The sequence below is a fragment of the Periophthalmus magnuspinnatus genome, chromosome 23, assembly GCF_009829125.3.
Source record: "Periophthalmus magnuspinnatus isolate fPerMag1 chromosome 23, fPerMag1.2.pri, whole genome shotgun sequence".
NCBI classification, from domain to species: Eukaryota; Metazoa; Chordata; class Actinopteri; order Gobiiformes; family Gobiidae; genus Periophthalmus; species Periophthalmus magnuspinnatus.
This window is the reverse complement of record NC_047148.1, coordinates 895,912-1,007,935: the sequence shown is the minus strand read 5'-3', so window position 1 is coordinate 1,007,935 and position 112,024 is coordinate 895,912. Positions and strand designations below refer to the sequence as shown.

At 40.6% G+C, this 112,024-nt stretch overlaps 4 protein-coding genes across 5 annotated transcripts; 2 read left to right on the top strand and 2 right to left on the bottom strand.

Moving 5' to 3' along the window:
• Positions 1-923: 923 nt before the first annotated feature.
• recql (RecQ helicase-like) lies at positions 924-14,528 on the bottom strand. Of its 2 annotated transcripts, XM_055232034.1 has the most exons (16): positions 14,384-14,528; positions 14,275-14,313; positions 11,308-11,535; positions 10,392-10,571; positions 9,666-9,772; positions 7,886-8,084; positions 7,131-7,297; positions 6,673-6,754; positions 5,369-5,517; positions 4,505-4,622; positions 4,292-4,430; positions 4,003-4,094; positions 3,357-3,573; positions 2,118-2,241; positions 1,696-1,828; positions 924-1,429 (listed from the first exon to the last, which is right to left on the bottom strand). In XM_055232034.1, the coding sequence occupies exons 2-15, from the start codon at positions 14,294-14,296 to the stop codon at positions 1,718-1,720; spliced, it is 1,935 nt and encodes a 644-aa protein (XP_055088009.1). In that variant the 5' UTR covers positions 14,297-14,313; positions 14,384-14,528; the 3' UTR covers positions 924-1,429; positions 1,696-1,717. The 2 variants fall into 2 exon arrangements, with proteins under 2 accessions (XP_055088009.1, XP_033845066.1); XM_033989175.2 differs by lacking the exon at positions 14,384-14,528 and having other exon boundaries at positions 930-1,429; positions 14,275-14,331.
• Positions 14,529-14,863: 335 nt separating this feature from the next.
• On the top strand, positions 14,864-30,048 carry LOC117391826 (vesicle transport protein GOT1B). Its single transcript, XM_033989751.2, has 5 exons — positions 14,864-14,982; positions 17,813-17,904; positions 18,245-18,423; positions 23,265-23,346; positions 28,584-30,048. The coding sequence occupies exons 1-5, from the start codon at positions 14,958-14,960 to the stop codon at positions 28,620-28,622; spliced, it is 417 nt and encodes a 138-aa protein (XP_033845642.1). The 5' UTR covers positions 14,864-14,957; the 3' UTR covers positions 28,623-30,048.
• A 10,288-nt stretch (positions 30,049-40,336) lies between these two features.
• spx (spexin hormone) lies at positions 40,337-48,988 on the top strand. Its single transcript, XM_033989174.2, has 6 exons — positions 40,337-40,351; positions 40,478-40,561; positions 43,445-43,499; positions 44,483-44,545; positions 47,626-47,712; positions 48,912-48,988. Exons 1-6 carry the CDS (start codon positions 40,337-40,339, stop codon positions 48,974-48,976), a joined length of 369 nt encoding a protein of 122 aa, XP_033845065.1. The 3' UTR covers positions 48,977-48,988.
• Positions 48,989-49,033: 45 nt separating this feature from the next.
• Positions 49,034-109,238, bottom strand: gys2 (glycogen synthase 2). The gene is made up of 16 exons (XM_033989997.2): positions 108,937-109,238; positions 107,372-107,553; positions 105,589-105,780; positions 105,040-105,225; positions 86,835-86,979; positions 86,265-86,382; positions 85,106-85,226; positions 83,967-84,073; positions 78,897-78,956; positions 78,751-78,829; positions 71,731-71,844; positions 60,396-60,522; positions 59,633-59,728; positions 52,617-52,780; positions 51,815-51,895; positions 49,034-51,406 (listed from the first exon to the last, which is right to left on the bottom strand). The coding sequence occupies exons 1-16, from the start codon at positions 109,058-109,060 to the stop codon at positions 51,203-51,205; spliced, it is 2,100 nt and encodes a 699-aa protein (XP_033845888.1). The 5' UTR covers positions 109,061-109,238; the 3' UTR covers positions 49,034-51,202.
• Positions 109,239-112,024: the final 2,786 nt, after the last annotated feature.

The following is a 112,024-nucleotide window of genomic DNA, read 5'->3' as shown; positions in this document are numbered from 1 at the left end:
TTGTGTCTCCATGGTAACTGCTGAACATCCATACATGCAGAACACTCTCAGAATGATGTCACTGTAAAGTATCAACTGAGTGAAACTAAACTACTAGGATGTCACAGACTTCACACTCTTCTGGCTGTTCTGCCTTGTGTGACCACTTGATGGCACTCTAATCACTACAAGAGCATTTAGATGTACTGTATCGCAAAATGAGCACCATTTAATATATAAGTAACAGATTCTATAACGTGTGTACTAGGGCTGCACAATACTGGAAAATGTTGTGATACACAATGTGTCTGCAGAAAACCAGATATCCATATTATTGTGATATTTTAAAATACTTTTTTGTCACAATAATTTCAGTTATAATAAAACAAAAAATCCTTTAATTTTCCCTGAAACTCATTTTGGTCTGATAAGGAAAATAGATGTGAGCTTTAAGCCATGTCAGAATGTTGTTTCCTTCCCAAAAACATACCTCGAGCTGTGTTTTGTTTCATTCGCACATGTTTGAATAGCCCTTTATTATTTGTCTGTCTACATCTCCAAAGCTCAAAATGCACTGTTCCACCTCAACTTTACCTTTTATGTAGTAGACATTGGAAATTCCAGGGCTGAAATTATCCAAATGATTTTAGTGAAGGTGTATAGAGATTAAAAACACAATGGAGCACTCCCTGTTTTGTTTTGTTTGAGAGAAGAACTAAATATGCAGGATTTGTGTGTTAAACATGTGTGAATGAAACAAAACGCAACCCTAGTTGTTTATGATGAGGAAGCAATATAATAGCAATAATATAACAGAAATCAGAAAATAGTGTAATATGACCCCTTTAAAAAAACATATGTGATATAGTGAGTATGTTGCAATATCAAAACTTTTGTGATGTATACACTAGAGCTGCAAAATATGCTGAAGTGTGAAAAATAACCGAACAAAAACTGACAACATCCCATTCTTCTGCTGCAGCATGTCTCATATTCGGTTACATGGGGATCATTTTACAGTAGAAGTATGACACTCAACCTCATTTTCTCCATAGAGACACAGCCCAGAAGCAGAGACAGGGGCATAGACACCAGACAAACATGAACTTTACACAGCCCTGTCCTCAGGCTCAGAGGAGAATCAGGGTCTCATCTTGATACGCCCTGTCAATGTCAATAACACAGTAATAGTGTATCCTCCTGAGCTTTCGGGGGTAGTAGTCCTGTAGGTGGCACAGCTCCTTGGTGGTGCTGTGTGAGATTATTGACAGCACTGAGAAGAGATGGGCAAGAACAGAGGGGCATGTGTCGGTGCTGGTTTGTGAGCAGGACTTTTTCCTGTCCTCTCTTGTGTCCTCCTCAGATCTGTGTGTCTCTGTGTGCTCCTTATGTTGGCCCGGGTGCTCTACACCTGCTCCTGCCGCACCTGCCGAGAGCTGCACCGTGTGTCCTACAGGAGAGCAAGGATAGGCAGATTAAGACTCAGGGCCATATAACTACATCATTAATCTGGTTAGTACAAATTTACATAGATTAGTGGATATAGAAACTGGTGTTAGGAGCTGTGGGTATAGTTTAAAGGTTATAGTGTTAGGAGAGATGGTCTTTGACTTGATCCACAGGGGAAGTTACATGGACACAGTAGCTCACAGATAACAGAGATGGTAGTTTTAGGTTGGGGTGATGTGACTCTGGTGCTGTGTGACTGGACATTACTTTGCTCCAGGGCAGGGCAGAGCTAAGAGAGTCCCCTCTTTGCCTTCTTGCTCTCGGGGCCATCTTCTGAGCTTTGGCCTGATGGCTTTGGCTCTTTGCTCCGCTCTTTGTCACCCACAACACGTAGCTTTACCTAGAAATCATCAACAGTCAGTCTCCCACTTGATTTCACATGTTTGAAATGTTGTAGAAAATGCTACCGGGTTTAGTTAGCTTTAGCTTTAAGTTGGTTATGCATTTGGATGGTGGGATGGAAGGGTCGACAGCTACATAGCTCTTTGTTGTGATGATGTTTATGGCTAAGTCAGCTCCCACTGGGCACTGTTCTAAGTTCTCAGTGAATTTCTTTCATTAAGCCGTTTTAGGATTATTAGGCCTCTTGAACTGGACAGTGGGTTGTGGAAAGAAGTTTATGGACTCACCGCAGCGGCCCCTGAGGATCTCATGTTCATGCTCAGTCTGTGGGTGGCACTCTTGAGTAGGGGAGCTTTCCTACCCAGTTTGAGGTAGAAGTGTGTGGTGTAGGGTGTGAAGCTGAAGTCCTCCCTGAAGGAAACATCAGAAGCATCAGTACAGACAGACACAGATGAGTATCCACACTAGACATGGCTTTTAAAGAACACATATTATGCTAAATTATTATATTTTTAATTATGTCCACATTATATTGTTGTTCAATATGTTTAATTCTTATCTTTGAATGTTTGCTTAATTGTAGGTTGCCTTGTTACATCTGGCCTGGGGACAACCGATGAAAACTAGCTCTAGTCAGCTAACTCGGGCACATTTACATTTTTTTGTAATGTTGATTAATGTGCATTGTCTCTTTTTTAAATAAAAAAATAAATAAAAATAAAAATAAATAAATGGAATTTTTGGAGTTTTTTATGCAATATTGTCCCCTCATCAAAATCATACCTGGAGTTGTATTTTGTTTCATTCACGCTTGTTTTACCAATCCCTAAAATCCAAAATCATCTTCTCTGAGCACACAGAAAATGCTCAGTTTGCTTTTTGCCTGTTTATCTGTGATTTCTTCTGTTCAGTTTTAAGTTCATAAAAACTAAAATTTTGTTCACAATGAATGCATGGCTCTATTAGAGTAGCATTCAAAGGGGAATTGTTTACTTTCCCATTTTACATTGCTGTTGCTGACAGCAGAGGGAGCTAAATGCCTCATTGGAAACTGAGTTGTAGTTCATAAAGTATATTTTTCAAATGCACATATTTTAAGATAAGTAAACATAAAATACTTATCCCAAGGTGACCAAAAGCATGTTTAGAGGTGAATGCCACAATAATGCAAACTATGTGTTCTTCCCATGTTCAAATTCCACAGTACTTCTTTAGTTACACTTAAAAAGATTATTTTAAAATACATAGCCTCTATTGAGTCAAAAGGTATGGTAGTAAAAACATGTAAAATATAAACTAACAAAGTCATTTTTTGGCCATATTTTTCTTATTCTACTCATAATCATTTGATTTTACTAGTCCAGACCCTGCTGCATCTGTAGGTGTTATTGGCTCTGTCTTCAGCCAATCAGACAAAACACTGACATATGCAATTTATTTTCCCAAAAACCTTGAAAGATGACTTAGGCAATTATGCTAAAAGGCTAACAATGAGTAAGTTGTTGAGTGAGAGTGTTGAGTGTGACCTGAGATATCCCAGCAGCAGCATGCGCACCAGCACAGCCTCTGCATCATGCCGCCCCAGGGTGGTGATCTGGATCATCTTCCTGTGTTTGGCTGGGCCCTTCCCACTCCAGGCCTCCAGCAGCTTCAGGGGAGTCAGCTTCTCGTCCTGAGACGCAGCCAGCTCCAGGATCTGCACCACCTGCCGTGCATGAGGGCTGATGTCCACTGAGTTGTAGTCTGGAGGGGACAACCAGCAGAGGGTTAATAACGGCTAGCCATTAGAGTAGTGAAATCATGGTATGAAATGATAGCGTTGTCTGTTTCATTCATTCAAGAAGTCTAATACATCAGTATGTACATTAGTAGTTTTATTACTGAATTATAAAGCAACTCTCACAAAAACACAACAACAAAGTAGATCATCAACCTCCAGCGTAGAGATCCTGCCCCATGAACTTATGCACACCCTTCTGCTTTAACATGGTGTTTGTTATGGAGGCAGATAAAAAGCATTTTTTCATTTAGGTAGATTTTTTGTGGGTGCACATCATTTTAAATTGAGAGTTTTTAATCAGACAGAGATCCAATAAGAAAGATGTCCGACCAGAGAGACATCCAGCCAGAGAGGTTTAACCAGCGAGGTCTAATAGTAAAAAAAAAATGCACCGTTTCTATGGCGACACGTGTCACACATCTGGTTACAGTCCTTCTCCTCCCACACTTCGTCAAAGTGAACAGCCATGAGAGATCGCCGACACCTGCCAGTACAACACATTTACCGTCACATGATAGGGTTTTGGGTGGTCACATCGTATGGGTTTGCACAGCTGAGCACCGCTTAAACATACTTTATACTTCATAAATTCAAAATGTATAATATTTTTTACTAATAGATAAAAATAGACATACAAAAATCATTGCCTCACTGTTTTTTATGATGGTGGGTGCTTCCTACCTGTCCACAGTCTGGCAGTAGTCCACCATCTGTAGCAGCTTCTGTTGGCCCACACTCTCCATGACCACCATGGTGCTGATCCTGAAGATGTCTGCAAAGCCATAGTAGACAATGCAGTCTGCAGGCAGGTCGTCTCGGCCTTGGAAATACAAGTACATGTGTAAGTCCTTGTGTCTGAATTACAAAGAGCAGGTATACAGAGGAGCACCTGACCTGCACGGCCGCTCTCCTGGTAGTAGTTCTCAATGGACTTGCTTATTGTGTGGTGGATCACGAAGCGGACATTAGGCTTGTCTATGCCCATACCAAAGGCCACTGTGGCTACCACAACCTGAGGACACACAGGCATCCAGCACCCACATCACTATAAACACCTCTTATAATGATGGCTTAGACTGTCCCCTATAAACATGATTCAATTTATAAAGTTCATAAAAACAAAATTAGGCCTTCTCTCTTTAGCCCCTTCAGAGCCTCCACAGTCAGAGTTTAAGTCACTATTGGCTTTAGCATTAGCATTAGCCACGATCTCAGTCTACCTCCCCTCACTGATCAACTCCGATTCCAGAAGGTGTTATTGACAGGCAAATTAACCAGAGACGCATGCTCCATTTGGGTAAAAAACAAACATGACGGCTTACGTTTAATACAAGGCAAAAAAAAAAACACAGAGGGCTGAGAAACACCACAGATTTCTGCAGTATCAACAATCAAAGTACCAAACTCTTATTTATCTCAGCTAAAAGAAGAGACATATTTTGTTCTGAATGATACTAGAATTTCGGAGAGGAGATATCTTCTGCATTTGAGACACATGATACAAATTAGCAGCTGTGGTTGCACAGCGGTTTGTCACACTCTATGGCCCGATTCCAGACCCTTCTGGATTCTAACAGGATGTAGAAGGTACTGGCTGTTCAGGCAAATAAATATCACGATACATCACTAGAGATATAATATGGCCAAGGTGTTTAATGAATTGAGCAGTTTTGTTTTTTGTTTTTTAACGGGGTAGCAAAGTGCCTCTGAGTTAGTTCCTCATGGCCTGCTTTCCACCTAGACGATGGTGACACTTGCCTGGATCTTGTTGGAGGTCCATTTGCGGTGGACCCTGGACTTGTCTTTGGCGTCCATATTGCTGTGATATGGGTAAGCCACAATGTCTTGCTTCTGCAGCTCTGAGGACACCGTCTCTGCGTCCTTTTGGGAGAAGACGTACACAATCCCTGATGACACAAGGCAGACAATATGTACAGTTGAAACCAAAAGTTTATACACTATTTAAAAATACAAATATGTTTTTTTCCCCACTGTCTGACATGAAATCAGACTAAACATTTCCTGTTTTGCTTTTATTAGGATTACCAAAATGATTCCTATTTGCTAAATGCCAGAATAATGAGAGAAGGATTTTTTTTTTTTTTTTTACAATTTTTCATTACTTTCTTCAAAGTCAGAACTTTACATACATTTCAGTAGTATTTGGTACCACTGTCTTTAAACTGTATGACTTGGGTCAAATGTTTTGGATATCCTTATGCAATCTTCTCAAAATAGTTGACAGGAATTGTGTGCCTTTTCAGGTCTGCCCATACATTTTCAATAGGACTGAGAAAGGACTTTGTGATGGCCCCTTAAAAACAGTGAGTTTGTTATCCGTAAAAGCATTTTGTAACTAGTTTGCCAGATGGTCATTGTCCATATGGAAGACCCATTTGAGGCCAAGCTTTAACTTCCTGGCTGATGTCTTGAGATGTTGCTTCAATATTTCCACATAATGTTCTTTCCTCATGATGCCATCTACCTTGTGACGTGCACCAGTCTCTTCTACAGCAAAACAACCCCACAACATGATGCTGCCACAGTTGGGATGGTGTTCTCCAGCTTGAAAGCTTCCCCCTTTTTCCTCTAAACGTAACAACGCTAATTATGACCAAACAGTGCAATTTTAGTATGGTCAAATCATAGGACATGTCTCTGAAAATGAAGGCCTTTGTCCCTGTGTGCATTTGCAAACTGTAATCTGGCTTGTTTATGTTACTTTTGGAGTAATGTCTTCTTCCTGGCAGAGTAGCCTTTCAGCCCATGTCGGTACAGCACTGTGGATAATGACACACTCTTACCAGCTTCAGCAGTATCTTCACAAGATCTTTTGCTTTTGTTCTTGGGTTGATACGCACATTTTGGACCAAAGCTTGTTCATCTCTGGGACACAGAGATGGGTTAGGGTTACAGGGTAATCCTAATTGGCCTAAAACAGGAAAGGTTTAGTCTTATTTTATGTCAGACAGTGTGAAAAAAAACATGTGTCTTTTTATATAGTGTATGTAAACTTCTGTATGTGAAGGTCCTTTAGGGCCTAGAGTATGCGTCCTCTGTACCTGACTGGCCCAGGTATTTCCTCTTGATCAGCGAGGCCATGTCATTTAAAGAGCCATCTCTGTCTGAAGCTTTGAATCGCACCTGCAAAAAACACAGAATCACTAAGAATGCGTTATGTGCTGGATTTAATATGCCAAATTTGACATTATATATATATACATTTATAGTTAAAAGTTAGACACTGGATCTACAATAAGGTACAATCAGTATTAAACTTATAAGTCAGACAGACAACAATCACACAATCATTTGAGACTATTCTTCTGTCTGCTCCATGGGAGCTGTAGCTACAATAATAGCTTACCAACACTGAGTGTGGAGAGAAGAATGCATTGTAAAGCACTTTGGGTGTCTTGAAAGGCGCTTTATAAAGCCAATTTAACAATATTATTAGATTTCATCCCGCTGTATAGACATAATCTATAGGCAAGACTGGTAAAGTAAGAGGAGTGTGCACCTCGTAGTAGAGGTTGGTGCGGTTGAAGGAGGCAGTCAGGGTGAGGGGTTGTGACACATTCAGGATCTTCTCACAGTCTTGGAGCACGCTGGAGGTGGCTGTGGCAGTCAGGCCTAACAGAGGAACCTGCGGGAACTGCCTCTTCAGGATGCCCAGCATCTTGTAATCTGAAGCACACAGAGATACAGGGACACAGGGACACAGGGACACAGGAGAGACGGTCAGCACCCACCATCACATTACACAAAAGAAAAAAATGGTTCACTATTAAGAAGTGGAATTAATTTGTCTATACTTTTTATAATTTGCTTTTGTAGCCATTCTTTCTTTAGCATTTATTCATGTGTTTCAGTGCTAATGCTAACATTAAAATATGAATTAATAACAAAATGTCATTTGTAATAAAGAGTGGCATTATTTAAATAATTATTAGGCTCCAAAATTAGCATTAACATTAGCACTGACACAAAAAGATCTTTCTCTGTAAACACGGAAGTGTCCTCTGGTGAAGTTTTCCCCACATTTATAAAGTGTTTAATATGTCAATGAGCAGGTGCAGAAATGGTCGCTGATGGTAAGTAGCCGGCTGCCCTTGTGGACAGAGCCTATTATTTTGCCAATTGCCTAAATTTTCTTTTATTCTTTTTTTCACTATAATCTTTCAGTTGTGGAGATGGACAACACAGGATCTTTTCATTGCATTGCTCTAGCCCTATCATGATCTTTAATCTAAGTTGTGGCAGAGCAGGTCTCACCAGGCCTGAAGTCGTGGCCCCACTGGCTGCAGCAGTGTACTTCGTCCACGGCAATGCGGCTCAGTAGCTGGGCCTTGTACGCCTTCTCCAGACGTGACATCAGCAGCTTGCTCTTGGCGATCTTCTCCGGAGTCACGTAGATCAGCTTAAAGGGACTCTTGGGGTCCGCCATGGCCGCCATCACTGTTTTTGCATGCTCCTGAAGGCAACACACAAGCCAGGGTTAAGTTTGACCAACGGTTTGAACTACAGATTAGAAACTGACGAATTGTAAAATGAATTGTACTTTTAGTCAATTCTTCAGTTTTCCTTAAGAAGCCCTTGATGCAAAAGCAAGGCTGCATGCACTCCAAAGGCTAAAGTAATGACAGAAAATCCACTACCATTAAGATGGATATTTAGTATTGAGGCTAGTGTTGTCAAAAGTATCAAAATCTGATATTAATCAATACTAAAACTAGTATCGCAACTAGATAGTCGTTTGAGCGGGTATCGCCACTAAAAAAGTTCCTGAATAGCATTACAATGATCTTGAGCTGCATCAGAACAGAAGTATAAAACCACATAGACTAGTATATGCTCATGCACTACTATGGAACCTACCTCGACGATTGAAGGACTACAAAGATGTTTCTCATTATTATCATGGTATCAAAATCAGTACTGAGTATCAAGTCTATTCCTTAGTATCAAAGTCAAGTTTGAAATTTTTAGTATCTTGACAACACTACATTTGAGCAGACATTAAAATAACACCCCATGACCCCATGAATTGGCACGTCACCTGTATGATTCCATGGAAATAGAGAATTAAAACCATACTTACATACAGAACATTCCCCACAGAGATTTTATGAGATATGTTTTATGCCATACTACGGAACATTATAGTCAAAGGAACAATATTTTCATGGAAACAAGCGGGAAGAGGCCTTCTTCTAAACCAAATATGAGCGAGGTTTGTGGAGATGCAAGACCGCTCACAGCAAGATTGTTGTTCTGTGTTTATTGTGCAGTAAGCAAGAAACGTGACAACGGTACATCAGCCAAAACAACAGTAAAAAGTAAGCAAAAGTGAGGGGGTCAATCCTGGGACCCCTGTTGTTCAATCTCTACATGCAGCCACTAGGCCAGTTAATATGCAACAATAATGTGTCCTACCACAACTATGCAGATAACACTCAATTCTGTGTTTCATTGGCAGCAGGTGAATATGGACCAGTGGATTCACTCACTGCATCAACAGATCAGTGTGTGGATGCAAAACAACTTTCTCCAGCTAAACTCAGACAAGACTGAAGTCATCATCTTTGTCCCACAGAAACATATATAAAGTGTTAGCAGTCACCTCCAGTCTCTCTCTCTAAAACCTTCAAATCAGGCTAGAAATCTAGGGGTAATAATGGACTCAGACTTGAACTTTAACAGCCACATCAAATCAATAACATCTGCAGCTTTTACCAGCTAAAGAACATTGCAAAAATCAAAGGTACAGTGAGACAAATAAGTATTTGAACACCCTGTGATTTTTCCTTCTGATTATACTGCACTCTTCTGTTTTAAATGCTATTTTTATGATGATTATGTGTGATTACTTATTTTGATTTGTGTGATTTTAATAATTATTTTTATTTTTATTCTGTAAAGCACTTTGAATTACTTGGTGTACGAATTGTGCTATACAAATCAACTTGCTTTGCCTTACTTTTGATGCGTACAAATGCGTGAAATTTGAGCACTACCCAATAAAAGACATGATTTGTGTATGTGTCCAAGTTACCTTGGAGCTGGAGGCGTTGAGCATGGCAGCAGGCACCTCCAGAGAACACAGGAACATGATCTGATCCTCCATGAGCGAGACCAGAGGGGTGACCACCAGAGTGAAGCCTGCACATAGAGAGCAGAGGGGTGAGAACAGACTGTATAAAGAAGTGGACTATACGAAAAATGCAGGTTATTGAGGCTAGCAGTTATGGGGCAAATTTGGAGCCTCGTTCCATATTTGGAATTCCAAGCACGAGTACCATAGCAACCAAAGAGCCAATCCGGAACGAGGCTGTTGAAGGTAATGGCCCTTCCTGCCTACACCGCTGGTTTAACAGGGTGCAGGCACTTAGGAGCGCTGTCAACCAAGCCTGTTGCTAATGCTAGTGAGAGTAATCTTGGGGTAAGAAGGCACCTGATTTGTCTGTTATTAATGTTCATATCTTGACTTATGGACACAATAACGAAAGCCTGCACACAGACAGCACAGCAGTCACACAGCAGTCATACATACATACTTTGAAACTGTAGCTACCCATCAGACCAATCACACTGTTCCTCATGTGTCCAGATCCCACCACTCCTCGTCTCTCACTCTCCCCTTTAGCATTTGAAATGTCATTGTGGGCGGAGTTTCAGTAAAACATTTGGACACACATTTTGTTGAATGTTTTTTTCTTCATTTTTATGACTATTTACATTGTACATTCTCACTATAGGCATCAAAACTATGAATGATTACCTGGGCTGCAGAGCGCAGGCAGCTGGTAGCACAGGCTCTTACCCCGGCCCGTGGGCATGACGAGGAACAGGTCTTTGGAGGACATAGTCAGGTTTATGGCCCTCAATTGCAGAGGGCGGAACTCACGCAGATGGAATGTGTCATGTAGGTGGCGCTGTGCCTCATCTGACCAGGAGAAATCTACTCCCAGCACACACGCAATAGAAAGAAAGAGTAATTACTATGTAGTTATACAGTAACTACTGTGTAGTTACTCCTTGTATAAAATGATTATCTTGTGTGTCTTAGTAGTATTTAGTATGAAACTATAAGAATCCTCCATTGATATCCTGTTCAAATCTGCAGAACTGATAGACTCAGTCACTTACTGGAATTTCACAGTAGAAAGTAGCAGATTTTCATTTACTTGTATTTATTGTTGAAAAATGACTTAGTGACATGTTTTAACAGTGCATGTATGACCCAGTGTTGGTGTTTTTTGTATAATCACATCAAGTGAGTCGAGTATTAGGTAGAGATAAGTGGTAGGTTTTACTATTACTTTATTTAACCAGGAAAAAAAAACAATTGAGATTAAAAAAACTCTTCTTCAAGGGAGTCCAGACCAAGAGGCAGCAGTTACAACATATAAACAAGAATAAAATGATACAGATCACAGATGGTGAAACTGAATTTTTCTGAAAATTTGATTTTACAAATCTTTATTTAAAAGGGTTTTAAAAAGGATGTGTCCAATCTGACTATTTATGCTACAAACCAACTTGAACACTTATATAACAGAGGAGTATTCTGAGCAGCCTCTTTAAAAACTATAAATCGGCACCTAGGAATCCATACAGGAGGCTAAGCATGTGAGAGGTATAAGAACAAACACACTTCTGACCCTCTAAGAATAAACCAAAGCCAAGTCTAGTACCTGTTCTGTCATAGCGCTTTAGTTCCTGTTTGGTGATGGCCGATGCTCCCTGTGAGGAGGAGGAGGATGAGGATGAAGAGGAGGCCCCCTCCCTGGAACCCTCCTCCAGCTGAGACAGCAGAGCTTTGCGCACATCTTCCAGCTCTTCCTGTCTCTGTAGCAGCTCAGAGATCTGCTCCTCCACCTTCTGTAGCTCTACCTCCACCTGCAGTAGCTCTGCACGCACATCTGCAACAGCATCACAGCTCAGCAAAAACCCTCTACCACGCATATCTGCAGTAGGGTTGTCAAAAGTATACTCATTTGAGCAGATATCGCTACTAAAAAACGTCAGTTTCACGGAGCAGAAATGAACTGATCCTGAATGGCTTTAGAATGATCTTGAGCTGTATCAGACCACACAGACTAGTATACAGTGGCTTGCAAAAGTATTCATCCCCCTGGAACTCTTTCAAATTTTGTCAAGTCACAACCACATATTAAATTTTTTTAAATTTGCATTTTATGTGAATAAGTAACACAACATGGTACATGTGTGAAGTAGAAAGAAAATTATACATAATTTCCAGAAAAAAAACAAAAAAACTGAAAGTGCAGCGTGCAAAAGTATTCAGCCTCCCTAATTCAATATTTTGTGGAACTGCCTTTTGCTGCAATCACAGCTGCAAGTCTTCTGGAGTATATCTCCAGCAGCTTTGCACACCTACAGACTGAAATTTTTGCCCATTTTTCCTGGTAAAACAGTTCAGATTTGATGGAGACTGTTTGTGAACTGCAGTTTTCAGTTCTCAATTGGATTTGGGTCCAGACTTTGACTGGGCCATTCAAACATATGAATATGTTTTGCTTTAAATCATTCCATTGTCGCTTTGGCTTTATGTTTAGGATCGTTGTCCTGCTGGAAGGTGAACCTCTGCCCCAGTCTCACGTCTTCTGCAGACTCCAACAGGTTTTCTTCCAAGATTGTCCTGTATTTAGCTCCATCCATCTTCCCATCAACTCTGACCAGCTTCCCTGTTCCAGCTGAAGAAGAGCCCCCACAGCATCATGCTGCCACCACCGGGTTTAACTGTGGGGATGGTGTGTTCAGAGTGATGTGCAGTGTTAGTTTATCTCCACACGTAGCATTTTGCTTTTAGACCAAAAAGTTTGATTTTGGTCTCATCAGAGCAGAGGACCTTCTGCCACATGTTTGCTGTGTCCTCCAAATGACTTCTAGTGAACTGTAAACAAGACTTTTTATGGATGGTTTTCAACAATGGCTTCTTCTTTCCACTCTTCCATAAAGATCAGATTTGTGTAGTGCACGACTAATATTTGTCGTGTGAACAGATTCCCTCACCTGAGCTGTGGATCTCTGCAGTTCTTCCAGGGTCACCATGGGCCTCCTGGCTGCATCTCTGATGAGTGCTTTTGTTTGTTCTGTAAGTTTTGGTGGACGGCCATGTCTGGGTAGGTTTGCAGTTGTGCCATACTTTTTCCATTTCCGGATGATGGATTGAACAGTGCTCCTTGAGATGTTCAACACTTGGGAAATATTTTTAGATCTAAGCCCTGCCTTAATCTTCACCACAACTTTTTCTCTGACATGTTTGGTGTGCTCTCTTAACACTCTCTTAAACTTCTGTGGCCTTCACAGCATTTATACTGAGACAAGATTACACACAGGTGGACTCTTTTTAGTCATTAGGTCAACATTCAATCTTTCCAAAATCATTAGGAAACTTCTAAAAGCAACTGGTTGCATTCAAGAAAAAGGGAGCTGAAAACTTTTGCACACTGCACTTTCAGTTCATTATCTCATGGGTGTGAAACAAAAGTCACTCTGCTTTGAAATATGTGTAGCATTGTTATTCTGGTATAAAATAGTCAGAGCTCAGATGCTCAGAGGGGGTTTAGACTTGGACTTAGACTGAGAGGGGAACTGGAGGAGAGGCCGGGAGGCTACCAGTCTGTGACCAGAGCAGGCCTGGGCCCTGTCCTGTCTGTATCTGTAACAATAAACCTTTTTTCCTGTATTTCAAAACTCACCGAGCTTCGCAAATGGATTACTTTTCATCTAGAACTGTAATTTTTCCACAACTATAAATTTCACTGTATTTTGTCTCCTTAAAAGTTCACTATGTAACATTTCTTGTGGAAGTATGCCATCTACTTGATTCTATAGAGATATTGATTTACCTGGTATCAGGGCTGTGCCATTAATTAAACTGTAATAATGATCAACATTCAGTCATGTCTAATGGTCAGTGATCAGCCTGGGTCTTTTTAATGGAGGTCTTCAGCCAATCCTCTGTCAGTAAAAGCCTTTGGTTTGGAGCAGACGCAAGACTTTGGAGGAAGACATTTTACTATGGTAGTCTTTATGTTCAAGAAATTAATATAATTTTTTTGGTCGTATCACCCAGCCTTATCTGCATTCTTCTGCATTACCATGCTTTCTTACTGTGAGTGGGGTGGCTTCTCCACATATGTGACCTGAAATGTGTCCTAGTGGCATCACCTTCTTTTCTCCATGGAGACGAGTTCAATGTGGAACATTATAGGCAATGCAATAACATCTCCATGGAGACAAGGCAGAACCTCCACCAGAAAAGGGGGTGATTTATAAAGTTAATGGTATTTAACTCAATTTCAGATAACAAGGCAAACTACATCCTCAGCAAGAAGAAAGTGACAGAGAACCTGCCACTACTGTGTGGTGTTTGAAAATAAGATACAAGTTAACATTAAAAATGTTAAATAAATTATGCAAAATCTTGATAAATGTAATCCAATAACTAATGAGACATAACAAAGGAGTATGTCCTGCATGATTCCAGATTCAGAAGTGGGCCATCGTTCCTTAACTCCATGGGTAGAAAGTAACTAATTACAAATAACCATGTTACATTTAGACTCTTCTATTTTTACTCTAAGCAGATTTGAAATAAGCCATTTTATAGACTAACATAAAAGCAGACTTACCACTGTCTTCCCTGCTGTCCATGATCGTAAACTCAGACTCTGCAAAACCACAGACGCTTTGTAAAACAGACACAAGCACCAAGCACCAACCTACTCGAGTAGGACTTACATGCGGATAATTATGATTAAGTTGATCTGCTCATGGGCAGCACAGTAGATTTCGTACTTATAACCAGACCATAGCAGATAGATATGAAGCAGTAATGTAAAGTACTGAATAACTGTTCACCCTTCGGCTTCAGGCGGTCTGTTGTGTTTCCAGCCGGGGTTGTGAGGTATGGGACCGGACGCTCCGACCGCGTGGCTTCAGAGTCCACAGATCAGTACGGGTTTTACACTTTCAGGCTTTGAACTGCGCGTCTGCGAAACGTGAAATAAGCAAACCAATCAGTCATATTTTATAAGTTGTTTGTAACGTGATTAATTATGTTCTTTATTAAGGCAAGGCAATTATTTAGCAATCCTCTGGCGTATGTAAGTAGTTTTGAATTGGCTTGGTGGGGCAGAGATTTTTTTCCCCAGTATTTATAAACGCACCTCTGCTTATTGGCGGAAATGACGTCAAGGCGCATGTGTTTCCGGAAGACATGGCTGTTATGGCGGCTGTGAAAGGAGGCTGACAGTTTAGCACAAACTTTTACTTTTTTCTCCTTTACAAGTGTTATATTACAGCAGACACCAAGATGATTTCACTTACGGATTCTCAAAGTAAGACTCGAGACAAACCGCTTGTATTTTCAGTCACAGAACCGTTTGACGCTGTAGTGTGGTCGCAAATGTTCATGTCTGTTTGCCTGTAGTGAATACTTGTCATTTTGATCTTTATGCACCGTGTCCCGAATCAAAGCAAAGAATCTCAACAATGCATCCATGTTGTCAGTAAAATGTCTGATCTTTGTAGATGATTGATTCATTTCAGTGTGAATTTGCCATTTTCTCATGAAATGTCAGAATCTCAAATTGTGGAAGTCTGGAAATTTGTAACTTGGATAAACCATAGAAAGTGACAATACGAATGCATGGTTTTCTGAGCTGTAAAACACCTGCTCACAACTGTCTTCAATTAAATTATAGGAAAACTGAAACTGATCGTTGCTCCTGAAAAGAAAGTTCCTTTAATCAAACAACACCTGGGTTCTCTGGGCTCCTCTTCCCAGCCTAGCCTCAGAAACCTTGGTGTTCTATTTGACCAGTCAATGTCCCTGGACAGCCATTTTAGACAGTTGGTTAAAAACTGCTTCTTCCATCTGAGATCTATCTCTAAACTGAGTGCAATGTTATCTAAATCTGACCTGGAATTGATTATTCATGCTTTTATTTCTTCTCGTTTAGATTATTGTAATTCTCTTTTTACTTGTTTTAACAAATCTGCAGTCACTCGTCTCCAGTTGGTCCAGAACGCTGCAGCGAGGCTTTTAACAGGAACCAACACACATCACTCTGGTTTTATCCTCTTTACACTGGTTACCTGTCAAATTTAGAATTGATTTAAAAATTTTAGTCTTGACTTTTAGAGCTTTTAATGGACAGGCCCCTGAATATATCTCAGAAATGCTGGTTCCTTACACCTCTGGCCTCTCCCTCCGGTCTTCGGGCCAAAACCTTTTGAAGGTCCCCAAGACCCGGTTTAAAACTGGAGGAGACCTGTCCTTTCAAGCAGTAGCCCCTAAACTGTGGAATAAACTTATTTTATCTGTTGAACATTTATTGTTGTTGTTGTTGTTTTATCTATTTTTATCTATTTTTATTTGCACTCTCTAAAGCACTTTGTGATTTTATCTGTGAAAGGTGCTATATAAATAAAGTTTACTTACTTACTTACCTGCAATGAAATAAATGCTTGCCAGATATATATGTTTAATGACACACTCGAACATTTCAAGGAAAGCAATAGCATCATTATGGAGACACACCCAGGGCCTTGTTTCAAGAAGCAGATTTAGTCCAAACTCATACTTTGATATTCCTGAAAAGAGGTCAACTTACTACACTCCAATTGCTGAACTATATCAAACGAAGTGATGGTTGTGTGTAAAGTGACTACAGTTTTAAAATAGTATTTAATGATCTACAAAAGTAGAAATAGGGCCCAGGTGTTAGGGCTGTAACATTTAATCAGAATAATCTGGATTATTTGGCAATTAAAATATTTGTAGTTGTATTTTGATAATCGTAATTGTTATCTGCATCATTAAAACTCCAAAGCACAAGCCATACCGCATCATTACTAAACCTAAATATCTAAAAGAGCAAACCATTTTGTATTATCATCCATAATACAATTTATTTCTAAATAATCTATATCTTGAAATATAGCAAAAGTATAAAATCTGTCAATTGGACAAAACGTTGTAGGAGTGAAGACGCTTCACTGCTCATTCAAGTTCTTCAGTTCTGATCAGATTACTGGTGGACATTGCCTTATATCTGTCTGAAGGGAGGAGCTAGGTACACTGAAACTCAAAACTATGGTTTACAGTTTCTGTTTGTACACTAGGCCTCTTGTGCTACCCTAAGCGTGCACTGTTCCTGAGTTCTACTTTTCACAGTAATTCAGACCCCTAATGAATGATTTCACATTCCATTAATATCCTGGCTAGCCCTATTGTTCTGCTTTGGGTCTGAGGATGGAGTTATACGTAAGGGATGGATGATCATGCACCCCTACAATGTTTTGTCCAGCTGACAGATTTTATACTTTTCTTTTGATATGAATCAGACTTGAAACTTTAAGTCACTAGATTTCAATCTGTATTTGGTTAAACATGTATTTTATAAATGCCAGTGTAAAATAGAAATAATCATTTGACCAATAAATTTAAAATTATCACAAACTAGTTGACTATTAAAATAAAGGTTAGTTGCAGCCCTATATGTGATGTACCTTCTGCCTTGTGTCATTGCCTTGGGCAAAACACGTCACCTTTGTTGTCTGTATAAATATGCGAGTGAGACTGAAAGTGTATATAGATATATATATAGTGTACATAGAGCCAGAAAGCTGAAAGTGATGAATATTCTAAGAACATACACTGCCAATCAAAAGTTTGAGCACTTCTTCTCATTCAATGTGTTTGTTTTTTTGTGTTTATACTCTCTTTATTTTAGAAATGTACAGAAGACATCAAATATATGAACCAAGTTGTATGCAATTATGTAGCAAAGAAAAATAGTTAAATAACTTAACAAAATATTTTGTGTATTTTATGTTCAAATTCTGAAAGTAGCCACACTTCGTTGACAACACTGCAAACCCTTGGCCTACGCTCAGTGAGCGCCATGATGAAGTTCAAAGTAAAAGCTACTTTTAAAAAACAAGTTTGGAAGTATTATTTTTAATTTTTTTATTCACTACATTCCATATGTGTCATTCATAGTTTTGATGTCTTCAGTGAGAGTCTACAATGGAAATAAACATGAAAATAAAGAAGAAACATAAATTAAGTGGTGTGTCCAAACTTTTGACTGGTGATGAATGCATAGTCTGAGAATACATGTAACACTTTGCTGATCTAACTATGCCCCTGTGTGTGGATAGAGATCGGCATAGGGTTGACAGGCTTCGGCGTTTTTTTCCTCTTCTTCGGGATGATCCTGTTCTTTGACAAACCCCTCCTGGCCATCGGCAATGTGAGTACTCCATCATAGCAGCACGCCACAAACAGTGTCACTACAGTCCACCACGCTGTTTAAGTTTTAAAGGTCCTCTATTACACAAAATTGGCTCCTGTGAGCTTTAAGCCATGTTATAATGCTGTTACCTCATCAAAAACATATTTGGAGTTGTGCTTTGTTTCATTCAAAGATGTTTGAGTAACCATTTATCATTAGAAAAAAAAAAAGAAAAGAAGATTAAAACATTTAGATTAAATGCCTTTCTTTTCAGATCCTCATACACACCTCTGTAACAATTCAACATCCAAAGCATGTGTGCTTGTGGGAGAAGCTCCATCTACCGTTTCTTTGACAGGTTTTTTTTGTGGTGGGTCTGGCCTTCGTTATCGGTCTGGAGAGGACTTTCCGCTTCTTCTTCCAGAGGCACAAGCTGAAGGCCAGCAGCTTCTTCCTGGGAGGGGTGCTCATCGTGCTCATCGGGTGGCCCATCGTTGGGGTGCTCTTGGAGATCTATGGCTTCTTCCTCCTCTTCAGGTTCACTGCAGCTTTCACACAACATCACAACCCACAGCTGGTGGTTTTACACTTTAGAAAGGCCTTTTTTCTTGAGTTTTCTACAATGTTAAAACATTTTTCCCTGATCACAAACCAGTCCATAGAGAAATATTAGCTAACACAATAATTGATATAACAAGAACCTAAATATAGCGCAACATCAACGTTCCCCATCTGACAGAATTTTTTTTTAAGTCAAATATTTAAAAGGCAGATTTTATTCATTGTTTTCCTTATTAAAGGGTCAGTACCTGATTTTAAACCGGAGCTCAGGAACATGTGTGTTTGAACCATTAGCCTCGCCCACTTCGTCCTTTCTTCCTTTGTGATATTTAGGGATGGCTGATGTATCATTTCGTGTATCGTCCAATATAGATACCTATTATTCTATATCATATTGGTCTTTATCAATGCCGATATTCTATGCCGATATTTCCCACTGCTCCATTCTCTATGCTCTCTATGCCCTTTTTGAACAAACTAATGAATGAAAATGGAAATGCAAGAGCGTTATATGGCTGTATGTTTCACAAACATGTCAAAAATTATTTTATAACCCTGTAAAATACAATTTGTTATTATTTTACAAAAGGGAAAATTAGATTTTATTTAGCAATTTACCATAGATTGCAAGATGTAAAGAATATTTTACTTGACAAGAATACATTAAAATCAGGTGCAGGCCCTTTATATCCTACTTTAGCTTTTTTTTGGTTTTGGCTTAGTCTGTTTTTTGAAACAGTTTGACTAGTAAATTAAGTCCTGAACATACCTTTTGTTTTGTTTAAAAGTCCAACATTAAACAAAACTGACTTTTGGGAGCTTTAAACCATGTTATAATGCTGTTACATCATCAAAACCATACCTGGAGTTGTGTATGTTTCATTCACACATGTTTGAATAATCTGGCATTGTTACGTTGTCTACATCTACATTTCCAAAGCTCAAAATGCTCTGTTCCATCTTGTGATGTCATGAAGTGGTAGTTTTCAATTTTTCTTTTGTAGACACTTGCAATTCTAGGGCTGAAATCATCCAACTGATTCTAGTGAAGGTGTATGATGTTTAAAAACAGTCTATTCCTGGCGGCATCATAATCCACTCCTGAAACATTTTACTTTCCATTCATATCCTCATATGTCGGCATCCCGTATAGATTATATTTTCCTATCAAAACGTATATGCCAACTGGTTGAACAGGTAGCTATAGGCCCTTTGGGTCTCTCTGATCATGCCCCTGTATTCCTCAGTATGCAGCCCTTGCGGTTTATCGAGCGATCTGTGTCCTGGAGAATGAATACACTGCTCTTTTTAGATGATACATTTGTGAAATTCATAACAGAGCAAACAACATTGTTTCTAGAGTGCAACGATAATGAAGGGATTGACTCAAGAACCTTGTGGGACTGCTATAAGGCTTATATGAGAGGTATGATTCTCTCGTTTACAGCTAATAAGAAAAAAGAAAGTTTAGCAAGACAACTGGAACTGGAAAACACCTTAAAACAACTAGAGAAACACTATTATGAAACACAGTCATCTGAAACACTAACTGAGCTCAAAGTGATTAGAACAACTTTGACTAACTTAATAACACGTAAGGCTGAAAAAGATATTCAGTTTGCCAAACATAGGATGTATGAATCAGCTAATAAGCCCAACCGTTTTCTAGCTCGTATTGCAAGAAATGCTCCTTCAAATACTTTTATAACAGCAATTATGGACTCTAATAACGTGAGGTGTGTAGGAAACAGAGAGATTAACACAAGCTTCAGAGATTTTTACATAAAATTGTATAGTTCTGAGAGTGACACTTCAAGGCTTAAATCAGGTTTTTTTCTGGATAACCTGGAATTTCCCAAGCTATCTGATAGTCAACTTAATATGTTGGAGTCACCTATAACTCAGCTAGAGGTGGACAAAGCAATATCTACACTTCAGTCTGGGAAATGTCCTGGGCCTGACGGCTTTCCAGTAGAGTTTTTTAAAACCATGAAGGCGAAAATAGGCAGCTTATTACTTAGAGTTTATAATAAATCTTTTGAAGAAGCCAGGCTCCCTAAATCTATGTATCAGGCTAACATTACACTTATACCTAAAAAGAGTAAAAATGTAGAATTATGTTCATCATACAGACCCATCAGCCTTCTTGGTGTTGATAATAAAATACTTTCAAAAATTCTTGCTCTCAGGTTGGAGAAAGTAATGTGCTCATTAGTGGAAGCTGATCAAACAGGTTTCATTAAGGGCAGAAACTCTTACTATAATACGAGGCGCCTGTTCAATATTATTCACTTTCTCAACTGTAATAAAATGCCTGGTGCGGTAGTTTCTATGGATGCCGAAAAGGCGTTTGATAGAATTGAATGGGAGTATGTCTTTGAAATAATGGGAAGATTCGGCTTTGGACCAAATTTTGTGAATTGGATCAAATTACTATACAAAGCACCAGCGGCCTCTGTTTTAACTAATGGCCTGCTGTCCCCTCCTTTTGAACTAGGCAGGGGTACAGCTCAGGGCAGCCCCTTGTCACCATTACTCTTCGCTTTGGCCATTGAACCCCTGGCTATGGCCATTAGACAAAATCCAAATCTTCATGGGGTCACAATTGGGGATAAAGAACATAAAATACTGTTGTATGCAGATGACATCCTTCTGACATTGACTGATCCATCTAAATCTCTACCAGTACTGATTAGCTGTGTCGAAGAGTTTGGCCTTATATCCGGATACAAAGTGAACTTTGATAAATCTGTTATTATGACTCTGGCAGATTCAGGAAATGTTGAGCCTAAATATGTTAAGCCCTTTCGCTGGGAGCCGTCAGGTTTTATATACCTGGGAGTTAGGGTTACACCAACATTGAGTCTTTTATACAAAGAAAACATTAATGGAATGATTGTGGGTCTTCGTGAGATGTTGACAAGATGGAAGGCTCTACCAATCTCATTCCTGGGACGAATTAATCTTATAAAAATGATTATCCTACCCAAAATATTGTACCCTACTAGTATGCTCTTTGTGATTTTAAAGTCTGAAGATATAAAAGTAATTAACAAAGCAATGGTGGACTTTATTTGGGCAGGAAGGAAACCAAAACTCAAGTTAGAGACACTTCAGTTGCCCAAAGAACAAGGAGGATGGGGCCTACCTAATGTAGAGTATTATGTCCTTTCAATGCAAGCTAGGATTATTTCTGTCTGGATACATGAAAATGCAGACCTGCCCTGGTTGAATATTGAGGTTGTTTTGTGCAAACCATCATCACCTGTCAACTTGTTGGGGAGCAAACTAAACAGTGTAACAGATACAGTTAAAGGTAATCCTCTACTTTATAATGCCCTATGGGCGTGGGGAAGACTAAGAAAACTGTTTAAAAGTAATCAGCCATTCCACATTTTATCGACTTTGATAAATAATCAGGACCTATTGCCACAAACTATAGGAACAAGTTTTACAGGATGGCACATTGCTGGGATTCATAGGTTTTTTGATCTCTTTACAAGGGGAGAATTCAAATCTTTTGAATTCCTGAAATCTCAATATTCTTTACCAAATAAAGATTTCTATAAATATTTGCAATTAAGGCATTATGTACAGCAAAAAGCTAAATCTCTTAAGCTTACACCAGAGTTGTATCATCTGGAGGTATTTCTCATTAATAATAAAGAGCATAAGCATTTTATATCTAAGTTTTATTTGGAAATATATTCCCTCAGTGTGGATAAATTGGCATGGTTAAGAAAATCTTGGGGAATTTTGCTTAAAAGTGAAGTTGATTCACAGCAATGGGACAAAATCCTAACCTTGCCATCTAAAATCTCCATTTGTAATAGGTTTAAAGAACTGCAGTACAATATTCTGCATAATGTATATATTTCTCCAAATATTTATAGTAAGTACAATGTGGGTACATCGCCAAATTGTCAAAAGTGTAAAATTCATGTGGGCACGAGGTACCACTGTTTATGGGAATGTGCTTACATCCAAACATTTTGGAATGAAGTCTGTGCCAATATTAGTAAAGCTATAGGTCAGCAGGTGGCAGGAAACCCAATGATGTGTTTACTGGGACTTATCCCTCCTTCACTGGCACAACATGAGCATATTGTTCAATCATTCTTAATGATGGCTAGGAAGAGCATTATGGTAAAGTGGGTGGGTGATGATCCTCCCTCTGTTTCCCTGTGGAAATCTCTGATGTCCGACCTCTTGTCTATGATCAAACTTGGATATTATATTGATGGAAATTCTCAGCTCTTCATGGACAGATGGAAGAAGCCACTGGAAGCAATTGGACTTAAATCTCAAATAGACTCAAATGGACAACCACTTTGGACTTGAACCACTACACACTTTTATGGATCCTGGATTGGAATATTTTATATAGATGTTTTCTAGACCAGCCTGTAACCTGTACTGTTCGTTTGTGTGTTTCATGTTGTATGTAAAAAAAAGTAAGAAAAGTTATAAATAAATAATATAAAAAAAAAAAAAAAACAGTCTATTCCTGAATTTCCACATGACATCACAAGGTGGAATGTTTTGAGTCTGAGGGAAGTGCACAGCCTAAATATGCAGGGTTTGTATGCTAAACGTGTGAATGAAACAAAACACAACTCCAGGTATCTTTGTGATGAGGAAACTACATTATAACATAGATCCAAAAACCACACGCAATATAAAATTAACTTATTCACAAAGCCTATTAAAATGGTAATATTTCAGTACTACACATAGTTCTGGAATAGTGCATCTTGTTGTCGTACTGTGCAGCCGTACTGTTGTCCTAGTGTTGAGTGCATGTCTGGTGTCTCTAGGGGCTTCTTCCCGGTGGTGGTGGGCTTCATCAGGAGGATCCCTGTGCTCGGGGCCCTACTAAACCTGCCCTTCATCAGCTCTGTGAGTGCCCTGCCCTCCTGTGGCCACGCCCCTCAAAAGATACAATGAGTTTGATGTTTTATAAAAGAAGCCAATCCCTACATGCTTAGGTGGCCAATCTGAGTGTAACTTCATTCTTATCACATAACTGTAGTTCCAAAATAAGAATGCATTGGTTTTTTTGGTTTTTTTGTTTTTTTTATATAGCCCATTAGACACCCAACGTGTTTAACGGTGCATTATTTATTCACTCCACACTTGATGGTTATAAGCTGCCCTAGGGTAGACTGGCAGATGCGAGGCTGCCAATCTACGCGATTGGCTGCTCCCACCACCACCAAATCAGAATCAAAATCATAAGACTTTTTTTGCCATTGTCAGTGAACTCAGCTCACAAACTAGGAACTTACTTAGTGCAACATAAAAACACGCACAATAAATACAAATAAGGGCATGAAAGGGCAAAAATGATATTCTTAAAAATAAAATACTTAGAGGTAGAAATTATATTCAACAGCAGCATCAGAACAACAGTGCAAACATGACTAATTAAAGTGACCGGTGTTATAAAGTGTCCAGTTTTGTGCAGATATTATAAAGTGTCCATATCTTTATCGTCTGCCATGGTTGAAATTCTTTGGCTCAGTACCACATAAAACTAGACCAGGGACATAAATATAACACAATCACTGTGCTTGGTTTCACATTCAGATGACCGGCAGAGACAACAGATTATTTAAAGAGGGGCTATTGTGCAAAATAGATGTTATTTTTTTTTAGCTTTGTTCCCTTGTCAAAAACATGCCAGAAGAGGTTTTATATGTCATCCATGCATGTTTGAGTATTTTAGCAATGTCTTCCAGGCTCTATTTAAACCCTCCTTACAGTTAGCTGTAACTTTCTGTCCAGTGTTCAGCCTACAAGCCTATATCACCCATGCTCCCACACAACAATTCTCTGTAACTATACAAAAAATATACAAAACTGTACGTAGTAGCTTGACAAACCTGATGCAATGTGCAGTAGTTTCTTTAGCGGGATGCACTTTTTGTGGTAGAATTCTGAAGGGGAAATGACTTGGTGCAGAGAGAAAAAGGGAGGGGGCACTCAGTGTAAAAAATGCAAGTGAAACCTATAAAACATGTTAACACGTTGTTTTCAGTGAATATAGCATTTTCAAAACAATAAACGGTAACATGTTGATATAAATATGTTATGTGTAAGCAGTTAATACCCCACAGAAGTAATACCCCCACTTTAATTACTATTCTAATGAACTGTAACAGAATTCAACCGAATAGTCGACCTACTCCAAAAAATCTGTGGATTTTCAGTTTTACAATTTTGTTCAAAAATTGTAATTAGCCATAGAGTTACAATGGCCTGTGCTCTCCATCTGAAATTGTGACATCATCACATTCTAGAATGGGACCCACCATAAGAATCAGAGCTGGCGCCCCCTGCAGCTATGAGTGAGCATTACCTGTGATGATTGACACATGTGTCTGTATGTTCTTTATGATCCAGAGCACAGGGGCGTGACCACAGCTGCTGCCTCCTTCACCTGGTGACTATCAGCTCCTCCTCTACCTCCCCAACCCTCTACATATAAGGCCCTGCTGTGTCAAACCTGTGTCAACCAGTACAGAGTGCATGCACTTGTTTCACACATGTTTGACGAGGGCCCCTCAGACAGCTCCTCAGTCTACTCTGTTATCTGCATTACAGCTTCTATATTCTGCATAGTCTGGCTTTTTTAAACTACCTGTGGGCACCTTAACAGTTGCATTTCAGGTTATGTAACACAAAACTACTGTTGTTTGATTTTTTTTCAGATTGATCAACTCAAAATGAAAACCTATAAAAGCACCTCCTCCATAAAGTGTGTATAAAACGCCAGCAGAGGGCACAATGTGCTAGAGCACTGGATTGTGCAGTTTGGCACAGGCTAAATACACTACATGCATGCACTGGAGATAGTTAGCCATAGTGAGTGATGAGGAGAAATTCTAACCCTAACCTCTAATGAGAGGTGGGTGCGACTGAGGAGGATATTATAACAGTGTTCAAGCTCCAAAAAGTCACATTGGCAGAATATAGGACCTTTATGAGTGATGGGTTAGGAAAACTACTATCCCACCACTCCATCACGGCTCATATCATTGTGTCAGTGTTTTCTACAGTCTTCTGATCAGTGTGGTGGCATGGGCAGTCTTACATAGGTCAGTTTAACCTTCGATTGTATCTATAAATGGACAAAGCTAGCTGCTGCATTTCAAATAGGAAGTTAACATGGGCATGCTTCCTGCTCCATCGACTCTGGTCCAATTCAGTTTCTACTGAAAAAATGTCACCCTTCTCTCTATAACTCGTGCTGTCATTTTGGTCTTAAAATGTTTGTTTTGACCTGCTCTTGATCCCGATGTTTTTATTTCACTATTTTATCCCTAAATCAAGGAATGATCATTAATAACAGACAAATCAGGCGCTTCTTTTTCCGAGGTCGCTCCTGCTAGCATTCGCAATTGGTTTGGTTGACAGCGTTGTTAAGCGCCCACGCCCAAACTAGCAGTGTGGCCGGGATGGTGTATTACTTTCAACAGCCTAACTCCTGATTGGCTCTTTGGTTGCTATGATACTTGCAGTCAGAATTCCAAATTTGGAAATTGGCTCCAAATTCATCTCTATAACTGCTAGCCTCAATTGACTTAATTTAGTTGAAGCCGAATGCAATGGGTGACTTCACACTCCCTTAGTCTGTTTCCTTGTACAGTCTGAATGTAATCCCTCATTTGTCCAGGAGGGGTCCATGGTAGAAAAGGTTTCAGAGATATTCATGTAGACACTGTTTTTGAAACTGAGAAGTTTCATCCGCAAGTCAAAAACATTGTCCAGATCATTACCACTGACATATTTTCTACCACTTTAACTGAAATAACATTTGAATAAAACTTTCTGACAGTAAGTCAGCAAACACGCTCCTGGGTCACCAGTCTGCCCTATCAATGGAAGTACTGCTTTGTCTTCTCTGTGTCACTCTCATGCTCGATCCATCCTGAGTCCTGCATGACTTCATTTCTGCCTCATTTCATTTCGATTGCTGCTTATATTTTCATGCATAACACTTAGTACACAATTTTTTTTTGTAAAACATTCCTAAGCAGAGAGCAGAAGAGGTACTGTCTCAGGAACCAAGAGCATGTTATGCCTATAAATGTGCAGCTGTGTAGAGATGAATTGAACTCTAGAGTGAACAGCCACACAACGATCAGCCACAACCTGCCCTCCACCCTGATGCTCATACTGAAGCACAAACAAACAAGCACAACAAACTACACTTACTTTTGCCATTACCTGTTTCCACCATCCACCACTACTGTTTTATCATACATACTTCTTTCACAAAAACATTGTTAACATCATTTTACTAAAACTCTTGCCTAGTTTTTTCTAGATTTGTAATTCTGGTGAAGTTTATAATTGACACGAGCAGCAGATATGACTTATGTAGAGGTATATTTCCTGGCACCCGTAATATAAACAAGGGCCAAAACTTGTCTAAATTACACAATAGTTATGATTTGACAAAAATAAATGAATGACAAAACCTTTATTTTGTTAAATCAATGCCAAAAAAATGCCTTCCTTTGGTGTAAATTGTTGCTGCATTTTGGATGGAATTGATGACAGTTGATGACTTAGGTAGAGGGATTTTCTTTTAAAACTCACAGGTACTTCCTGTATTTTTATACTTTTCTATTTTTCTCCCACAAACTGTCACATAACTGATGTAAAACTTTGTAAAATATTGACCACAGGTAATATCCCACCAAACCAAGTCAGAAAACCTGTTATATGCACCTTAATCAAAATATTTGATGTCTGTGTAATCCCTCAGTCATCCAGGTCTGATCCATAGTAAAAGCCGTGGTAAAAGTTGTAGGAGTGAAGACGTTTCGCTGCTCATCCAAGCTGCTTCTTCAGTTCTGGCCAGATTGCTGGTGGACACTGCCTTATATCTAACTGTAAATAATAGCTGTTTACAGTTTCAGTGTAGTTAGCTCCTCCCTACAGATAGATATAAGGCAGTGTCCACCAGTGATCTGAAGAAGCTGTTTGGACGAGCAGTGAAATGTCTTCACTCCTACAACTTTTTGTCCAGTTGACAGTATTATCGAATATTTTATAGTAAAAGGCATAGTTAAATCTGACTTTGACACCACTGATTAAAACAAACAACTTGTATAATTGTCAACATAAATTAATAGTGGTTACTTTGCATATTATAATACATTGTAAATCAAAAAGTACAATGTAATCAATAGGAAAAACTGGCTCTAAAATGTGAAAACCATCAGTGGAGAAGTCCAGTGTCCTAATGTCAATGCTACTTTTAGTATGGATTTGTATCGATTTATTCCTCGGTTTCAGATGACATCACAGCATTCTATAGGCCAATAATATTTAATAGGTACAAATGACTATTGTTAAAATGCAGTTTTTTTGTTGTAATACAGTGAGTTCCTGGGCCTAGTGCATAATTGAAATGATCAGGTTCAACATTTGTGCATTTATGTTTTAGATATATTCATGAATTCTCTTGCCCCCTTGTGGGACTATGACAACATTAAATTCTACAATCTGAAAACCATCAATTGAATTTATGCCAAACCTATTCCCCAGTGGGGACCACATCACGGTTGCATGTTTTAAGTTGATAAGAATTTTTTAAGCAAAATTTAAAAAAAAAGTTATTTAGATATGAAAAATCTAAAAAAAAAAAAAGTGTAAAGTACTTTTATTCCTGTTTTTATAGTGTTTTTTAAATGTGATGTCACTTCCAGGTCCAAGGCACATGAGATGATTGAAAATAATGTTTACAATCACATGATGCATTAAAAAGGGATTGCGCTAAAAGGTTTTAAGTGACAGCAAGTCTACGAGGTTGAGGTAAGAAGCTAACCTAGGCTAAACTAGGCTAAACTAGCCTTAGCAGTGACCAACAGTGTGATATACACACTGGCAACCCTATGTTATCCTAGATTATTACTGCAGCACTTATATATTTCATACAGTTTGTGGTTAAACATGCAGTTTTGAAAGGTAATTGTCTATTGTTTGAATAAGGAACAAAAACAAAGCTAGAAAAATTATCTGACATCATCACTTAACAATCCTATGCCATGTCCACTGTACTAGAGTTGTATTTGTTTGTATGGGCCTGAGCCTAACTAGGCTAACTGTCTGTGTGTTTTCAGTACGTCGATGGAATGGCAGAGAGCAGCTCGATGGTGTAACAGTGTGTTCAGCAGCGGTCAGGACCTGGGAGGATTTTGGACCTGTCTGAGCCTCCGTTAATGTAACCATAGACATCTGATACACTGTTCAAAAATACAGAGCCACTGTGTGAACTGCCACTGCAGCCACTCTGTAAGACTGAGCTTCTAACAACAGATTTTATTTTCTGTTTTTGCTAAATATAAGGATATTGTACTGGGTTACAGGTAGGGCTGTCACGGTAACAGTGAATTTGAAAAAATTGCAAGTGAGCCCTTATGCAGTATGATCGATCGCACCGCATAAGGGCTCACCTGACCATGGTAACCACATTTTGCATTTTAATGAGGTTCCACACATTTGTCCGGGGTAATTTTACTATTCTATGAACTAATTCATGTTTATGCATCTCTAAACTGCAGAGACGCTGGGAATATGTCCCTAGTGATGGGACTTTCACCTCTTTTGTGGGAACCGAATCTTTTGGATCCATTCATTGAAAAGAGCTGTTCAAAAAAATGTCTTTTACTATTTAGGCCTATATGAGAGAAGCCAATGTGAGAACTCATTTTATCTGCAAACTAATCACAGAGAGAAGTGACCAAGGCTCAGATCTGTTTAAAGTGATTCAAAGTGAGAGTGGAGTGTGTTTACCCTTTCAGTAGTGCATAATTTAAATATAACATTGCACTACAATAATAATTTCAAACTGTTATGATGCCACATATTTTTTTGTGCACAAAACTCTCAATCGTGTCGCCTGCTCTGCTTCTGTGCTGATGTTGTGTTGGTTCAGTTTTAATCTTGATGAAAAATGTAAAAGGGCTCCAGTTTCGAGTACACGGGGGTTAACCGTGGGTGTATGTCCCTTACACGTTACTTACTGAAAGCGTGTCCGGCTGTTGTACCGCTGGAGAAATTCTTTAACCGTGACAGCCCTAGTTACAGGTACCTTTGAGATGGTACCTAATGTTAGGTTTTGGCTGAGTGCCGATGTTCCACTCTGGAGACATGGTTCTACACTCAAACCATGAGGGCTGGGCAATCTTGTCAAAAATCATTATCTCGTTTTTGTTTTTATTATTATTTTGTAAATCTATCCTAAATGTGTTAAAACATGTCTGTAAATGTAAAATGGCGAATGGACTGTGAGATGAACCTAAAATATTTCTTTATATCCTTATTTGAAGCACTTGCTAGTTTACTTTGACTTTTTAATTTGTTTGTTTCCTCAGGGAATTCTACAGGAATTCACTTTAATAACAACAAACAAATGCTCTAGTCTTTGTGTGAAATGTAATTTGTCATACCTTTATATTTGTCCCTCTGCTGATGTGGGAAATTGCGGCCTATGCCTACAGTTGAAACCATAAGTTTATATACACTACATAAAAAAACACAGACTTTTCCTATTTTAGGTCAGTTAGGATTACCAAAATAATTTTGTGGGGGTTTTTTTGCTGCAGGAGAGACTGGTACACTTCACAAAATAGATGGCATCATGAATATCTCAAGACATCAGCCAGGATGTTAAAGCTAGGGTGCCAATCAAATGGACAATGACCTGAAGCATACTGCCAAACTGGTTACAAAGTGGCTTAAGAAGAATAAAGTCAGTGTTTTGGAGTGGCTATCACAAAGGCCTGATCTCAATCCTATTGAAACTGAAAATTGAAAAAGCTGATCTGAAAAATCATGTGTGAGCCAGGCGGCCTACAAACTTGACTCAGTTACACTAGTTCTGGCAGGAGGAATGGGCCAAAATTTCTGCCACCTATTGTGAGAAGCTTGTGGAAGAATATCCAAAACGTCAAAGGTCATACAGGCAGTGATACCAAGTACTATGAAATATAAATGAATGTAATCTTCTGACTTTGAAGAAAGTAATGAAAAATTGCCCATAAAATTCTCTCATTATTCTGTTATTTAGCGAATATAAATTATTTTGATAATCCTAATATACCTAAAACAGGATGTCAGAGAGTGAGGGGAAAAAAACATGTATGTAAACTTTTGTTTTCTACTTTATGTTCACTATAGCTTCAGGAAAGGTGCATTTTAAAGGTACAATATGTAACTTTTTAGGTTCTCTCCGTGGAGATTATCACTTTGACTTGGATGTTACCTTACCTGTTGCCTTACTTATCTAGTATATATTTAGCATCAGGTATTTTTGCTGCTAACAGATAATACCTTGAAAACAATTATTCTACTGTGAATGGGCTCGCCTTTTCACTGATCTGACCTGTAGCTTGGCGGGTGTCACCTATTTGCCACCATGGAGGTTAATGCCATACATATAGAAAAGTTACACAGGTCCCACTAATATAAAAGTTATTTGTAAGACCATGTAATATATCATTTGTTGATTCTGTTCCATTTTGTCCCACTGCAAACGAGGACCTGAGTGAGAACAGGCACTCATGCATATATGAAGTCTATATGTGTTTATGTGCCATGTTTTTAGGATTATGCCTTTAGCCCCACTCTTTAGTTATTAGGTCTATTATTTTGGAGTGGGCTGGTAGGTATATACTGAGAAATAGGTCAGTAAAAAAGAACTTGGTAATGTGTGTTATTTCCAAAGATGAGATTGTGCATATTAGAATCCTGTCTAAAGATAAGGTGCAAGAAGCTCAAATGTTCAAATCATAGACTGTGTATATATATATATATATATATATATATATATATATATATATATATATATATATATATATATATATATATATATATATATGGACATATGGACATATGGACATATGGACATATGGACATATCTAACCTACTAGCCACTGTGGCCCAAATAGGAGGTGACCATGGAGGCGCTTCCGGCTCTGTCAATTTTGGTTCCAATTCACCGTTTACTGAAAAAACATTACCCCTCTTTTTGTAACTGCTGCCCTCAGACTCGTCATTTTATTCTTAAAATGTTTGTTTTCACCTGCTCTACATTGTTATGTGTTTTAATTTTGTACCTAAATGAAGATATGAACTTTAATAACAGACCAATCAGGTGCCTTCTTTCGCTGACGTCACTTCCGCCAATGTTAACAACAGTTTTTATTGACAGCATTGCTAAGCCCACACCCATTGCCAAACCAGAGGTGTGGGCAAGAAGGGACGTTACCTTCAACAGCCTCGCTTGACTCCAAATTCGCCCCTCTAACTGCTAGCATCGATGAGCTTCATTTAGCTGGAGCTGAACACTATGAGTGATGTCACACTCCCTTAGTCCACTTCTTTATACAGTCTATGGTTCAAATTGTTTATGTCAACTTAAAGGAACTGTATATGGTCTGTGCTCTCAGATTTTGAAATAAGTACTACAATCATAACTGAACCTGTGCTGCTAGTGCCTTAACCTGCAGACAGAGGACACATACAAGTCTTTCACATGAGGCATGACCTGTCCATATACTGAGAATGAGAAAGCTCAGACCCTCTAGAATTCACTCACTGAGCTGCAGAGGCTGCACTAGCACTGATTAATGGTTGAATGCAGGTACTAGGGTTTAGGTAGTAACAATTCAGAATCTTTTTAGGTTTAAACCAGCTGGATTTCAGCATTGAAACTGACAACACAAATGAGAGAGATGTTTTTGTAACTAATAGTAAATCAGCGTTACAGTTATCAGTAAAAGCTATATTTGATTTGAACATGTTTAGGTTGTACCTGAGGATACAGATGGGTCAAGTTTATGGAATTTAAAATCAAATTCTTACATGCCTTTTAAGCATTTGTCACTGGTTGTAGACTTATCACAGTGGGAAGAATAGCCAAAATGTTTACACAAGAGTTATCACTTCATGTATTAGAACTCCAAGTATGCTGTCAGAGGCCCTCTGCAATGTACAGGTTGTTTGTTGAAAGTGTAACTCTAAAGAAAGTGCAGCCCCTGTGCTGTGCTCTAGAACAGTGGAAGAGGACAAGATCAAATAAAGCTGGCCTGGTGCCTTACCTCTGCTCTGCTCTCTTTCTTCAATTAAAGGTGAAATGGGGCTACAAGATGAATCGCAATCCAATCAAAATTGCAATTTTAATAGATGCATTAGCAAAGTGAAAAGGCTGTCATTCTTAAAACTATTATGCAAAATGGACTTTTCAGAGCTTTTAACCATAGCAAAATAATTAATTCTGTCAAATGGACAAAAGTTTCAGAGTGAAGATGTTGCGCTGTTCATCCAAGCCGCTTCTTCAGTCCTGGTCAGATTACTGGTAGACCCTGCCATGTATCTATATGAAGGGAGGAGCTAACCACAATGAAACTAGCACACCTTTACATTTGTTTACACTTTGTTTATTGGCTAGGACTATTGAAATGCACTAAGTGTGAACGATGCTAGATTTGCATAATCGTTCAGGCCCCTAATGGATGTTCTCACACCTATTAGCATACTGGCTATCACTGAAGAAGCTGCTTGGATGAGCTGCAATACATCTTCACTCTAAAACTTTTGTGCAGCTGACAGAATTGAATGATGATGATGATCAACCTTGCTTCACTGCCACTGATACACGCCCACTGCTCTGTACTTACTTTGTTTTTCAATTTTATTCATTTCAATTATACATAAAGGATTCAGCAGTGCTGCATAGTCATTTTGGTACAAATGAAAGTTATTACATTATCACAGAAAATATTCCTTGTCAGGCCAAAGATATAAAACCAGCCAATAATGTAATGACTTATTACAGTCCTCGTGTAGTTTCCACATCTAACTGCAATGAGTTTGGATTATTATTTAATGACAAGGTTCAGGGCAATTCCACAATGCATATAACACCCCTGCAGCCACTTAGACACTTAGAGCTGACTCAGTTTGCACTTGTAACTGACAAAACTGTCCAAGACATCCCCACCAGTCTGAGTTCATTTGCATGCTGCCTCGATGTGTTACCCACTAGATTTCTAAACTCTGTGTTCAACAGTTTGCTGTAGTTAACATGTCACTTCAATCCGGAACATTCCCAAGAGCTTTGAAAACAGCAGTTATCAAGCCTCTCCTAAAGAAGAGCAGTCTTGATGCCAAAATATTGAACAATTACCGACCGATCTCTAATCTGCTGTTTTTAGGTAAATCCTTGAAAAAGTTGTTCACCAACAACTTAACTTTTTCCAAATGAACAACTTCTTATAAATTTCGTTTGTCAGACTTGAGACTGCACCACAGCACTGAGACTGCTCTTATCAAGGTGACAAATGACATCCGCCTGAACACTGATGCAGGCAAAGTCTCAGTATTGATCCTGTTAGATCTGAGTGCTGCCTTTGACACTGTCGGTCATTTACAGAGACTACAGGACTGGGTGGAATCTCTGGTATTGCACTAAACTGGTTCAAGTCCTATCTAGAAAACAGGGAGTACTTTGTTGAAATTGGAAAGTGTGTCTCAGAGAAAATGTCCCTGACCTGTAGGATGCCCTACAGGTGTGTGGATGCAAAACAACTTTCTCCAGCTAAACTCAGACAAGACTGACGTCATCATCTTTGGCCCACAGAAACATAGAAAAGGTGTTAGCAGTCACCTCCAGTCTCTCACTAAAACCTTCAAATCAGGTAGGAAATCTAAGGCCAATAATGGAGCCAGACTTGAACTTTAACAGCAGCTTTTTACCATCTAAAAACATTGCAAAAATCAAAGGTATACTAGGGTAAAGCCAGACTTAGAGAGACTTATCCATGCATTTGTCTCCAGTAGGTTAGACTACTGTAATGGCCTGCTCACTGGCCTCTCCAAACGAGCCTTAACACAGCTGCAGTACATCCAGAACACTGCTGCTCAGGTCCTGACTAGAACCAGGAAGTACGAGCACATACGACCCTGCTTCCCTGTACTGGTACTGTTCTCCCCATCTGACTCAGCTACTCACGCTTTTCCCTTGGACCACAACTAACCCCTCACTCCCGCTTCACCGTCTGATCTACCGTCATTTGCCTTTTTACATTTTTGTAAATAAACACTGTTAAAACTTCCCCAAGTTATGTCTTTTGGTCAAATCCTCTTCACTAAAGACACTAATCACTAAAGACAGAGGGTCATAGTTAGTTTGAAATAGATTTGATAGATCTTTAGTCATTGTGACCCAAATATTTGATTCCCGTTGCTTCCCAACTCAAATTATATCCTTCCTGTAGTTTTGCTGAAGCAGTGAAGTTAATGGCCATCCCGTGTTTTAGCAATATTAAGCCTGTAACCAGATAGGTTTCCAACTTCTTTCAACATAGTCATCAGCTCATTAAATGGCTTCTCAGGATCCTCCGTGTAAACTAGTACATCGTCTGCGAACATTGCCACCTTATGTTCGACCCCTGCCATTGTCACCCCTTTAATTTGGGGACTTTGTCTTATCAATTGTCCAAGACGCTCAATGAATAGAAAAAAATATCAGTGGAGAAATTGGGCAGCCCTGTCTACTTCCCCTTTCCAACTGAAATGGATCTGAGAGATCACCGTTAATCTTTATCTGTGTGGTTGGTTTTGAATATAGAGATTGAATCACTCTGATAAATTTATCATGAAAAGCAAATTTGCCTATTACTTTATATAAAAAAGCCGCCTTACAGAATCAAAGGCCTTTTCTGCATCTAGCCCCACTATTAATGCTTCAGTGTTTTGCCCTGTTACGTGTTCTATACGTGACCTCCTGATATTGTCCAATGTTTGTCTTTGATGAATAAATCCTGTCCGATCTAGATTAATTATCTCTGGCAGAATATTTTCCAATCAACGTGCCAATATAGAAGTAAATAATTTAAAATCCACATTGAGGACACTTATAGGTCTATAGTTTCCACATTCTTGTTTGTCTTTATTTTCTTTTGGGATCAGTGAAATAATGGCTTCACTCCAGGGGGGAGGTATTTCACCCGTTTATAACACTCAGTTAAATGTTCACAACAACAGTGGTGCCAGACTCGCTTTCAGACATTTATACCACTCTCCTGTGAACCCGTCAGAGCCTGGGGATTTACCAGATTTTAACTTTGTTATGGCAAAGTTTATTTCTTTAATTGTGATTGGCTTCACTAACATCTCATTTTGTGAATCTTGGATTTTAGGCAGCTCATTCAAAAACCTATCAATACTTTTGTCATTAACTGCTGGTGGTTGGGCATATAACTCTTGATAGAATTTCCCAAAGTATTCTTAATTTTCGCCCTTAAGTCTACGTCCTGACCAGTAGTAGGATTTTTTTTTTTTTTTAATCTTATAAATTGTATTCTTCCTTTGTTGTTTTCATAATTTATTGGCCAGGATTTTTGCTGATCTTGCTCCAACCTCATAGTGTTTCTGTTTCAAAAACATCAGCGTTTTTTGCACTTCTAAATTATAAATCTCATCTATGTGTTTTTGTACCATCTTTATTTCAGCTCTCAACTGGACATTGATGTTTTGGCTGTCCCTGTTTTGCATCTGTTTCAATTTTGCCTGTAGATCTGCCAGAAGTTGACCTCTACTTTTTTGTCATAAATACGGTTAGAGAGATAAGTTTCCCTCTTAAAACTGCTTTTAATGCATCCCATAAAACTGTGGGCTTAATTTTGCCATAATTAATTTCCAGATATTCTTTATTGTCTTTTTTGATTTTCTCCACTGTTGTGGAATCATTAAGAATATATGAATTAAGTTTCCACAAGGTTATCTTTGTATCTTTTTTAAATCTACCAACAAGACTATTGAGCTATGGTCTGATAAATCCACCGTTGATATTTGAGAATCCTTTATCTTAAGTCTATCAGAACTAAAATCAAAGTAATAATCAGTCCTCGAGTATACAGAGTGTGGGCTAGAAAAATGTGTATAATCCCTGGTTGTTGGGTGCATATTTCTCCATCTATAACACCCAGCTCCTCCATCAAGGTTCTAACTTTTTTGTTAGTGGGTTGCTCTGGGTGCCAGTTCTCGATGAGTCCAGGTTTGGGTCCAGCCTGGTATTAAAATCGCCACCACAAATCACCAATCCATGGGACGTGGCCATCAGCTCAAAGATGCTTTTATAGAAGAGCCAATCACTCCCTGGTGGAGCGTACACATTTATCAAAGTTACATCAATGCCCTCTAATCTACCAGTAATCTTAATGAATCGTCCTCACTCATCTATAATCTCGGACCCATGTTCATATGTCAGTCCACTCGATATTAATGTGGCAACTCCTCTTTTATGAGCCTGTTTATATGATGAGGCGAATACATGTTTAAATCCTTGTCTCTGAAGCTTTGCGTGTTCTAGCCCAGACATATGTGTTTCCTGGAGAAAAGCTATTTGGGCCTTTTCTTTTTTAAGTTTAGAAAGAATTTTGTTTGCTTAATTGGATTTAATACCCCATTAACATTAAAGGAAATGCATTTCAATACACCACTATGCATATTTCCCTTGTCTAATAACGTACTCAATTCCAGTCAAGACCATTGTGTAGCTACCCCTTTTAACGTAACAACAAACACCAACACAAAAACTACAACTAAACTGTAATAGTTCAAACGGTTAAACTGAGAGCATTCGTACCCACTTCAAAAGAAGAGGTCCAGACCCTATTGGACCTTGTCTCTGAGGGATATCCTCTTTGGCCTACCTGGCGTCGAGGGCCCTCTACAGTCAGTCATTTCACTATTGCCCGCGACAGTAGTTAGTTCACATCCTGCATCCAAGTCCTTAAATTCTTCTCAAAATATATCCACTCCGTACCTGTCCATTTTAGCTCCATCATGCTGGTGCTCTCTGTAGCCTCTCGCCTAAACACCTGTAGCTTTTCCTTAAATCCCTGTTTGCATCGTCCCCACGCTGCTTCCAAGTTTAGCTTCGCCAGAGAAGAAACCAGGTGCTCCACCCTCGTTACCGATAAACCCCCATCCGCCAGATCTGACGCAGCCTCTTCTACTGAATCATATATCTTTGTCTCATCCTTCAGGAAGACCTTAAGTCAAGCTGGATACAGGTTTGGAATCTTATGTTGCTTGCTTTAAGGATCCTCCTTATCTCTTTGCATTCTGTAACTGCTCCACAAAGGGAATAACTGATACAGCCGTAGACCCCTCAGCCCTCTCCAGGACACCGTAAATTCTTATGTTCTTCCTGTGGGAGCGCCCCTCTAAGTCAGATACTTTTAATTGAAGCTGCACTTGTTGCTTCACTAACTCGGTGATGACATCCTCCGCCGCCTGCACACGATCATCAATAGTTACGAACTTTTGTTCCACTTCATCCAATCTCACATTTGTCTGTGCAATATCTTGCTTTAAGTCGCCAAATTGTTTTTTATTCTCCCCTCGCATCTGTCTAATTTCCTGTAGGATTAATGATAGTTTATCCTTGCCACCAGCCTCACTGCTGCCCTCATTTTGGCTAACAGAGTTAGCATCGTTAGCATCTTCTTCATCTTCATTCATGTTTTTCTCATGTATCAGAGTGGTCCTCCTTGGACCTTTCTTGGATTTCATTTTGTTCCCCTTTTAAAACATTACTAGTGTAACAAAACATGATACTTAAGTTGGCTTAGGGGATGTTTCGAATCTATTTGTTGCTGCGGACTTTTCACGCCGCCATCTTTGGTGGTGACCCTGAAGCAACCGAAAATACTACAATTTCATGTTAAAAATCACATTTTATCATCTAAATAGTGTTTTTTATTATCATCGTGGTGTCAGAATTGGTGTTGTGTATGGAGTCTATTGAAATTCTAGTCTTGTAACAACACAAGTTTTTCTTATTACTAGAGTAACTTATTATTTCTAGAATGTATTTTACAGATGGTGGAGTTCTTTATGGCCGTGGTGCGTGTGTAAATATGGTGGATTGACTGGTGTCAGATAATTACACTGTACTGCTCTCATTGATCTGCAGCTCGTTCAATCCTCCGACACTTCAGCAGATTGGCCTGACCTATAGAGGCTGGCCTCATGAATACGCCCGCTGCCTGCTCTCCTATAAAGGTGCAGGGGTCCGGAGTCCTGCAGCTCCTCTGTCTGAGCACCCAGAGCAAGCACCCATAGGACACAGCATCTCAACAAGCACCCACCACCCACAGGACCCAGAGTCAGCACCCACAGACCACCCAGCATCCAGGACAAGACAAGATGAGGGTGAGTAATACTTTTAATGTACATTTTTTATTTGTTTAAAGAAGACACAAATACAAGACTCCCAGAGGGCTATCGCAATACTAAAATATCAAACTCAGTCCTAAAGCACTCAATACTCTGCATCGATTCCAATACCACGATAGACCATGATCTTTAGACCATAGAATGTGATTTTTAACATTTAATTGTAGTACTTTCTTTTATATTTGTATTACGTTTATATATCATTTATATTTCCCTTTGGAGATAAATAGAGTCATTTTGATTTTGATGTGTCATCCCTCAGTCATCCATAGTGTCCATAATGGTCCATGCGTCTATACTAGTTTATGTGGTCTTATAGTTGTCTAAATCAGTCTTCGTTGCTAGTTTTATCATTATTCACAGTTGAAGCCATAGAAGTGAGACAACAGAGAGAAACCCATGGCTTTATTCCAAATTTGTCAGCTAACATCTCAAGATTCTATAGGCCAGTAATATTTAACCCAAATAGGCACAGCTAAAATGAATATTCTTCATATATATTCTATGTCTGTTGTAATGGAGTGAGTTCTTGGGTCTAGTCACTAATAAAAATCATTAGGTCAAACCTTTATAAATTTATTGCATTATTATTATTCATGCCTTTTAAGACACCCAAAGCGCTTTACAGTGGGGCAGACTGATGGAAGTGAGGCTGCCAATCTGTGCCATCAGCCTTTCCAACCACCACCAACACTTTCACACACACCATAGTCATACAAGGCAATGTGGGTAAAGTGTCTTGCCTAAGGACACATTGACAGTTTTTGCCACTGGCGGCCCACTGTGGCACCTACTCAAAAACACCTTGAGTTGTGTTTTATTTCATTTACACATGTTTGAGTAATCCTGGATTTTTGGACTCTCTACATCTCCACTGCTCAAAATACTCAGTTCCATCTTGTGATGTCATCAAGTGGTAGTGTTAAAATACACTAGAATAACTTTAATTTGCTGCTTTTATTTTGGAATATTTTATGTTTTACCTTTTGTAAAGTTGATATTGCCACGAATAGTCTCTAATATTTGCTGGTGTACCATGGAGTGAAGCAGTTTCATTGAGGCTAAAACAATAGCTATAACTTTTAGGTCTGTCCCGATAATTACTATATCGACTTCCCGTTCAATACATGACAGATGGAATGGAACAATCATTTTGGGGGTCAATATTTATTGGGGGTACTTATCTTTGTACTAGTGAGAAATCTTTATTTTATTTTTTATTTTTTGTTTGTTTGTTTGTTTTTTTGCAATAAATAGATTTAAGATTTAGAACTTTGAATAATGAACTCATAGATACTAATTAATTACTACAGTGATTCATTCTGCTGTTCAGCTATTGCAACTTTTGGGGATAATTCTGCTTTAGTATTGTCAGTGGTATAAATTAGTTTCAGTATTTTTGTTTAGTGGCTATATTTATATCAACAATATATCGTATTTCAAAATTTGTTGTCGTGACAACACTTCAAAGTTAGCAAAATCCAGAGCTGAAATTATTCAAATGATACTTCCTGTATTACCACTTAATGACGTCACAAGAAGGAAAAGAGTGTTTTTGGTTTGAGAGAAGCATGCAGCCTAAATATGCAAGGTTTGTGTGTTAAACATTTGTGAATTAAACAAGATGCAACTCCACCAGGTATGTTTTTGATGAAGAAACAACATTCTAGCGTTAATCAGAAAATAGCTTATGGGCCCTTTAAATAGCCTACCTAATACCTAGTAACTAATGAAAACTATATGACACAGTGCTTCTCGTGCTCAGGGTTTGAGGACATTGGCTGGGACATCTGCACTCACTGCTTTGCTGCTGGCCACGTATGTGTCGTACTGCTACAGCGCACCAAAGGTGGGTCCACACACAAAGTACTTAAACAAATACTGCACGCTCAGTACTATAACTACTACAACATCACTAACCCAAATACTGCATACTCCTACAACTACTTCAACATGAGTAACCCAAATACTGCACACTCCTACAGCTACTACAACATGAGTAGCCCAAATTTTGCAGGCTCCTACAACTAAAACAATAGGAGTAACCAAGTACTGCACACTCCTACACCTACTACAACAGCAATGCCTGTCTGCTGAGACCACAAACATCAGGGTTGGGGTGGGTTTTTAAAGTGCCCTTTGCAGAAAAAACACCCCAAAGTATGATGTTTTCACCCCCATGCTTCACAGTGGGTATGGTGTTCTTTGGATGCAACACAGCATTCTTTCTCTTCCAAACACAACAAGTTTTTACCAAAAAGTTCAATTTTGGTTTCATCTGACCATATGACATTCTCTCAATTCTCTTGTGGATCATCCAAATACTCTCTAGCAAACTTCAGACGGGTCTGGACATCTAGTGGCTTAAGCAGGAGGACACATCTGGGACTGTAGGATTTGAGTCCCCCGTCGTCGTAGTGTGTTAGCCTTTCTTACTTTGGTCCCAGCTCTCACATTTTTGTGGTATTTTTTCCCTAATTCCAGTTCATAGAAGTTACTCATTTTTTTTCCTATATATTTTTATTTTTTTAAATAGGGTTAGAGTACATGTCAATCCATGCACCAGGGATCAATCCATGTGCCCTGGGTCCAGCGCTGCTCCCTACTGACATCCCTATGCCTCTTCCTTAGCTATTGTTAGCTTTCTTTTTTAGTGTAAGGATAGTTTGTGCACTGGGGCGGTTTGCAGCAGAATGTGAAGCAGCTGGGATGAAAATCAGCTCCTCCAAATCCGAGGCCATGGTTCTTGACCGGAAAAAGGTGGCTTGCCCTCTCCAAGTGGGTGGAGAGTCCTGTCGCAAGTGGAGGAGTTCAAGTATCTCAGGGTCTTGTTCGTGAGTGAAGGAAAGACAGGATTAGATTGACAGGAGGATCTGTGCAGCGTCTGAAGTGATGCAGTCACTGTATCGGTCTGGTGTGGTAAAGAAGGAACTGAATCGAAAGGCAAAGCTCTCGATTTACCAGTAAATCTACGTTCCTACACTCACCTATGGTCATGAACTTTGGGTAATGACCAAAAGAACAAGATCGTGGATACAAGCGGTCAAAATGAGTTTCCTCCGTAGGGTGGCTAGGCGCTCCCTTAGAGATAGCGTGAGGAGCTCAGTTACACGGGAGTTCAGAACAGAGCCGTGGCTCCTCCATGAGGAGCCAGCTGAGGTGGCTCGGGCATCTGTTCAAAATGCCTCCTGGACGCCTCCCTGGAGAGGTGTTCCAGGCACGTCCCAGCGGGAGGAGGCCCCGGGGAAAACCAACTGCTGGAGGGACTATGTCTCACGGCTGGCCTGGGAACACCTTGGGATCCTCCCAGAAGAGCTGGAGGAAGTGTATGTGGAGACGAAAGTCTGTGCCTACCTGCTGAAACTGCTGCCTCCACAACCCAGTCCCAGATGAAGTGTGAGAAAATGGATGAATAGTTTATGGGTTGTTTTTTTAATTAGGGTAGGGGCAGCGGTGTACTGGCAGCTCCTACAGCTCTGTATAAGGTTGGCCTACCCAGCGCACAGTCCTTATTTTAAGTTGGCCAATTTACTATGGTCTTTTTCCTTTGTTACTTTGTTTTTTTGTTTTTCTGGGCATGGGGTTTGTTAAGGGTTTTTTTTTTTTTCCAACAGCTTAAAAAAACGCTTTAAGAACCAGAAGTTAACCAGTAAAAAACAGCGTTGAACCCTTATCCTTGTTTCCTGTGTCCTTATTAAATATGTTTTGGTTCACCTTTGGATCATAACAAGAACACATACAATTTTTTTTTCATTCTCAGTATGTGGACAAGCCATGCCTCCTGTCAATGCTCAGAATCTCCAGAATTCACTGACTGAGCTGCAGAGGCTGCACTAGCACTGATTGATGATTGGCTGCGAGTGCTGGGGTTTAGGTAGTGACGATTCAGGTCATAGAGTTGTTTTAGATTCAAACCTCTCTGCAGGTCATTCACTAGATCCCTCCGCGTGGTTCTGGAATTTTTGCTCACTGTTTGAGATTTTGACCCCATGGGGTGAGCTCTTGCGTGGAGCCCCAGATCGAGGGAGATTATCAGTGGTCTTGTATGTCTTCCATTTTCTAATAATTGCTCCCACAGTTGATTTCTTCACACCAAGTTGCTTACCTACTGCAGATTCAGTCTTTCCAGCCTGGTGCAGATCTACAATTTAATTTCTGCTGTCCTTTGACAGCTCTTTGGCCCTGGCCACAGTGGAGTTTGGAATCTGACTGTCTGAGGTTATGGACAGATGTCCTTTATACTGATAACGAGTGCCATTACAGGTCTATAAGACCCAGAAATCTTGCTTGTTTGTAGGTGACCAAATTTCAAACCTCAGAACCTCCAGAATTCACTCACTGAGCTGCAGAGGCTGCACTAGCACTGATTAATGATTGGCTGCAAATGCTGTGGTTTAGGTAGTGATGATTCAGATCATAGAGAATTGTTTTAGATTCAGACCAACTTGATTTCAGCATTGAAACTGGCAACCTAAATGAGAGACTCCTGTGAGGCTCAATCTACTTTCTGATAGGAGAACCAAAACACCAAAGTAAAACTTGTCCAGTGTTTTTGTAATCAAGAAGAAATCTGCATTAGAGTTATTATCAGCAAAAGCTATACTTGATTTGAACATGTTTACCTTGTATTAAGGAACACAGACGGGTCATGTGTATGGAATTCAAAATCAAAATCTTACATACAGTTCCTTTAAAACATAATGTCAGAGATAATATTGTCTTTTGTCCACAGAACTTCCAGAGGAGGAACTGGACTCCACAGGCCATGCTCTACCTTAAAGGCACCCGTACGTCACTCTCCCTGCTCAACACAAAGCTCCAGTGGCCCATTAACTCACACAAACATTTAAATAAGACATATTGTGCTTGTGTCTGCTCTAAAGTGATCATCTATGACACCCATGGCTCATTATGTTATAATCTGCACATTTTAAATTGCACTATTCATCTAAAATGACTTAATCAAAGAAACAAGTCAGCTGACTTCCGCTTTAGAAAACTGTGGAGCTCAGTGGGAGCTGATGTTGACTTAAACTTGACCACAACAAAGAGATGATGGATAACTGCAGATCACACTAACAAACAAAGTACAGAATTGTGGGTATGTACCGGCGGTGAAAGGGGCGCCATCTTGAAAATAAAGGATTAAAGATTGCTTAAAAATGTATGGATCACTCCAATTATAACAAGAGGAACAACTATAACATGGTTAAAATGTCTGAAAAGGTGATTTTGAATAATAGGTCTGCCTTAACATTCTTATGGGACAGTTATTTAGGTAAATAATTCTTCTGTGGGGAGTGAAATGAGTTTATCCATGGTGTCTTATTATCTGTTAACCCTGTAGTTTAAACCTGTTCTGAAATGTGTGGGATTCTCTACCAAAATTAACTTTGACATGCACATGATATCACTCTGCCCACAACCACATATAAAATAGAGCTGCTAAACTGGGCAGACCTGGATGACTAAAGTGGAGAGTGGCGGGGTGGGAGGGTGGGGTTGGGAGGTAGAAAGAACCACATAATTGATCTAACAGGGATCTACACTTCAAACTCCGCCTCTGCAGCCAGGGGTTTGTAATCAGAAACACCTGGTTATAATCATGGCTGTCTTTCATAATGTCACATAGTACTTGAAATTGCGGAGGCCACCCGTAAAACACCATGTACACAGTTTAGTAGCAAAAAAAACTGTGGATGTAGTTCCACTTTAATGTTGTTTCATGATTTTTGGTCCGATCTCAAATGCATGTTGTGTGTTTCTACAGAGGGGCGTCGCTTTGTGTCTGAGGACCATAAAGAAGGAGACGTCTACGACACACTACATTTAGGTGAGATATTTTACTCTCAATCCCAAGAACACAAACTACAGTATGTGTTCTTGGGCTAATCAGTAGAGCTTACTGACCTTTGGCTCTTTTATGTGATTCAAATCTGACCAAAGCCAGTGTGAGAACAAATTTTAAAAAACTAATCACAGAGATATAACCAAGGTTAAGATTTGTTTAAATTGTGAATAATTAGTAATGCTCGGAATGCATGAGGTAAGTGAGGAATAACTCTGGACCACTCCAAACCTTTTAAAATGAACTACTGTTTTTCATGTTTTTAAGACAGTAAAAATCAGGTATAGCATGTTTAAAAGTTGTTGGTGAGGCACAAGATCTTTGTGACTCCAGCAAACTAAGTGTTTTTGATAGTATATATGCATGTACAGAGGCTTGCAAAAGTATTCATCCCTCTGGAACTTTTTCAAATTTTCTCAAGTCACAACCACAAATTTAAATATTTTTTGATTTCCATTTTATGTCAACAAGTAACACAAAATGGTACATAAGTGGGAAGTAGAAAGAAAATTATACATAATTTCCAGACTTAAAAAAAACAACAAAAAACTGAAAAGTGCAGGGTGCAAAAGTATTCAATACTTTGTGGAACCGCCTTTTGCTGCAGTTACAGCTGCAAGTCTTTTGGAGTATGTCTCCACCAGCTTTGCACATCTACAGACTGAAATTTTTGCCCATTCTTTCTGGCAAAACAGTTCAAGCTCTGTCAGATTTGATGGAGACTGTTTGTGAACTGCAGTTTTCAGATCTTGCCACAGATTCTCAATTGGATTTAGGTCCAGGCTTTGACTGGGCCATTCAAACACATGAATATGTTTTGCTTTAGACTATTCCATTGTCGCTTCGGTTTTATGTTTATGATCGTTATGATCGTCCTGCTGGAAGGTAAACCTCTGCCCCAGTCTCACGTCTTCTGCAGACTCCAACAGGTTTTCTTCCAAGATTGTCCTGTATTTAGCTCCATCCATCTTCCCATCAACTCTGACCAGCTTCCGTGTTCCAGCTGAAGAAATGCACCCCCACAGCATCATGCTGCCACCACTGGGTTTGACTGTGGGGATGGTGTGTTCAGAGTGATGTGCAGAGTTAGTTTATCTCCACGCGTAGTGTTTTGCTTTTAGACCAAAAAGTTTGATTTTGGTCTCATCAGAGCAGAGGACCTTCTGCCACATGTTTGCTGTGTCCTCCAAATGACTTCTAGTGAACTGTAAACCAGACGTTTTATGGATGGTTTTCAACAATGGCTTCTTCTTTCCACTCTTCCATAAAGATCAGATCTGTGTAATGCACGACTAATAGTTGTCCTGTGAACAGATTCCCTCACCTGAGCTGTGGATCTCTGCAGTTCTTCCAGGGTCACCATGGGCCTCCTGGCTGCATCTCTGATGAGTGCTTTTGTTCGTTCTGTAAGTTTTGGTGGACGGCCATGTCTGGGTAGATTTGCAGTTGTGCCATACTCTTTCCATTTCCGGATGATGGATTGAACAGTGCTCCTTGAGATGTTCAACGCTTGGGATTTTTTTAGATCCGAGCCCCGCTTTAAACTTCACCACAACCTTTTCTCTGACTTGTTTGGTGTGCTCGTTTGACTTCATTTTGTGATTTGCTCCACAACACTCTCTCATCCTCCTGAGGCGTCCTCATATGTGGACAACACATTTTGGGTTGTCTAGGCCACAACACAAATTTTTAGAAGAGCAATAACAGCAACAAGAACAGCAACAATGCAAATATATTATATATATTCATTTTTAACAGTCTAGAATGTTTAGAATATTTTATTTAAAATTATTTTATTTTTCTTTCTGCTCCTGTCAGCAGCTCTTCACATGAGACACATTGTTCCAAGAGGCACAATTGTTTCTTATTTTGTTTTTACATTCAGGACAAATGTTGCTGTGTTCAGGGTCTTAATAAATAGTTTTTGCAAATCATTATTCAAATGTTTTATCAAAATGATTAAAATGTCCACATATGAGGACATTTGATTTATATAATTTTTGCTCAAAAACTATATAATGTAAAAAGATAATTCTTTGTATTTAGACTCATCAGGTTCCAGTCAGCCCAAATAACAAAGAGAAATGAATAAAGCATGTCATGCAAGAGCTCGGGACTTAGGAGAATATCAAACTTGTGTGGCTTCACAGCACAGCTGCATTTTTACAGAGACAAGATTACACACAGGTGGACTCTTTTTAGTCATTAGGTCAACATTCAATCTTTCCAAAATCATCAGGCAACTTCTAAAAGCAACTGGTTGCATTCAAGAAAAAGGGAGCTGAAAACTTTTGCACACTGCACTTTTAAGTTTTTTTTATTTTTTTTTAAATTGGAAATCTTGTTAAATATTTCCTTCCACTTCACACTTGCGTTCCATTTTGTGTTGCTCATTCACATAGAATGCTAAAAAAAAAAATGTATTTAAATTTGTGATTGTGACAATATCTGAAAAAGTTCCAGAGGCATGAATACTTTTGCAAGCCACTGTAATTGAAAATATGAAAGATAAACAAGTTTATACCACACTGTGGAACATCCATGGCAAAGATGTCTGTGTAGACCCTCAGTCGTCCAGGTCTGATCCATAGCAAAGAACAAAGTTAAATCTGTCAACTGGACAAATCTTGTAGGAGTGAAGACGTTTTGCTGCTCATCCAAGTCACTTCTTCAGTTCTGGTCAGATTGCTGGTGGCCACTGCCTTAAATCTATCTGAGGGGAGGGGCTAACTACACTGAAACTGTAAACACCTATAGTCTCTTGTTAAGGGCTGAATAGGGTAGCTGAAGCTGAAACTGAGACAATAGCTGAAGTCCTGGTTTCGGATAAATGAAAGAAAATGGATAATAATAATAATAATAATAATAATAATAATAATAATAATAATAATAATAATAATAATAATAATAATAATAATAATAATAATAATAATAATAATAATAATAATAATAATAATAATAAAAGTAGTACCTGTGATAGAGCATAAACAGTGATCCTTTGAGACACTTATCCAAACCTCTGTCTTGACTGACATATTGTCTTTCTCCACCCCGATGCTGCTCAGAAACTCGCAGTCAGAATACAGAAAACCTGAGTGTGGACGAAGCCACCAGCCTCTTGCTCAACTTCCTGCAGCAGACCCGCGGAGGAAGTAAGCCTACTACCACCCTGCCCCACTACCCTACAACCCCCATCCCTCCATACACACATTCCATCTATCCCCTGCTCAATCTCCTGCAGCAGTCCAACCAAGGAGGTGAGTCTAAACACCACCCTACTGCACTCTCTTACCCCTTGAATCTACCCCACTACCCTACCCCTTCATACACACAACCAGCCTCCTGGAGCCAGCCCGCCAAGGACGTAAGTCTAACCACCACCCTACCCCACTCTCCTACCCTGCCCTTTCATACACACTACCAGCCATGTGCAACAGGCGCACCGAGGTGAGTCTAAGCCCACACTTCCCTACTACGATAACACTCCACCCTATCCCACCATCCTACCCACTACCATACATTTACATACACACACTCCATGAGCCTCCTGCAGCAGGCCTGCCAAGGAGGTGAGATATTCTTCCACCTTACTCTACAACAATACTCCACCACCCTACCCCACCACCATACCACTCCATCAGTCTCCAACTCAACCTTCTGCAGCAGGCCCACCACCTTACCACTCTATCCCTCCACCCCATCCCACTATCCTACTCCCCCTAAAAACACACACATACCACTGCAGCAGGTCCACCAAGAGATGAGCCTAACCAACCAGCACCCTACTCTACACCACCCTACCCCACTATCCTACCCTTCCATACACACATGCCACCAACCTCTTATAGCAGGCCTGCCAAGGAGGTCAGCCTACCCTACCCCACTACCTTACCCCCACCATCATACCCTACCCCTGCACCCCAACCCTCAGCTCTCTCCTTCGATACTACTCCTCCTAAACACGCACACAAACTACTGCAGCAGGCCCATCAAAGAAGTGATCCACATTACCGTCCTCTGTACCTCGCCAAACTACCCCATTATCTTACCGCTCCATACACACATTCTACTACCGGCAGATTCTCATTTGCTGTTTTCTAAAGTTGAAAAAAGTTTTCAACCCTTCATGTATTACCCAAGGTCTGCATTTTTTTAACAATCACAAGTAAATATGGAGCAGTAAGCAGAGATAGGGGATAGGTGAAAAGTTAAGACTCGAATATGCATGAATCAATCAAATACAACTCTGAGTAAGTCAGTGATGAGGACAGACTCTTAACATGTTTAAGTCTATTTCACTCAATAAGTCCCTTCTAACTCCCTGTTTATCTTGTTTGTCCTCTGTGTGCAGTGGAGGACATACCCGCTGAGGTCTACCTGCAGGAGCTCCCACTTTGGAAGAGACAGTACTTCTGACTGACCCTACCCCTTGCCCTACCCTTTTCACTCTGTAAATAGGACTGCAGCCTGGATGTCATTTATGCATTTTAATAAAGACTTCAAATTCATATCATTCTTGTCTGTTTTGTCCAATTAAGCAGTGATCGGGAAATGGTGTTACATAGACTGAAAATAAATTACAGGACAAAACCAACAATGGCATTAAAAAAACTTGTAAAGAATAGAGGTTAACCACAGAATAGCACCAAGGCCTGCACCAGATCTTTATCTGGATATATAGTATGTTCAGAAGTACCTAGTCAGGTGATTAGTGCATGCTTTTACTTTGACTACATTAAAGTAACTGAGCCTTAACTGTAGCCTGCACTCTTACTGATGTAATTGTACTACAATCACACTTGAACCTGGATTGCCTGTGCCTGCAGAGTGACAACATCTACAAGTTTTTTTTCTCATTCTCAGTATATGAACAGGCCATCATTCATGTGAAAGCTCAGAACCTCTAGAATTCATTCACTGAATTGCTGAGTTTGCACTAGCACTGATTAATGAATGGCTGCAGGTGCTGTGGTTTAGGTAGTGTGGACAATGTACAAATGTAATACATTGCTTACATTCCTACAAAGGTGCAAAACATTCTGTTTCCAATGCAGCAGTGGCCATATAATCACATTAAGGGAAGATAACAGCTATGATCTGGTCATTCTGGTTATCTGTTTGGTTATCTGTAGCCCCTCTCATCTCAGTAATCTGTAAACCCACTCAGTGAGGGGTATAAAACACTCACCTTGTTCGACTTTGCTTTAAATTTCTTATGTGCAACCCTCACTCTGTAGCCCACACTCTGGGAGTAGTATAAAACACTGATAAAATCTCACCTGTTAGACTCTGCACTAGACTCTGCTTCAGACATCGCTCAGGTCACTACTCACTTAACTCTGCTTTGAATTTTGCTGGACGCTGCTTTTAACCCGACTGTATTGCTGCAACCGACAATAAAGATCTACAGAATGATCCCAGTGCCTCTGTGCCTGTTCTTCATGCAGCAGAACAGAAACCGTCAGTAGTAATGATTCAGATCAGAGAGTCCTTTTAGGTTTAAACCAACCGGATTTCAGTATTGAAACTGGCAACCCAAATGAGAGACTCCTGTGAGGGTCAGTTTGGATGATCATCTTTAGAACCAAATTATAACAAACAATATGGCCAACCCTTTGTAATTAAGAATAAGTAAGCATTTAAATTGTTAGCTGTATTTATTTTGAACATGTTTACCTCACATCTTGACAGAGATAGGTCATGATTATCTAATTTAAAATCCAAATCTTACTGTGCCTTTAACAATTGCTAAGCTCACTTTTTGTTAAACATGGACTTCCTGGAGGAGCTCACTACCACATGATGTCACATGTTCAGATCTCACAAAAGAGATGGCTAACTATATTCTAAACTAAACTACATTAACTATATTAGGCCTAATTACGTTTTGAAGGTATATTATTATATTAAAAATGGTTTCTATGGCTATGCTGAACAGCTGAGATTTGGAACACCCTTGGCAACAACCGTAGCGATATGGTGATATCCTTATAAAGGAAATTGTTACCCGAAACCTGTAATCTGGGTTTATCAGATCACATCAATTCACCAAGTTTAAGTTAAACCCTGTCTGCAAAAGAAAAAACAAAAAAACTGTCAGACTGTCAGGTGTGTCCATCACGGTCACATGGGGTGTGGTGGACAGAACAGAGGTCTGTGTCCTGCTTCTGGTCTGCTTGGATATAAGTGGTGGTCTCTCAGGGTATGTTGGGTGGAGTTGAGGTAATAGTCAATACCGTCACTCTCCATGCTGTTAGGTAAAGATGATGGTCAGTTGCTTGCCTCTGTTCGGCTGAGTGGAGGTGAGGTGCTGGTTACTTGCCAGCCTCTCCATGCTGTTGGGTAGAGGTGGTGGACGTGGTTGTCAGTTTCTGGCCTCTGTGCTCTTGAGGGGAGGTGGTGGAAGTATTGATCAGTTGCCTGCCTCTCTGTGCTTTTGGGTGGAGGTGAAGTGATGATCAATTGCCTGCCTCGCTGTACTGTTGGGTGGAGGTGAAGTGGTGGTCAGTTGCCTCCCTCTCCGTGCTGTTGGGTGGAGGGGAAGTGGTCGTCAGTTGCCTGCCTCTCCATGCTGTTGGGTGGAGGTGAGGTGGTGGTCAGCTGCCTGCCTTTCTGTGCTGTTGGGTGGAGGTGAGGTGGTGGTCAGTTGCCTGCCTCTCCGTGCTGCTTCTTCTTACCGTCAGACAGGACGAAGGAAGCCTTGATGTTTATGCGGTCCCTCTCTGCCTCCAGGTCTTCGTCATAGGGCTCCTCCTCCTCTTCGTCACTGTGGTGGGGAGTGGAGTGAAGGGAGGCGGAGGGGGAGGGGGGCACAGAGTAGGGCCTTGGGTACTGGAAGCCCTCTGACTGCAAACACAACACAAATGCTGAGCTACCACAGGGCTGCAACCATAGACTACAATAGAACTGTACTGAGTGATGTCACTAGCGTACAGGTGCAACCAAAGGAAGCCCGTACTTCTGGTTTAGCAGGGGGCAGGCACTTAGGAGCGTCATTCAAACCATTTGCTATCATTAGCAGTAGAGACTTTGGGGAAAGAAGTCACCTAATTGGTCTGTTATTAATGTTGATGTCTTGATTTAAGGACAATAGCTAAACAAAAAACACAGGATCTTGTAAAGTGAGTTAATATGAACATTTTAAGACCAAAATCACCATTGGAATGCAGTGGCTACTGGGTTAACTATGTCCATTTACATATACAGTCTATGCCTGGAATCTGCATGGTGGGACTGTGGTCTGTGGTCTCTCACCTGCAGAGAAGACATGGGGTCCACTTTGAACTGGTCTGGGAAAGCTCTGTTGAGGGCCATGTGCCGGGCATGGACGTAAAACTGAAGACACAAGCACCTCTCATCATACAACATATACAGAGGCCACAACGCAAAATGAAACATTAACAACACAAAATATAATCAGTAAAGGTTGATACAATCTGTTTGTGTCGTTTTAGAACTTGATGAATTAATAATAAATTCCAAATAAATTCCCAAATTTTTCTCAACACAATGGATTTCAGCTCTGCGAAGACACCTGTTGAGGACTGACCCAGGAATCTTCAGTCCAACAGCTTGGACAGGCACGCTGAGCAATTGAACTGGGAGTAAACCAGGACTAAACCAGGAGGACAAAACTGTAATAAACCAGGAAGACTAACCCTAGTTTAAAACAGGACTAAAGCCTGGTGTACACTGCCTGATCTTTTTTTCATTTTATAAGATTGTTAGCTGTCACACTGCACAACGTAAGGAATTTAAATGGTAAGACAGCTCACATGTTCACTGTACTATGATCAGTTGTGGCTATGACCAAAGTTTGTCTGTGTTTATCTGTATGGTTGTCTCTGTAATTGTACCAGTTAGCAGAGGCTGTTACTTTAATCAAGGTGAGCCCGGCTTAAAGCAGGACCCAGGCAGGTACTCTTAGGAATGGAACTGGGACTAACCCAGGATTATTAAACCAAGCCTAAACCAGTAGGACTAATCCAGGTGGGCTAACCCAAGCCTAAATCAGGAGGAAAAAGGGGACACTAAAAAGGACTAAAGCAGAACTGACCCGGCCCAGGTATCTCCAGTCCAGCAGCTCAGAGAGGCGCTCGGTGCGGTTGCGTTGGATGATGCGTTGGCGCCGTGACTGTTGACAAAAGCTGAACATGAACTGGGTCAGCTGGTTACAGGAGTCATCTGCAGAGCGGAATCTGCGATCCACAATGTAGATCCCTGCAAAGACATGGGCAAGGGATGGGCCAAAGACACAGGCGAGGGACGGGTCAAATGCAGAGGACAAATTTCCCCACAGGGACAGTTATGTGAACCTTAAATGCTCTCAGTCTGCTGGTGTGTCAGGTTAAGGGACTCCTTAAATTATTAGATACAGTTGAAACCAGAAGTTTACATACATAAAAAGACACAAATGCTTTTTTTCCCTCATTGTGACATGAAATCAGACAAAACCTGTTTTAGGGCAGTTAGGATCATCAAAATTATTTATATTTGCAAAATGTCAAAATAATGAGAGAATGATTTTTTTAGACAATTTTTCATTACTTTTTTCAAAGTCAGAAGTTTACATAGAGTACTACTATGCATTTAAATAATTTGGGAAATAACGCAGATGATGATGTCATGTCTTTGGAAGTTTCTGGTGGTTTATTCAGTTGGTTAGAGACACACTGGATGGATGTATTTGAGGCACACCTGAAACACACTGTTTTTTTGTTTTTTTTATGTAACATCATCAAGTCAAAAGAAATCAGCCAAGATATCAAGAGAATTGGGTGCAATTTCCAGATGCCTGAAGGTGCCATGACTTACTGTGCTGGCATAGACTGAAAGGCCACTCTGCCCAGAAGAAGCCATTACTCAAAAAGAAACATAAAAAAGACAGATTACAGTTTTCAAATGCACACAACCTTAATTTGTGGAGGCATATCATGTGCTCTGACCAAACAAACTGAACTGTTTGACCTTAATGAGCATTGTTACATTTGGAAGAAAAAGGGGGAAGCTTGCAAGCCAAAGAACACCATCCCAACTGTGACATATCAATCAATCAATCAACGTTTATTTATAGAGCACTTTACAACACTCAAGGTGACCAAAGTGCTTTTCAGTTAAATCAAAAGCAAGTTAAAATCATACTAAAACAGTAAAATAGGAGAATAAAATACAATAAAATACATTAATACAACAAAATATAAATAATGATAATGTGTCACAACATTACTAGGTGTTGAAAGCCAGTCTGAATAAATATTTTTTAAGCCTGGATTTAAAAAGACCGAAGTCAGTAATGGTGCGCACATCAGGAGGCAGTTTGTTCCAGAGTTTGGACCCAGCCACAGAGAAGATCACCCCAGTGTTTGGATTTAGTTTTCGGAACTTCCAAAAGGAGTTGATCAGATGACCTCAAGGCCCGGTTTGAATTTCGGATCATCAACAGTTCAGCCAGGTAGGGCGGGGCAAGGCCATTAAGAACTTTAAAAACAAAAAGTAAAATTTTAAAATCAACTCTAAAAGAAACAGGAAGCCAATGGAGCGAATAAAGGACTGGGGTGATGTGTTGGCGTCTGGATGTGTTGGTTAAAAATCATGCTGCAGCATTCTGCACAAGTTGGAGGCGACTCAGGGACGACTGAGAGACACCAAAATAAAATGAGTTACAATAATCTATTCTAGAGCTACTAAAAGCATGAATCGTTTTCTCAAGATCATTGCAATTTAAAAATGGCTTAACTTTTGTTAAAAGACGCAGTTGAAAAAAGCTTGCTCTTACCACATTGTCAATTTGTTTGTCAAATTTAAAAGCGTTGTCAAGAATGACCCCGAGATTTTTTAGCAGTTGGTCTGAGCCTTGAGGTCAGTGAGCCAAGATTTAAGGGGGCAGAATCACCAAACAAAATATATTCTGTTTTTTCTTCATTTAAGTGAAGAAAATTTTGTTCTAGTCACAACTTGATATCTGCTATACAATCAAATAATGATTCAAGCGCGTCATGTTTACTTGACATTACAGGTAGATAAATCTGAATATCATCTGCGTAGCAGTGGAACACAAGCTTGTACTTGGCTATAATTGACCCCAGGGGCAGCATATAGAGTGAAAACAGGACAGGCCCAAGAAAGGAACCCTGGGGTACTCCACAAAACAGGGAAGCAGTAGAAGATGATAGTTCACCTATCTGTACTGAAAAGGTCCTTTTGGTCAGGTACGAGGTGAACCACTCAAGTGCTGCACCGAAAATGCCAACATGATGGTTTAGCCGGGACAGAAGGACCGAATGGTCCACTGTATCAAAAGCAGCTGTTAGATCTAGCAGCACTAATACAACAGGACATTTAGCATCAACAAAAAGGGCAATGTCATTGTGAACATTCAGCAGTGCAGACTCCGTGCTGTGGCGTGATCTGAACCTGGACTGGAATTTCTCTAGAATAGAGTTTTCCTCTAAAAATGACTGTAATTGTATAAAAACTATTTTTTCAAGAATTTTTGAAATGAAAGACAAGTTAGAAACAGGTCTAAAATTAGATAAAACTGAAGGATCAAAATGAGTTTTTTTAAGAAGAGGTCTAACTATGGCATGTTTAAAAGCATTTGGGACACACCCTGAACTAAGACAAATGTTGATTAAAACAAAGAGGGAAGGCCCAACAGTGATGAACACCTTCTTTAGCAATTTGGTTGGTACAAGGTCCAAAGGACAGTTTGTTGTGCTCATATGTTTGACTACATCAGTGAGGAATGAAAATAAGACTGGTTCAAAATGGTCAAACACAGCAGAATGAGCGGCAACAATAGGTACGTCTAAGCTAATGCTGCAGCTAGTTAGCTGTCGAACAGACACCACTTTAACAAAAAAGCAAAGGAAATCTTCACAAGTGGAAACTGAGGCGTCAGTCAAAGGAAAAGTGCCTGGATTCACTACAGAATCAATTGTACTGAACAGCACTTGGGGAGAATGATATAATATCAGACAAATATTGGGACTTAGCCTCTTTCACAGCTCTCTGATAATGAGCAAGATTGTCCCTCAGTATGCCCAGAGAAACATGTAGATTATCCTTTTTCCACCGTCGTTCTGCCTGTCTGCAACGCTGCCTAAGAGCACGGGTAGTGTCATTTAACCAGGGATCGGTCCTTGGCTTGATGGACATGTGCTTAAAAGGAGCAATAGTGTCTAGGATCCCAGAACATGTTTTATAAAAAGATGAAAGGAGGGTGTCTGGGCATTCAGGTACAGCACATTCCTGGGTAAAAAACTTTGAGTCTATAAAAGCAGCAGTAAACTCCTCAGCTGTAGAGGACGTGATGATACGACGGCAGGAGGCTGGAGCAGGAGGCTTGCTGACTGGAGTTGGAGCCAGAAAATTGAAAATAATGGGCAGATGATCTGAGAGGACAGTCTCAGATATTTCAACGAGGGAAACAGAAAGCCCATGAGAAAGAATCAGGTCCACAGACTGAATTAAATCAAAAGATGTCAGAAGGCGTCTGAAGACAAGTATATGTTCATATTTAGGGACCACGTCAGCTAAAAATTCAGAAAAGTCCCAAATAAAGTCTTTATTATATTTAGGTGGACGGTAGATTACTGCACATAAAACAGGATGAGCAAGCTCTATTGTAAACAACTGCATTTCAAAAGAAGAGTAATTGTTAAAATGTAAAAACTTGCATTTAAAATTGTCCTTGAAGACTGCTGCGACTCTGCCCCCACGGCCAGACGCTCAAGGTGAGCTGAAGAAAGAGCACCGAGGGGGGAGGAGCTCCGTGAACACGCTGTTGTTACCTGGTTTAGTCCAGGTTTCCGTCAACAACAGAAAATCCAGGAAATTAGTTAAAAAGAAATCATTCAGGATAAAAGTTTTATTTGCGAGCGACCTGGTATTAATCAGGGCAGCACGTATTGTAATGTGGTCAGTTTGCTGAGGCCGACAAGGGACCAGGCGAAGATTTTCCCTCACGGAGCCCCGTTTCCAGATTCTGACACGTCACTGGCTCAGCTGTGGATAGCCGGTGTCCGGGACAGCTGAGCGGAGCCAGCGTGACTTCGAGGAATGCCGCACAACATAGCCGTTGAACTCCAAAGGAAGCTCCGCGGGGGAACAAGGATGACAATCCGAGGACCAGGACAGGTAGGCTCTCAATCTGACAAGAACCCCGCTTCTTTTTCTGCGTCTTCTGTGGCGACTTTTGCGCGGCAACAGCGCAGGTAGACGCCACAGGTAGTGGGGTATGGACGCCAGGAGTGGTGGTAGCGTCTTTGACTGTCCACTAAAGCCATGGACATATGAGGTTGGCAGCATCATGTTGTGAGGTTGGTTTGCTGAAGGAGGGACTGGCACACTTCACAAAAATAGATGGCATCATGAGGAATGAACATTATGTGGAAATACTGAAGCAACAGCTCAAGACATCAGCCAGGAAGTTAAAGCTTGGGCACAAACGGGTCTTCCAAATGGACAATCACCCGACGCATACTGCCAAATTGGTTGCAAATTTGCTTAAGGATAACAAAGTTTATGTTTTAGAGTGGCCATCACAAAGCCCTGATCTCAGTCCTATTGAAATTTATGGGCTGCTCTGAAAAGGCATGTGTGAGCAAGGCGGCCTACAAACTTGGCTCAGTTACACCAGTTCTGTGAGGAGGAAATGGCCAAAGTTCCTGCCAGGCATTGTGAAAAGTTTGTGGAAGGATATCTAAACTATTACTATATTTGATCCAAGCCATACAGTTTAAGCCATAACCCTTTAAGGACTGAGCATGCTATGGGCCAGTATAGCTCACCTAGACTTTTATTCTTTTTTTAGCCCTAAAAATCATGTTTAAGGAAGTATCAGAATTTAGTGCATTTTTTCACACAACTACCTCTATTTTACACATCCATTCATATTTTTTCTTTTATGTATTGAATAAATGACTGAGAAAATCCTGCAGCACCCACGCTCTCATTCGTCACCTTCGAGGGACAACAGAGGCAGATTACTGTAATGATGGTAAAATATTTCAATAGTCCCATGCCTCAGCTTTGAGACGCCGTTTGAATTTAAACGAGAGCACGACTGGTTAGTCGTTACGCTAATGGAAAGTCCACAACCGCGCTCTATTGGCGATGATAGCATCCGATGCTATAGGGTTAAAGGCAACTGTAACAAATACCAAGCTACCAAATAAAAAGTAATTTAAAAATTGTTCAAAATAATCCTTGTCTCATTATTCTGGCATTTAGCAAATAGAAATAATTTTGGTAATTTCAATTGACCTAAAACAGTAAAAGTTTAGTCTGATTTCATGCCAGACAGTGAGAAAAAAGCGTATGTGTCTTGATATATAGTGTATGTAAAGTTTTGGTTTCAACTGTATATTATACACACATGGACAAAATTGTTGTTTTTTGTCAGTTAATGAAAGAAAAACTCACAATGGTCACAGAAATAACTTTAATATGACAAAAGTAATAATAAATAAAAATTCTATGAAATTTAACCATTAAAAGTCAGACATTGCTTTTCAATCATGCTTCAACAGAATTATTAAACAAAAAAGAAATTCATGAAACAGGCCTGGACACAAATGATGGTACCCTTAACTTAATATTTTGTTCCACAACCTTTTGAGGCAATCACTGCAATCAAACGATTCCTGTAACTGTCATTGAGACTTCTGCACCTCTCAGCAGGTATTCTGGCCCACTCCTCATGAGCAAACTGCTCCAGTTGGCTCAGGTTTGAATGTGCCTTTTCCAGATGGCATGTTTCAGCTCCTTCCAAAGATGCTCAATAGGATTTAGGTCAGGGCACATAGAGTCCACTTTAGAATAGTCCAATGTTTTCCTCTTAGCCATTCTTGGATGTTTTTATCTGTGTGTTTTGGATCATTGTCCTGTTGTAAGACCCATGACCTGTGACTGAGACCAAGCTTTCTGACACTGTCCAGCACATTTCTCTCTAGAATCCCTTGATAGTCTTGAGATTTCATTGTACCCTGCACAGATTCAAGACACCCTGTGCCAGATGCAGCAAAGCAGCCCCAGAACATAACAGAGCCTCCTCCATGTTTCACAGTAGGGACAGTGTTCTTTTCTTGATATGCTTAATTTTTCTGTCTGTGAACATAGAAGTGATTTGCCTTGGAAAAAACTTCCATTTTTGTCTCATCTGTCCATAGGACATTCTCCCAGAAGCTTTGTGGCTTGTCAACATGTAGTTTGGCAAATTCCAATCTGGCTTTTTTATGATTTGTTTTCAACTATGGTGTCCTCCTTGGTCGTCTCCCATAATTCCACTTTGGCTCTTTTGATACGATTCGTATTATCCGTGTCTTTGATTTGTCATCAATTTTCCTCCTGCGGCCACGTCCAGGGAGGTTGGCTACAGTCCCATGGATCTTAAATTTCTGAATAATATGTGCAACTGTAGCCACAGGAACATTAAGATGCTTGGAGATGGTCTTATAGCCTTTACCTTTAACATGCTTGTCTATAATTTTCTTTCTAATCTCCTGAGACAACTCTTTCCTTTGCTTTCTCTGGTCCATGTTGAGTGTGGTACACACCATGTCACCAAACATCACAGTGACGACCTGTAGCCCTATATATAAGCCCACTGACTGATTACAAGATTGTAGACACTTGTGAGGCTAATTAGTGGACACACCTTGGATTAACATTTGGTCACATTATTTTCAGTCTTTTCTAGGAGTACTATCATTTTTTCAAGGCCTATTTCATGAGTTTATTTTTTTAAGTAATTCTGTTGAAGCATGGTTGAAAAGCAATGTCTGACTTTCATTGGTTAAATTTCACAGAATTTTTATTTATTATTACTTTTGTCAGATTCAGTTTAGTTCTGTGACCATTGTGAGTTTTTCTTTCGATAACCGAAGGCTATCAACAATTTTGTCCAAGTGTGTATTTGTTTAGGTGTATATAAACATGCAACATTGGACAAGGTCTTCTTTATGTTACTGTGCACCCATATACTTTCTGTGTTTCACACTATAGGGTTTTCCACATACTGTCAAAAACCCTTCATGGCAGGTGCAGGGAAGGTGCGGGGCAGACACTCACCATATGCAGAGGGGTCAGACACATGCTCCTCCATGAAGCAGCCAAATCCTGACAGGTTTGTGGTGACACTGGGTATGCCCATCACCGTGCACTCACCTGAGGAGCACAGACAGACAGTGACTGCAGGTGAGCCCAAGACTGTTTGTTACTATAGACATAAAAAAGCCTAATAAGATGTTCAATCACAAACATGGATCATATTTTACATTCCAAATCACATCTTAAAGAACTTAATAATAGAAGGTTCATTGACTACCTAATTTTCTGCTGCTGGCCTTGCCTCTTCACAGTAGCATTTCACAGTAGTCACAGAGGAATTTTCACTTAGTGTTTTTATTTTTGAAAAATTGTTACATGAGTAAGTACAAGGTTGGGGATAAGAGGCATCACCTGGTATTCCCAGGAGTACTAACAAGGCCCAACCCTGCTTAGCTTCTGAGATCAGATGAAATTGGATATTTTCAAGGTGGTATGGCCTGTGAGTAAGCCCATGGTGTAATTATTCTGATAGAGCATGCCCTCATTGATCTGCTTCAAAGAAGCCAATAGCAAGAAGCTAACCAAGAAACATGTGAAGCACTAGGTTCCCATTTTCTGTATGCTTTCTGTATTATTTTGTGGCCATGATGTTTTAGTTGTATCTCTTTAGTTGTTTTACTGAGACAGTGGCTGTTGTAAAAAATCTTCTCCAGCTGTCTGGAGACATGCTCCTCTCTGAAGTATATGTGTGGATCTGCTGTGTTTAGCTGTGGTCAGGTGTTACCAGGAGTGTAGCCCCAGGGCTCGTAGTAGGAGGGAAAGACGCCCAGGTTACATCCACGCACAAAATCATCATAGTCCATGGGAAGCAGTGGGCTGGTGGAGGACAGGAATTCTGGGTGGAAGATGATCTGAAACACACCCAGAGACCAGTCCAATCTGCTGCTGAAGGGTTTGGCAAAATAATCAAATAAAACATAAATAAAATAAAGTCAGGCATATTGTGATGCAGCACCCTGTTTTAAAAGGCCCAGTAGCCATTTCTGAACCATAAGTGGGAAATCTGGTGCAGTTTCAATTGTTAACTCAGCCCATTGGCCCTCGCCACTCATGCAGTGATGGCGAGGGGCATTGTTCTTCCTCAGTTTCTTCTTTTTTCCGCTAATTCCGTTGCAGTTTTCGCCCCCTGAACATGCATGAAAAGTTCCCAAACCAGGTATAAGATTGACCAATTTGGCAAAAAATTCAAGAAAATATACATCGCGACAATATCTCATGCACACCAGCTCGACGGCGCCACCTAGAAAATTCAAAATTTCCAGATGAATTGGGAGCCAACATGCATATTTCACCCTAGCTCGACGAAATTCGCACCATGGAGCTCATGGAGACAAGCAAAAAAGCCCTGTGACGGACAGGAGGCCATATTGGATAAAAAACTTGCCACTTTTTTCGCTACGTGTTTTCAATACATATTTAGTCCCAGGTTTTTAATCCAAATGAGCTCAGAATTCACATGCCACATCTAGAAACATAGGTTTTCATTCGACATCTATGTTTTCTCCAAATTCCACACCGTTCACCCATACCACACCGCTGAAAAACGCCTTTGTTTCCTGTTTTTTTATGTCCTCTCACGACCACAGGGATTGCCCTACAGAGCTCACATTCACATCACATATGTGGAATTATGTCTTGAATGGAATGCATTTGGAGGAATGAATTTATTGCATGACATGGACCAAAAAATTATATTACGGATACGGGTCATTTCACACAGTTGGCCACTAGGGAAGCAAAGATAAATAAATAAAACATTGAAAAATGTCTGACACGCACATGCATTGGTCTACACAGCTCAAATTAACATCACACATGTGTCATGAGGGCATTAATAGAATGCACTATTAACTGTAATCAAAATGAACACTATAGCACCCCCTACAATAGACAGGAAACGTCAACATTCTCCATTTCCTATGAAATTTGGGGAATAAATTGGAGGTTTCAGAAGAACCAAAAAATCGTATTATGGCCATGGGTCATTTTCCACAGTTGGCCACCAGGGGTGCATAGAAAATCATTGAAAAAGGTCTGACACGCACAGGTAGTGCCAGAGAGAGCTCAAAAATGTTACCAGGGTGCAGAATCCAAACAGGAACAAAACAAAACAAAAAAAAGCAAATGACCACTACACACAATAGCACCCCCTATAATACTGGTAAAAGACAACAACATTGTTCCGATTGCCATGAAACTTGGGGACATAATTGTGGGCCTCAAAAGGGTCCAAAAAGTCAATTACACCATACCTGTATTATGTACGTGGTTGCTGGTGCAAAGCTACAGACCCCTCTCATATGGAGTCAGGGCCACACAGCCCAGGGCCACACTGCATATTAACATTGTTCTTCGTTTTTCCGCCCAAACAATCACAGTAAAAAATATGAACCAAACTCTGCCAAAAAACTCCTCCTCGGTCCTGGTAAATGCATAATTCCCAAGTAAATGTGGTGTAGTCAATATCCATGTGGAGAGCGTGTGCGTAAAGATGCAGCAAATGAGTCTGAGTAAAGCACCATAATCATCCTCCTTCTCTCAGGAGAAGTGAGAGTGAAATTTATCAAAACAAAAGCATGTGATCCGCAAAGCTGTCTTTGTTATTAATCACCATAAGGAGAAAACAAAAGTGAAACTTAAGAATGTCCACATGAGCTCCAGCTGGCAAATAGTAGTATAATAATAGCCTTGTCATAAAAACATAGCTACAGTGTTCCCTCATTTATTGCGGGGTTATGTTACAAAAGTAACCTGCAATAAACTAAATTCACAAAGTAGAAAACTTTATTTTTTGGAATTATTACATATATTTTAAGGCTGTAAAACCCTTCACCACACACTTCATACATGTTTCTCAGACAGGCATTAAAATTTTCTCTCATTTCTCTCTCTTAAGCACAGTATTATAGAATGGAACCAAATACTATACTGTACTGTAAATAAAAATAACAGCTTTTAGAAATACTGTAACAAATGTAATTTTAATGATTAACCTACAAGGTTAGACACATAATAAATGATTAATAGTGAGTCAGGCATATTTCACAGTTCCTCTGACTGTGTTAGAGCACGATGGTCATGTTGCGGCAGTTACAACTCTCTTTGCATCGTTGTTCAGACTTATTGCTGCTGTCGTTCTTATCTTATTTTACATGTAAACTGGTGGATGCACATCTTGGCCGCACTGCATTTCTGTGGCACGTTTCAAAACGTCAGCGGCGCGAATCTGGCACTGACGAGGAGTTCTTGACTGACTTGAGCGTTCTGGCGTCTTACACACTCTGTTCAAAAGTTGAATAAGCTGAACTTTTTGGACACGCAGCGTCAACTAATCAGAGAGTACGCTCATCCAGAACAAGTAGAAAGACATCAGCCACAAACTAGCGGTAACTTAATTATGCTGGACGCATCGGGTAGCATAAAGGCTAGTCCCTAGATACAGACATTCCTTCCACAGAGCTGATCACCTCTGTTGATGGTTTTATGTAATAAATATACTAAAGTCACTCTCTCACCTTGGTCTGCAACGTACACAAAGGGAAAACAAAACATCCAAAGGCATTAGCAGACCATAACAGACGCTCTGGCCGCATGTCCAGGAGGATTACACCCGCATTGGAGGCGTTTGTCCTCAAATGCAAAGAAGCATACTCAGAATCAGATCAGATTCAGAATCAGAAGGCTTTTATTGCCATCGTCTGTGAACGTAGTTCACAAAGTAGGAACTTGCTGCGTTGATAAAGTGCAACATTAAAACACACTGAATAAATACAAATACAAATTAAAACTGCAAGCAGTGATAAAGGCCCTCGCCACCCCTTGCGACTGCGGGGAACATGCCACCATGGAGTTCTTGCATCTCGTTCCCGCTTACTTTGCCCCTCCCTCCAAAATCAGCGGCTGAGTTATACTACTCCATTCATTCCAATGAGACATTTATAACATTTTCATGTGTAGCAAATTTCAATAGTTTATGACAAAGTCATTTTTTTGATCCCAGTTAACAAAAAACCCATGTACGTCAATGAGAAATGTCAGACGTTGCCATGGCAATGCACTTTTAAATGGAGCTATGTTCTCATTGGATTTTTTGTTCAGTATAGGAATGTCCATGCCAAATTTAAAATGTTTTTGACAACATAAAATTTTTTGGATCCCATTCACAATTACAAGGGGGCGCTGTGGAGCAATGGATTGTCTCAGCTATGTAAATTGTATATCATTAGGTTCAGATCAACAGTGTTACCAAAATGTATATTAATGCGGCACAGCATGTTTGAGGTAAGTGCAAGTAAATACTGAACGCCATTTTTGTTTGCATTTTGGCCACACCAAGATTTTATGATTTAGCAAAATCCAAAAGAGTAGCCTATAATCCCACATGGGTCTAGTTCATTTTGACCAATTTACAAGTTTCTTGAATGAAAATCAATGGTGTAAAAAATTCAAACGAAAGAGTTAAAAGATTGAAAAAAAAAAGGGTTCCGCCCACAGTGGCCAACTTCCTGTAGGGTTTAGGGTGGGGTCATAATATAATTTTTTACTTGCCTTGTCATGTTCTATGTTTGTACCAAATTTAATTTCTCTACAATGAAAAAGGTCTCTCATTGCCGTAATGTATTTTGATTTTTGAGGTGGCGCTATTGAGTCATTTTGCAACATTAATTGTGTTTCACATGAAAATACAAAATTTGTCATCAATCTTGAATTTCAGGCCATAATTTGATTAGCGTAGAGCATCTATTTAGTCCAGGGACGTGCGGTCAGGGGAGGCAGGGGAGGCAGAGCCTCACCTGTCATCATGACAAGTAAAAAAAAAAAAAAATTATAACATCAAATTTATATTAATATTTGTCCACTGATTTTTATGTACAACTCATTTCGAACATTTTTTATTGTCAAAATCGCCGAATTTCCCTATTACCTGTTTAAATACAGGGATGAAACGAGAGGTGCGGCAGCAACGAGTCAAGCCTCACCTCTGAATGCGCCATCCATTACAAACTGGGTTGATACATGCAATTGGCCCGTGCTGCTTGCCATATATCTGCATGTTTCCAATATAATGTTTGCAGATACGTTTATTTGACCTGATTTTCCACTCTGGCTAATGTCTTTATTAACCATTAAAGTTTAATGTTTGTTAGTGACATATTTGGTTTTGCTGATGGAAAATAAAACCGCGGTGAAAAGGCGCAGGGTGAGGCAGATAGTTCTCTGCCGCACTGAAGAGGGCGTACGTGAGCCAACGGGTACGTGTGCTGTTCTTCTACGCAGAGGCGCCAGGCCCAGGCGAGTCAAGTGCGATCCCTTTTATATTTTGCTAGCTACGCCGGACTGCCAAAATGGAAGAGGATTATATATCGAAGCTTAAAAATTTCTCAAAACTGGACTTTCAGTCAAAAGTGGACGTGATTAACACGGGTAGACCAACACCGGAGCTAAAAGGTTTGCTTCAAACTTCGGGACAGAAGATAACGCGCTCTTTTCAAACGGAGTGGTACACCCGAAAAGAGTGGCTGTGTGGCTGTCCTTCGAAAAAACGTCTTTACTGCTTCCCCTGCCTTCTGTTCTCAACTTGTGACAATGTCTGGACTAACACGGGATATTGTGAAATGAAAGATTTACCACGAAGCCTCAGCAAACATGAGAGATCGACCACTCACATCCAAAGCCAAATTGCTTTAAAAACTTTTGGAAACTCAAGGATCGATTTGGCTTTAAACGAACAGCGGAGGCTCAACGTTAGCATCCACAATGCCAAGGTAAAGGAAAACCGGCAGATTTTATGTTGAAATTCTCAATTCTCATTTGATCTCGGTTCAGGTTGGGGCTGATCAGTTTTTTTCCCACGAAATGCAGGTTGAAATAATGCTGCTTATTATGAATATTATTTCTGTGCATCGTGTCGAGGCGGGTTCGAAAAATAGAGGCAGCCGCGCGGGGCGGGTAATATTTTGCCGTACATGCGGGGCCCCGCGGGTTGAAAATATCCTGACCCGAGCATCACTACAACACAGGGAGGGTGTAGAGCAAATGCACGTTTTTTTACCTTTACATATCTGTAATATGTACCGTGTGTGTGCGTGCGTGTTTTGTGAAGAATGCTGATGAGATATGAAATACCCAGCAGCCAATTCAATAAGCGACCCTTTTTGGTTTATATATTTGTAAATCTGACACTAAAGGAGTCAGTGCCTCACCAACCATGAACCTCACCGCACGTCACTGATTTAGTCTACAATAAAGTCCAGTACTCTGAACCCCATGTATTTCAATGACACATTTATTACCACGGTAACATGGTTGCAGATACAGTTATGTTCTTTTTGGCATTTTTGTTCAGTTTGTGAAGCCAGATGTCCATGCTGAATTTCAAATGTTTGTGACAAAGTAATTTTTTTAGCCCTATTCAAAAGTTCAAGGGGGCGCTGTGGAACAATATAATGTCTGACCTATGCAAATTGTATATCATTGCATTCAGAACAAGATTTTGAACAAAACATATATTAATGCCAGGAAATAGGACACTGCATGTTTAAGTTACAGGCCATTTAAAACAAAAAAAAACGTCTTTTTTCTTTTCAGACTGGCCACACCCATATTTTATGATGTAGAAACATCAAACAGAGTAACCTATAATCCCACATGGATCTAGTTCATTTTGACCAATTTGCAAGTTTCGTGAATGACAATCCACGGCATAAAAAATTTAAATGTGAGAGGTAAAATTTTGAAAAAATTGGGTTCCAGCCACAATGGATGACTTCCTGTAGGGTTTAGGGTGGGGACATAATATAATTTTTTACTTGCCTTGTCATGTTCTATGTTTGTACCAAATTTAATTTCTCTACAATGAAAAAGGTCTCTCATTGCTCTTGACATGTTCTATTTCCTCAAGTTCAACCACTTCAGATCTCAGCATGTCCCAGGTCAGATGACTTTACTTTTTTACTATACTTAAATTTAGACATTTAATTTATGTACAAAATATTAAATATATTCTGTTTAACGCTAGTAGTTATTAGCTAACTGTGAGAGTCAAATGTTGCTCCCTTGATGTCGGTGCAAATTGGGTAGAGTTGGCCACAAATTGTATTAACAAATTTCTTGGGTTATTGTTAATCTTATTAAGTAGTAAAGAGTATTTATACTAATAAGTATTTGGGAAAACTACTACTGAAGGAGCAGTGCAAGAAACACAAATGTTCAGATCATTTCATATCGTCAACATAAAGCTTTTGTCACTTGTTGATTGTTACTTCAAACTAAATATTAAGTTTGAGTAAAGAGACGGTTGTTCAAAAAGTAAAATGTAACTGAGTACTACACATCTGTGCTTATAGACTTCCTCACAGTGGGAAAAGTCATAGGTGCAGGGCTGGTGAGGCGTCTATTTATTCAACATAAGTGACATAATAATTGTGATAGGCCTGTTTTAGACTCAATGTAGGTTATGGGTCAGGTGTCTCTACTTTTAACAAATTTGATACCTGTTAACGGTAAAGAAGGGAATATATTGTCATTTGTTTAGCAAAAAATACAGAAAACCATGCATATAATGAGCATAAGGCAAAAATACACCAGCAGAAGTCCCTGAGATTATATAGTGACCCGCACGTGAGTAGAGAATTGACAATGTTTAACGCTCTTTTCACAATGTAAAACCATAACAACAAACCTAAAATTAAATCAAAACAAGCTAACCACTGTCATGGTAACCAAATACATTCCATGGTTGCTAATAGTTGCATATATAAGCCCTTACATTCTGATTTTCTGCCATTTTCTCTCTGCACTTGGAGAGAGAAGCTAAGCTAAGCTAACTAGCTAATAGCATCAAGCTAATCGGCTAATTCTTCGTTTGTTTTTCAGTGGATCTTGAACTCAACGGGAACTATACTTTGCCTACATTTAGACATTTAATTTATGTACAAAATATTAAATATATTCTGTTTAATGCTAGTAGTTATTAGCTAACTGTGAGAGTCAAATGTTGCTGTCACTTGATGTCGGTGCAAATTGGTTGGAGTTGGCCACAAACAAATTTCTTGGGTTATTCTTAATCTTATTAAGTAGTAAAGAGTATTTATACTAATAAGTATTTGGGGAAACTACTACTGAAGGAGCGGTGCAAGAAACACAAATGTTCAGATCATTTCATATCGTCAACATAAAGCTTTTGTCACTTGTTTACTGTTACTTCAAACTAAATATTACTTAAGTAGGAGTAAAGATACAATTGTTCAAAAAGTAAAATGTAACTGAGTACTACACATTTGTGCTCATAGACTTCCTCACAGTGGGATGAGTAACCAAAACTGTATACTCCCAGTACTGTTACTTCAAACTTTAGATTGGCTCATAGAAGTTTGTTTTTCAGGGGTTGTGGTCCTTGATGGATGTTTGGTCACAGGACGGACTGTTTACATCCCAGAGGAGCCGTCGGAGGAGCCTCTAATCCCACATGGATCTAGTCCATTTTGTCCAATTTGCAAGTTTCTTGAATAAAAATTCACAGTGTAAAAAATTGAAATGTGAGAGTTACAATTTTGAAAAAAATTGAGCTCTGTCCACAATGGCCGACATCCTGTAGGGTTTAGGGTGGGGTCATAATATAATTTTTTACTTGTCTTGACATGTTCTATGTTTTTACCAAATTTCATTTGTCTACAATGAAAAATGTCTCTCATTGCCGTAATGTATTTAGATTTTTGAGGTGGCGCTATTGAGTCATTTTGAAACAAAAACGTTTTTGCACATGAAAATACAAATCTTTTTGCCAATCTTGAATTTTAGGCCATAGTTGAATTAGTGTAGAGCATCTATTTAGTCTACAACAAAGTCCAGTACTCTGAACCCCACGTATTTCAATGACACATTTATTATGTTACCATGGTAACATAGTTGCAAATAGAGGTATGTTCTCGTTGGCTTTTATGTTCAGGTTGTCAAACCAGATGTCCATGCCGAATTTCAAATTTTTATGAGAAAGTAATTTTTTTTGGTCCAATTCAAAAGTTCAAGGGGGAGCTGTGGAGCAAAAAAATGTCTGACCAATGTATATTGCATATTATTTTAAACAAAATGTATATTAATGCCGGGAAATAGGACACTGCATGTGTGAGATACGCGCAATTTAATACTTCAACAAATAGCTTTTTTCTTTTCAGACTGGCCACACCCATATTTTATGATGTAGAAACATCAAACAGAGTAACCTATAATCCCACATGGATCTAGTTCATTTTGACCAATTTGCAGGTTTCTTGAATAAAAATCCACGGTGTAAAAAATTCAAATGTGAGAGTGAAAATTTAGAAAAATTGGGTTCTGTCCACAATGGCCGACTTCCCGTAGGGTTTAGGGTGGGGTCATAATATAATTTTTTACTTGCCTTGACATGTTCTATGTTTGTACCAAATTTCATTTGTCTCCGATGAAAAAGGTCTCTCATTGCCGTAATGTAATTATTTGTTTTGAGGTGGCGCTATTGAGTCATTTTGATACGTAAATTTTTTTGAACATCAAAATAATGCATTTTTCACCAACCTTGAATTTTGGGTGCAATAAAATTTACTTTTTGTTAACGTTCAGGAGGTCAAAAATGGCTTCAATCCGGCCACCAAAATAATAATAATAATGGAAACACATTTTCCACCCATTATTTTTCTCCTAAACCATAACAGCGGCAGTCATGTGACTTTCTCACATTGTGCCTCATCACAAATAAGGCCCCTGGGAATTTTTTCACTAGTCCAAGACAAATCGATTGTCTTCTATGAATTTTTGAAAATGAAATTTAAAGAGGGCGCTAGAGAGCCATTTTGTGAGAGAGTGCCTTGATTTCCATATTATTTAATTCAGCTCACAAATGTGCATAAACGCTGTATTAGCTTTTTCCCAACAAAAAATGTGTGAAAGAGAATTTCTTTTTTGAAATATTCCAAAATTTGCGATTTTTTTTTTAAATTCACCCTGACCACACCCAAAGTCATAATCAAAATGTAATTGATAATCTTTAATCACACATGGGTTTAGTGGGATTTGGGCAAACTTGAAGTGTTTGTGATGAAAACTGTGTGAGGAAATGTCCTAAATGCGAGGGTGTGCACTTTTGTCATTCCAGGGTTTGATCCAATATGGCCGACTTCCTGTACATTTTAGGGCAGGGTCATAACATAATTTTTGTCATGTCCCGACATGTTCTATTTTTTTATGTGAGTTTCGGATTTTCACTTACATTTTTTTCCCAGTCGGGCTCCCATTGGCCCCATGAAAATGAAAGTTTGAGGTGGCGCTAGTCATCTTTCGTTACTTTTTCTCGGGGTCTTTTGTGACAATTAGAGCTCGTCGAGTTCTAATTTTTGACACCACTCACTGCCATGTCGGGGCGTGTTTACTACTTGATTTTTGCCATTTTCCTTGCTCCGGATGCAGTTTTAATGAGTCCCTCGCCGGGACGTTGTCCCAGGCTCGGGCCAAATAAGGGCGTGCACAGAGTTGTCACACTGCTAGCATCGAACATTTATGCAAATTTGGCTGAACGCATTCTGTACTGTACAGCAGTGGTGCCCAACCACCGGGCTGGGGACTGGTACCGGGCCGTTAGGCATTTGCTACCAGGCTGCACAAAAACAGTAAATAATTTATCAGCGACCGCATCTTCTCCGACGTAACTTTCACCCATCCCTCATGACGCACTAATAAGTTTGTCCATAGATATATAACAGAAATCCTGAGAGGAAATTGCCATAGACATATATTTGATGTAGTGGCAAGTTTATTATCTGCTCTTGTCCTCCACAATGACGTATCACGTGTAACACATCAGACACGTCGCCCAAAAGTAGAGCCACAAGCGAGTGAAAATGAGCCAAAACAAAAGTCTTTGGAGAGCTTTTAACCAAAGGGAAAAGGTCAACTGAGGAGCCAGAAGAGGAGACTACGACCTCCAAGAAAAAGAAAGATCAATTTAACAGACAATACTTAAAATATGGGTTTGTCGCTACAGGTGACAGGTGAGTCCGCTCTACGTAATATGCGGGAAACACAAATGAGGCAATGAAACCTTCAAAACTACTTTGGCACATGGAGACTAAGCACCCGGGATTCAAAAATTATATTTAGAGTTTTTTCATGTCGCACTGTTGTACGTGAGGTAAATGATAAGATCATTGGAACGCGTATTGCACAGCGCACTCCATTTTCTTCTCTTTTTTGCGTAGACACAGTGCATGATGGGATATATAGCAGTGCGTGGAGTGTGCATGGATGCATGCTTCGGTTATGTCCGAATGTGGAAACCTTGAAAACGCAGGGTACATTTGTCCAGCGCCGGGCGTATTGAAATGGGACAGCCCTTGTCACGAACGGTATGTAACTGCCCTACACTTTGAATGGTGCATCTGGGGGCATTTTGGTGAATTGAGAAATGGCCATAGACAGCAAACTGAATATACGTCTGGTATGCTAATGTAAGATATTAACAGTTAATCAGATAACTAAAGCATAAAAAAACAAGCTAACAGGTTTACTCTTCTGATCTCACTCCAAACCACTAAATCCATTGAATTCTTCATCCTCGGTGTTGCTTCTGAACAACACCGCTCCTGCAGTAGATGAAGCGCCGCTTTCGCATGGCTGCTATACTGGTAAACAAGCTTAGAGTGCCCTCGCACAGTTGTCAGAGTGACAATAACGACGATGTGAAATTATATATTTTAATAATTAAACATATAAGTCGCATCTGAGTATAAGTTGCACCCCTGGCCAAACTATGAAAAAAAGGGCGACATATAGTCTGTTAAATACTGTACTTTTCTTTTTTTATTATTATGCTATTACAGATGAGAAATAGTATAATAATAAAAACTAATAGTAATAATAAAACTATTAGTATTACAGATGAGAATATGAGAGTGACTGACCCTTGGAGATGTGCTTTAAACCTAAATTCTGTAAAAAATTGAGACTTATATTTATGGAGTGGCTAGTTAGACTGAATACATCAGTGCAAATGTGCACACGTCTAATGGACCCAGCAGACAGTGTGTTACCTTGACACGGTCGTTGCGGTTGTTGAAGAGGCCGATGCGCCGCACGTTGGTCAGGATGGGATCAGTGGCATCGTCCAGCATGTTGTGAGTGGTGACCGGAGGCAGACTGTGTCTCTGCTCACAAACAGGACAAGTCAGAACAGGGGAATGCTGACCACAGACAAAGGGAGTATGGACCAATGATACTTGAAGTACCTGTACCTGATTTTTTCTCATGTATTTTAATAAAATATGTCCTGTACTGTCTGCATCTAAGTATAAAGTGTCATATTGCCAGAGAATCAGGAAGAGCACATTAGCATCCTAGTTGTTGTTAGCTTTACCATCACAGCAAAACTTCACACTTCAAAAAAGTGCTTAAAAAATAATTATGCATTAGGCAAGGTAAGTAAGGATTAACTTTGGACCACTGCAAACCATTTAAAATGAACTAGTTCTGTTTTTCACATTTTTAAGACAGTAAAGAGTAGGTAATTGTTGCAATTATAAATCAATATTCAATATTCAATTTTCAAATGTCCACTGCAGAAGAGTCAGTGTAAAATTCGGAAACTGCTATAAACATGTTCTGAAAAACATGATTCTTGTATAAGTAAACAGTGGTTTATGTAACTTTTCTGTTGAAGGGTCCCTACCTGCTTGTCTCCATGGAGACGTTGTTTTGTCTAGAATGTCCCAGCATTTTACCACTAAAATGTGTTAATAGTATTGTATATGTGCAAACCAGGTCAAACTTGTAGCTTTCTCATCAAAATGTACACAAATTAGTGTGTCCTGGTTCCAATGACCACTGTAGTGATGGGTCCAGCAACACTGATGCACCGCCGCATGTGTTGAGCGCATAGAGCGAAGCCCCGTATCGATGCACGTGTCGCTTTATGAAAAAGTCACGTGACAGTCACAGCTGCTGTTTCATTCGTCTCTGATGCACCAAAATGTGTTTAAAAGGTACCACATCAGCATCTGTCAATGGAATGCACCACTGTCAAAAGAAGAAAATAAGGTAACTGTATTTCCTTATTTTCACTTGCAGAATGTTTTATGTATATATATGCTAAGCCTTTAAAATACACCCAGAATGAACACAGGTATACAGACACTCAACAGCTTCCTCATTGTTGGTATATTAATATATGTTTTATTATTTTTGAACATCAAGAATCTAGCTAGTCTAGCTATCTTTGTAATTTTCATGTACCCAGCTTCATCTGTGCCCTGTGAGCGTGTATTTTCAAAAGCTGGAGAAATAGTATTAAAAAAAAAATGGAATCGACTGATTGCCAAAACATTGGCACAACTTTTTTTTTATAAAAAAAAACAAAAAAACAACCCTAAGTCAATGACATTTAAATTGGTAAATTACATTCATTTAAATTTTCACATAAGATATAAAATACCATAGGAAATACAATAACTTAAATAATATTCTGTATACAAGCATGACTAGGCCATTGAATCGGTGTGTCTTGCGAGTCTCAGCTAAGTTTCCTGCAATGATGTACACCTTAAGATCACAGTATCAATAGTTTAGTAAATGTGCCGAAACGCCTCACGAGGCCTCATTTACCTATCACTAGGCCACTGCAATTTTAAATGCTTGGTGACATCGTGCAGAACTGCCCTGATTACAGCCAGGTTTTTGTGATTACAAACACCTGGCTACAGGGGCAGAGTTTGAATTGTGGATACCCGTTAGACCAGACCCCACCACTCCTCCGCACTCACACTCCCATTTAGACCTCCAGGTGCTGCCCAGTTTAGCAGGTCTACTTGAAATGCGGAGTAGAGTTTACATATTTTAGCCCTACTTTAAATTTACATATCACATCTGTGAAGAACTGCTCGTGCTCACAGTAAGTATGCATTATTTCCTAAATACTGTAAAAACTGTAAAACCCCGGTAATTGAATTGATGCATTATGGAACCTGGCTCAGGAATATTACAAAGTATCTTTAATGAAGATGCTACTATTATTTCCTAGCTTTAATGCACACTCAAACAAATATAACGACAACCACCATATTCTGTCTTTGTAATCCCTCAGACTTCCAGGTATGAGCCATTGTAAAAGAAAAATTCTACTCTAAGTGAACAAGAAGATTTTTGAGCCAATCTAAGCAGCTTCTTCAGTTGTGGTCAGATTGCTGGTGGACACAGCCTTATATCTGTCTGAAGGGTCTTTGGGTTCCTTGAGTCATTTTGACTGACCTGTGGCTATGAAGTTGTTAATCCTCTGAAATATAGCTAAAGTACAGTAACTGTCCTGCTTTGTAAGCTTTCCATTTGAAACTTTACGTTGACACCACCAGGCCAAGTTACAGGTCAGATCTGCGGAGAGGCAAACCAGCTCACAGTAAAAATGCATGATTTTTAAGATATAAAACTGCAATTAAATAAATACAGTATAACTATAAAGTTTAATGCTATACTAATGAACATTCCAGGCAAAGCAAGAACATCTCTGGAGAAAGCATGTGACTGACCCCCACCATAAAAGTTATAGTGCAGCTTTAATCAGAGAAGGATGGAAAAAAACTGTATCCAGTGAGGAGACATGACAGGCCTATTCATGTGAGATAAACTGGTCTTGTACAGTCTGTTGTGGACTGGACAGGCTGTAGCGGTGGTCAGACTCAGTGGGTATATGAGGTTGTAAACAGCATGTGAGAAAATGAGAAAATGACAAAGGATGATCCCTGATGCTTCATCAATATGGTCACACTAGGTTTAGTGTGCACATAAATCCTACTGAAACGGCCCCACAGAGCCCTGAGTGTCAAGCATACATCAGCACAGAATTGACCACTGCCCATCCCACCAGGCCTTATATGGCCCTTTTCCTGCTCCCATTCACAAAATGAACAGTATGATTGGTCTAACAGGTATCCACACTTCAAACTCAAAATATTCAGCAGTTACCATGATGTCACAATGCACACATTAGCAAAGACCGTCAAAAAAGTTTTAAGATTGTCTGAAAAGTAAAGAAAAAATACTAATGGATTTACAAAACATGCAGTGGCTTGTAAAAGTATTCATCCCCCTGGAACTTTTTCACATATTGTCACATCACAACCATAAATTTAAATACATTTTCTTAGCATTTTATGTGAATGAGCAGCACACAAGTGTGAAGTGATTTTGTCATGATCCCGGTCTGTCCTACCTTGCTTGTTGTCCTTTCCCCCTCCCTCACGTGTCTGAGTCTGGAGCTGGGCGGAGATCTTGGCTCCTCCCGTGCACACCTGGAGGCAATCATCATCAGCTGCACCTGCGGTGGATAAGAGGAGCCAGGACCCGACACTCGGCGCCAGATCGTCCACGTGTTCATGTGAATATACCTTGCCCGGTTTTGTTCATGTTTTTTCTCTGCTTTTTACATGCTGACCGGATTACCTTTGCTCCTCACCAGATCCCGCTCCTTGGAGCAGCTCAGCACTTCCGCCTTCAACCCTGTTTCCCTGTACCGGTACCGTACTCCTCGTCTCAGATTCAGCTCCTCACGTTTTCCCCCGGACCACAGCTACTCCCCGCTCCCGACACACCGTCTGACCTACCGTCATTTGCCAACCCTCACCTTGTAAATAAACGTATAATAAAGTGTAGCGTACAAAAGTATTCAGCCCCCTTTTTCTTGAATGCAACCAATTGCTTTTAGAAGTTGCCTGATGATTTTGAAGATTGAATGTTGACCTAATGACTAAAAAGTGTCCCCCTGTGTGTAATCTTGTCTCAGTAGAAATGCAGCTGTGCTGTGAAGCCACATAAGTTTGAGAGTTGGGGAGCAAACTACAAAATGAGGTCAAACGAGCACACCAAACAGGTCAGAGAAAAAGTTGTGGTGAAGTGGGGCTTGGATCTTGGATTTCAAAGTCCAATTGAGAATCTGTGGCAAGATCTGAAAACTGCAGTTCACAAACAGTCTCCATCAAATCTGACAGAGCTTGAACTGTTTTGCCAGAAAGAATGGGCAAAAATTTCAGTCTGTATTTGTGCAAAGCTGGTGGAGACATACTCCAAAGACTTGCAGCTGTGATTGCAGCAGAAGACGGTTCCACAAAGTATTGACTTGGGGGGCTGAATACTTTTGCACACTGCACTTTTCAGTTGTTTTTTTTTTTTTTTTAATTTGGAAAAATTAAATTGGAAATTATGTATAATTTTTTTTCTGCTTCACACTTATGTACAATTTTGTGTTACTTATTCAGATAAAATACAAATTCAAACATATTTAAATTTGTGGTTGTGACGTGACAAAATTGCAAAAGGTCCCAGGGGGATGAATACAAGCCACTGTATCTTCAGAAGCCTGAGATGAATGCGAGCAGTCTTGTTTCGGTGTTTGATTTTCAACAGAAAGGTGAGTGGCTAATGCTTACTAGCCTGTGAGTGTAATTTTATGTGTGAGATACCTTTTTAAGAGCACAAATCATCAAACCTGTTGTAGTTCTAACTAAACAAGCTCTCTCTCTGGTCAGATAGTGTTAAAATAAAGCCCAGGTTAAAGTCTAGCAAGCCTCAGAGTAAAGCCTACGGTTAGCATCACACCCCCAGAGAATGGACATCTGCTGCACAGTATCAATAGGGCAGAGGTGCATGATGTCACAGGCCTCTTGAAATCAGTTTTAAACAGAACACAAAACTGCAAATGTACCTAGTTTTCATTAAAGTAGCTTAGAAAAAACAAGGAATCGTAAACAAAGTTATTAAAACACAATGTACATAGCTCAGTTGCAAAAACATGGATTTAGTGTTTAGTCCCGGGGTCTCAAACTCAATTTACCCGGAGGCCGCAGGAATCAGAGTCTAGGTGAGGCTGGGCTGTATCAAGTTTTCCACAAGAAGTGCTTTGTTAAAAAAAATCCAATCTTCTCAAATCTCTTTATTTAAATTTTTTAACACAAAATAAGATAAAAAATAAATAAACAAATCAAGAATTAATAACAACATAAATGAATCAATAATAAATAACATGAATTGTCCTGAACATGAACGGAGCATGAACTGTTCTTCTGAACATGTTGAACATGTCTCTTGCCTACTCATTGCGGCTAAAGACCTGGTAGCGCTTCCTCTCACATAGCCGAACCGCATTTGGCTTGAGGGAGGATGCAGTTGAGACCCTCAGTATGGCTTGAAGATGATCATCAGTAAGTCTCAACCTGTACTTGGACTTATTGAAGTTCAAGGTGGAGAAGAGCTTTTCGCACAAGTATGTGCTCCCAAAAAGACACATGGTCCGCTTGAACATTCTGGAATGCTCAGCGAAGCTGGGGATCAATTCTCTTAAAAATTGTCCAAGCTTGTCTGCTTTTCCACTCACCTCCCTGAACTTTGCTTTGAGTTCAGAGTTGGACTGCAGGTCAGTGAGCTCCATTGGAAGCACAGGAGGAGCATCTTGCACATCAAAAGAGAAGGGGTCTGCAAAAATTTGAAATGTGGCTCTGTGTGTCTTGAAGTCTACAAATCTGTGATCAAATTCCTCCTGTATTTTCAAAATGACATCAACATACTTCTCACCACTGAATGGAGTGCCTGCATTCCCATTGCCTTGCATGCTGGGAAAAGTTTTTTTCCATAACACATGTTTTGTGGAGAATGCTCTCATGTTGTCATAGGCAGCACTGACAAGTTGCCTCTAGCCTTGTAACTTCTTGTTCCGTACATTAAGCTCATGTGTGATATCAACAAGAAAAGCTAAGTCCATGAGTCATTTGGGATCACTTAGCACAGGAACAGCCACTCATCCTTCTCCGTGAAGGCTTTCACTTCTGCTCTCACCTGAAAAACTTCAATACTTTTCCCCTGCTGAGCCAATGTACCTCGATGAAGTAGAGCACATCCCCATATTCTGACTCAATTTCCTCTAAAAAAGCAAGGAACCTTCTGTGCTTTAAGCCCTTGGATCTGATTTGGTTGATGCATTTCACAACGACAGACATCACATTGTCAAACTTCAGGCATTTGCTGCAAAGAGCCTGCTGATGGATAATGCAGTGCAGAGCAATGGCCTCCTCCACACCCTCCTCTTCCAGTTTAGTTTTTTTTTTAACAAGTGCCACCAGACCATTTTTCCTCCCTGTCATTGATGGCGTTCCATTGGTTGTTATTCCAACAAACCTCTTCCATGGCAAACCGGCATTCTCAATGGCTGGTGATGGCACACAGCTGGTGAAATATCTTTTGAGCAGTAGTCTGGTCATGCATTGGAATTACTGTGAGCAACTCCTCCATCACATACATTGCAAGCTGGGCAGTTTTGGTGATGTCCCTGGTCTCATCAAGAGCGACTGAGTATACACTGAAACATTTGGCTTTCTCACACAGTTGGTCATAAATGTCACTTGACAGGTCAGAAATGCGCTTTGCCACAGTGTTGGCATAAAGGCTAATTTTGCTAAACTGACCTTTCTTTTCCAGACAGACTATTATTACAGACTACTATTTTTGTGGGCTAAGGATGCTTTTGGGGCTTTTCTGAGGGCTTGGTCATCTGATTCTCTCTGACAACTTGGTATGTATGTGTGGATATATAAATGGACATAGCTAACCTGGTAGTTGCCACAATTCAAATAGAAAGTGAGCATGGTGGCCCCTCTCTCTGTCAGGCTCATCATTTTGATCTTCAAACAGTTTTTATTTTGCCATTTTGTCCATCAATCAAAATAAGAACATTAATAACAGAGAAATCAGGTGCCTTCTTTCCCTGTGGTTGCTCTTCTTAGTGTTAGCAACAGATTTGATTGACAATGTTGCTAAGCGACTGCTCCCTGCCAAACTGGGTAGGAAGGGGGGTTACCTTCAACAATTGGCTCTTGGTTTGCAATGATGCCTGCGATTAGAATTCCACATGTGGAACTCTGCTCCAAATTTGCCAATATTAACTGCTAGCCTTGATGAGCTTCATTTGGTTATAACTGAACACTATGGGTCACACAACACACTCACTTAGTCCACTTGTTTATACAGGCTATGGTTGTACACAGTCTGAGAAGACAGGAGACAGGTAAGGCTGGTACCTGTGTGGCGTAGATAGCTCTCTTCATGATGGTGAAGTCGTCACGGTCCAGAATGGCGTTCATGTCAGGAATCTGTCCTCTGAACAGAATGAGGATGGAGATGGTTTCACAGGTGGGACAGTTTCAGTGCAGCAGGACAGATTTACCTCAGCAGAGAGTCATAGAGTTGTCGGCCAAACTTCTCCTTCACCGCGTGCGCCGTGTCCCTATATCAGTTAGTTGTTTAGTGAAACATTTCAAACCTTTTTTTTAAATATATTTGCTTGTTTTTGCTTTTAACTTCCTGCTTCTGAAGAGTGCAGACGCAAACCTTGCTTGCTCCTGCTGCTTCCTCCTTACTTTGCTTTTTTAATCATTTTACCTCTTCCATTGCTGGGAGATTTGTTTAGTTATGATTTTCTCTTAAGTAAACCAAGATTTTTAAACCATTTTCACATTTTTTGAACAAAATTTTTGACGAGCCACCAACATGTCCGCGGTAAGAAACAAAAGGAATTCTTTCTGCGAACGCTGTCGGAACTATCAACAACAAATTATTGAGCTACAAGCACGGATATTTGTTTTAGAATCTGAAAAAGGACTTCACCAGACGCTCCCTGCGACCTCCAATGGTAAGCAGCCTACAGTTACTTTCAGAAAAGAGAGTGAAAAAACTGCTACTTTCAACTTAAACCTGAGTGATACGGTGTCTTTTCCAAAACTTTGTAAAGACAAGAATTTCAAGCCAACGCGACAAGTGATAAGAGACAATGCTAATATAGTTACATCACCCAAAATACAACTTACAAACAGATTTTTACCACTGTCACAGACTGATGTTGATGTTAATATACAAACAGAAAATGGATTTTTGTCCAAAACAAGAGCAATGAAGTTGGCAAAAGAGCAGCGGCAGACAGGCTGTGCCAAACGTCAAGGTCAGAGATACGCTGCTGCTAGGAGACGATACTATCAGAGATGTGACTCACAGAGGAATCCAAACTTGCTCTTACCCCAGTCACACTGTCTCTGAGATTACAAAACTCCTGCTAAAAGTTTTGTCAACACACCAAGGAGCTAAAGAGCTGATTGTGCACGTGGGTGCAGTTGACACCGGAATGAATCAGACTGAAATCTTGAAAAAGCATTTCATTGAATTATTTGAGGAGCTTGATAAACTGGAGGTTAAGACTTTCATCAGTGGACCTCTTCCTAGCATAGACAGAAGGAAGATGAACAAATTTACCTGGCTGCTTCAGCTGAACACATGGCTGTTCAACGAATGTGCAGCCAGAGGAGTGCACTACATTGAGAACTTTGATCTGTTCTGGAAACGAGACGACCTGTTCAAGGGAAATGGCCCGCACCTGAGCAGAGGTGGAGTGAGAGTGTTGACGGATAATCTCCTCCACGCTCTGAGAAACCGGCCTGGACAGGGTCCTGGGCCAGTGAGAGAAAAGAGGAATGAGAGAAGCATTCCTGCTGCACCAACCACAGACCGAGCCAATGTGTCAGCACCACCAGCAGCAACACAACTACAACCATCACCTCCCCCAGCGAAGGAGTCACCACCAGCAGCACAACCATCTCCCCCAGCGAAGGATTCAGCAGCACCACCACCTCCCCAAGAGAACAAATCAGCATCACCACCACCTTCAAAAGTGAAGGATGCATCTCCAGCGTCACTTCCCCCAGGGCCCACATCACAGGCCTTGAATCTGTCTGTGACAGCCCCAGCAGAGGTTTCAGTCACAACAGCACCCACATCACCTCCCCTGCTCACAGACCAACCCTGGGTCCCCTTTGCTACATCCACTCCCTCTAGGGACTCCTCACTCTCCTTTTCCTCCCCACCTTCACCTATGGCCCTTCCCGACCATCTAGAAAGTCTTATCAGATCAGGAATTAAGATGGCTCCCCTCACACCTAATGTGCGATCGAGAGTTCTGGCATCAACTATGCTGAACTCTTCCCCGTACCCACCTATCCCCCCTCGTCTTTCACCCAAACTCCCCCCTGCTCCGCCTCCTCGGCCCTCACCTGATCCCTCACCCAAACTCCCCCCTCCTCGCCCTTCCCTGCCTTCCCCCAGAGCTGTTATCAACAAGAGCTAGGACACACAGGGCCTCTGCTGTCTCAGGACATACAGTCATGATAAAGATAATATCATGCTGAGGCCGTGTGATGGAGCTATATCTACAGTTACACCACATAGGCTGATTAACAGAAGGACAGTTAGACTGTCCAATCAGAGACATTTAGTTCACATTCCCTGTAAGAAGATAACATCCAGTCCTACTGAAACTAATCTGAAACTTGCTGTGCTCAATGTTATATCTTTATGTAACAAGTCCTTTTTAATTAATGACTTTATTTCTTCTTTTAGTCTTGACTTTGTTTTTAACGGAAACATGGCTCGACAAAAACACAGGTAATGCAATTCTAGTGGAATCAACTCCACCCAACTTTAAATTTGAATCTGAAACACGAGTAAACAAAAAGGGTGGAGGTGTGTGTGTAGAGATAACTTAGTTTACTCACAGATTTTGAGTATGTTTCATTCAAAATGGAGCTAAAACAATCCCCCTCCATACTCTACTTAGTCATATACAAACCTCCCCAGCACTGTCTGAGTTTTATTGATGATTTTACTGAGATGTTTTCAGTCGTATGCACAGACTTTGATGGTTTAGTCATTACAGGTGATTTTAATGTACATGTGGATAATGTGTTTGACAGAAACGCTAAAGAGCTCAGTTCTGTCCTTGAAACCTTTGGCCTGACTCAGCATGTCAGCGAGCCCACCCACAACAGAGGACACACTCTGGACCTGCTTATTACAAAAGGAGTAAATATTTCAAATGTCAGTGTGGTGGATGTTGCTCTGTCTGATCATTTCTGTGTCTTCTTTGACCTCTCTGTTATTCCCAAACCAGCGGCTGGTCCTGCAGTTGTTCGAAGGAGACACATAAATTACAACACAGGTGCACTGTTCATGGAAATGATACACTTTGAAAATGCTTCATGTTCTAATGTTGATGATTTGTTGAACTCTGTAACTTCGAGTGTTTTGAATGTTCTGGACACCATTGCCCTGATGAAGGTTAAAATGGTTAAAGATAAGCAGAAAGCGCCATGGAAGAATGATGACTCAGTCAGGGCACAGAAAAGGGAGTTTCTGACATTATTGGAAGTTTTAGTAACAACTCTCGTGTCCTGTTTGCAACAGTAAACAGATTAACAAACCCCCCAGCTCCACTGCCGTTAGAACTAATTTCCACATCTAAGTGCAATGAGTTTGCAGTGTTCTTTAATGACAAGGTTCAGGGCATTAAATATGCCATAAATTCCACAACGCAAATAACACCTCAGCACCACCTAGACACTTAGAGCTGACTCACATTACACCTGTAACTGACAAAACTGTCCAAGAGATTGTCACCAGTCTGAGTTCATCTACGTGCTGCCTCGATGTGTTACCCACTAAATTTCTAAAGTCTGTGCTCAACAGTTTGCTGTCACCACTCACTCACGTAGTTAATATGTCACTTCAATCTGGAACATTCCCAAGAGCTTTGAAAACTGCGGTTATCAAGCCTCTCCTAAAGAAGAGCAGTCTTGATGCCAAAATATTGAACAATTACCGACCGATCTCAAATCTGCCGTTTTTAGGCAAAGTCCTCAAAAAAGTTGTTTACCAACAGTTTATTAACTTCCTCAAAATGAAAAACTCCTTCGATGTTTTCCAGTCAGGTTTTACACCCACCACAGCACTGAGACTGCTCTTATCAAGGTGACAAATGACATCCGCCTGAACACTGATGCAGGCAAAGTCTCAGTGTTGATCCTGTTAGATCTGAGTGCTGCCTTTGACACTGTGGATCATGGGATTCTTTTACAGAGACTAGAGGACTGGGTGAGCATCTCTGGTACTGCACTAAACTGGTTCAAGTCCTATTTAGAAAACAGGAAGTACTTTGTTGAAATTGGAAAATGTATATCAGATAAAATGTCCTTGACCTGTGGGGTGCCCCAGGGGTCAATTCTGGGTCAATCTCTACATGCTGCTGTTAGGCCAGTTAATACGCGGCAACAATGTGTCTTACCACAACTATAAAGATGACACTCAGATCTATGTCTCACTGGCAGCAGGTGAATATGGACCAGTGGATTCACTCACTGCATCAACAGATCAGTGTGTGGATGCAAAACAACTTTCTTCTGCTAAACTCAGACAAGACTGAAGTCATCATCTTTGGCCCACAGAAACATAGAGAAAGTGTCAGCAGTCACCTCCAGTCTCTCTCTTTAAAACCTTCAACTCAGGCTAGAAATCTAGGGATAACAATGGACTCAGACTTGAACTTTAACAGCCACATCAAATCAGTAACATCTGCAGCATTTTACCACCTAAAAAACATGTCAAAAATCAAAGGTAAACTGTCAAAGCCAGACTTAGAGAGACTTATCCATGCATTTGTCTCCAGTAGGTTAGACTACTGTAACACCCTGCTCACTGGCCTCTCCAAACGAGCCTTAACACAGCTGCAGTACATCCAGAACACTGCTGCTCTGGTCTGACTAGAACCAGGAAGTACGAGCACATAAGTTTTGTGCTCAGGTCTCTACACTGGCTCCTGTGGCTCAAATAATAGACTTTAAAGCAGCTCTGCTTGTGTATAAGTCTCTCCATGGCCTAGGTCCAAAGTACATCTCCGACATGTTAGTGCCATATGAACCATCTCACACTCTGAGGACCTCAGGGACTGGCCTCCTGCTGGTGCCCAGAGTCAGGACTAAACATGGGGAATCAGCATTTAAGTTTTATGCAGCTAAAACCTGGAACAGTCTTCCTGAAGATGTGAGACAGGCCTCTACTTTGACAATGTTTAAATCCAGGCTCAAAACAGTTCTGTTTAGCTGTGCATACGACTGAAAGGGTTTTATTCTGCACTCTTCTCTTTTAATGTTAATTTTATGATGATTATTTGTGATTATTTATGTTTTGATTTGTGTGATTTTAATGTCTTTCTTATTCTGTAAAGCACTTTGAATTACCTTGTGTATGAATTGTGCTATACAAATAAACTTGCCTTGCCTTGTCTATTTTTAGCAACTGTGAAAAGAGCTATTGACACCAGTTTTAGCAACTTAACTACTCTATGAGACAAAAGTTTAAATACTTATAGATGTACTGGATGTAAAACTCTGACTCCTCCTGTCCCTATGAGACTTACCACAGCTGCTTGCGGATGGCCTGTCCCTTGAGCGACTCCACATTAAAGTTGTTGGTTTTGGCAGGCATGATGAGAAAGACCACAACGGTGACGTCACTGCGATGGACCTGCAGACAATACAAGTCACTGAGATGGGGAGAGAGTATCTTGATTTACTAATGCTAAGGTAAATAAGACGTGGAGTGTGTGGGGGACGCACCAAGACGCCATGCAGACCAGTGGGGTCTTACAAGGACGTGTGGGCAATAAGGTACCAACTATGTTCTGCTCATTTTGGTTAAGGACACTTATCACTTATCTCTCAGGGGTGTCCAAACTAAGGCCCGGGGGCCAAATGCGGCCCTCAGACCAATTTTTATCGGCCCTCAAGCCTCCTGCTGAACTAGCCCAATTGATCATAAGCAGTACTTTTAACAGCAAATTAAACTATTTCTACCACTATAACCTCAGACATCACATTGCAGTGTGATACAGGCCTTATTGATACACAGCGGCTCCGTCAAAGCTGCGTTTAAAGCACCGTGCTGCATTGATCACTGGTCTGTGGCCCTCCGCTTTGAATATGTTTTGAGATGTGGCCCTCGATAAAAAAAAGTTTGGGCACCTCTGTCTTAGCCTCTTTCACTAAGGAATGTGTGACCCCAACTCTGAGAGGATTGTAAAACAGTCACCTTGTTCAACTTTGCCTAAAGTTGCTTAACGTGTAGCGACATGCAGACCAGAAGACCTGCCTTACACACACACACATTGAGAGACACTATAAAAGCTGTCAACATGCACATCTAAGGGCTCTCTTCCTATCCTGTCAGGAGAGTCGGTTGCTTCATTGTTCACTTTCCCTGTATGAAACTCATTAAAACCCTTCTGACTTTGTTCTGACTCTTGGTCCTCTAAGACGCTTAAACCAACAACAAACATTCTTATAGCCCCCTGTCTGTGAGTATGGGCATGTAAGAGAGGGTGCCCCTTGTTTGTAACTGGGCATGTGAGAGTGCCCCCGTCTATGAGTATGGGCATGTGAGGGAGAGAGCCCCCTGTCTGTGAGTATGAGGATGTGAGAGAGAGTACTCCCATCTATAAGTATGGGCATGTGCAGGAGAGTACCTCCTGTCTATGAATAAGGCTCTGTGAGGGAGTACCCGCAGCAGGTAGTTGAGGCGGGACAGGGACTCCAGGAAGATGTCAGCTCCTTTGTTGGAGAACTCGTAGCGTCCAGCGATGAAGAAGAACAGAGTCTTGTCCAGGTTAAAATCTAAATGTCTGTGCACAAAGAAACAATGTTACACTTGCACATTTTAGTCACACAACATGTAGTCTTCATACGCTCTTCAGAAGTTTGTGTACTGTGTGCTTTCACATATTGGACACTTCATTGGAGTATGAAGGGACAGGAGGACACTTGAAGAGGCTTGGGTGTTATCTATCTCTGATTAAGCGTGGTAATAAAAGTTTGTTGGAAACTTACACGTACACAAAATAAATACATATTTTGCTAACCTGAGTAAGAAGTGAGTTTAATGCAAAGGCTCCCATATATATCATTCAGGAAGAGGAGAAACTCTCCTCTCTCTGGGTTTTTAGTCAATCACAGCAGCCAACAGACATGCTTCCATAATAAAACAATATATATTTCTCTAAAGGAATGTGAAGGTTTGCCAGAATTACGCAAATGTTTTTGTCAGAAAATAAACGCTACTTAAACTGGACATTTACAATATTCTTCCAAATGAAAAATGATCACCTTTCTGGTCTTATAAATATAGGGGAAATAAATAAGGGGAAATTAAATGTGAAATATAGAAAGAAAATTAGTCAAGTAAATTTTCTTACAGGTGTTACAAATACACCAGCACCATCTATTGGTCAAACAAGTGAATTGTAACAAGTATAATCAACCGTTATATAAATCATATTTAATCAGCTACATGAACCATAGACAATGAACTGAATATGTGTCTGGTATGTTGATGTAAGATATTAACAGTTAATCATATAACTAAAGCATAAAAAACAAGCTAACAAGTTTACTCTGGATCTCACTCCAAATCACTAAATCCATTGAATTCTGCAACCTCGGTGTCGCTTCTGAACAACTCCGCCTATCACGGAAGTAGATGAACCGCCACTTCCACGTGGCTGTGTTACTGGTACACAAGCCTAGAGAGCCCTCATGCAGTTGTCAGTGTGACAATAATGAAGATATTTTAATAATAACAATACTATAAGTCGCACCCCGGGCCAAACTTTGAAAAAAAAGTGTGACTTATAGTCCGGAAAATACGGTAGTAGAGGGAGCACCCATAGAAGTGTCCTCGCACAAACTCCTGGATGCGGCCTTTGCTGGTGGCGTGTAGGTTCTGGAACTCGTGGATGGCTGAGAACTTCTTGACGTTGAGTCCGTTGGGGGTCACCACGTCTGCACAGACACAGAGCAGACACACAGACGAACATACTTACTACTGCTACTTACTACTACTATAGCACTAGAGCCATCTGCTCTCTACAGCAAAGGCAACCAACAAAGGTCACACATGTCTCATATGTGGTGATGTACTGTTGCCTGGGATCCAGAATACATGCTTCCCCAATACTTCACACAGACATGAGTGTGAGAATCACTGAACTCTGTTTATCTGAGGTGAGAGAAATATAATTTCATATGTAATTGATGTGTGACCAATGAGCTCCTTCGTTTCACATGCATCACAAAAAAACAATCATTTGATTGGTTCTGGTTTGACATGCAATGAGGGTGTAGTGACCAGACTGCATAAATATATATATATATAGATACATATCAGTCTAGACTCGCAATCTGAAACTGCAGCTCATAGGGAGCAGCTCTCAGTCTCAGCGTGCCCCCTGTACCTGCTTGGCGGTGCAGCATGTGTCTGGCCTCTACAGCAGTGATCTGGGACACAGTGGTGAAGACGTGGGCACAGTGGACCGCAGCTCTCTCTAGACAGTAGCGGTGGTAGATCTGCCTCTCCCCAGCCTCTTTGTCGACATTAAACTGAAACATGCACACACACTGTTGGCTTCCATGCTTTGTGAGGACATTATATTGACTTCCATTAGTTTCCTGGAGACTGATCCTCCGAACCTTGACCATAGTCATTGCCTAACCTTAAAGGGGGTATTTTACTTCTATGGGGTATTAGCTAATAACACATACATATTTAGATCACCATGTTATCTTTCATTGTTTTGAAAATGCAATATCCAGGAATGAACCTACTGCACATCACATCAGGTTTGTCAAGTTGCTGTATAGAGTTTTGTATCATGTGTTTGTATATTTCTGGAGAATTGTCATGTGGGAGCATGGGTGACAGAGGCTTGTGGGCTAAGCATTGCACAGAATCTTATTGCTAACCGTATGAAGGGTTCGAATAAACATCTTAAAACCTCTTCAGGAATGTTATACCATGGTAGAAAGCTTAAAAAAGGACAACCTTAGTGCTTGGTTAAAGAGGATGTGCAATGAACACAACGTTGAATGACTTTGGGTCATGTTTATTGCTTCATAGCTCCAAGTCTTTTACTTTCTTTAATTTGTAAAACTGTAAAACAGACACAGAAAACATAATAGGTCTCTGCATGCAGGAGACAGACACATAAAAACGTGATTAACAAATGCTAGCACAGGTTAGCAGTGGCTAGCTACTCAAATAAACTGGTAATGACCATGAAAAACAATGTAAGGCCCACTAGCATAGCTAGTAGCAATTAGCATAGATAGAAGCAAATGCGATCAAATCAACATATGAATAAGGTCAAATGAAAATCACATTTGTACATTTGAGCAAATAAAATGACATAAAATCACAGACATATGCTCTCTTAAACTCTGACAAAGATATTTCAGCACTTTTTAACACAAACTGCAGCTCCGACACTGGCAGAAAGAACATGGCTGCTACATCTTTACAAAAGACAAAACGCAATCTGACATGCGCCCACTAGAGGGCAATGTTTCACCACCTGTCCTTAAAGAGACAGCACACTCCCTGTCTGGTATAATTATACCACTATTACACTTTGTCATGTTTTTGTGAACAAAACTACATCTGAAATTGGTCTCAAGTAAACCTTAGCAGTAAGTTGTCTAGAAACCTTTACTTCAACTTTACAAACTTCATTATCCAGACGAGGCAAAGTTTTCATTACAAGTGCGAGAGGCCAGTCCATCCTTTTGGCCTGTGAATCCTTAAGCAATAAAATATCTCCGACTTGCAGATTGTCCATTTTGGTGTTGCATTTCCTTCTTGGTTGTAGTGTTGATAGATGGTCCATTTTCCATCGTTTCCAGAATGCATCCGCTAGTCCTTGCACTCGGCCCGTTTGTTGGAGAGGTCATGCATGTCAAAATCTCCTGCTGAGGAGCAAGAGAGTCTGTTTTTTTGGGTCAACAGCATGGATGGGGTGAGAACTGCAGGAGATTCTAGGTCTGAAGATATTGGCACAGTGGTCTTGAGTTCATAATAGCAGTGACTTCTGCCATCAGAGTGGTAAGTATTTCATGTGTTAAAGATGACATGCTTGTTTTAAGTAGGAGAGCATCCAGAATATGCCTTGCAATGCCATTCACCCTCTCCAAGACACCACCCATATGCAAAGGGTGGGGAGGGTTAAAAGTCCATGTGCACTTGTTGTCCTTTAAGTACGTTTTTAGGTCAGGATTGTCCGAACTGAAGTTGAGCTCTCTGCATGCACCTATGAAGTTTGTTTCTCTATCTGATCTGAGCATTTTAACTGTCCCTCTTAGCACAGTGAAACTTCTGAGTGCATTGATAAAGCTTGCTGTAATCATGGATTTGATTACTTGAATATGCACTGCTCTGGAGCTGAGACAAGAAAAGATAAGAGCCCATCTTTTACTTTCAGCATAACTTCCTCTAGATTTGTGTGAGGTCACAGTCCATGGGCCAAAGGCGTCTAAACCTAAACCGCGTAAAAGGTGGTTCAGGGGTAAGTCTGTCTGAGGGTAACTGGGACATTTGCCTCTTAGCTTTTTGCATGTGACACATTTGTGTATGACATCAGACACAAGTCTATTTCCTTCAATTAGCCTTAATCCTGCTGATCTGATAGCACCTTCAGAAAAAATGGCACCCCTGGTGGGCGACTTGTTCGTGATAATGTCTTATTAACAGAATGGCGAAATGGCTGTTTGGAATGATGAGAGGGTGTTTTTCTTCAAAACACCGCTTTGTTTTGGAAGTTGCTTCTTTTCTGAGTGACATTGAAGCTCTTTTGCAAAACAGTCTTGTTGCACAGCTTTTATGATTGCTGTTGTCGCTTGTACATTGACACCTGTGTCACTTGTGTAGTGTTGTGGAGTTTTTTACATGTTTTTGCGTTTTTGATTAGACTAGAAACAGCTTGGACTGCAGACTTCCAAGTAGAAAATCTTTCAAATCTGTTAGCTCCGAGTTTGCATTTTGTGACGTTTGTACTCAATGTGATGACGAATTCTTTGGTCTGTGTCGGACTGCACCAACTCAAAAGGCAAGGCAAGTTTATTTGTATAGCACAATTCGTACACAAGGTAATTCAAAGTGCTTTACAGAATAAGAAAGACATTAAAATCACACAAATCAAAACATAAATAATCACAAATAAACATCATAAAATTAACATTAAAAGAGAAGAGTGCAGAATAAAAACCTTTCAGTCGTATGCACAGATAAACAGAACAGTTTTGAGCCTGGATTTAATCATTATCAAAGTAGAGGCCTGTCTCACATCTTCAGGAAGACTGTTCCAGGTTTTAGCTGCATAAAACTGAAACGCCGATTCCCCATGTTTAGTCCTGACTCTGGGCACCACCAGGAGGCCGGTCCCTGAAGTCCTCAGAGTGTGAGATGGTTCATATGGCACTAACATGTCAGAGATGTACTTTGGACCTAGGCCATGGAGAGACTTATACACAAGCAGAGCTGCTTTAAAGTCTATTCTGCTTTAAAGTCTATTCTAAAGCCACAGGAGCCAGTGCAGAGACCTGAGCACAGGACTTATGTGCTCGTACTTCCTGGTTCTAGTCAGGACCCGAGCAGCAGCGTTCTGGATGTACTGCAGCTGTGTTAAGGCTCGTTTGGAGAGGCCAGTGAGCAGGCCGTTACAGTAGTCTAACCTACTGGACACAAATGCATGGACAAGTCTCTCTAAGTCTGGCTTTGACAGTATACCTTTGATTTTTGACATGTTTTTAGATTGTAAACAGCTGCAGATGTTATTGATTTGATGTGGCTGTTAAAGTTCAAGTCTGAGTCCATTATTACCCCTAGATTTCAAGCCTGATTTGAAGGTTTTAGAGAGAGAGACTGGAGGTGACTGCTGACACTTTCTCTATGTTTCTGTGGGCCAAAGATGATGACTTCAAAGTTGTTTTGCATCCACACACTGATCTGTTGATGCAGTGAGTGAATCCACTGGTCCATATTCACCTGCTGCCAGTGAGACATAGATCTGAGTGTCATCTGCAGAGTTGTGGTAAGACACATTGTTGCTGTGTATTAACTGGCCTAACAGCAGCATGTAGAGATTGAACAACAGGGGTCCCAGGATTGACCCCTGGGGCACCCCACAGGACAGGGGCATTTTATCTGAGACACAATTTCCAATTTCAACAAAGTACTCCCTGTTTTCTAGATAAGACTTGAACCAGTTTAGTGCCGTACCAGAAATGCTCACCCAGTCCTCTAGTCTCTGTAAGAGAATCCCATGATCCACAGTGTCAAAGGCAGCACTCAGATCTAACAGGATCAACACTGAGACTTTGCCTGCATCAGTGTTCAGGCGGATGTCATTTGTCACCTTGATAAGAGCGGTCTCAGTGCTGTGGTGGGGTCTAAAACCTGATTGGAAGACATCGAAGGAGTTGTTCATTTGGAGAAAGTTAATAAACTGTTGGTAAACAACTTTTCAAGGACTTTGCCTAGAAACAGCAGATTTGACATTGGTCGGTAAGTGTTCAATATTGTGGCATCAAGACAGCAGTCTTGATGCCACAATATTGTATTGCACTTATCAAGCCTCTCCTTCTTTAGGAGAGGCTTGATAAGTGCAGTTTTCAAAGCTCTTGGGAATGTTCCACATTGAAGTGACATATTAACTACGTGAGTGAGTGGTGACAGCAAACTGTTGAGCACAAACTTTAGAAATTTAGTGGGTAACACATCGAGGCAGCATGTAGATGAACCCAGACTGGTGACCATCTCTTGGACAGTTTTGTCAGTTACAGGTGCAAAGTGAGTCAGCTCTAAGTGTCTAGGTGGTGCTGGGTTGTTATTTGCGTTGTGGAATTTATGGCATTTTTAATGCCCTGAACCTTGTCATTAAAGAACACTGCAAACTCATTGCACTTAGATGTGGAAATTAGTTCTAACGGCAGTGGAGCTGGGGGGTTTGTTAATCTGTTTTCTGTTGCAATAGGACACCAGAGTTCTTACTGCAACTTCCAATAATGTCAGAAAAATACCTTTGCCTTGTTCTACATAAACTGTGGTTGTACATGTGCATCTTTTCTCTGTAAATCTCATAATGAACCTGAAGTTTTGACTTGTGCCTTTCCCGCTCGACCCCCGCAGTCCTCTGGCTGCACATTCATTGAACAGCCATGTGTTCAGCTGAAGCAGCCGGGTAAATTTGTTCATCTTCCTTCTGTCTATGCTAGGAAGAGGTCCACTGATGAAAGTCTTAACCTCCGTTTTATCAAGCTCCTTGAATAATATAATGAAATTCTTTTTCAAGATTTCAGTCTCATTCATTCTGGTGTCAACTGCACCCACGTGCACAAGCAGCTGTTTAGCTCCTTGGTGTGTTGACAAAACTTTTAGCAGAAGTTTTGTGATCTCAGAGACAGTGTGACTGGGATAAGAGCAAGTTTGGATTCCTCTGTGAGTCACATCTCTGATAGTATCGTCTCCTAGCAGCAGCGTATCTCTGACCTTGACGTTTGGCACAGACCACATGTCTGCCGCCGCTCTTTTGCCAACTTCATTGCTCTTGTTTTGTGACTAAAATCCATTTTCTGTTTGTATATTAACATCAACATGAATCTGTGACAGTGGTCAAAATCTGTTTTTAAGCTGTATTTTGGTTGATGTAACTATATTAGAATTGTCTTTTATCACTTGTTACGTTGGCTTAGCACTGTCATCTTTACAAAGTTTTGGAAAAGACACCGTATCACTCAGGTTTAAGTTGAAAGTAGTAGTTTTTTCACTCTCTTCTCTGAAAGTAACTGTGGGTTGCTTACCACTGGAGGTCACAGAGAGCGTCTGGTGAAGTCCTTTTTCAGATTCTAAAACAAATATCCGTGCTTGTAGCTCATTAATTTGTTGTTGATAGTTTCAACATCATTTGCAGAAAGAAGTCCTTTGGTTTCTTCCCCCAGAAATGTCACTGGCTTGTCAGAAATGTAGTTAAAAAATGTAAAAATGGTTTAAAAGTCTTGGTTTACTTAAAAGAAAGTCATAACTAAACAAATCTTTCAGCACTGGAAGAGGTAAAATGATTAAAAAGTAAAAGAAGGAAGGAGAGGGAGCAAGCAAGGTTTGTGTCTGCACTCTTCAGAAGCAGGAACTTGCCTATGTTGGGTGGCTGTGGTGACGCTTTACCAGAAGTGCAAGTCCAGAAAGCCAGTTGGTGTATTTGAGAGCAGCGGCAGTAAATGGGTGGCTCCTGTAATCTGCAGGGTTTTTCTAAGTACTGATGAAAAGCCACTGGCATGGATCAGAGGACTTTCTGATTCTTGCAACCAATGTTCCCTCTAATTTTTCACGAGTCTGAGCAAACACACAAACTCCCTGAGTGGTCCCATGGACCACTGTGAGCAACATCAGACGTGCGCACTGTGGTCATGCTGCATCACATCCATCCAAGTTAAATGGTTTATTAAAAGAATCAAATTGCCGCATTTACATTTCTACTGTACATTTACATATCATATCAAAACACAATATATAATGTGTATTTGTATATAAAATATATTCAAAACAAGTGGTATGGGTCAAAATAAATATATATTTACAAACCACACACTTCAAAATGCAAACAAACACACACTGGAAACTAAAAACACACTGTACATGTGACAGTGTGACAGTCATTCTGTGACAGAGGTTGGAGGATCGAGTCCCACTCGGACCAACTTATGTCACTGTGTCCTTGGGCAAGACAATTCGCCCAAGTGGTGCGTGATGATTGGTGGTGGTCGGGGGACGCAGATTGGCATTAGCTAATGCTAATAATTACACATGATACACATTTGACCCACAATTAAGTCAATAGCAGAATAAACCACGCTTACCGATAAGGAACAGCATCCAGTCCATCAGCACATAAGATCCTCTACTCTTCAGCCCATCATGAGATCTTCACTCGGTTCCACGAATCGCTCCGGGTTCGAGATGCCTCTAGTTTAACTTGTACAAATATCCACAGTGTCCTCGGTCGCGTACTTCCTTTGTTTTGTCCGTTTCGTCCTGTTTAAAACACAAAACCGCTGCAAAACAGTGCGTAAATTACGCAATTATGCGCGGATCTTTGCCCGAGGGCGGGCCGTCGGAACGTTAAGGGGTTAAACACAGAATCATTAGCGAGTTTTCACTCCACGTCGGCCACATCGGCTAAAACTCTGATAGCGGCCCATGAGGACGCCTGTCAATGACGTTGATGAGCTGCACAAATCCGTATGTGAATCACATAATTGTCTGGAGCAGCTCGTCCCCGGTCACACTCACTGACTCACATTGAAAAATAGCGCAGAATGAATTGTTGTGTGTTTATTTTATTTTCAACTCCGGTTCGATTTTTTTGTGCGTGGCACAACGTTCAAGGCATGGGATAGTGTGCACTGGGCGAGGAGCCAGCTTGGATTTACCCATAATGAAGCCTACATGAGAGTCACCGAAATTAGACACAGTTTGCATATAAGCTACTGCAGCGATGGCAGTGTTTGACGCATCTGAAAAGACGCACAGTTCTCTGTATTGTGTTTCTGTAGACACCAAAACAGGGATGTATGGTCCAGGGATTTGTAACTGTTCCTTGATCGGAGTCTCTTCACATTTTACATTGTTCTTGTTTATCAGCTGGGAACTCGGTGTCCCACTCATATTGCTCAGTTGTTCTGGCATTATGCTTCTTCCTCCTAGAGTAACTGGTGCAGCGAATCCTAGGGGGTCAAACACAATGTTAACTGTAGACAATATACCTCTTTTTATACAGGTTTTTCTTCTTGAGATACACAGAATGTTAAACAGTCTGACTCTAAGTTCCATGAGAGACCTAGACTTCTTTGTAGGTGAAATGGATCAGCACTTAGATTAAAATCTTTGAATCCTGTCTGAAGGGGGAAACACTTGCATGACATCATTATTGTTAGTTTGTGTAGCCTGATGTTGGACTCAGCTAGCATTTCCTGTGATGTTTGCAGGATTTCAACAGCCGATTCTCAGTGGAAAATGATGCAAGCCCATCAACATAGAAGGTTTAAACCTTAAACCACAAAAAGAGCAAGACTTCAAGGTGTTTCTCACAGTAAACACAGAACAATTGGTTCTTTGCGTAAGTGGGTGAGGACTCCCAGCAGAGTGCTCTTCATGTCAGGTCTGCTAAGAAGCATGTCATTTAGTGAAACACATTCATATTTGGAGTTGGAGTCAAAAACTACTCTTATTTGGTCCAACGTTTGTGGGTGATACACATCAAACATGGGTAGATACCAACTCTCCATGTCAATAAAATGTTTCTTCATTGTGGGTTTTGTGTTCAGTGTGTAGTGATTCAAGTCTTTTCAGGGCCTGAGGTTTGTTATTTGGGAGGCAGCACCATAGTGATCTGAAGGGCAATGGGGCAACCCAAGTGTTGGTACTGTCTTTGTACACGTTTGTCTAATGCAGGGGTCACCAACATGTTGCCCGTGGGCACCAGGTCGCCTTCAAGGATTAAATGAGTTGCCCGCAGGTTGGTTCTAAAAATAGCACAAATCACTCATAGTTGTTGTGTACCTATGATGAAAATTACAGGCCTCTGATCTTTTTTAAGTGGGAGAACTTGCATAATTGGTGGCCGGCTAAATACTTTTTTAATAATAATAATAATAATAATAATACATTTTATTTGAAATCACCTTTCAGGACACTCAAGGACACTGTACAAGACAAAGTTAAAAACACATATTTACAGATAAAACAGAGATACAAAACTGGATGAAGATGAGAGTGACTGATTATGTGGTGTAAGATTGTGTGAACAGTGGGTTTTGAGTCTGGATTTGAAAAGTGGAAGAGAGTCAATGTTGCGGAGGTCAGGAGGGAGAGAGTTCCAGAGCTGGGGAGCAGTGCAGCTGAAGGCTCTGCCCCCCATGGTGATGAGACGGGCAGAGGGGACAGAGAGCTGGAGAGAGGAAGAGGAGCGGAGGGAGCGAGAGGGAATGGAGATGTGGAGGAGGTCAGAGATGTAAGGTGGGGCCAGGTTATGGAGAGCTTTGAAGGTGGTGAGGAGGATTTTGAAGTGGATTCTCTGTTTTATGGGAAGCCAGTGTAGTTCTTGGAGGATGGGGGTGATGTGGTGGGAAGATGGGGTCCTGGTGATGATACGGGTTGTGGAGTTTTGGAGAAGCTGCAGTTTCTGGAGGGATGTGTTGGGGAGACCATAGAGGAGGGAGTTACAGTAGTCAATCCAGGAGGTGACAAGACTGTGAACAAGTATGGCAGAGGTGTGAGGAGTGAGAGAGGGTTGGAGATGAGAGATATTGCGGAGGTGAAAGTTGCAGAGCGGGTGATGTTATCGATGTGGGAGTGGAAAGAAAGTGTTCTGTCGAGGATGACACCCAGACTCTTGACCTGAGGGGAAGGAAGGACAGTGGACTCATGGATGGAGATGGAGAAGCTGTTGGATTTGGAGATAGTAGAGGGGGCGCCTACTAGGAGGACTTCGGTTTTAGAAATGTTAAGTTGGAGGAAGTTGGAGGAGAACCAGGAATGAATTTCCTGTAAACAGAGGGTAAGAGAGGTTGGAGGGAGAGATGAGGAAGGTTTGGTGGAGATGTAGAGCTGGGTGTCATCCGCGTAACAGTGAAAGTGAATATTGTGTTTACGAAACAGAAGACCAAGGGGGAGAATATAGATGATGAAGAGAAGGGGACCTAGGACAGAGCCTTGGTGGAAAACCAGCAGAGACAGGGAGAGTGTTGGATTTGTAGGATTTGAGATGAATTGACTACGATCAGAGAGATATGAGGTGAAGTCTGTGAATGAGAATGTTGTGGGAGATGGTGTCAAAGGCAGCTGTTAAATCAAGGAGGATGAGAATAGAGAGTAAACTGGAGTCAGAGGCTAGAAGGAGGTCATTGGTGATTCTCAGAAGTGCTGTTTCTGTGCTATGGAGTGGGCGGAAACTGGATTGAAACTGTTCATAGATGTTGTTAGTGGCAAGATGGGTGTGGAGTTGAAAAGCGACAGTTTTTTCAAGAATTTTGGAGATGAAGGGCAGGTTGGAAATAGGACGACGGTTATTGAAATTATTAGGATCTAGACCAGGTTTTTTCAGAATAGGGGTAACAGAAGCAGTTTTGAGAGATGAAGGAACCGAACCAGTAATCAGGGAGGAATGAATGATGTTAGTAATGAAGGGGGCAAGAGAAGAGAGACAGGATTTAACAAGAGCTGTAGGAATAGGGTCAAGTTGGGAGGTAGAGGGTTTGGAGTTAAGAATGAACTCAGAGACAGCTAGAACAGAGGGAAGAGAAAAGCTTGAAAATGTTGTTGAAAAGCGGGGAGAGAAGGTGTCCACTCCAGAAACTGCAGCTCCACTTATCAGGTGTCGATGGATGGTTGTGATCTTGGAGACAAAAAATGACATTAGTGAGTTACAGAAATTAGAGGAAAACAGGTGATTGGGGAGAGAGTCAGGAGGTTTTGTTATGTTGGAGAGAAGTGAGGAAAGGGTCCTAGAGTTGTGTTTGTTGGAGTGAATGAGGCCGTAGTAGTTGGCAGTGGAAACTGAGTCTTTGTAGTGTTGAATGTGGTTATTGTACATGTCCAAGTGTATTGTAAGTCCAGTTTTGTTTTTAAGTCATTCCAGTTGTCGTCCTTTGGCTTTGAGTTGTCGTAGAGTGGGAGTGAACCAGGGTGCAGAGCGGGAGAAGGAGACTGATCTTGTTTTGAGGGGAGCGTGAGTGTCCAGAAGTGTATGTAGGTTGTTGTTGTAGTGAGAAATCAGGTCATCAGGTGGAGTGTTCGGATCTGTACTGGGGAAGTTATTAATGTCAGAAGAAAAAGTATTGATGTTAATGTCCTTTATCTTATGGAATGATATGGTGCGGGGGAGGAGGAGTTTGGATAGAGTGAGTTTGAGACTGAAGGTGATGAGCATATGGCCAGTGAATGGGAGTGTGTGAGGTGTGCAGTCAGTGGGAATGAAACCAGAGCAACATACTAAGTCCAGAATGTGACCTTTGCAGTGAGTGGGAAAGTGAATGTATTGTTGTAAACCAAGGCTATCTAAACAGGATAGGAGAAGTCTTTAGCATGAGAATTATTACAATTTTCCTGGTGAAAATTAAAGTCGCCAAGAATGACAGTATTGTGAGACAATGAAGAGAGATGAGTGAGGAGATGAGAGAAGTCATTCAGAAAATCCTTGCTGTATTTAGGTGGGCGATAAACAGTGGCAACAACGGTGGGGGCAGGTCCAGGGAGAAGTGAAGTGGTGTACTCAAAGGAGGAGGAGGCAGGGGCAGACACGGGCAGGACTTTCCAGGTCTCGCGGTGAATCATCGCGAGGCCACCACCCCGGCCACATGCGCAGGTCTCACAGCTGTAAACAAAACCTGCCGGAGTTGCCTTCTTGAGAGCGGCGAAGTCACTGGGCTGCTGCCACGTTTCCGTGAGGCACAGAAAGTCAAGCTTTCGGAGATCCTGAACCAGATGCCCCTTGCCGCTAAGTGAGCGAATGTTGAGTAGACCAAAGTTGACTGAGGTGGAGTCGGTGGAGCAGACAGGAGCCGGAGCGGAGTGGGGAGGAGTGGAGAGCACACCGTGATTGGCGTGACGCGCCGCACAATACGTCAGTGATTGTCACGTGGCTCAATAGTATTGGACTTTTCAGCAGGATCTTTAACAACAGGATCTTTGGTAGGCATCTCTTCAGGTAAGTTTGCAGGTAAGTCATTAAGGTAAGTCATTCTGGGCCTTTGGACAGGTGAGTTCTTTTCAGGTTGCAGGTCCTCATCACTGTCTTTGAAAAAGGCACATGGCAGGAGGAGGTCTCGGTGCAGTGTCTCCATTGGTCCATTGCCACTGTCTGGCTTCACCTTATAGACATGAAGATCTCCTGCTCTGTGGACCACAACATAAACCTCTTGCTCCTATTTGTCGGATAGCTTCTATTTCCCACCTAGGTAGACATTTCTGATGAGCACACGATTTCCTGGTACCAAGGCTGATGGGATTACTCGACTGTCAAAATGGGCTTTGTTCTGATTGGCAGATTTCGGAGAGTTCTTGGCAGTAATTTTGAAGCTTTCTTGAAGTCTTGACTTCAGAGCTTGAATATACTGAGAGTGGTTCTTGTTCTGAGGTTCACTCAGTGGCAGCCCAAATGCAAAGCTGACAGGTAAATGAGGGGTTCTTCTAAACATAAGTTCATAGGTAGTAAATCCCGTAACCTTGTTTCTGGTGCAATTATAGGCATGAACCAGCAGCTTGACATGTTCCTTCCACCTTTCTGTTTTGGCTCCAGTGTACCCAACATTGACAACAATGTCTGATTGAAATGTTCCACCGGATTTCTTCTTGGATGGTACGGACTTGTACGGCTCTTCTGAATACCAGCAACCTCACAAAGTTCCTTGATTAACTTTGATTCAAAATCCCGTCCCTGATCTGTGTGTATCACTCCAGAATGCCATAATAGATGACAAAGTTTTCTGATAATGTTTTTGCTACAGTTTGTGTGGTTTGATTGGCATAGTAATGGCAGTGGTGAATTTGGTGAAATGATCTTCCAGGACAACAAGTTGATATGAAAGATCCTCATTATCTTGTCTACTCCGGTACAGTCTCCCATCCACAAGCTCCAACTTTGACCATTCTCTGAGAATGAAAGGAAGTTCTGGGAGCTCTTCTCTTGCAGTTGGCGGGATCTTCCTCCCCGTCTCAAGTTGGTGGATGAGCTCTCGAATGCAGGAATCTGAGTGCTGTTTTTCTTTGATGTCGAGAGTAGGGATGAGCGGCAGCTCGTGGAGATCTTCAGAGCTATAACGGTCAAGTAGAACATCAATGTTGATGGATAGGACTCGATGAGGATGAGGCCAATCTGCCTTTGGTCCTTGGGTGGTGAGGCTTGGAGCAGGTGACATTGGCAGATGGCGTTCACAATTTTCTTCAAGATGGCAACAGAGTCCACAGTATGCTGGGAGATGAACTGGTGAATGAGTTTGTCGTCTTGTGGGGCTTTTTTACTGTAGCACAGATGAGGGCGTTGTGAGAGAGTGTCAGCATTGATACAGCTCGGGACAGAAATTCCACATTATGTCTTGGGTATTGGCTCTCGCTCTGTGATAACCCACAGCTGGCATAGGCTATGAACCTTCCCTTCTTGTTCCTGGTAGAATGCAGCTCCTAGACCAGTCACGCTCGCATCGCTGTGGAGGATGTACAGATGAGAGGAGTCTGCAAACCTGAAAACTGGAGCGGTGGCGAGTTCCTTGAAAAAGCAGACTGACAACTGGGACTCCATCGCTCAACAAATGGCTGATTTGGATTGTGGGTAGATGTCATTTGTTGTCCAAGCTGGAGCATACCCCCAAGTTAGGATATTGAGTGGCTTGGCTATGATGGCGTAGTCTTTGATGAAGCGGCTGTAATATCCCACAAAGCCCAGAAAAGAACGTAATTGCCTAAGTGTTGTGGGGATTGGACAGGTTTTTATTGTTTCAATCTTTTCTGAGCCTGTTTCCACACCTTGTCCCAACACAACGTGTCACAAATAGCGGTCGGATGTCTGGAAGAATTGACACTTCTCAGACGACAGCTTCAGCCATTATCGATGCAGTCGGTCCAGGCCTCCTGGACCAACTGAGGATTGAGGTCACCTTGGGGCATCCTGTTAAACTCCCAAAATCCGAGGGGAGTAACAAAGGCGGTCTTGGGTTTATCTTCCTCGGACATCTCAATCTCGTAATATCCGGATTTCTGATCAAGAACTGAGAACCATTTCGAACCAGATAGGGCTGAAAACGATTCTTCACGGTTGCGTAAAGCATACGCATCCTTTATGGTCTGGAGGTTTTTATTTTATTTTGTTATTACATTTTGTTACATAATTAAAAAGAGACAAGATAACAGGAAAAGACAAACAGATTATGAAAAACAAGTGCATGTTGTGGAGTCAGCCTTGAGACCTCTCAGTTTAGACTTAAAAACATTCAAGGAAATCAACTCTGTCAAGTTCCAGTCTTTCTGCACCATGTTCCATGCATAAGGTGCAGAGTGGACAAAAGCCTTTTTCCCGTTCAGTGCGAGCAAATGGAACAGAGAGCAACACATGATCAACAAAGAGAACAAGAATGAGCTCTTCTCTGTGACAGTAAGGAACAAATGTAGGTTGGCAGTAGTCCAAGCATTGCCTTATGTACCAATGACTCCTCCTTCAAATGGCCAGGGCAGGCTCGAGAATCCAACTCACAGTGATGTGTCATTGCTTTACACTTAGTAATGAACCTTAGAGAAGCATGATAAACAGTGTCAACCATTCAAAGACATTGAGCTGAAGCATTCATATAAAACAGATCTCCATAATCCAACACAGAGAGGAAAGTCGCAGCTACAAGTCGCTTCTTTACTTCAAATGAAAAACACAGCTTGTTTCGAAAATAAAAACCCAATTTTAGTCTCAGTTTCTTGACACGTGTGGTTTGAAAGTGAGGAAGTCATCAATCAATACACCAAGGTATTTATACTCATGAACCACCTCTATGTTGTGTCCTTCAAGGTTGGACACTGTGGGGATTGTATGAGACATCTTCTTACAATTAGAAAACAACATAAGCTTGGTTTTATCAGCATTGAGAAATAATTTTAGTTGAAGTATAGATTGCTGGACAGCAGCAAAGGCTTTTCAAAGATTCAATGGCCTGATCAAGAGTTGATCCACAGCAGTAAATAAATGTGTCATCAGCATAAAAATGTATACTCGCATCACATACATTTAGTCCCAAATTATTGATATAAATAATGAATAAGAGGGGACCTAATACAGAACCCTGTGGCACACCCTTCTGGTCATTAGCCAGTTCAGAACATAGACCTTAATATTTAACAGATGCACTGTTCATGGAAATGATACACTTTGAAAATGCCTCATGTTCTAATGTTGATGATTTGTTGAACTCTGTAACTTCGAGTGTTTTGAATGTTCTGGACACCATTGACCCAATGAAGGTTAAAATGGTTAAAGATAAGCAGAAAGCGCCATGGAGGAATGATGACTCGGTCAGGACACAGAAAAGGGAGTGCCGGAGGGCCAAGCGGGAATGACGCAAGTCAAAGCTCCAGGTTCATTATGAGATTTACAGAGAAAAGATGCACATGTACAACCACAGTTTATGTAGAACAAGGCAAAGGTATTTTTTTGACATTATTGGAAGTTGTAGTAACAACTCTCGTGTCCTGTTTGCAACGGTAAACAGATTAAAAAAACCCCCAGCTCCACTGCCGTTAGAACTAATTTCCACATCTAAGTGCAATGAGTTTGCAGTGTTCTTTAATGACAAGGTTCAGGGCATTAAATATGCCATAAATTCCACAACGCAAATAACACCTCAGCAGCCACCTAGACACTTAGAGCTGACTCACATTACACCTGTAACTGACAAAACTGTCCAAGAGATTGTCACCAGTCTGAGTTCATCTACATGCTGCCTCGTGTTACCCACTAAATTTCTAAAGTCTGTGCTCAACAGTTTGCTGTCACCACTCACTCTCATAGTTAATATGTCACTTCAATCTGGAACATTCCCAAGTGCTTTGAAAACTGCGGTTATCAAGCCTCTCCTAAAGAAGAGCAGTCTTGATGCCACAATATTGAACAATTATCGACCGATTTCAAATCTGCCGTTTTTAGGCAAAGTCCTCGAAAAAGTTGTTTACCAACAACTTATTAACTTCCTTGAAATGAACAACTCCTTTGATATTTTCCAATCAAGTTTTAGACCCACCACAGCACTGAGACTGCTCTTATCAAGGTGACAAATGACATCCACCTGAACACTGATGCAGGCAAAGTCTCAGTGTTGATCCTGTTAGATCTGAGTGCTGCCTTTGACACTGTGGATCATAGGATCCTCTTACAGAGACTAGAGGACTGGGTGGGCATCTCTGGTACTGCACTAAACTGGTTCAAGTCCTTGAAAACAGGGAGTACTTTGTTGAAATTGGAAATTGTGTCTCAGATAAAATGTCCCTAACCTGTGGGGTGCCCCAGGGGTCAATCCTGGGACCCCTGTTGTTCAATCTCTACATGCTGCCGTTAGGCCAGTTAATACACAGCAATAATGTGTCTTACCACAACTCTGCAGATGACACTCAGATCTATGTCTCACTGGCAGCAGGTGAATATGGACCAGTGGATTCACTCACTGCATCAACAGATCAGTGTGTGGATGCAAAACAACTTTGAAGTCATCATCTTTGGCCCACAGAAACATAGAGAAAGTGTCAGCAGTCACCTCCAGTCTCTCTCTCTAAAACCTTCAAATCAGGCTTGAAATCTAGGGGTAATAATGGACTCAGACTTGAACTTTAACAGCCACATCAAATCAATAACATCTGCAGCATTTTACCATCTAAAAACATGTCAAAAATCAAATGCATACTGTCAAAACCAGACTTGGAGAGACTTATCCTGCATTTGTCTCCAGTAGGTTAAACTACTGTAACGTCCTGCTCACTGGCCTCTCCAAACGAGCCTTAACACAGCTGCAGTACATCCAGAACGCTGCTGCTCTGGTCTGACTAGAACCAGGAAGTACGAGCACATAAGTCCTGTGCTCAGGTCTCTGGCTCCTGTGGCTCAAAGAATAGACTTTAAAGCAGCTCTGCTTGTGTATAAGTCTCTCCATGGCCTAGGTCCAAAGTATGTCTCCAACATGTTGGTGCCATATGAACCATCTCGCAATTTGAGGACTTCAGGGACCGGCCTCCTGCTGGTGCCCAGAGTCAGGACTAAACATGGGGAATCAGCATTTAAGTTTTCTGCAGCTAAAACCTGGAACAATCTTCCTGAAGATGTGAGACAGGCCTCTACTTTGACAATGTTTAAATCCAGGCTCAAAACGGTTCTGTTCAGCTGTGCATACGACTGAAAGGTTTTTATTCTGCACTCTTCTCCTTTAATGGTAATTTTATGATGACAAAAGAAACATGGACTGATGGACTTTTATTAGACATAGTAAAGTGAGAGGAAAGTATTTGAGAAGTGACAGGAAAGTTTTTTGTAAAGTAATGGGAAAGTTAAACTGAGCAAGACAATGTTTAAAGAGTGCAAGAGAGAGTTTTTAAAGGGGCAAACGAGTGGGTGAGAGAGTTGCAGATTGGGTGATTATTTATGTTTGGATTTGTGTGATTTTAATGTCTTTCTTATTCTGTAAAGCAATTTGAATTACCTTGTGTACGAATTGCGCTATACAAATAAACTTGCCTTGCCTTGCCTTTACTCTTACAACGATTTGTCCATTTGACAGATTTAACTTCTTTGTTTGCTAATTCTCCATAAATATACAAAAACATGAAGCAAAACTGTAAACAGCAACTTAACAAACCTAATGCGATGTGCAGTACTTTCAATAGTGGGATGCATACTGAACGTGTCGGGATGCTACTGAAAGTGGAGCTAGCAAATCAAGGGGGTCTCAGAGCGTCAAAAACAAATACAGCATATTCAAAACAATAAAAGGTAACATGGTAATCTAAATATGTTATGTGTTAGCAATAAGATGATGTAAATTCCGTTACATAATGTGAGTATGTAATAATGTGATTGTAAATATGCATTGTTGATCTAGAGAGCAAATTTAAACCTAATCAAATCCAGATAAATATTCTCAGCTTTGGTTATTGTCACTCACGTGTACTCAGTGTAATAATAAAAGATGTGTGTATTGTTGTGTTTTCGGAGTGGTTAGTGGTTTGTCCTGCTCCTGAATCTTAAGGCTTATTGATATGATTCCATCAATAAGAGGGGGCTGTCTGTAAGTCATCCATCTGACATGTGACCTTTACCTCCGCACTGGCCTTTCCCACCCAAGCCCAGCAGCCAATTATACTCACCTGCACCACATCATAACCTCTAACTGCGCTTTGCTTCCTCTGCAGCTCGCGTCATCAGAAATCTGTTCAGAAGTTTGTCTGACCAGGATACCACTTTAGCCAAACAATTTCAAGGTCCTATATTAAGCAGAACTGACTCTTGTGAGCTTTAAGCCATATTAGAACATTGTTATCTAATCAAAAGCATACCTTGTTTGTTTTTTTTCATTCAAGATGTACTTTTAAATATAACAGCTATTTTTAGCCTCAGTTGAACTGGTTTATGCTACAATACACTACAGTGACCTTAAATTTTGTTCAGCTGAGATTGCCACAGAAAGTCTCCAATATCTTCTGGTGAACCAACAACTGAAGATGTTTCAACCAGACTAAAAACAATAGCTGTAGCTTAGTTAGGCCAATCCAGGGCTGAAATTACCCAAATTGTTCTTCCTGTATTACCACTTAATGACATCACAGAGTGGAACAGTGTGTTTCTGATTTGAGCAAAGAACACAACCTAAATATGCAGGATTTGTGTGTTAAACAAATGAAACAATGAAACAAAGACAACTTCAAGTAAGTATTTGATGAGGAAACAACATTAAAGCATAAATCAGAAAATAGCATAATATGGGTCCTTTAATGATTGGCTGTAGGTGCTGGGGTTTAGATAGTGACGATTCAGATCCGAGAGAGTGATTTTAAGAGAAAAGTACATTTTGCATAATACTTTAGTAAAAAGTAAATACCTTGTGCAGGTTGTTGTAGAAGTCGGCGTTGCCTGCACACAGGTAGCGTCCCAGCAGAGTGGCATGTGTGGTGAAGACTGTGGCCACGTGGACCCTCCGGGAGCGACACAGGATCAGCCCGGGGCCCGCCTGCCACTCATGGAAGTGTGCGATCACATTAGGCCTGTCCCCAAGCTCGTCTGTCAGCTACACAAACACACACGCACACAGTTAGACTGAATGAGCCATGTTTGATTGTTATGTACAAAAGCAGCTTCACGCAGATGGATTATTTTTTGACTCAGTAGGGGTGGTAGTCTACTGCTATTGTCTCAGATGCCCTGGAGCTGAAATGTGGCTGCCAATCTGTTCCAACTGCCTCTCCAACACCAGTCACACAACACAAAAGCAGTATGATTTGGCCAGCTTGGATTCAAACATTCATGTTTTTAAGCACAGTAAACTAAGTCACAAATCTGCGTTTGCGTTTCTGGTGAAAAAGATCACAGTTAAATCTCTTCCCAAATTCATTCAGCCTTAGGATACAACTGTACACCAGCAGAGACTGACCTCTTTAAAGAACCAGGCGATGAGTGCTCCCAGGATGAGGGCGTCATTGGCTTCTCGGTCATGGAAGGGCAGCCCGATGTGACAACTCTGCCACAGGTCGCCCTTCCAGAGATCCAGGTTCCAGGCCGCTGAGCCGATGTCGAACAGGATCACGTACGGACTACCCTCTATTAGCCAGCGACCGCAGTGCACCTGGGCATGGCCATTTAGAGAAGAAATATCAAATACAAACCAAACCAATGTAAATGTATGTGAATTCGTGTCAGGTGTGAGTATTCATCACATTGTGGAGACACTACATACAAACCTTTAGCTTTGTGGGGATCAGAAATCAGGTCTTTGTGATGTTATTCCTTCTATAATAGGATCAAACTCCACGAAATAAAAGTCATTCCGATGTCCTCACAAAGCATTATAGCCATGTGTATGTGCATGAAGGGGTGTGTGCGGGTATTTATCACATTGTAGGTGCTAAAATCTGTACCCCACGTCAATCAGCTCATTATGATGAAAATTGTTTATTTATTTATTTATAGCGGACAGTGCATGTTGACCAACAGTAATTATTCAAACGCATTGGTTTAAAGTTCAGATTTGGGTTAAAATAGATTAAAGTTAGGTTTTAACTTAAGGTTAGCCAAAGTCAAGTGATGATATGGTTGAGGTTAGTCTCCAGGAAATGAATGTAAGTAAACATAGTCAACATAATGTCCTCAAGAAGCATGGAAACTGAACATCATCTGTCACCATGGCATGTATGTATGTGTGTCTGAAGGAAACATTTTTAATCTATAAAATAAGACTATTAGCAAAAAGGATGACTCTTAAAGAGCACTTAATATGGAAAATTGACTTTTTTGAGCTTTTAACCATGCCTCATCAAACATGTACCATTCACACTCATTTGATCAATCTTTTGCACTAAATCCACTCCTCCAGAGCTGTCACAAAACACGGTGATGTTGTAGATAGAAACTCTGAACAGTTTTAAACTTCATAATCACCAGGCTCGTTCCTTCCCGCTGTCAAATCGCGTTCATTACTACTGTGTGCTTGTATTTACATGCCAGCGAGTGGGTAATTCCGTGTGCTGCCAGTAGATGGAGCGCTACACCAGATGTCAGTATGGGGAGCACCCAAAATGGAAGATCTGGTTTGCTATGTGGTAATTATTTTAAGTTCTAAAACATGAAATGCATAAACACAAGTATTAGGTATTAATTGCTTACACATAACATATTTAGACAACCATGTTACCTTTTATTGTTTTGAAAATGCTATGTTAGCTGAAAAAAACACATTTACATGTTTTATAAGTTTCCATTGCGGTTTTGATGTTCTGAGTTCCCCCTCCCTTTATTCCCCATGCTAAGTCATTCCCCCTTCACAGCTCTATCACAACCCTATTAGCATGCTTTCCACTACTGAAACTGCTGCACATCACATCAGGATTGTCAAGTTGCTGTTTTGTGTTTTTTATATAATTATGGAGTATTGTTGCGTGGGAGCATGGGTGATGCAGGCTTGTGAGCTGAGCAGTGAACAGAATCTTACAACTAACTCTAAGGAGGATGCGAGTAGGGCCTAGGAGAAACCGCTGAAATACTCAAACATGCATGGATGAAATATAAAACCTCTTCAGGCACGTTTTTGATGAGGGAAAGAGGTTATAACATGGTAAAAACCTCAAAAAAGTAATACAACAATTGCATATGTGATCTTTAGGTGTCTGTATGCCTGTATTGTTAATGATAACATTTGACTATAGTGCTGTGAGTGTGACCTTGCAGCCGCTGCTGGTGAGTGCGTCCAGGGCCTTCCTGACCGCCGGGTGTGGGGGTTCACAGACCTCCACCTGAGTCTGGAAATTGTGTTCAAAATAAGGGCCTATCATGTAGTAGTTGTCTCCCCATTCGTCTACGGTGATCTTGGCTTTGGTCTGGATGACAGTGTAGATGCCTCCCACTGCAGACACAGGACACAGGGCTGATGGACACACAGCAGAACCTCCTGTACCTATACCTCTACTCATCTCTACTGCTTCCATCAGATACACTGAAGATGGGCTTCCACTAAAGAGTTCAGGGCCCAAAACAATGCTATGTTTTGGGACTTATCTCTATCACCTGTATTTCTCTGGGAAGTGCCACACATTTTGAAACAACTGAACAAAACCAATCTGATGCTAATAGGACAGCCATAGGATACAAGCCACTAAAAGAAGTATGGACACTAAGAGTTGGTATAGCTGTCTGGTATATTCACACGCGAAGGGTTAGCATTCTGCATTTCAAACCTCTGCCCAATCAGGAGAAGGTTTGCTTGGAACCAGACTCATAGCGACTGAAGGTCACTCAGAGGTCATGTGGTAAGGTCCAAATATGAGCTATGCATATGAGGTGACATAGAAAACTGCTTCAATCCTGCCCACAGCTTGAATGGTGCTACTATTATAACATTGTAACACCTTATAAACATAGGCATATTTGTCTGCATTTCACTGTGAGTAAAGTCTCATTCATTGAGCACTGCAGTCACTTAATATTTAACTGTGGAATGAATGGACTTGAACTCTCTACACTATATCAATATTGACTCAGTGTTACACAAAACATATGAGCACAGTGGAGTGTGGGGCTCCTGAGGGCTGCTGCATGACTGCTCTCACATGTCACAGCATGTCTACTTGTGAGGGGTGGAGGGTTAGTGACCAGACTTAACCATGCACAAGAGAGTCTCCTGGGTAACAGTGGCTTAGTGAGTAGAACCTAAAGTTGGCGATTTGATCCCAGCTCCAACTAATACATAATGTAATGCTTTTGGTCCAGACAACTCACGCTACTTGCATGTGTATAATAATAATAATAATAATAATAATAATTATTATTATTATTATTATTATTATTATTATTATTATTATTATTATTATTATTATTATTATTATTATTATTATTATTATTATCAACAACAGTAATGCACAAGTCTTATATATATTTATCACTTTACAACTTTACAGGTTTTTTTTGCATTATTCATTCACTTTACACACAGTGGAGGGACACTACTATTGTAGCCACAGCTGCCTTGGGACAGATTGACAAAATTGAGGTTGCCAATCTTCACAATCGGCCTCGCCAATCACCAACAACACTGACATATACGCACTACAAATAGGCAATGAGGGTGAAGTGCCATGCCTAAGGAAACAACGACTGGAATTCCAGAGCGTGTTCACCCCAGTGTAGCAATAGAGCAATGCAGCTATTGAGTGACAAGTACTAGCTTACCACAACCAAGCATGGCCAGTAGGTATGGTATAAAACACATGCATTATATTAACAATACTACCTTTATTGGTGACCTCCCAGGACACTTCAAACAGAAGGAGGCCGTCCACAGGCAGCTCATCCTCATCCCACTGGGGCAGCACCCCGCTCAGGGAGGTCATGGACAGGGACCGCGACAGAGGCATCTCTAAGCAGGGGCCCTCGCAGAACCAGAGGCAAGTAAGGAAAGACAACTCAAACTCAGGAGACACAAAGGACAGTCAGAGGACACAGGGGCCCGTAAGGACAGACAGGGGTCAGCAAGGAAATACAGGGGCCAGCAGCAGACACAGGTCCTTCTCTCTTTGTAAGCAGTGTCTGTCTGCGTAGAGTCTGGAGTTTGGAGAGTTCAGGGGGATTATGCAATGTTTGCGAGCTAAGGCTCAGCCCCTCACATCGACCATCTCTGTGGCATGACATGCCACAAAGCATTATGGGAAAGGGATGTGTGTTTAAAGACTGATTGGAATTAGGTATCATCCATTCAAAGTACATTTGAGCATACTTGAGCGTATAAAAGGTCTAAGACAATCGAGTACAGAGAATGTGATTCACTCCCTGAAAAAAAACAACATTTGATTGGACGATCACGTTGGGCTGGGCTTGAGATGCAATTGAGAGCATGGGGACCAGACCAACATCAAACTATAGAAATAATACAGAGAGATTTTAGTCTGGATTTGCCAGGCAAGGATTTTTGTAGTTTTGAGTTTGGACTTGTTTTTTCATCCTTAGAGGTTTTTGTTGTTTTTTTTTGCATTATTATTTAGCAATTTTGTGAAAACAAAATTATGTGAAAAGACAGTATGGACAGGTGGTTGTTCGTAGTGAAAGGTAGTGTGGACATCGACACAACTGTTCCTTTACAAAATGTGACATTATGAAGACGTGTTCTTGCTTTGGAGAGGACTGGGCTTGACACATGGGATGGGCAGCCCAGATACAGTGGACATCCGAGGGAACACCCACTAACAGAAGGTTCAAAGACCTGTGGAGACAAACAAACCATTCTAATGTATAAGAGCTGCTCTGCCACACACTGCTCCACAGCTACAAGAGCAAACACAGCTCTTCACCGGAGACACATCCCAAAGAACCCAATGCCAGAATGCACTAAAATACTTTCACCTTTGGATTATATGTGGTCTGAACTTGGTTTCATCCTGCCCTGGACTCCATGATTATTGACATTGTAGATTCTCTCTGAAGGCATCAAAACTATGAATGGCAAATATGGAATGTAGTAAACAAAAATAAACTCAAAATAACTACAAGTTTGTTTTAGATTTTGTTTTTTAATAGCCTTTACCCTTTGCTTTGGACACTATTTTGTGAACCTGACAAGACCTAGCAGTGAAATGAAAACCATTTCACCAAGAAGATCACTGAGAGAAGGTCAAGGGCTCCTGACAAAGCAAAGGGTGGGTACTTTGAGGATTGTTGTACCACCATTTCTGCACAACCTCTGCACTAATCAAACATCTTTTCATTCAAACAAGTATTCTCTGAGGTTCAGAGGCAATGGGACTGCATAAATCAATGTGAATGAAACAAAATACAACTCCAGGTATGTTTTTAATGAGGGAACAATGTTTCTAAAAGCCCAAAAACGTCCAATTTGTATGTGTTCTAGATGGTAGGTTTAATATATATATATATATATATATATATATATATATATATATATATATATATATATATATATATATATATATATATATATATATATATATATATATATATATATATTTACTTAACTTCCATGTTTCAATTTTAATGAGTCATGTTTTCATCCCTTAGACATACTGCTCACTGGTTTGTGTCTTAAAACAAATAGCCAAACAGAGATGGTATACAGGCCAGATAATATGAGCATAATTATGAGGATAAAGTGTGTGATGTGATGCTGTTTGCTGTTGCATTATGGAAACAGTCATGTTAAAATGTCCACAACACGCGTCAACATTTCGCAGAATCCACATGAATGATGCATCAGACAGGACACAGCACAATTTACTCTGTCCCATCAGTCCATCAGCTGGATGAGGGGTCAGCGAGGGGTCATCGGGGGGACATAAAAGAGGGAGCTATCTGGGGGAAGGGACAGAGGAGCAGAGATGGTGCTCAGAGGAGACGTGTGGCTGCTGACGGCGTTCGCCCTGGGTTGGCTCATGTTGGGACAGGATGCGGGGAGCTTGGGGGCCCCTCTGCAAGGAGCTGCAGTGCACAGGACGCGCTCGGCAGGTATGCACATAAATGTCAGCCAGCAAGGGGTGGTTCATAGAGTTGACCATGCAGAGCATACATGGCTTTAAATCAGGCCTATTATGCAAAATCAACTTTTCAGAGCTTTAAACCATGTTATAGTTGTTTCCCCTCACCATTTACTCACCTGAAGTGTTATTTGGAGTGATTTGTGAATATCTGAACAATCTTTAATCGCTATATTGCCGGTCTACTTCAGTTTTCACTGATGTATATCCACTGCTCTGTACTTACTTCATTCTCCAATTAATTTTCTTAGTTGGTGATACCGGTAGAATTTGGCATTGTCTCGAAAGGATTTTGATACAAATGGGAAAAAATCTGCTGCTTGCTAGCTTGATCTGCAGCTACCCATTGGAGGTGCTGACTCTTTGTTGGAATATTCCACTGGCATTATATGTCTATATACATGTAGAAAAGCAGGTGATACCACCAGGCCAAGTTAAAGGTCAGATCTGTGGAGAGGCGACCCTACTTACAGAAAGAATGCATGTTTTTCAAGATATTTTTAAGCAAAAAAAACACCCATAATTGAGTGCATTCTGGGTATGTACGCCATACTTTGGATTCCAGGCAAAGCAGCAATGTCTCCTTTAAGACAAGCAAGTGGCTGATCCTTCACTAGAAAGTTACACAGTAATCGTTAAATTAACAAAATGTAACTTTTCTGGTGGGAGGTCAGCCGCCTGCTTGACTCCATGTAGATGGTGTTGGTTTGCCTGGAATGTTCCACAGTACGGTATTAAACTTATCTATCTTGCATTTGTTCAATTACAGGTAGTTTTATTGCTGGGAAAAACCTTGAAAAACAGGCTTTCTTTCTGTGAGTGAGTCACCACTCCACT

What these genes read in the sequence shown, in the direction of transcription:
- recql (XM_055232034.1), bottom strand. Translation starts at nt 14,296, where the DNA reads ATGGACAGCAGGGAAGACAGTG. An exon ending in TCAACGCCTCCAGCTCCAAG is followed by an intron (nt 8,085 to 9,665) that starts GTAACTTGGACA and finishes TGTTGCCTTCAG; the next exon opens with GAGCATGCAAAAACAGTGAT. An exon ending in CTGCTGCTGGGATATCTCAG is followed by an intron (nt 2,242 to 3,356) that starts GTCACACTCAAC and finishes TGTTTCCTTCAG; the next exon opens with GGAGGACTTCAGCTTCACAC.
- LOC117391826 (XM_033989751.2), top strand. Translation starts at nt 14,958, where the DNA reads ATGATTTCACTTACGGATTCTCAAA. An exon ending in CCCTCCTGGCCATCGGCAAT is followed by an intron (nt 17,905 to 18,244) that starts GTGAGTACTCCA and finishes TTTCTTTGACAG; the next exon opens with GTTTTTTTTGTGGTGGGTCT. An exon ending in GGCTTCTTCCTCCTCTTCAG is followed by an intron (nt 18,424 to 23,264) that starts GTTCACTGCAGC and finishes TGGTGTCTCTAG; the next exon opens with GGGCTTCTTCCCGGTGGTGG.
- spx (XM_033989174.2), top strand. An exon ending in GCTCTACCTTAAAGGCACCC is followed by an intron (nt 43,500 to 44,482) that starts GTACGTCACTCT and finishes GTGTTTCTACAG; the next exon opens with AGGGGCGTCGCTTTGTGTCT. An exon ending in GCAGCAGACCCGCGGAGGAA is followed by an intron (nt 47,713 to 48,911) that starts GTAAGCCTACTA and finishes CTCTGTGTGCAG; the next exon opens with TGGAGGACATACCCGCTGAG.
- gys2 (XM_033989997.2), bottom strand. Translation starts at nt 109,060, where the DNA reads ATGCCTCTGTCGCGGTCCCTGTCCATGACCTCCCTGAGCGGGGTGCTG. An exon ending in GCCATCCGCAAGCAGCTGTG is followed by an intron (nt 78,957 to 83,966) that starts GTAAGTCTCATA and finishes TAACTGATATAG; the next exon opens with GGACACGGCGCACGCGGTGA. An exon ending in GAGCTATCTACGCCACACAG is followed by an intron (nt 71,845 to 78,750) that starts GTACCAGCCTTA and finishes GTTTGTGAGCAG; the next exon opens with AGACACAGTCTGCCTCCGGT.